The 142,224-nt window shown below is 43.2% G+C and overlaps 5 protein-coding genes across 17 annotated transcripts in view; 4 read left to right on the plus strand and 1 right to left on the minus strand.

Moving 5' to 3' along the window:
* Positions 1 to 12,017: 12,017 nt before the first annotated feature.
* Positions 12,018 to 72,426, plus strand: MARK1 (microtubule affinity regulating kinase 1). Of its 10 annotated transcripts, none has more exons than XM_054820665.1 (18): positions 12,018 to 12,431; positions 35,059 to 35,262; positions 35,965 to 36,018; positions 44,806 to 44,854; positions 45,969 to 46,034; positions 47,045 to 47,115; positions 48,094 to 48,150; positions 51,969 to 52,205; positions 52,296 to 52,415; positions 56,281 to 56,380; positions 56,991 to 57,103; positions 58,384 to 58,558; positions 59,709 to 59,902; positions 62,490 to 62,590; positions 65,563 to 65,724; positions 66,519 to 66,773; positions 69,601 to 69,645; positions 71,782 to 72,426. In XM_054820665.1, exons 1-18 carry the CDS (start codon positions 12,381 to 12,383, stop codon positions 72,134 to 72,136), a joined length of 2,409 nt encoding a protein of 802 aa, XP_054676640.1. In that variant the 5' UTR covers positions 12,018 to 12,380; the 3' UTR covers positions 72,137 to 72,426. The 10 variants fall into 10 exon arrangements, with proteins under 10 accessions (XP_054676640.1, XP_054676641.1, XP_054676644.1 ...); XM_054820666.1 differs by having other exon boundaries at positions 66,522 to 66,773; XM_054820669.1 differs by having other exon boundaries at positions 66,564 to 66,773.
* A 4,775-nt stretch (positions 72,427 to 77,201) lies between these two features.
* Positions 77,202 to 80,916, plus strand: C3H1orf115 (chromosome 3 C1orf115 homolog). Of its 3 annotated transcripts, none has more exons than XR_008576704.1 (3): positions 77,202 to 77,631; positions 77,774 to 77,959; positions 80,099 to 80,231. XR_008576704.1 is itself a non-coding variant. In XM_054822742.1 (2 exons), the coding sequence occupies exons 1-2, from the start codon at positions 77,338 to 77,340 to the stop codon at positions 80,216 to 80,218; spliced, it is 414 nt and encodes a 137-aa protein (XP_054678717.1). In that variant the 5' UTR covers positions 77,245 to 77,337; the 3' UTR covers positions 80,219 to 80,916. The 3 variants fall into 3 exon arrangements, 1 of the variants encoding a protein (XP_054678717.1); XR_008576703.1 differs by lacking the exon at positions 80,099 to 80,231 and adding an exon at positions 78,066 to 80,064; XM_054822742.1 differs by lacking the exon at positions 77,774 to 77,959 and having other exon boundaries at positions 77,245 to 77,631; positions 80,099 to 80,916.
* Positions 80,917 to 89,746: 8,830 nt separating this feature from the next.
* PFN3 (profilin 3) lies at positions 89,747 to 90,552 on the minus strand. The gene has a single exon (XM_054821513.1). It carries the CDS (start codon positions 90,149 to 90,151, stop codon positions 89,747 to 89,749), a length of 405 nt encoding a protein of 134 aa, XP_054677488.1. The 5' UTR covers positions 90,152 to 90,552.
* A 369-nt stretch (positions 90,553 to 90,921) lies between these two features.
* Positions 90,922 to 101,001, plus strand: LOC129204835 (mitochondrial amidoxime reducing component 2-like). The gene is made up of 7 exons (XM_054821512.1): positions 90,922 to 91,291; positions 91,471 to 91,644; positions 94,773 to 94,935; positions 96,533 to 96,673; positions 97,665 to 97,726; positions 97,815 to 97,886; positions 98,426 to 101,001. Exons 1-7 carry the CDS (start codon positions 91,017 to 91,019, stop codon positions 98,550 to 98,552), a joined length of 1,014 nt encoding a protein of 337 aa, XP_054677487.1. The 5' UTR covers positions 90,922 to 91,016; the 3' UTR covers positions 98,553 to 101,001.
* A 40,309-nt stretch (positions 101,002 to 141,310) lies between these two features.
* HLX (H2.0 like homeobox) overlaps positions 141,311 to 142,224 on the plus strand; it is a 4,042-nt gene continuing 3,128 nt past the window's right edge. The window contains exon 1 of one of the 2 annotated variants that reach the window (XM_054822362.1): positions 141,311 to 142,224. This exon is cut by the window's right edge and continues 22 nt beyond it. In XM_054822362.1, coding sequence (XP_054678337.1) covers positions 141,679 to 142,224 — 546 coding nt within the window. In that variant the 5' untranslated portion in view covers positions 141,311 to 141,678. The other variant, XM_054822363.1, reaches the window with a different exon arrangement.

A 142,224-nucleotide genomic window follows, 5' to 3' on the forward strand; every position in this document is an offset into this window, starting at 1 on the left:
CCTTGCTTGTGCCTTCGGCAGACCAGCAGGAATTATCTCATGGTAATAAGTAACCCCAAATGTCTAATTCCTGCACCAAATGGCAAGGAGAAAATAAACAATTACTTCATTGTTATGAAAGATCATGTTCCTTCCCACTGACAAAAATATTAGCAGTTGAAGATGCCTTGGGAATGTATCTGAACTATCTATATGCCTGTACCTACTGTATCTACGGGTGTGCAGTTTATTATGCATACAGGTATAAATATATAGTGGTAGGTACCATTTTCAGATGCGCATAGACATTTGAAAAAAATATGCCTATATCTAATAAACTATGCACATATATTTCACTTTATAACTGTTTAATGCCCTCAATTCTTTAAACAATACAGTGCTGTTAAATGTCTGCAATTCGGGTCAGAGCAAGTTTCCCACATACAGTAAAATTCTTCCTGAGGAAAAAATAGCTTCGTTTTCAGCTGGTTCCAGTCCCGGTGTTTATCATCTCTCTGCTGCTCTGCTGCACAAAAATCTGATTTACTGAAATGGAGAAGACATCATGCCTGACATCATGTTCATTCTGTGAGCTAAAGCAACTTTTCCAACCAGAACTCCTCTCTTCGCTTTCATTCTTTGCAGCGGTCCCTTGTAACTAGGTAATTTCAGGTAAATCTGCAACACTTGCTTTCTTACTCTCCCTTCAACATTGAGAAAGTATACTATTAATTTCCCCTTAGCTGTTACTAGGGGGTTTTCCAATTCATTCCCCACGGGACAGAAATATAGACTTACCCATACAACTCTGTAGGAAACAAATTGGAATTTGGAATTGCTTTGAACATGTGGCACTATTGCACCTTTTAAAATGCTCTAAATGTTACTGCTGCAAGATGAAAACGGAGCTTTTACACATGGATTTATGTACAGGTTCATAACTCAGTTTTGGAAACATTTAGCAATACTTAATTTTGAAAATAATTAAATAAGCATATTTTAAGGATTATATCAATGGAATTGTTTCTATAAATGGCAATTAATTTTTTTACAGACTTTGAGAAAGAAGCAGCTTTATTCCAGAGAAGAATACCTTTTGTCCCAAAAATTTCTTGTTTTATAGGTACCAGGTATTGAACCTTCTCTTGATTAGAGCATCCTGCAGTATTCTGACACATCATAAAGCACTTCCCTCCATACTTAACTTTTGAGCTTACTGTGGACTTATATGCTTGAAATCTGGCACGCACAGGCAGGCACATGGCTGTCTCATTATTTTTGTCATCTGTGGGCAATATTCTACCACTCTCAGCCTTGGGCTCTTCAGGAATTTGCCAGAAGCCAAAAAAAAAAAAAAAAAAAAGTAAGGGAGGATGTTAATATTTGACTTTAGGATTAGGAAGGGTTTATGTTAATTATTGATTTGTGCCCTTTAATGTATATGACGTGTCCCTTGAGACTGATGAGATTGCTATAGAATACTAATGACCTTTCCCTAGACTAACGTTAAGCAAAATATTAACAACAAAAAGTGCATTCCTTTAGTCTTACTATTGGTAAGAGATCAAAGAACAAATTTGTAGCTCCATAAACATGGGCCTCGAGACACATTCCTCATACCAAGGTGCAGGAATCGGCCCCATTCATCCATTTACAGGATCCAGCCTTTGGTGCTCATTATTATTTGATAAATGACTAACACAAATACATTGCAGCCAATGGCTCACTAATGAACTATGCATTAGGATGATTGCTTAGAATACCAGCTGCCTATAGTTTGGCCTGATTTGTCAGATGGCACCATTTCTAATCCCTGTCTGCATGACTCTCCAAACCATAGGAAGGTTTCAAGATGGTCAAATCATGCAGTTTATCAACCGGATCAACATTTGCACAAAAATTTGCAGAACTTTCTTGCTACCTACACATGCCTGCAAGTGAAATTCTGTTGATCAACATTCTCAGAGGAAGCAAAAACACATTCAAGACTCAAAAATATGAAAATAAGAAAAGAGAAGCCTGGATTAACATGTAGAAAATACAGCTCCACAAGAAGAAAATCTCGGTAGCTGGGGTAACAGCCTGCATCTGAGAAGATTCATTTTTTGGGTCTCTCTCAACTGCAGATTTTCTGGAGAGCCTCATTTATTCTTTCCATGCTTCAGTTCCCATTAGTATGAAGGGCATAAGATTTCCCAAGAATCCCCAGATGGGAAAACGTGAATTTTGTCTTGCACTGAGCAGGTCTGAAGGGAGGAGGACTGCTAACATCAGTGAAATGCAGATGGGGATAGGAAGAGTAAGAAATTACTTTCTTTCCCTCTCCAAAAAGCAACAGCTCTTTCCTTTCCTCTGAGAAGCAGCAGTCCCAACCTTCTCTCCTCTATCTCCCATGCTGCTGAGAGAGAAGGCTGAGATTGTGGTGTAGTCCTGCTGCATGGAAACCGAGAGCAAAAGTGAAGAGAAGGATGGGATGGCATGGCATGGCATGGCATGGCATGGCATGGCATGAGACAGGGCGGAATGGGACGAGACAGGGTTTGATGGGATGGGGAAGGCTCGAAGAGCTGCTGCTATGTGATGGTACCAGCAGCTGTGCTAGCAGGAGGTAGGGGTTAGGCTAGGACAACCCATCCCGGCTGTGCCATCCCTGGCAGCCTGCCCCCCCTCCCAGGGATGCCTGCTCCTGTGGGCCTGCTCTAGAACTTCGCAATTGCATGGAATATGGGACTACTATGAGAAAGATGCTCAGGTGCCATGGTAAAAGAGGCTGTATAAGTACCAGAGATAAGATTACATCCCTTTTAATCTTGTCAAGGAATTCCCATATTCGCTGATGGCATTGTTTTGAATCTGTAATAAGGGCCCCAATCAGTACATCTCTCTAGCCATTCATTAGTGTTTTTCTTATTGCTGGTCACAATAAATGACTCTACAGTGAGTAGGTGATTCTTAAATATCAGTCAATTTTGTTGGACCGTCTTCCCTAAACCAAACAATCATTTTCTTGGCTTTGTCCCTTGGTATTCTGTTCTCGTCCTGCTATTTACTGTGCCCATTTATTGCATCGTTTGGATTTCAGACTGCTCTTCCATTTGTCCTCCACACCTTGGCACGGTAGGTACTGGTAATAATAATAACCAAGATCCATATTCTGAACCTGTTAACAGAAGAATAAATTTGAAGCTTCAGGGTTGGCTTCAGCAGAGGTTTAGAGAGCTTGCAAGGACCGTGATCTTCACACTGAAGTTGCACATATGCATGGCTTTTAGTGCAGACCATGTCGTAACATCAAGGCTTTTGTTTGTATGAACCCTTAAACACACTAGGCTCCCGATCTCTCTCAGAGTATTAAAACAAATGAGCGTTATAAAGAATAAGTAGCACTTGTAATTACTAACACAATTACGACGAGAGTGGAACCTATCACCATGCACTATTTTGATATTATTACTGTGCATTAGTGTTTGCTTTGGCCCATGAGATGAGTCACACAGAGGACGGTCTACATTAACGATGATGGGGACCAGATTGTCTGCTGGTATGTACTGGGACAGCCCCAGCGGGGTCAACAGAGAGGAGCTGTCTTACAGCCTCAGGGATTATGGCCTTGGGAGCTCCACCACGAGCCTCACTGGGAGTCAGATCCAGTCCCGAGCATGTCTTTTCTAAGAGGCAAATAAAATGAATAGCTAAGTAGGAATGAAAATTAGGGAAAGAGAAAATACTCGCACAAATGTGTGGTTCGCTTTCAGTGATTCAAGTTTACTGTACATGCTACATCAAAACAAATCTTTGCAATTACATTTTTCTTCAGGGAAGGGAGGTGGTGGTTTTGTTGGTTTTTTTTTTTTTTCTGAACTCCTACACCCTGGTTAAAAGCTTAAAACAGGCTGAGTTGTGCAAGGCTGTGTTGAGACTGATTAGGCAGGAAAGGGCGCTGTGACACTCCCATCCGTGTGAAAGAAGAATGGACCGGCTCCTGAAGTCCGTCCTCGCCGGAGCTTGATCTTCCTCCCACTCGTTCATGTCAGCAGTCCTGACGCAGGAGCAGGAGCCGCATCCAGGCCTTACTCAGCAACAACTGCTATGGAAATCAGAGGGAAGGGTGCGTGCTCAGCTCCTTTTTATCCATCAGGATTTGAACTACTGCGAGTTCTGTTTCTAGTAAGAGCTCAATAAAAACTGACCAGAAGGCCTTAAGATTTGATCCCGTGGATTTTCAGCGTACTTCTGCAGGGCAAATACTGGCAATGCAGGAATGGTGCCAAAAGTTAGGCTTGAGACAGAAATCTAACCTGAAAAATTCATCTACCTTTTTTGCAACTGAAATAAACTTTGGTATTCACAAAGTTGGACTTGCAAACCTTACTGGAAAATGTTTTGGTAGTCCGGTGAGATCCTCTGTCCCATACTGCAACCATCTCAGATCTCTGTGAAAAAAAGAACTATTATCTTAAGTAAACCATTAGCTTCCTAAACTTATTCTCAGATATTTTTGTTATATTTTTAGTGCTCCTAAAAGGTGCTGGACTTTACAGGATTTCAGCTATATATATGTCCTTAATTCATTTTACATCACTATCGCCAACCCTGCTTATTTGAGTTTTGAATAGGTTATCCCAGACTAGAGACTGGCATTTTCTTCCCCCTCCCATAAGCGCTGGCATCATCACAGAGCATTTTCTTTGGCGCTACACGAAGTTGATGAGTTACAGAGGGGAACAACTTTTCCTCTAGCAGCAGAAGCATACCAGGTGTCAGAGAGGAACGACTGGCCATGGTTAACCCCTGACAGATTTGAACAGTGACCTAGATATCAGAAGCAGCATATCACCTAACAACATGAAATACAAAGATAATCCATAACCTTTATTAAATGTAGTGTTGCATTTCATCCCACTGCAGATACGTCATTATCGTGCTGTGGGCAAAGATGAAAATAGCATGCCTGATATTACGGATTTATATAACACATAATAATAATGCTTAGCATACATATAGCACCGTTCATTCTCAAAACACTTAAAATCATTTAAACCTCAAAAAAAGCTGTGAGGTAGATCAATATGTTGCTTCTCTTTTTTATTTTTTTTAATAATTATTTTTCCACTAAAACTGTGCATCACATCAAGGAACAATAGATCTATGGCCAAATCCTGATCAAATTACTTTGGTGAAACTACTGATTATCTTTGAAGCCAATGGAAAACTTCCAGCAATATAACCAAAATCAGACTCTGTATCCTATTCCTACATGTCGTAAAGCTGAGCTGTTATTGGATAGCTTGGTACATCTAAAAATAAACCCTTTGGTTTATTTTTAGCTCATTCTGGAAATTGAGTCGACATTGTTTCTTACTTCTCTGGCTAACTTAAAAAGTAAAACCCAACAACGTGCTTCTTTTCTTATATGCCATGTTCTCCTATCTGTTTCCGGGCACCCTCCCTTCACAGGCTGGGGAAGAAAGACGATGTGGTTTTGCAAGACGATGGTACCGGTGGCAGACTACGGCCCCGTACGGTCACCTATCACATCTCGGGGCGACCAGGTAACTCAGAGTAAGGTCCTCTTTCCTCTCCCTGCGCCTGACTTCGGGGTGTTGGGTTTGTGCAGTCATTTAGTCAACGCAGAGTGAACCCTGCTGCCTATCATTCTCATCTGGTCGTTTTACACCCTCCTAGGACTCTTTGAAAGAGACCTCTAGAATCCGTCCTCCTTTAAATCCATCGCTGAAGCTATTGCAGCCAAGGTCATTGCCAGCTCTGACTCGGCAGCTGTTACAGGAGGTCCAGATGGCCGTTCTTTGCTCCTGATAACCTCGGAGAAGGTGGGATGGATTCAGCTTAGTCTTCGGTCTGCTGTAAGACATGGTCAGTGCGACTCACGGCAGTAAGCTGTTCTTTGCCATTTTGTTCCATATACAGATTCTGGGAGGGATAAAATTTACTTTCTCTTGTGGGAGTAATGTGTTCATTTAAACAGACCATTGTGGTTTAACTGTTAAAAAATCCAGGAATGCCTGTGTCAGTTCTTCCCTTCCAACATTTTATTCTATCCTGTCATTTTGTCAATTATCTTTAAGGCTATTCTGCCAGTTCAGTGCAGTCAGCAGAAAACAAAACAGGGAGAATGCTTTTTTTTTTGGGGGGGTGGGAGGGAGATGAAAAAAAACCCAACCAAGTACCCAACTTCCCAAGCCATTTTAAGCCTCAGAAGTGGTTGAATGACTCAGTAAAAAATGAAACCCAGTCCACTCAACAAGGTATTTTAACCAAATAGGATATTATAAAAATATGGAATGAAAGTTTTCCTAAATAAGAAAAAAATATTCAGTCACACAGACACATGCTTAAATCTAAAGCCGGAGTTTAGCTCAAATCCTGCTTTCCTTGGTCACCTTAAAACGGGGGAGAGGAAAGATGACTGGAACTGACCCTGCACTCACTGAGGATTACATAGGGTCTTTGCAACAGTTAGAGACTTCCACGTTACAGAATCATTTCTGGGATTAACTCATATAAAAACCTGAAATTATCCCTGGATCAAAAGCTGTTTCAGTTTGAGTCAGAGTATGCAATGCTGCTGCAGGATAGCTTTGCACCTTTCTGCATCAACAAGCTCTTGGTGCGCTACTGTAGAATACATCTCTGGAAAAATTAGATCCTGCCAGGGATAGCAGCTCCATTTAGCACAGTTTCTGTTTCCACAGAAACCACACCACTGAAGTCTGCAGAGGGCAGATGCAGAGTGAGAACATCTGTGACCACTTAGGTTAATTGCCTTTCCCAACTCTTCCCCCACTTCTGGTCTCTGATGGCCCTCTGAAGATCAATGGCAGATCACCAGGCATCTTGTTGCAGGCTTTCTGCCATCCTGTCCCATCTCCTGGGGTTATCTAAAGCTGGTTTTAAATCTGTCCCCAGAGCATCCCAAAGGACTACTTATAGAGCGTCTGCTGTCTCCTTTGTCCCTGGCTTCCTCTCTGTTCCTGGACAGACCATTTACTCTCTCTGCTCCTCAGATCTATGGCTGTAGCAACAGCTAGGGAAGCTTCACAGGTCTAATGCAGTGGTGCGTTGTGTCTTGTGTGATAGGCTCAGGTACAGCTGTGATGGGAATCGTATAAGTACCTGCTTTAAATAGTTATTTTAATCTTTACCTTGCTTTGATAACAAATATTTTCAGATAAAAGGGATACCAAGATACTGCATTATGTTACAGATATTTCAAACACACTACGCTATCTAAGTATACACGTTCATTGTTATTACTCTCTGATATGTAGTCTTTTCTTAGCATAATGCTAAAAAAATTAATGTGAAAAATATATTCACAGTGCTGATGCATGAAAACAATTCAAGCCTTACCTCCTCTGCCAATGTACTTAATCTAAACTCAAGCTACAAAAAGCAAAGAAAGAAAATGAGATTTTTAAAAAGCAAGTTTGAAACCACTATTGAAAGCCACAACAGTCAAAAAAAGACTGCAGCAAATGAAAACAAGGGCTAAAATTCATGCAATTGCCATCACCCCAGGTTTCGTTGTGGTTCTACCTCAGTGCTACAGCAGCTTGCTAGTTTCCTTTCTGAAACTCTTCAGATGTGGGAAGAAGCTGGCTGTGGCTGTAGAGACTGGGGGCGTCAAAAGAAAGATGAGATATCAAAGCTGAAGGAAACAATTGAAACTAGTTATTTCTGGCGATGATTATTAAGAGCCGGTACAGGGATCTTTAGCAACGTAGGACCAATTTATAACACCCTTCTGTTTTTTCAGGCCATCAGAGGTATGTCCAGGGAGAGAGCGAATGTCCTTACTAGCTTCTTCAGACCATTGGCAACCCACGTTATATACAGGAGGTGCCGCCAGGGCTCACTCCTGAAAGGTGCAGCTCTTCTTCAGGTGGCTTTCCTTCTGTGAAATAGATTTGCTGATACCATTTGAGAGGCCTCAGGGATGTGCAAGCAAGCTCTGTAACTACAAAGTTTTCATATGATTTTATTACACTCCTCCCAGAGATCCAGGCTGATCAGTGACAAACGCTGCTTTTATTTACCATTTTCATATGAAGTTCTTACGTGGACGTTCCTACGGCAGTTCCTCATAATGGCATCGAAACGATAAAAATCTTCAGTTACCCAGAAAACGTGAAGACACAAACTTAACTACATTTAAGGACAAATTTCAGTACAATTGACCTTGAGACAAATTCTGGCCTGTTAAATATGTGTAAACCTTTGTCTGCATATACATGATAAGAGTATTCACAAGAGGCATGTGTTCCTATTAAACTGAAAAATTGCTCGCTTGTTTGAAGGCTTAAAATATTTGGGGCAAATTATACGTTAACTTTTCAGTGAGATTGTACTCCCCAATGGCTCTTACGGCAAAATCAGAATCTTGATTGTAATAAATAATATATTTACAAAGTCTACGTATATTCAGAGTACACATAATTTTGTTCTGTGTTTCCCATGAAAGCAAACAATCCATGGAGCCCTGTATCTGTAGTTTGTGTTGACCTCTGAAGTCCTTAATGCTATTTCAGTGTTATTACATGCAGCCGGAGGTATATTATTCCTTACATGTTTACCAGGCCTTTCATTTTGTTTTTCACAATATAGTAGATATGCTGGTGATGGCAAGACCAAGATTTTGCTGTATCTTGCTCACATCTCAGTGGTCGCCTGTTCCTGCCGTATTTCTGAACGTCTCACCCTTTTGCTGTTGAGAACTAAATCTGAAAATTGTGGGGAAAAGCTTCATTCAGGTTAGCGTCTGAAATCGCTACTACAGTTGTGGATGGGATTCAGTTACTGTTAAAGCGGTGGAACATCCACCCTTCCACTGCTGAAGTTCAAGTCAGACTCTAAATGAACCGCAGACCATCCGAGGTGGGTCCGGAGGAAGCGCTGGAGCCGGGATGCCGGCTTTGTGCCAGGGTGGGGGGCGCTGGGGTTTCTTTGCTCATCTGGCCGCGCTGCTCCCATCCAGCACATCCCTGCAAACAAAAAGAAAAGCAGGCCTAAGCACCAGCCAGCTGGCTTCGTGGAGGAGGAGGCACATGGGCTTGGCTTCTACGAGGCACAAAGCAACGAGTCTGTTCTGCCTGCGTGCAGGGAAGCTGGAGCTGACTCACTGCCGGAGCTCCCCTTGGGAGGGACAAGTGCTTACAAAGCTGACTGACACCTTAGTTTCCTCACTAAACAAAGTTGTCTAGTCACAAATAAACATGTCATTTCTGGCAAAAAAAACCCAACAACACAGAGAATGAGCACATTTCAGAATAATAATAGTGTAACAGCAAAAGTCTTGTGCTCTGCATCCTCTCTCTTTGCTGAACACCCAGTCAGGAACAAAAGAACCGGGTGCTTGCCCAGGCTGGAGCAGGAGTCTGTACAGGTTTCTCAGAGCTTGGGGTAAAAGACCCCAACTGCTACCCGGGTCTTTCTACTGACACGAGTCTGTCCTTTTCACTTCTGATGCGAGGAGCCAAGGCTTCCTCCAGCCCCTCAAAACATGGATCCCAAGCAAAATGCTCCTGCCTTCCCAAAATGACAGCCTTCCCCTCGCTGCCGGCTGTTTGCACCCCTCTGCAGTCACAGAGGCTGCGCTGCTGCCACCATTGAGCCGTGCCTGTGCTCTGTGACTGACGCTGGGCACCAAGCAGGACTTAGTGCCGCTTGAAGCAGCGATAACTTTCTGCATATTTTAGTGCAGGTCTCAGACAGTTTGGAGCATCCTTCTTCCAGGCCATTTTGCGCTCAGACCATTGCCCATCTTCTGTTTCTTCTCTTTGGAGAGTGGCTGGAGGATGATGGGACCATCTCTGTGGCCACCTTCTCCTCCATGCAGCTCCTCAGTCATTGTCCCTGCATTTTCTAACTCAGGGTAGACGAGAGCCTGTAGTCATAACCAAACAAAATTAAACCAAGCTATTAAATGAATGAGTGACCTTGTTAACGTGAAAGAAGATGATAACAGTAACAACCATGGCCAAAACAACTGCAAAGCAGATCTTCAGATAACAAGAATTATTACACCTTTAATTTCTGATGAACCAACATTTTCCTATGAATTACTGACCAAAACATATTCAAATTCTAAGGCAGGAAGTCTTTTTAAGCTTTCCCTTAGTCAGTGGTGCCATTAAACACATTTAGAAGACATTTGAGTTTACACTCCTTTCTTCTCCGACCACAAGCACGTACACGAATCCATACCACGATGGGCTTGCATCAGTGGGAGTTCTGACCAGGCGAGGGTTGCAGAGTCAGGCCCCACGCAGAGCCCTAGACACAGTCTTGTTCTTATTTGGGATAAAAGTGAATGCATTTTGATGAGCTAAGCAACCAAACTGGGTTAATATCCAGTTTGTCAACAAACTTGTTTTGGCATGCTGGCTAGACCATGGCTGTTTACCCCGAGTAAACCCAATCTTGGATTATTTTGTTCCCAGAAAAATGAAGGACCCTGAAATATCCCTTAGCAGCCGGTAGTGCTATGTGAGGAGAGAGCCAAGAGCTCACACAGGCCCTTGCAAGGATTTGGGAGGCTTTGGGCTGAGGACTAGCTGGGAACCTCTATCATTCCAGATGGACAAATCATGCGTGCTCAGAGCAACACGATGCTGAGCGTGCAAAGAGCGAGTCCAGTCACAGTGCTCGCACACCGTGGGGGTGTTCTCTGCCTGTGCCTGCATCAGCTGCAGAGGAAAGAGCTGTTTTCCCAAACATCTGGAAAACTCCACTGCCGGCTGACCAGTGCCGAGGAGCCAGGGGCATCCTTTGAATCACCCCAGAACTAAATAAACTCTATTTTGCTGTGTTTACCTATAAATACAGGCACATATATATATATAAAACCCATAAATACAGGTAATAAATAACAACCAATGCCCTTTCACAAGCACGTAAGGGCTTCCTGGAGATAGACATGCAACCCATCAAGTGCCTTCCAAAGTATTTTTTGTAAGGAAGGTCTTTCAGAACAAGGATTGTGTTTACAGGATTCATGAAGATGTTAACAGCCTCAGCTACAAAAATCTGTCGAAATATTGCAATGGAAATTCAGGCACGTTGTTTTGGTTTTGGTGCACGGGGGGTTATTTTTTTATTTTTACAGATTATTTTTAGAATTTGGTGAAGGGTCTGGCTGGTTTTATACCGAGAGCTGCTGTCATGTAAACATTAGTAACTTCTCAAAGACAAAAATGTGTGTGTGGTTCTAATTTTAAGTACATGAGGTCATCAGTTAAGTGTTTGAGGACTGTGTGCCGGTCGGACACGAGCGGATAGATGCGTCGCGCGGAGTCTTGTTGATCTGATTTCAGCTTCAAGTGGGTAAAGGAGGCTGGCTGGCTCAGGCGCACAAATAAACAGCTTGATTTACACAGACGCTGACACAGGGTTTTACGAGCCTCTGGATGGAAAGTCTGTGAGTTGTGGACCCAGAGCTGTGCGGGAGGCCGGCAGGGCTGCCCCACTGCCCTTTCCAGGGCCGGCTCCTGGTAATAGGCGAGTCCCTGTGGCAACCCACTCGCCATGCTGCAGCGAGGCCCGGCACCCCCGTGGGCCCCGTCCCGTGTCCCTCACGCAGGGGGCTGAGGGCTTCACAGGCGACTGATCCCCCGAGCCCCGCTGGCCTCCTCCCGGGGTCCCCCGCATCCCGCCCGCCGGCTGGCCCTGACCCGGGGGCACCAGGACGCCCCCTCCCCTCGGCCTCCGTCACGAAGCGGCACACCTGCCCCGGCCCCGCTTCACCTCGGCCCCAGGCCCAGCGCGCCCTCCCGGCTGGTCCCCACCCCACTTGGGCCCGGCGCGGCGCCACTCGTGACGGGTACCACGGCGGGAGGGTCGGTGGCGCCGGCAGAGGCCTCCCGCCCACCCGCCCGCGTTTGCCGCGCCCGCCCGCACTGCCCGGCGCTTCCTGCGGCGCGGGGCGGTGGAGCCTGGCCGGCGGGGCCGGGCTCAGCGCGGTGGGGGGGGGGGGGCGGGGAAGAGGAGGAGGAGGGGAGGGGAGAGACGGGGAAGGGAGCGCGGGGCAGCGGCGGCAGGAGGAGGAGTCGGTGCCGCTGCCGGATGCTGCGAGGAGGCGTCGCGGCCCCCCTGCGCTGCCGGCCGCTCACCTGAGCGGGCAGGAGGGAGGAGGAGCCGGCATCCGAGCTGCGCGGAGCCCGGCGGCGGCGAGGCGGGCGGGAGCGCGGCGGACGGAGGGTCGGCCGGGCGGGCGAGGCCATGGCGCCGGGCGCTTAGCGGGGCCGGCAGCGCGGCAGGAGGCTCGCGTCCCGCCGTGTGCGCCCGGCTGCCGGCGGGGGCAGCCGGCGGCCTCCGCCGCGGCCTAGGAGAGCGGGCGGCCTTCCCCTCAGCGCGCCGGGCGCGGCGCCGCCGCGGCCCACAAGATGTCCACTCGGACGCCGCTGCCCACCGTCAACGAGCGGGACACGGAGAACGTGAGTGCTGCGCCGGGCCTCCCTCCGCCGCGCCCCTTCCACCGCCCGCCGCCCCCTCCGCAGCCGCCTCTCCCCGGCACCTGGCGGCGGCCCGGCCTGTCCCGCCGCCCAGGCCGGGTGCCCGAGGGGTGGGCGGGCCGTGGCCGTCCCTTCGCCCGGCGGGCCGGGCGCTCCCCAGCGCCGGGCCGGCACCGCCGCCTGCCCGCGCCTCAGGCTCCTCCATGCGGCGCTGCCGGGGCGGGTCCGGCTCGTTGGGCTCCACGTCGCCCCAGCCCGCCCGCGGCCCCGGGCCTCCCGCAGGGTCGGCGGGCGGCTGTCGTTCCGCACGGCGGCCGGGCAACCCCTTCCACCCGTTGTTGGGCCGGGCCGGGCTGGGCTGGGCTGCCCTTATATGTACTTGGCTGGAGCCGGCGGCTGTAGGCGCACGGAGGCAGTTGGCTTCGGTCCCCCGCCGGGGAGAGGCCTCTGGCCCCCGCGGGCTGCAGGCCGGGCTGCCCTGCCTTCACGCATCCCCCAAGCCTGGGTCGGGGTACCCACTCGTGGGCTTCCTAACTGCCTGGCACTCGGCCCCGTCTCGCCTTGTGGGATTCAGCCGTACTTGCTCTTTGTTTGGTTTGCACTTCGAAGATGGTCCCCGGCGTTGCTGTTGCTGTATTCCTTCCTCTGGTTTGCTTTGTGTTGCATTTGAGCGAGGCTGTCGTCGTGTCCTTGGTACCTCCCGAGTTGATTGTCTCTTCCTTTGTGCTCTCTTTAAACATCTTTGCGCTCTTCCTCTGCTCCGCCCGGACTTGATGGAGTAGAAGTATGGTGGTGTTGTCTGTTGTGGTGGTCTTCCCACAGAAAATAACCAGTCTCAGTTATGATAGTGTAGCTGAGAAATTTTAAAATCCTGGACCGTGTCTGGTCCTGTCCATCAGTGGTGATTATTTAAATAGGCGGTAGTATGGGAGGTGTGAAATTTTCATCTTAGGTGAGGGGACCGATGCTATAAGAGGTATGTTTGGAATGTGTGGTAGATATCATTAGTTGCCTTTGGGAAGGTGGCAGAAGGCGCGGGAGGGAAAAAGGAGTCATACAAAATTTAACACATGCAATCACACCCAACTTCTACTTGGGTGGAAAACGATCAGTAAGAAACGAAGGAAGATGGATTGACAATCGGTTGAAGAAGGTGCTTGTTTGCATTGCATCAATCTATAGAAGTTCTGGCCAACAGTAGGAGCTTACAATGTTTGTTACTGTACAAGCCAAAGCAGCAGGGTCAGCTGAATAGGTTCCTGAATTATATGAAATGAAAAGTGAATATGAGAAGAGGGTTTGGAAGGCAAAGGTAACAGAAATGAGATAATGTAGTTAAAGAAGTGAAACCCTAGCTTGGTGTCTTATTGTAATGAGCTTTTAGTATCTGTCGCTCAGTGGAAGTTTAATTGACGTAGCAATATCAGCCTGGTTACTAGTTAAAGCTTAAAGCAAGTGGATGCATTTGGTCTGTCCTTACTCTTCATGGACTGAGGGGTCCTGTATTAGTGTCAGAATGAAAGCAAGTCCTTGAGATGAAAATGAAAGTTTAGATTTAATTAAATGACCAATCTAGGTTTGAGTGATACATGTTACTCATGACTCTCTATTTCAAATGTGTATAGGAATGTAGATGAGAGAGAGATGACAGGAAGGGATAAGAAATATTTATGCATAGATCCAGTAACATAGTACATAATACTTGCAAAGTACATTTACACAAGGCAAATGGAAATATTCTCAAATGTCATCAACCTCTATAGAATGAAAACTTCAATTAAGTGTTAGTAGCTAATTTAGAAAATATTATGCTACTTTTGAATGCTCTGTTTTGATACCTAGAGATAAATAAGGATTATTTATTATTATTATTATTATTTCAGAGAGTGCATTGGGTATCTAAAAAAAAGGCAAACCCATGTTTTTACAGGATATCAAAATACTCAAAATTGCCCATTTGCTCCTGAAAATCTTGGCATAAGTCTGTAACCTAATACTAATGAATATAATCCTCCAGTCAGATAAACAGTAAAGAGCCATGCAGTAGTAAGTTCCCAAATCTGTAATTCTAGTGCTGTCATTAGTATGGCGTCGTCTGGGTTTTGGAGAGAGATCTCCAGGAGGTTGTCACTTCTGCCCCTTGGGAAGCCCTCTCTGGTACCCGTGGTCTCCCTTACTTAAGACCTTTTGCTAAAGTGGCAAATGTGGGATGGAGGAGGAGGTGGCCCATTGCTGACTTCCCGAACAGCAGCATTCCTTGATTTAAAATGGACTCTGTCAGGGTGAGGCGAGACTCATAATTTACTTTTAATGTGCTTCCTCCTGCTAATAAACACTAATGGACTTAGGGAAGTGTTTATGCTGATGGGTCTTGATGCACAAAGTTTAGCTAGTAAGCTCTGGGTAACTGAGGTGGTAAGAAGTTGCAACTAAAGGGAGAAATTGTTGGAAAGAGTGAGGAGTTAAAGAGCAGCGTAAGTATCAGTGGTTTTGGCCTGGTGAATAAATCCATCTTTGTAGTGCATATTTCCAATTCCCAAGTATGCATATTAGTGAAGCTCTCCCAAGGTCTGTAGCTAATAATGGTGATCTTCAGGAGAGAGCTCTTTTCTTCCATCTCGTACGCGTGGCCGTCTCAGCAGCGTTGCTCCATTGTGTGACTCTCAAGGGACAGACTGTAGCTCTGTATCCTGGAGAGAGCTGATTGATGGTTCTGAGTACAAACCTACGTACGCGTCCAGCTGTGCTTTGCACATGGCGTGAGGCTGTTGCATGAAATCATGGGGAACTACCCTACCACTGCCACCCCCTGTCTCTTGGCAGCTGCTTTGAGTGCTCTTTAAAATAGAAAATAAGTAAAATTTCAATGGATGCTTTTCTCAGTGAATATGCAAGCATGTGGTCTGTTGTTTGGGGGGGAAAAAAAAAAGTAATAATCAGATTAGCACCTGTCATAAGAGTATATGTTCCTTGAAGAGTTATGGGAATTCCTGGTGGGATGGGTGAAAAATGTGCCTATTTCCATAATTCTTTGTGCCTTTTATCACACAGCACCCTTTGAAAATAGTCTACAAGGGAGAATAAGATCATGTAGCTGATTACTTGATAAGGTCTTATCAGAAAGCTGGAGTGAAAGGTACAGGGACTGCCGACAGCGGACAAACAACAGGTGGAGGGAAACAGTGGTTGTGAAGCAGTCAGTATGTGTATAACTGATAGGTCTGTCTTACAGAAATTCACAGCTCCCCCTTTTTTTTTTTTCCTTTTTTGCTATTCTTTATGTCTCCCAGTGCTGTATTTAACTTTTCTAGCATACATCCATAAATATTTTTCATTGGAAATGTTGTTTCTCTTTCATTAAAGCTATGTTTAAGGAAACAGAATATGATTGTCAAACACTTACTGCTATTGAATGGTTTATTGGGAAACTTGGAGAAATTAATGGGTGGAGGCAGTACACTAAAGATTATTTTCATGTCTATTACCGGATTTTTTTTTTTCAAGTGAAGGGTAAGAGTACTATTCAAAATAATAATTTTCTTGTGTTTTGATTTTGTACATGTAACTATTTACAGCTTCCTCTTGATACTTTTTATGTAGGCTGCAGTAGGTAATGTTTCAGTGCATTCAAATACTTGCAGTTGGGGTTAGTTTGGGTGAACTGAGCTTCCCATCTCTGCTGAGGCTGGAGGGGAAGAGGGACAGGACTCAAAAACTTTGAGCTAGAGTAGCTCTTTTGTTTTCATTGAGTTGGTATTAATTGAGGAAAGAGGGGCTTTTATGTTCTTCCCTTCATATTGTATTGTATCATGCCATTAAATTGGGGAATGATGGTCCTGAATTAAGGCAAAAGAAAGAAATACATCGGTAATATATTCCTTTAAGTGTTTTTGAGGAGCCCTGTATAAGAAAAGACTCAACAGTTGGCTGTATACGACTTGCTTTAGTAAAATTAATAAAAATGAGAATGCTGTAGTTTTTTTTTTCTGATGTGAGGATCTCTTAGTCTGGCATAAGAATACATGTATTTTTTTCTATAGTAATTGTAACTTAATCTTTTGAAGGTATTACTATTATTTGTGAAGGTATTACTATTTATTTGTGTTGTGGTGTGACCCAGCTAGCTAAGTTTTAAGGTATTATTTTGTTTTGTACTTTTCAGACACATTAAAGTCAGTTAATTCTACTGCAGAGATCTTGCATGTTTACAGCGGAAGAAGGAACAAACAAGGCGGGAGCGCTGGATGATAACAGCTCTGGCCAGAGTCGAGGAGGAATGTGGGAATTGTGGTTTGTCTTACTGGCCAGTGCCATATGAGAATGACTTAGAGATGTCATGGCAGAGGGAGTTTTAAGGAAGGATAGTACAGTGACCTATGATCATGTGATTTCCTTCATTATCATACAAATAATTATAATTTTGACACACATGCCCCCGTTTGCAGGCTAGCAAGGGAAGGGCGATGTCTCAGATGCCAGCTCGAGTGGGTGTGGTTAAAGATGACTTTCTGATAGTGGGGGTGAGTAGACAGCTGCATTTTAAAGAGGAAAAGAACTTGAACAGGTAAGAGATAATGGAGGATGGAATAGAGTGGTCAGGTTGGGGTAATAATAATTATTCCATGTTTAATTTCTTTCTGGTTTTTGTTTTTCCTTCTGGATTTGCCTTTGCACAATACGAACACATGGTTTTGATTTGGACAGAGGGGGCGTGGGAGAAAGTATCTGACAAGAATTCTTTCGTTCAGTGCCTTAAGCAGAAGAATGGCCTAGTTTCTAAGCCTTATGGGTTCAAGAGTACAGCTGTATCTTTCTTATCCACAGGAGATGGGCTTTAGCAAAGTGGAGAATGCCTGTGTTTTTTCCTTGTAAGATTATTTTCCTTGATAATAAGTACACCATTAGGTCGTATGTTTGTTTGAATGGTAAGAACAGAGTATGTTCTCCTAATCTTATTTTGAAGGTTTGTGTTTTCTCTGTGCAGACTTTTAGACTTTTGTTTTGGTTCAGGTCTTGAGCAAGCTCCTGTGCTGTGGGGTAAAACACATGTTTAGCTAGAGCATTATGCACGGAGAGAGCGAGGTTCATTTTGAAGTATGTTATCCATTTTGAAGTTAACCTTCCATGTGAATCGGAGAGAGTCATGGGACAGGTGATTAGTTTCATTTTCCTTCTGTAAAGAGAAATATTTTGGAACAAACGAGTGAAAATGTAGCTTCATGCTTCAGTGTTCTAGGCATCATAAAAGAATATATAGTGTTAAAGTTCAGAGGGGGTTAATGTAGTTTCATTGTACAACTTGTTTCATTTCATACTTCATGGGGTTTTTTAGGTTCATAGGTAAACATAAAGTTAGATTGTTTGTGGTCAGTGCTCGGAAAACTGTACTTACATGGTCAGTGGAGTTAAACGCTGAACTAGGACAAGGAGATTATGTTCCATGGAGCCTTGTTATCAGTGGGGTCTCTACCATCATATTTTTCTGATCACGTGGACTTACTGTTTATATTAATATAGCTATTTTCATTTTCTAACTCTGCATTTAAAATGTTTTAATCATTGGTAAAGGCAGGATTTTTTTTCCCCGATGGCACCCAATTATATTTGGAAATTAATGTTTCTACTATAAATGTGGTAGGTTTCTACCATCACAATTGCTGTTGTTTAGCAGAGGGAGCTCCTGCTAACTTCTAATTGATGTCAATAGTTTAAACACAGAAAAAGTAGTCACTTGATTTTTCTTTTAAGTGCAGATACAGTGATTTCTGTAAAATTAGTTCTCAATCAGTGATTTGTGTTTGCAGTTGCAGGTTTTTTTCCTTATTCTCAGAACTTAGTATAGACCTAGACTTAATATCTTACTGATATTTGAGAGAGCTTTAAACACTATTTTCCAGTAGAGCAGATTTATTGAGAAACTATCCTATAAAAAGGAGAGATGATTTTATTATTGTGGAGTTAGAAATCTATGGTGCAACTAAAGCCCGAAGACAGATTTCTTACAAATTGGCCTATTAACAACTTGAGAGTTTGAGCAAACTTTTCAAATGTGATATCAGACAAAAAGTATTTTATCATTTCTGTTTAGATATCTTTTAGTAGCGTCAACGTTTTGTTTGTTTTTTTTTTTAATATACATTTATGCTCTGTGCTGCCCTCCGGGTTAAATATACTACTTGTAAGTTGCTGCAGACAGAGACATGTTTCAAACTTAGCTTATTTGTGTTATGGTCATGACACAATATTTTTTTTGTTGTTGGAAACACAATGCTTGCTTTTTGTGGTGTTTTTTTGTTTGTTGTTTTTTTTAATCTTTCTGGAATTTCAGAATCACCCCAAAATTTTTTTATGACTTAACAGTTTTTTCTGAGTCTTCATTCTGGAATGTTTACTCCCCTCTAGATAGCGGTAAATTAAGAAGAAATGTTCTCCACAGTTAAATGTTTCTGAAAACAGCTATAAAGCAGGAAAGTTCCATCGAAACATTCACGTCGCTCAGTGTAATGAATATAATGCAACCGAATCTGAGTTTTAGTAATAAGCTCTTTCTCCACATCAGCCACCAAGCCTGTTTAATTGTTAACATTTTTCTACTTTTTTCACATTCTAAATTAACATTTTTTTTGTGTTCTCTCTGCTCAGTGCTAAACTGAGCTTTAAATTGGACCAGTTATTTTTCATCTAAGAAAGGAAATTTCTCCTTTTTTTGTTTTTCTGTGAATAACTTAGTAAAGTAGTAAAATCAAAGGATTGCTGAGATCTCAAGGTCAGTTTAAGACTTCCTAGCTATATGTGATGATACAGCTTAGGTAATTTTGGTGAGCATCCTAGCAAATCTAAAGTTAAAAATTCCAAGAGGATAAGATGGTCCTTGTTCTTACAGCAGGTTTCCCTGTGCTTGTTTCATCTTATTTTTACTAAGTAGTGACCAAAGACACTATAGCTATCATGGTAAAATAGTTTAATGCAGAAGCATTGGAAAGTACTCTCTGTGCTTATCATAATCCTGCTTCTTTTTGAATTGAGACGGCAGCTGAAAAAAAGGTTTTGATTTTGGGTTTGGTGGTGGTAGTGGTTGTTTTTTAGATGAGCATTTTGTCAGAGATTTCTTTATGTATGCTTTCAAAGAAAACACCAACTTATGCTGAAAGGCATATGTTCACAGTTGTAGTAAGGTGTCTGCACAGTTAAATTCAGATGGGCTACAATTAACCTTTTAAAGCAATGAACCGGACGTGCTCGTGGAGCAGTGCCACGGCTTAGACTGTAACGATTGATCAATAGAGTGTATTTGTGTAAAACCCAAAAGCGCAGGTTTTCTGCGCCTCTCTGCAGAACAGAAGATCAGTATGTTATTGTAAAATTCTTGATCTTACCGGGACAGCTGATCGGCAGTCACTTTACATCACTTAAATCATTGTGGAAAGCAAGGCTCTCTGTTCTGCTGGAATGAATGCATTGTCTGTGTGTTTTCAAGTTCTTGTATTCTATTGTTTATTGTATAGGGATCAAGGAAAAAATAATTTTCCTTCTTTTATCTTGCCATTCCTATGCTTGTGGGACACCTTAGGTGTAGGCTGTGGGTGACGCAGTGAGAACTGGTCTGCACTTGTAAAGACTCCTGCTGAGCTGTTGAAGATTTAAGTGCTCAGTACCAATGTCTCCTGGCCTTTTGTGTGCAAATTATTTCAAGGTTGCAACGTTTTCTAAAAATGTAAGACGTTATGGAAACCTACATTCATAATGCAGTAATACAATGTATTTTGGGGAAAAAAAAAGATTCTTTTTCTTCAAATGACTGGCAATATATCAGAAAGAGGACTCTTGGTTACAGTAAGCTTTAGCCAGTTTCATTGTTTTAATTTCCAAGCTGTATCCCAAATCTAAAGAAGCACTTGCAAAAAGAAAAAAAAAAAGTGGTAAAACATTCTTTACATTGTGCAGTCATTTTGAATGCCCAGTGAGTATAAACCCCCGATATGTGTGATTTCCTGGGTAAGGACTGATAAATGTAGTTGAGTTATGCTGAGGAGAGAATGAAACACATTCATGACTTCAGATCAGTGTCTGCCTTGTTCACCATGACCCTAGTGGTGTGTTGGCCATAAGTAAATAATAATCCTGGTGTACGTTTAAATACGTGGCCTGTAGAATTCATAAAAGTAGAAAAATGGTAATCGTGTTAATCAGAGCAGAGAATGATCTCTAAACTTATGATATATTTTCATTGATTCAACATAAGGTGCTTTGTCCAGTTGTGTTGCAGAAGCGTATTTAAGCATATGTAGTTGTGATATGGATAGCTCGAATAATAAGACGGAACTTTATTTCACCTCTGAAGAAAGCACTTGTATAGTACATGGATGTTCGCATAGCTGAACATACAGAGTTACTGGATAGCCCATGGCAGTTTTTTGCAAGAGCAGATAATGATAATATTACTGGTGACGAAGTCTAATTGTTTTTGTATTATAAAGTAATAGTAGTGCACGATAACTTTTAAAATCTCAAGCAGAGAGAAAATTAGGCAAGGTTGTTAGAGAGAAGTGATATCTTTCATTAGACAGATGTGGTTGGAGAAAATAGATTAGATTTGGATAGATTAGGCTCTAGCAGGGCTTGCTGTAAAGGCTCCTGCCCAAGGCTAACCTCATGGTAAAACCTGTAGTGCCTCTGCTCCGCCGTGCCTCTGTAGGAGGACCCACGCCTTACTCATGATGCAGTAAAACACGCACCTTCTTGTAAGTGGAGGCACAGCCTTAGTCACTGCGATAGTGCTATTTTCAGCTCTCTTGGAAGCTTTCCTCCCAGCTTCCTCCCTTCCCCACTGTTGGTTCCTATCTTTTCCATCTTAACCAAATACTTAGGATGAAAGAAAAATAAAGTAAAACGTATTTTACTCATCTCCAAGCAGTCCCTTTTTTCAGAGGGGAAAAGACCATTTATTTATAATCTTAATGCTAAAGTTTATTACATAGACCGTTTTTCTTATTTATTCCCTCAAATATTTGACCAATTTCATTTTAAACCTGGTGATAGTCTATAACCTAATGTCACAGCAGCTTTATCCTTATGTACTTCCCAATATCTCTCTTTCTGAGATTCCATTTACCCATGTTCATGAAGTTGCTGGCCATTTAATACCTGTAACTTCCTATCTTATCACATTCTTCCCCCCACTCCCGCCTTGTTTTCCCCCACATTTTGCTTACTAACGTGCTTTTGTGCTTGAGCTTGCGTTCTTGTTGCCAACTTCCTTATGCTTCTCACTCTTTCTGGGACCTTTTCCAGTTTTGCTCATTTAATGACATAAGCAAAACCAATACAAAGCTTTAGTAAAGCTATGTAGTTGTAGCTCCTGTTTATCCTTCAAGTAATATCCTTTTGTATGAATCCCAGGGAGCGTTTTAGTATGGGAATAATCTGAATTGTAGAGCTAAAGGGAGTGAAGAAATGCTTGGCTGTGGGTGGGTTGGGGGGAGTTGTTTCAGTTTTGGGGATTCTTCTTGAAATTATTAGCAAAAAGGATTGTTACAACTTTAAATACTCATCAGTTAGACTATATTTTCTTCCCTCTGCATTTCCTTCCCTTCCCCTTACTAAAGTTACTGTGCTTTCTTCTTCCAGATAACAGAAAAGAGTAACCAAAGCTTTATAATGATTAGTCAGAAAGGACATACAATTTTGTAACGTCATTTGTAGAGGGAGATTTTCATTGTAAACTCAGCAGGTACATGAAGAATTTAATCTGCGAGAATTGCAGAGTTAGGGAAGCAAAGTGGAGGGCGTGCTGCATGCAGTACGTGTAGCAGCAGTGTAAATCACTTGTGCTTAAACAGTAAATATCTGAAATTCCTTTTGAGAGTGCATGCTTGGCTTCAGTTGTATGTAAGTATCTTTCTAATTCTTAGATGTTTCTGTGATTAGTTAAAATAAGCAGAGGCATAGCTCAACAATTCAGAGAATCTCATGGATTAAGAGTAGTCTGATTTTTGCCATGGAAATTACCTCGTCCTGTTAAATGCTGCATTGAGCTATTACAGAGGATATGGTTGTTTTCCACAAATGGATTACATGTGTAATGTACTTACTCGTATCTCTAGTCCAGATAATATTATCGATTGAAGGTAATAGAATTCTTTAAAGCATTTGGGTTTTTATTTAGTAATTTTTTTCCAACAGTAATCAGATTTTCTTCCCTCTGAAATTATTACAGTAAGGACTGTCTACTGGTGGTAAAAAAAAAAAAAAGATGTCATTATTTGGTGAAGGAATAAAATAGTATTTTCTCCTCAAGATCAGACCCCAGAAGGAATAACAATGGTAATCATTCAATGCAATGAGATGAATACAGAAAATATTAATAATACCGTCTCTGAGTAGTCTTTACCAGGCATGCATATATATAGTAGCTTTTCAAATTTGCTTTTCTTAATTTGATATTAAATGAACAAGGCTGGCTGCTTTTTAGAGTTCTTTCTTCCAGTGATAGATACAACATGCACATGAACAAAGAAATTTATGAAGGCACTTGACAATGAAACTCTTGCTCCATCTACTGCGTAGTCCAGAGAAATCTTATCTACAGAAAGCTGGTATGAGCAATGAGGGTCGATCTAATATAGATGCTGGAATTAGTCAATGGAAGACATAATTATTATGAGAGAATGTTTGCCTACAGCAGTGTTCATAGACAGGCTAAGGGAAATCTAATCCATCAACCTGTGCAAAGCAAAGCAGACTGATAAAATAAAAACTGCATTTAAAGATCCTTTTTAAGAAAGGTAGTCTTGCTTAGCCAGTGATTGCAGAAGTATAGTGCTCATATCAAAATCAAATTTGATGTTTTCTAAATAGTACAAGATAAAATATTGATGGTTGTTGTTGTTGTTTTGTTTGGGTGACCTTTTGTAAAATTTTGTATTTTTGTATTGTGTACAAGCTTTTTCACCATTACTCATTAAATCCATTTCCTAGTGGTGTGTAATACTTTGTTTAAATAGAATTATTTTCAAAGTGAGTGGTGTCAAGCCTTCTGGAGTAGCATAGAAGAGGCAAACTGGACTCCTGTTTTTTTCATTTTTTCATTCATTTTACATAATAATTGCTAACCTGAAGAACCTGAATTAAATATAGCACTTGATTATTAGACTGAAGTTATTATGATAAAGTGAAATATTAATGCATGAGCCAGTTTCCTAATATTCTCTTGATTTAATTGAAGATATTTCTAAGACTAGCTCAGTGAGTGACAAACAGAAAAAAGAAGGAAGCAAACTGGGAGACTGTCATGTATATTGGCAGGTAGTACAGTTATCATATATTGGAGTTAAGTTTACCTCCAGATAATTTTTGAGAAAGGGTGGAAAGCTGTGCCTGATTTCAGGTCAGCTGTTAGGTGGTAGGAAGATAGTAGAAAATGAATAGATTCTTTGTTAGCTGCTTGGTGAAACAAGAAAGATACTTAACGTGATGGATCTCATCCCCTGGGATTCAAAGGGTTCTGGTTAGTTGCGTAAATTAAGGAAAAAAATTACAGGTGGAGTTCCCAGTGAGCCTGTGATAATTCAGGGATCGCAACATTGCATAAGGGGATATGTGGTCATCTCTCCTGTAGTGCTGTGGCTTCTCTCATCTCTTAAGAGGCCAGGAGCATCTCAGGACTGTGGGTGGGACCCTTGGCAGGCTGATGGTGGAAGAGAGAACATAACACTGCTGTCTGACCCATCCTAAGACTTGAAATAATTTAGTGATGTCCATTTGAAATCTGCATAAGGATGGCTCTCCTTTGAGGTTTAGAGGGTGGATTTGCAATTGCTGTTAGGGAGATTGATAGTCCCTGTCACCTGCTGACATTGTCCTCGGGTTCCTGTGACTTCTCTGCTTTCCTGACTTTCCCTTCCTTAAGACTGAATCAGATGAATTCCTGTTTTAATGAGACAGCATCTGATTAGGTAAGCCACCTCAGTTGGAGATTTCCAGACTGTAAGATGTGTTGCTCTAGTGTTATCCAAACTGTTCCGATGTCCAGCTCAGGACAGAACCAAGAGTTGCCACTGCTAACAGTGAGCTGGAGGCCACCATTGCTACTACTAGTTATTTGCTGTACCTCACCATCTAGACAATGAAGTCTGGAAATGCCTGGCTTTGACAGTGTGCAGGCTGGGGTAGTGTCTAAAGGCCATAGCTGGGGATCTGGGATTCCTCACCTACTGCTGAGGACTCGAGAAAGTCATACTATTTTTTTTTTTTTTTTCCTACTGTTGGATTGGCTGCTTGTTTTAATGACTATATTAATTTTGAATACATATTAGGTTTTGTTCAACCCTTTAATCGTAGATTCTTTGGCTTGTATTCTTAAGTTTCATCCATATCTATGTGCATTATTTCTTCCATACTTTCTTACCTTTTTATTTTAATGGGCTGGGTAAATCCAGCACCTATTGTTTTTAATACTTTCTTTGCATCCAGTGATGTTTTTTTCTTCTGTTTCCTTTGCTGACTTATGTAACACGGGCTATTTAATTTATGTTCATTCTTTTTCTTGTGCTTGGCTTTTACATCTCAGCTATACTCATGATTTCTGTTTATGGTTTGAATTCAGTACATTGACAGATATCTGTGGTATATGTGTAATTGTCAGTATCCATTATCAACTCTGTCTGCCAGTTTGAGGCATATAAAGAAATGTATTATTTTTTCTAGATATATTATGTACTTTCCAAAATGTTTGAGGGGTATTGCTGCTGTTTGCTTTTTTTTTTCCCCTTTTTTCAATTTAGCTTCCTAGTTGCATATATTTCTAAAGTGCTAAATTACGGTACTTTGTGATCATAAATAATTGAAGCTCAAAGGTTAAAATAGATGGTTGCATGAGTTTAGAAACAAGGGGCTCAGAGGAGATTGTAGCCTGAGCTCTGTGTAGAGCGTACTCTTTGATCATAAGATATGAGCTGGTCCAAGGGGCATACAGTGTTTGGACAGCTTAAAGTTAAGCATAAATCGGTGCAAGGTTGGGAATATATTTGCTAAGTTGAAATGTGGTGTAGCATTATCCACATAAAGGTAAATAGTTACTACAGCCCAACTGAGGACCTTTTATTTGACCTGTTAATTAACACTTACATGAAAAACAGGGCAGAGAGCACTCAGCAGAAGACTGTCTTCATTTTGCTTTGGTTTTTTTTTTTCTTTGAGTTCACCATGCCCCACTATACCAGCTGTCTTGGCTACATCATCATAATCTTACTCGTATGTAAAATATGGTTTATGCTTTTGGAAGACCAGCTAAGTTTAGTGGTGTCCTTATAACTTTATCTCTACCATCAGATCAGACTCTGCTAGACTGTTCTCAGTAGACAAAACCATTGTAACAGAATGCTGCTTGAGTGCAGGCTCATTGGTAGAAGTGTCCTACGCCATCCAAGGTGCTTCCTCCTCTTAGGAAGGTGGCTGGTTTCCTGTGCCAAAATATGCGTTACTCCTCAAAGTCAACATTTGTATCAACGCTTATGAAAAAACCATGTCTGCAGAAAGCTGAGTCTGATTATATCCTGGCTTAAATATTAAAACTGCATGTCCTTGGCAGATGGGGTCCTGTAGGCACTCTGCACCTCAGCCTTCTGAGGCAACACTTGTTAATGACATCAGAAGGCCTTGCTGCAGAGAAGAGAGATGGACCAGAAAATATTGTCAAGCCTTGAAGCTGAAGAAACTAAGCTTCTATGCTCTAGTGCAAGAGGCTGTGAAAGTGCTCTCCAGGTCAGGAAGGATTTCCTGCCCCTCCTGTGAAGGCTGCAGCTCCTGTGGAAGGGCATGAGAAAGGCCCTATTAAACTGATGTAGGTCCATGCAGGTTTTTTTTTCTTCTTCTAATTCTCAAAATTAACTGGTTGCCCAACTACTTTTAGATATGTTTGTGTTGTATGAAGGGAAATATTAAGATGAGTCACCGTACCCTTTAGATTAGACTTCCAAGATCCTTAAAAGGTATATGTCAAAAGAATATTGGAAAATCCTTCTGAATATTGGGTACCTTCATTTGAAACATAGCTTGACATGATCCTCAAAGATTGCAGAGTCCTGTACTGCCCTACAGTTTCTTTTCTAGGACAGGTGTGCATCAATTAGTATGTATTGCTATCAGGTTGGATATTTTAATTGGCTGTCTCATCACTTTTTAGAAGCAGGCTTTACTTCAGAAGGTTAATAAGACCTTGAAGTAAAATAGTCTTCAAAATAAGATGGTGATCTGTCTTGATGGATTCATCATTGGATCCATTGGATGAATCCAGTAGTGGAGATGTCAAGACTTTAGAAATGCTGTCCAGCTTGCTAAAGGAGTAACTTAATTTTCTATTTTATGTAGCAGAAATGTTAAGGGTGCTTTGCCCATGCATGTCACTGCTAAAGGGTAGCTTCTTAAGCTCGCTTTGTGTGCTTTTCTGTCACAGAGCCAGTGCAGGTAAACAATGCAAATAAGCAAGTCTACTTATTTGTTTGTGGGATATTTTTTTTGTTTGGGTTGGGGTGGTTTTTGTTTTCCCCAGTTTTTCTGTTTTTTTACCTTGTTGTGGAATGGGAATAAGTATCTCCTAGCTAAACTTTCACTACCGGTGTCAGTTTGCCTCTGGATTATCAAGAAAAAGTGGTGTGATCAATTTTCTGACAGTGTGGTTCCCCAAGAGCTTAACATGGAGGTGATGTGGCCCCACCTTCCTGGTGCTGGGTGCTCCCCTTCCTCCTTGGGCCTGCGCTGAAGCTGTCTGGAGGTTACCCTGGCAGAAGAGTTGCTAGGATTTGTCTGTCCTGGCTCCCTGTGTTGGCTGTCCATCCCTCCTGCTGCCCCAGTGGTAGTGCAGTTGTAAGTGGACACAGACACGTGAGCAGCATTGGGTCAGCTTCAGCAGCCATCATGCCACAGGTGGACTCTTCCGGAGTTTGTTTTAGGTGTGCAGTGGGCAAGGAAAAAAATTCCAATTTCATAAACTTTGAGAGAAGTAATGGGTTGGGATTCAGAGCCTGGTCCCAATTAGCTGTCTGTATGCTTTCCTTCTGTACAAAAAAAACCTCAGACCCAGAAGACTGGTTGTGTGATCGTGAGTGTCAGAGAGACTTAGAGCTATAATCTGGTTGTGCTTCCGTGAGTACACCTGCCTCTTGCTGCTCTTCTCCTTGTCTGGAGGCAAGCCTCAGGTTACCAGGTTGTAGTCTCCAGACTGTAGAAACAGCCCTTTCCCCTCAGTTTTGAAGTTTGATATTAAAGCATTTTCCACTCCTTGTATTCCTGCAAATGTTTGAGAAGCTCCATGTGCTTGATATGATCCTGAACTGTAAGTTGTTTCATGCCTCTTCTCCTGCCTTTCATCAAGCCGGTTGAAAAATGACCTGGCTGCATCATTTGTAAGTGCAATAAAAACTCCTGCCAGTTTCCTTTGCCAGAAGTTTCGCTTTCTGGGTGTGTTCCTTGTTCTTGTTTGGTTGGTTCAATTAATGATCAACATTAGCATTTTGTTTTCTTTTTGTTTTACTGAGGGTTTTCGAGCAAACTGTGAGTGCCGTGGCATTCAGCAGCAGTGCCCCGTAGCTGCTTGCGTCTTCGGGCGCTGGCAAGATGTGCTGGGTGGGTGAGCTGGGAACGCTGGCTCTGTGCTGGCAGGCTTGAAGATCTCACAAAATAAGTCAAAAAAGACTGGCGAGGTTAAACTGATCACCTCCTGAGGAAAGAGCAATGGCTGGCAAGAAATGTTGAAAGAACTGTCTCAATGTTTAAATGTGGCCGGGCAGCTGCGGCAGGAATAGCCTTTCTCCTTCCTTCCCCCTCCCGTAAGTGCTTTTCTTCAAAAACACGGGTTCGTGTTAGGTGTCATGGGTGAGGGACCTTAACCATTTTATCTTGACAAGATGGGAAATGTTTCATTCTCTTACTTGCTAGGGCTGACTGAGCTTCTAGTACTGTACCAAATGACAAATATAAAAAGAGTAAATGTAAGAGGATTTTGGGAAAAACTCTTCCCCTCCCCCCCCCCCCCGCCTTTGTTTCCACCTGTGGTTCACTGCAGCAGCTTTTAGCTGGCTTGTCTCAATTTTCACTGGGGCTACGGGGAGGGTTCAGGTTTGTCATAGCAATTAATGGAGATGATATGGGCCGACTGTCCTGAATTAGCCCTGGAAAATCTTGTTTGTGTGTGTGGGATGAGTCAGGAAGGAAAGTGCCAGGTTGAAGTAACTGTGCCAATTCTGAGCGAAATGGAACAAAGGCAGGAAGGTCCTGTTCTCCTGCACCTGTACGCCTGGCCGGGCTGAGGGCTTCGGGCCCAGGGACAGGAGGAAGCGGGTTAGCTGAGTTCAGGTTACAAGACCTGATTTAATGCTGTGAAGGTATTTGTTTTTCTGAAATGTTTTGGCTGACTTCTCAGGGGAGGACTGGTGCATTATTTTTTATTATTATTTTTTTTTTCATCCTTTAAACAAAAAGTATCTGTGATTCCATGTGGTAATGAACTCTACCCTTCCATATGACATTACTGTTGTGTTTAAAAAAACAAACAAAAACCCAAAAAAACCTGGGAGCAAGCTTACTATAACATGGACAGGATTTATGACAGGTTAGTGTCACCATATGAAAATTACAAGTATTCTGAAGAACCTTGTGTCTGAACTTTTGAAGCCCATCAGTTAGCTGGGAATGGCATTGCACTGGTAGATGGTGTGCTGTTTTCTATCCTAGGTGGCTTCAAGTATGGAGTCGTAAACATTGCATCCTGTGTGGTTTGTGATTAGAAAAACAATTCTGTCTCGAATTTGGCAAACTTATTTCTGATATATCTCACAAAGCTATGTCGAGAACTTAAATAAAAAATCCCAAACAAAACAAAAAACCCCACTAAAACTTCTAAGGGGCTTAATACCATAGTAACAAGCACAAGAAAAGATTTACTGAGTGCTCAGCATAAGTTTACCTGTCACCACCATATATGTGTGCTTTTAGAAAGGAATCTTTATTGTGTATTGACATTAAGGGATTTTATTTCACCTTGCAATAGAAATGTTTTACTATTAGCTTTGAAGTTGTTTTTTTGAAATACAGAATATTACAATCGGGAAGAAAAGATATAAAAAAAGAGTAAGGGGAAGTTATTTTGTGTAGTATCTCACTTGATATCATATATCAAACTCCATGCTTATAGTTTGGATTTTTTTAAAAAAGTTTTATATAAAATGCTTCTCAAGAGTTACAGCATCAGTTAATGAAATGTTTCCATATGCTTGACTGAGGCCAGTTTTATTGAAAATCATTGTTTCTTATTGTTGATAGCTTCAAGCTCTTTCAAAAGTTCATGCCTGGAATTCCTACATATTATGTAAATTTGATATAAACAGAAAGATGCACGTGCATGTGATTATTTTCTTTGTGCTCTTCTGGAAAGCCTGTATGAGCAGGATCAGGGTGTGGGTACGAGTTCAAGACAACTGTCACAATTTTGTCTGATTCTCTTCTGTCTCTGCCATGCATTGACCTTGGTATCTATCTGATTTAAAATCTATATATACTTTTTCTCCTCACTGTGTATGTTTGTTGGGTTTTTCTGAGCTGAGTCCTGCCTATTATCCTGTTACAGTGGAGTAGGTTGATTGCTTTGTTGGTTTTTTTTTTAACAAGAGTTTCTATCGTGCATTCCCAATCTAGTATGCACTTAATTGCTGATAAGAAATTATAAAAGGAATCATGTGCATATATTGTGTTTTTAATTGCCCCCCTCCAAAGCACTTTTTCACATGTCTGAGAGGTATGAAAAATTAGATAGTGCTCTACTCATGTTTTGATTAACATCAGAGGTGCTTTAGTAATTGCAGTATGATGTGACAGGTACATGTGGCAAGAATAAGCTGTGGTTTTGTGCAGATGTGAGGTTTAACTGGAAGAGGAGTAAACCCCCTTCTTCTGGCAGTAGCTGATGGATCAAGTACTATCATCTCGTGCAGTTCAGAGTTGCAGCATGCTTCATACCTGTAAACGCAGACCTCTGGGTACTCTTGTTACATGATGCAGAACAAGCTGATGTGAACATTTCTGTTGGTTTCTGTGTTCAGGTTTACCAAAATCTTTCAAAAAATTGGACTCTCCTAGTTTAGTGTGATTGTTACTTCAGCAAAAGAAAAAGACTTGCTTGAGGTGGTTTGCTAGAAGCTCCTACATCCTAAAGGACAGAAGCACTTAAAACATGAAAACAGTGGGACATCCAGGACATGACTTCTCATCTCTCCCCCCTTTCCTTCCCCTGTATTGGGAATCAAAGCTGTTGCAGATCAGAGCTGTTTAGAAGACTGTCTTCTAAACCCTTCAGAGTCCCTCTGGGCTAGCTATTTTAATTACCTTGCAAAATATGACAGCTGTTACAAATGCTCATGCGTACGGCACATGCTTGAAAATGTTTGGAGTTGCGAATATAAAAATTGTCTGCAAGAAACTTAAGTTCTGAACAGGAGATAACATTGAGAGAAGTCTTCTGATGATATACCTCTTCTAGCGCTGCGTGTGCATACTTTGCTTCCAAAGACTGACTGTACCGAGGAATTTGTTTTGCGGTAATTCAAGAAGGGGAAAATTCAGGACTAAGATGTTTGTTTAATCAAGTGAGGTGTACTTGTAGGCAGATCGATGCGAGGAAGTTACCCGTTACTCAGAAGGACTATAGAGGCCTTCAGTGTGGTTTGATTGAGAAAGACTCTGTGGTTTGGTGGCGGGAATGGTTTTGAGGACTTTCTAAGACTAAGCTGTGAGGGTATTTAATATATGCAATGATGTAAGATTAATTACAGTGTATAATCTCTGAGAATACTGCTCCAGTGGCTAGCTAAGTGGCTAAAGGATGCTGAATAAGTAAAGTAGTGGAGCACACGCTTCGTATCTGCTTGGTGGGCTTAGTTCTTCTGTACTTTCTCAAAGATAAAGTGCCTGGGCATTGAGTCATCTTGCTTTTGCAAAGCTTCCTTGAGTAAACAAGGAAAATGATAGCTTTGAGTCTTGGGGAAGCAATGGGTCAGGTTAACTCTCTTGTGATTTTAGTGCCATTGACGTTCTGTAGTAACTCTAATGGAACATGTGAGAAACAAACCTAGTCAGGAGTTATAAGTGTTAATTGAGCTCTCTTCAGTCGCAATCTAAAATTGAATGCTAGAATTACTTTTTTTGAGATTTCTGAAAAGGTGGTGGGTTTTGTTCTGTATGCGTTTTTCTTGTTGTTTGGGGTTTTTTTTAAATACTTAGCTAATGTGCAAAATACCTAAATGGCTGCTCTAATATACTGTTTCAGCTCTAAACTTTTGTTACTGCTGCACCATTTTGTTTAAAATTGCATTTTGTTTTAAAAACCATCTAATTCTATGTGTTGATTTGTAGACATTTAACACTGACATAAACTGAACATATGGAGAGTTATGTTTATGATGCACTAGTAAGGCAATGTTTCCCACTACATTTTATATATATATATATAAAAAGATATATTATCAAGGTATCTAGAGAAATATTAGAATCCCTAATTAAAATCCTGTGTAGGAAATGCAGATTGTTAGCTGGAATTGTTTGTAGATGGCAGTGAACTTCAAGAGGAGTGGTGGTTTTTACAGCCTGCTTGTTTCCAACACCCTGAAAAAATTTCTCAGAATTTAGAGATTGTTCTTCTGAAATGGCATTTCTACATAGCCACGTAGTAGCTGATGCATAATGAATGAACGTATTGTAATGGACCAGAAAGTTCTTAAAACTACGTAGTCTGCCATTCTAGACAGTGTGGATATTGCATGCTTCTGTGGAATTCAGCTTTAGCATTGTTTGGAAATAATTTCCGAGATACTGTTATTTGACCTAATTTTGATTTTTTTTTTTCCCAACGTCTTAACCTTGTTATGTTTAGATTTTGTTGAATGCTGATTTCTAGAAGCTGATGAGTTTCTAGTTTAAATTCCTCTGTACTTTCCAACAATAGCAATCTGTTTATGTGTGAGAGAGAGGCCTATTGCAAGACTTAAGAAGAATAATTTGAATTTCATTCAGTGCTGTTGAAATTCAAAAGTTACGTATATATAAATACACACACATATATGTGGCTCACAAACTAAGAAACTTGACCTTTTTTATGCACATTTTCTGTCATCCTTGGGCATAACTGGTGAAAATGCTTAACTCTGAAGATAATCTTTCTAAGAGGGAATAATTAAGAAACTGTCTGGAGGGGCTTAGTTTTTCTGTAACAAAAAGGCCAAATTCCAGAATCATCATGACCATGAACCATGTTACGTCCCACTCCCCCTGCAGATTGGTTCTGCTTTATATTGTCATTATGATTAAATAACTGATTTCCCTGTTAAATCTGCATTAAAATTATCTGTCCTGTGAAGCCATCTTTTGCTTTGCCTATGGCAATGGTTTTTCTTGCCTATCCAACTGCTTATCTAAAAGATCCCTTCAAGTACCTACTGGAAGTAGGCTAATCCCATGAAGCGTATGAAATTGGCAATTGATATTAGGGTTGCTAATGCTTCTGGTAGGCGTTGTATTTCAAGTGGTGAAGATCTAATTGTGTGCGTAAATAGGCTCAAAGACTTTTACAACTTGCTTGTATAGTACAGTGCTGTAGCTCTGGATGGGGGTTCCAGGTATGGCTAAAATATTCATTATTAGCACCGCACAAATACCGATCCTGCGGGATGTTTTCTCAGGCAAGAGTTTTATTTGGGCCCTGGTTTATTGCATGTAGGACTAGTGTCTGATGTTGAAGGAACATTTCAAAGCCTATTTGCCTGGAGCTGTCCTTCTGATCCTCTCTTTCCAAGTCCACAGAAAGTATTTTAATGATGTGCTTCTAAAAGATAAATACTATTGCTAGTGTGTTATTTCATGGTTGAGTAAATTTGTCTGATACACAGCATCTAAACATGCCTGGCTTGCTTGGTTCCACAGTAATCTGGAAAACAGTTTAGGAGTGAGGGTAAAGCAGTATTTTGCAGAGAGACTCAGGTAATGAAAAGACAAACAGAAAATTATATTTAGGACTCTTCTCCTAGCCATAGTGAATAATTAATAATGCTGGAGGTGATGTAAGCAGAGTTGTGCTACATTTGGGAAGAACATTCTGGTTGTGGTATACTCCTTGTTTTTTCCGGTCGTGTTGCAGCTGTTTGCTAGTTTTCCCCAATTCTACTGGTGCTTATGTCCTGAAATAACTCCGCTCGGCTCAGTGGGACTGTCTGTAAGCCTGAGTGTTTACAGGAGGGGATTGACTTCAGACTACAATAAATACACACTGAAGTTGGAAGCACTGCTTTAAATTCCATTTTGTATAAGAAAATAATTCCTTGCATAAGGTGAGATCAGCATAGACCAACGTTAGGCTGGGTATTGGGAGAAACAGTGAAACATCTTGCTGCCTTCTGACTCTGCTTTCAGCTTAAAGGCAAAGATCTAGAAACCCTTGGTCTGTAAAGAAACAGGCTCAGTTAGTTAGTGCTTTGTACAAAGATATCTTGACATTCACTTTTTGATTGAAGCAGTGAATAATGGGAAAATATTAAGGATGTCTTGAGTTTTGTTGGTCCTTAATGCTTAGCAGGAACTGAGCTGGGAGTAAGCATGCCTTTCTGGTGCAAAATCTAAAAACTGGCCTGAGAAGACATGGTTTCTACCTATACCATTTGCCTGCCCTAAAATGTGTAACTTGAGATTAGAGGCCAAACTTTACCTGTGAAAACATTTGTGCCCATCTGCCACTAATGTTAGAAAGCATTTGAAATACTGAAACATTTAACACTCCTTTGACATCTTCTGTTATTTTGGTTTCTCCTTGGAACATTTCCAAGTCCCATCTGTATCTTGCCCTTTATATACTTTGGAAGTTAAAGAGTGCAGAAGCACTGCAGATTTCAGTGACTAACATTTAATGTAGGATGATGTGTTGGCATGCATTAAAAATAACATCCTTTTAGTTCTTCAGTCTTTTTGAGATTTAAGATATATTTATGTGATATCATGGGGCTTTTTTTAAGAATAGATTATTTTTAAATAAAGATATAGATTGTTTGTTACTTGAATGAGAACTTCTGTGACTTCCAAAAAAGATGCAAACAGGTTTGGGGAGCAAAAACTTGAAAAAAATATTTTTCTTGTAATGTTATTTGAGATGAAGAAAGTTAAGAAAAAAAGTAATTAAGTGAAGCCTTGTTTCCAAATATGCCAAAACACAGCACAAAAATTATTTGTATATTTTTAGAAGACTAAATTCGGTTATGATTAAACAAGTTTATTTGCAACATAGTGGCGTGGTGTATAATTTGGCATAGTTTCATATTTTTAAAAAAAAAAAAGTCTGTAACGGTTTCTAGCTTTACTTTTGGAGCTGGTAAAATCTTTCTGCAGACTTTTTTTCTTGATACATGTATCAAACTCTGCCCAAAGACAGCATGTGCTGCTTAAGCTACCATCCAAAGTTATCAGTTATACTTGTAAAAGTGAATAAATGACTCCCCTCTGCACCTTTTTATGCTTTTAGTCTATTCTGCTGTTTAAAATCCAAGTAGCTAAATTCCTAACTATTTTATCTGCCTTCCAGCATACCTCTGTGGATGGATACAGTGAACCACACGTCCAGCCTATCAAGTCAAGTAGCAGACAAAACATCCCCCGATGTAGAAACTCCATTACATCTACCAATGAAGAGCATCCTCACATTGGAAATTATCGCTTACTGAAAACAATAGGAAAAGGAAATTTTGCTAAAGTGAAACTGGCAAGGCATGTGCTTACTGGAAGAGAGGTAAGCCTTTAAAAAATAAAAAGGCTGACAGTGTGTTTTATATTCTCTTTGGTTATCTTTATAATGAGTAGTTTTGCTGTTCTTTTACCTTTCTCTTCTGCATAGAAAAAGCACATCTTTTGTCATCATAAAGGAAGATGCAAAGAGGCTGTTTCAGGATACAAGAGAAGTTACCTGATGTGCCTGAGTTTTCTCCCTCTAACCAATCACCCCTTTTCTTAAAATGTTACTTCTTGGTGAAGAGATCAAAAAGTTTGTTGTGCATCAGGGGTTTTTTGGGGGGCTGGGAGGGGGTCTATTCACCCCCAGGCATTTCCAAAACGGAAGAGAAATCTATTGTTAGATAGATTTCATTGATATTGGTAATCTATAGATAGATAGATCTTGATACTGAAATTATTGATAGATAGATCCTGCGTTTGGAGGGTCTGGTTTTGCAGTGGACAGGATAACATTGTTCTGTCCAAACACTGACAGATGTATAAAACTGATTCCTTGGTGGTACCATCTGGTGGCAAAGTTTTGAGCTCCTGCTGGTAGATCCTAATAGGTGAGAAATTTTGCTTGATGAAATGCATAAAAGCAGACATGTATGCATGTCTTATAGGCACATCTATGCTTTTGCTCATGGAGGTGTGATATATTTTTGTTCAAACATTTTTCTGAATTTAATAATCCAAGGTTGTTTGGTTTTTTTCTAAGGTTGCTGTGAAAATAATAGATAAAACCCAGCTAAATCCTACTAGTCTGCAAAAGGTAAGAATATACCATAACATCTAAAATTCTATAGACAGTGAACTGTGATACTTTGTTTCTTGACAAAAATATTTGGTCCCTTTATCTTGCTAAACAAACATCTTTGTGTATGTGTGACCTTGGCAGACAGTGGTATCCTACTGTCCTTGCTATGATGTTCATGTGTGATTTCTCTGAGGGCAGTTACTGTATGTGGTTCCTATCTAAGCATTGCCATTTTGTTCTTCTTTCATCCTCCAGCTTTACCCCTTGCTGACAATAAAATTTGTATCTAACTAGCTACACAAGTAGTTTGTCTACATACTAACTCAAGATGTAATGTTGTAAAGGATAGTATTTTTCCTTTAATGTAGTAATTGGGTTTTTGTGGACTTACAAGAGTGCTAATTTTTATGGCTTTAATGTTTTTACCTTTGTTTTTATAATCTTTCAACTTTAATAGAATACTTGTTAAACTCAAGGGACCTTTGGCAATTACTTTTTGTGTATAGAATTGACGTAATTCTGAGTATAATCAAAACATTCTTGTTTGTGCCTGTAGATAGAAATTCAGAAGTCCTTAATAGCCATTGTGATAAGTGTTTTAATAAAACCCTGGGGTTCTTTGTTTGGTTTGGGGAGTTTTTTTACTATTTAGCTATGCATATGTTTGGTTTTGGCTGAAGCACAGAAATGTTGTATTGTCCTACCACAGATTGGCTGTTATAAAAACTTGGAATATTTTTTGTTTACAAATACTAGACTGCTGCTCTCTGTAGCTGTCAAATGAGAGAAAGGGGCTAGGGCTTATTGCTGTTCTTTTATCTCTGGCTGCTGTCACATTTATTTTATTGTGTAACATTGGTTATGGGGAGTTATAAACAACTTTGCTTTAATTTCTTTCTTCTTTGATTTCTTTTAATTATTTGATTTACTTGCTTTAATTGATCTTCTGAGTATTTGGTTTGAGTATGGGTTCTTCAGGATTTATTTTTTTTAAATTCAAGCTGCTGTGCAGATTCCATGCAAAAGCTTTGCTATCCTTAAGTCCTATATCCTATGTCAAGCAAATCTCTTTGCTAATATTTGAGCTAGTGAAGAGGGACCCACAGAGATGGTACATGACAGAGCATATTGAGGAAATCCCGTGCTGCTCACATAACTTGTTTCCTACCTGGCTTGGTATTTACACTTGGAAAGCTAGGTGAGTTTGTCTCGTTGAGCAATGAAAGAGTAAAAAATGTTAAAATCTCCTGGAAAACTAATGATTAAAAACTAACTTCTGGGATAACTGCTGTAATGATAAATAAGTTGTATTTCACACAAAAATATTGAATAATAATGCAAGAAATCATTCCAAGTATAAATGAAACTTTCATAGCCTACAAAAGATGCTGTCACACTGCACAAGTAGTACACAAAATACTCATGTAATAAGACGTTGCTGCTGTTACTTGTTTTTTGAGTGGGAAGCTGATAACAGGAGAAACATTTTTACATACAGTTAGAAGCAACTTATAGCAGAACTGAGGACAGAAGTTAACTTTAGTGATTTAACCACAATTCCATTCTTCTTCAATAACTTCTAGAAATATTTATCCCATGCATCTTCTGCTTACACCGGAAAGTGTGATAATTTGCTGGTATAAATTTTTCCTTTGTAACATCTTGATTGTAATATTCAGAAAAAATAATCTTTGTTTTGAAGCTCTAAATGTCTTCAGCATCCTACAATTTTCTGAGAATTTTGAGTGAAACTGAATATTGATTCCCTGAAAGCTTTTAAGTAGGCTTAAGCACAGTTTTTGCACAGTAACTCAAGCAACTGTAGTTTTTTAAAGCAAATAAGAGTGGGAGGGTGTTTCATCAGCATGCTCAGAATTACTTCTTGTTAGTATTTGGATAGGTCATTTGTGGATTGTAAATAAAGCAAGAAAAAAAGTCTTGTTCTGTTCTATGAAATGTCTATTTTTCTTTCTGCACTGAACTATTACATAAAGTTTGTGATTATGTATTATATAGTATCACTGTAATATGAATTTTTATAATTTTGTTATCAGGGTTACACTGTACGTAGGACTGTTAAGTAGTCAATTTTTTTCTTCAAGAGGTAATATTGGGAATGGGAAGTGGTGATAGTAGCATTGCTTTAATAGGAACAGACACTTTTCTAATGAATGTTTATAGAGGAATACTGGAGTATGTTACTGCCACAAAAATACCACTCCTGAGTTTGAACCCATCTAAATTAGCGTAATTGGAAGGACAGTCTCCAGAATTTCAAAGCTGGTAAATTGTACGCAGGTCAGCAAAACTTTTAGGCCTTTAATCACTATTGATTATTATTAATCAAACAAGTAAGTAATGATTTTGGATGCAGGGTCATTCACAAAGCCATCCCCTTTCCATTCACTATAGTATAAAGGATACAGACTGCAAGTGGGTTTTGCCATAGTACTTGCTACTGACCTAATTAAGGAAAATCAGTTGAGGCATCATAGCTTCTCATGCACCGTTCTGTTTTGTAAACAGAAATATTTGAGCACATACTTCAGTTGCCGAAAGCTGGGTCTGTAGTTAGTCACAGGTATGAAAGCAAATAAAGTGTTGAGTCTGTTCTTAGCCACTCTCCAGTGTTATTTATGCCATAGAGTATGGACAGAAGGAAGGCTTTGTGAACATAGTTATTTTAACTTAAGCCGTCAAATGTTAGGAGATGACACAGGGAAGCTGGCCCTGTGAATTTTTAATTTTGCATCCTTGTGCATCCAGTGTGGTAGTCTCAAGTTGTATTTCTTGCTTCAGGACTTCTGCCTCGTAAAATAGCTAAACAATCTTGAATTAATGGCACTGCTTTTTTTTTTTTTGTTTTCAATTCCTTCAGTATGTAGTTCCCATCTTACTTGGTGAACACCTGTTTAGAAGACAGGGATGGCTTTTTTGTGAACTTGCTGTCTTAATAGTAACATACTGTACTGACTTGGCTTTTTCCACTGTCGAGATTGTAATTTGTTCCTAAATGTAAGTATTTGGGTTTCATCATAAGTAGAATTTATATCAAAATAGCTGTTCTATTTTCTGCGTGTCTGCTACATTGAAAGTGTCGTCTTGTACTGGCTCCACGAGGCATGTTTCTGTTGCTCTTCTGCAAACTGCTAGTGGAGCAGAAGATGGGTTTTTTCTTAATAGGTTTGATTACCAAGTGGCATTTCAGATTTTCCCTTTTTAGGGGTCAGTAGGCTTCTTTTTATTCTTTAAACATATCTAAAGCCTCAAACTGAGGTTCTTTCTGTTAAGAAAAGCTGAACAGAAGAAGTAGTAGCAGATTTGGAATTTCAACATGTTACCTATTGAAAGCTATGCTTTTTTGCAGCATCTCTTCTCAGTAATGATTTAGAAACTAGAGAAGCATTCAATCACATCCTTCAAAGCAAGAAAAAGCCTTGGTTAACTGAAGACTTTTAGTTTGATTATAGACTTAAATTAGTAAATCTTAAACATACATGTCAACCTGACAGCAAGTAGAAGTGTTTAGCAATAGTGTGACAGAAGATCTTTGTACTTTCTGCAGTCCGTGCCCTGAGAAATGAAGCTGGAAAAGCAGGAATCAAATTTTAAAGCCTTGTGCCTTTTCTGTAGGTACAAGTTCTACAAAGTGAGTATGGTGCTGGCTGTCCTCTGCAATAAGTGAAGGTATTGAGGCTCCAGCCCATTTGCAACAAGGAGATGTTTGTTCAAGAGCTTTTTTGAATGGTCGCACTTTGTTCAGATTGACGAGCGGTCCTATAAATTTGTGGTGGGGGGCAGAGAAATCAGGAAGCTCTTACACCTTCTGAGAGAGCAGAAAACTGCTGCTCAAGAGAGAAGTGGTGTGTGAATTCTGAAAGCGCTGTTTTTTATCAGTAAAATAGATCATGATATAATCCTGCGGCTTGCCTTGTCACGAAAGGAGAACTAATCTTCACTGTCCAGATTTCTATAAAATTAACAAGCTTGGCTTTGTAGGAAATAACTATGGTTTTGTTGCTTTAATGCCTTTATATGCAGAGGAAGAGATGTATCCTGGGTGTTAGTGAGGGGTGTAATGGCTATTATTCAAAGATATCTCTATTTGTAAATACGTAGTTACTGACATAACTAGTGATAATGACCAGCATGCTTCTGCAAGGGGGGGGGGGGGGGGGGAGAAGATTTATCCCAAAGTAGTGCTCCGTGGAATGCAGAATTGCAGTGTAAAATAATGTGCTCTAATACTTGAATGCTGTTCATGTTTTTATTCAAGCGTTATGCATTGTTCAGAGATTTTCTAGATTGTTTCGCTCGTGAGAGAAAATTGGAGGAGCAAACATTGGCATTTTCTTAATTTGTATAAATGTGCATTTATACTGGACTGAATATACACCAGGACTCCAGAGAACAGTTCATTTGCCCGATTTCCATCCCACTCCCTCTCTGCTGTTTTGAACATCTGTATAGAAATAAGGTTCCCTTTTCTTTCTCCTCACTCCACATTTGAGAGACCCTTACACATCCCCTTGGACCGTATGGGCTGGGAGCCACACAAGGTGTAATGTGGCTACGTTTGCGGTCTCTATGCAGTGCTGTTGCATTATTTCAGTTCTTCCAGCCTTTCAAACAATTTCTTTCTTTCTGGGTTGGAAGGTATCCGTCACGCCAAGCAGCTTTAGCAAAGCTGCTTGACTTAGTTACGTAGCAGTATTATGGAATACGTAAATTACATCTGCCTAATTTGCAAGATGTTACCTGAGTAAAGGTTTGAAAATGTTGGTAAACAACTGCTGGAAACTTGTCAGAAGCTGATAACAACTGCAAAACACAAACTGAGGAATGTGGATCTCCCCAGGAAGGCAGCCTTGGGTGCTGTAGTTTCAGTAGCAGGCAGGCAATTGGGAGAGGAGTTTTGTAGGCAGTACAACTGCTTAGGGGGTTTTAATCTTTTCTCAGAGAAAGCCATTTAGTCAGCAGGTACCTGCAGGTAGATTCCAAGATTTTAACTATTCTTTCAATTCTTATTTTGTTGATTTCTCTTTCCCTGCTGTCATACATTTGTAGGGAGGCTGACACCATCCCATCTGTAAAATAAAATAGCTGGTTTCCATTCAGCTTATGCTTGACATGATTTGTGCAGATCAGCATCACCGAAGTTAACTTCAGCTGCCTTGTCCAGTTCTTGCTCTAAGATGCAAACGCATTGCAACCTACATTTAAAACGCCTTTGAGTCAAAATCTCCAATCAAACAAGAAGCCCACCTCAGAGCCACTAACCAGCAAGAAAATACCCAGATTTACCTTGTGATTTTGTTGAGTTCATTTAGAATTTGCCTTAGAATAGCTGCTTTCTTTCAAAAGGTTGAGACTAACTGCTTCCTCTTGATATATTCATGGTGACTACCAGGTCTGTGTACCTGCTTTTGTATGAGAATATATGCTTCAGGTTTCTGAAAAATGTCTATTCCACAGGATATATAGTACAAGATGTTGTAAAAAAATGTCTTGATGTTTTCATGGAATAAACCTAAGCCCGTACTTTTGGGTCTTGGTGATGTCTTCTATTCAGAACTGGGGCAATCAAATGTTTGTTTCATATAACAAAGTATCTGCATCAGGCTAGAGGTCAGTAATGTTCTCTCTTTAGGAAAATAGACTTTTATGTCCATTTCCTAATAGGATTTTTCCTTTACGGAAGAAAAAACTACATATTATGTGGAACAAAATTTCATGTCACTGTGAAATCAATTTGAATCTTAAACCAATTAGTAAACTTCTAAATTCTATGAGAATATTGAACAGAATAATGCACTCTTCTTTTGCACGTAACATGCATCACATTACATGTAAATTTGTGTTCGTTCATGATCTTTTTTTCTAGATTTTAAATTATTATGGTTTAATATTTTGATCCTGCTTATGAAGACATGCATTCATTGCTGTAACTTTTATACTAGCATTAGTACTGTTACGTTATGAAATATCTTTCCAGTCGTTTGGCAGGAATTGCAGTATTCCACATACCTGCTTAGAAGCTCTTCTGAAGCTGCACCATCTGTTGGCTTAGATTTGTTAGCTTCTGACTAATTGATAGTGATTTAGCTGAGAAACTTTTTCTTGTGCAACAAATTTGAATAATTAGGGGGAAAAAAGCACAAAGGTGGTATGATGTTTTTTGCATGGGAATAACTGACTCTGAGGAAGCAAGAATATTTGCTGAAGTTAATTCTAGTGCATAGTGTTACATATCCATGTGTTACATTTAGAACACAAGCAAACTGCATCATATAGTTCCTGTTTTCTCAGAGAAATGCTTTTATAGTATTTGCTTCCTTCTGAATTTTTAATGGCAAATTGATAGTAACTTGCTTGAAATAGTTAAATAATGTAAATATAGGACTACAATAATATTACTCGATCAAAAGCTGAATTTCAAAAAGATATTGCTCTATAGTCTTAACTTGTAGAATAAATGCAGAATTTTAGAAATGTTATGACTAAGCTGCACAAATGGAGTAAAAAAAAAACAAACCCATCAGTGTTGTCTAAGCAAAATAATTTTAATTTCTCTTAACTTGTAGCCTTGGCCATCATAAAATAAAAACTAAAGTGCTACTCTTTGAGGTGGTGTTCAGTGTCTGGTTTGTGTCATTGTACCCTTTTGCAAAGGTAGCATCTGAACAAATAGGACTAATTTTGAAAACATAGGGAGAGATGACGTTCCTCAGGGGCTGGTGTTGGGACCGGTGCTGTTTAATATCTTTGTCAGTGACGTGGACGGTGGGATTGAGTGCACCCTCAGCAAGTTTGCCAACAACCGCAGGCTGTGTGGTGTGGTCGACACACTGGACAGGCTTGAGAAGTGGGCCTGTGTGAACTTCATGAAGTTCAGCAAGGACGAGTGCAAGGTCCTGCACATATGTCAGAGCAATCCCAGGCACAACTACAGGCTGGGCAGACAATGGACTGAGAGCAGCCCTGAGGAGAAGGAACTTGGGGTGTTGGTGGAGAAGCTCAGCATGAACCAGCAGTGTGCGCTAGCAGCCCAGAAAGCCAACCATATCCTGGGCTGCACCAAAAACAGCGTGGCCAACAGATTGAGGGAGGGAATTCTGCCCCTCTACTCTGCTCTGGTGAGACACCCCCCCACCCCCCAGAGTACTGCGTCCAGCTCTGGGGTCCCCAGTACAAGACAGACATGGAGCTGTTGGAGCAAGTCCAGAGGAGGGCCACGAAGATGATCAGAGGGCTGGAGCATCTCTCCTATGAGGACAGGCTGAGAGAGTTGGGGTTTTTCAGCCTGGAGAAGAGAAGGCTCCAGGGAAATCTAATTGTGGCGTACCAGTTTCTGAAGGGGGCCTACAGGAAAGATGGAGAGGGACTGTTTACAATGGCAGGTAGTGACAAGACAAGGGGTAATGGCTTTAATCTGCAGGAGGGTCAATTTAGATTAGATATTAGGAAGAAATTCTTCACTGTGAGAGTGGTGAGGTACTGGAACAGGTTGCCCAGAGAGGTTGTGGATGCCCCATCCCTGGAAGTGTTCAAGGCCAGGTTGGATGGAGCTTTGGGCAACCTGGTCTAGTGGAGGGTGTCCCTGCCCATGGCAGGGGGCTTGGAACTAGATGATCTTTCAGGTCCTTTCCAACCCAAACCATTCTATGATGTCCTCTGAAACATCAGACAAGCAAAACAGCAACAACACACTTCTGTGTTGAGCCAAGTTTCTCTATTGGGAGGACTGTAGTACTAAGATATTTCCAAAATGTCTAAGCATTATGCTGAAGCCAGTGAGCTTTTCTCCCTTCATTTCAGCATCCTACTTCAGCCCAATACAGAACTAAAGAGCGTGCAGCACAGTAAATAGATTTGATGATGGGGTTAGGCTGTTCATTTGAAGTAAAACAGTGCAAGCTTATCGGTATTGACAGCCTCAAGTGCAGAGTTACAGAGCTATGTGGTCATTTTGGATTCCTTTCATTTGCCTTCTTCCCTTTGAGCCCCTGGGTTAGTCTTGCTTCACCTCTTACTTAATAAACCCATGAAAGCTAGAAATTTAAGAGCAAAGACCTCTTGGTTTTGATTTTTTTAAAAAAAAAAGTAAACCTGCTGTTGTCTTAAGTATATACACTTAGGACTATAAGTTTGGCAAATTCTTTTTAGTTATGTGACTCAGGATCATAAAGCAGACTTTCATTAATCGTAAACCTTCAGGCCTTGCCAGGGGGACAGGGGACATTGTTTTTTGTGATCCAGCGTAAAATTTGGTAGTTGTGGGAAAAGTGAACTCCCCCGCTTCACCTCTGTGAAGCGGCAGGACTGGGAGACATCGGGATTCCTGGTGTCTAATTCCATTTTAACATCTGTGTGTTCGACTTTTCTGTAGTACTATACTTTGTATTTGCACCCGCAGTTATGTATTTATTCAGGGTAGTTAGCTGAGCTTGCCAGTCACCAAAGAAATTGGAGCAAAGAGATAACAAAAACTTGTGTGAATAATCCATTGGGTTTGGTCAATGTGAAACTCCAGAAAGGGTCATAAAACTTATCTGTGTCTGCTTGTATAAAGCTTAAAAATTAGTCTGGTTTTGATATGTAGTTGGTAGTGATTATTTTTATATCAGGTGTAAGATGTAGATTACGTTTTCTGGAGTTCACTGCACTGTATTTATTTATATTTTATGCTAATGCTATTTTCTGTGCCTTATGCTTCTCCTTTTTGCCATCTAAAATTGCATATCTTGCATAACTTTTCCCTAATAAACACACTCTAAGAAAATTATCTTGCTTCCTTGACAGTTGTTTCGAGAAGTACGAATAATGAAGATACTGAATCATCCCAATATTGGTAGGAGCCCTGAATTTCTGCAAACTTTTTTCATTACACTGTTTACATTTTACTCTCTTTGGCTTTATTTGAATGGACTTTACTGCTATGCTTTTGTTCATTAAACTTTTTTGAGATAATAGGACAGTAAGCATTCAGTAAATGCTTTATTGTCTCACCTCCTTTATTGACTCTGCTTGAAACAGGAATTTTACTCTGAGGAGATAAACTGCTCACTCCAGGAAAACCTTAACACAAAGTAGGACATGCTGAGTCTACTGAGGGCTCCAACTCTCCTCTTCCATTGAAATTACTCTTGAGGCCAAAAAGCATGAGTTTCTTAGGTGAAAGTAGCAAAACTCCAGAAGTTCAGTCTAGGAAAGACTCCTGCTGACTGATATTTCCAGCAAATTAGAATTACAAAGTATGTAATTTTCCCTTTCTGCTTTAGTTCTTTCACCTACCCCACAGCTTCAGGGCCCTACTTTGTGATGACAATTCTTCTGGCTGAGGAGGGCTGGACAGTCTTGTTCCAGAGACAGTTAATGGTCCTGAATCGGCCAGAGGGCTTGTTGCATACAAGGTATGGATGAGGTGTACAAGTTATTACATGCTAGGCACTTCCTTCTCATCCCTTGAATTGTTTGTTGCTTTTCCAGCATTCTTAGCTTCCGCTGCTTTCTGTTTTCTTGGGGGTGGCGGTGGGGGTGTGTTTGTTTTAAATGAGTGGTTACTATTACAGTCTGGGGAAAGTCTTTCAGACTTCACGTTTCTGGTATCCACTCGGTTTTTAGTTGGTCAGAATCAAGGATTTCTAACTGGGAGCAGTTTACTAGCTAAACAGGGAAGGTTTGTATGATCTTAAAGATGTCCGTGTCAAACACTAATTTCAGCATGAATTCGTTTGTACAGTGTGCACAAACTTCTGAGAAAACTGTTAATTAATATGCTTTATTATCAACCATGATTTAGAGCTTTTTCCCCCTCAAAAGAATGCTAACCCAAAGGATATAAAGTTTTTGTATGGTTTAGTGTTATTACTGGCCATAAATTATACTCACTTTCACTAGTATCATTTTTTGTTTGTGCTGTGCTTTTGCACCCTGCTGCAATCTCTCTTTCGTTTTTCTTGCAGTAAAATTATTTGAAGTTATTGAAACTGAAAAGACATTATATTTGGTAATGGAATATGCCAGTGGGGGTAAGTGGATTCTTAATTCTACTTTAAGAATAAACTCAAATATGGAAAGCCATGGTGGTTGCACACCTAGGAAAGATTTAAGGATTTTATGGTTAATGGGTTGTTCCAATCTGGCCTTCTCAGCAGTCCTGGCAGACCTTCCAGGGCAGACTTTCTTGCTTGCATCACGTTCTGTAAAGTAACCTATTAGGTTTGTGCTTAAGGGTAGTTACCATTCTGAGATTTCTGCTGGAATATCAGGAGATAATCTGGTGCTGATTCTGGCAAAAACTTGACTCAGCGTTTATCTGCTATATTTAGGCAAGCACTGGTGCCTCATTTTACCTTGAAAACGTGTGCCAAAGCACTTGAAGAAGCAGGTGCAGGGGATGGGAATAGGGAACGCGGGAAAGGGGACCAGCAGAACCATAAAGAGTGAGAGGGATGGTGGGTGCCTGCTGGAGAGGCTGCTTAGCATCTGAATGGGAAATGTTCGAATGTGGGAAGGGAGTCTAGCACAGGGCTAGTGACCAGCTTGGAAAAGCTGCTCCTCACACAGTGCAAAGATGAGGATCCAAAAGGCGTTTGAGCAGCTTTATTAGAGAACAAGAAGGAAAAAACAGAAGTAATACAGATAGCGTTAAGTGAAGCTGCTAGAGATGTGCAAAACAAATCTGGTACATACGAAGTCTGTTTCCCAGTGTGTCTTATATGCAATGTGAATGTTTTTCATGATTAAAGTCAATTTTATTTTCATTTCACGGTGTTTTTTAAGTAAATTTATTTTAAAAAGTGAAGTAGCCTTAGTATGAAGGCTTCCATTTTTATATTTCTTGACTATTACATGTCTGAAAAATGAAATCCAATGCAAAGAGTAAAAAGGAATTTTTCCTGGCTGCTTCTATTTCCTTTCCCTTCAAAAAGCAGGGGGAGGAGGAGGGGTATTGTTTTCAAGCATGATTTGATTGTGCATGACAGTCAACAATAAAACCTGGGCAATAGGACTGATGTTTTGTCCTTGTCGTGGTCAGGAGAGGTGTTTGACTACCTGGTTGCACATGGAAGAATGAAAGAGAAAGAGGCTCGTGCAAAATTCAGGCAGGTATGAAATTAATGTTCACTCTTTCTTTTGTTTCTATTTATGGTGTTTTCAGATAGACATAAGTGTGAGCATACTTCTTTTACTTTAAAAAAATATTCATTGTTGTGATAATGTTTATTAAAGCTGGAGTGGAAAAAATCCCTGAAGAGAAAAATATCTGCTTCCTACGTACTATCTAAAAATAGTAAGACCGTTTTACATTCTTTTTCAGTTGGATGTTCCTAAGAGCCACATTTTTTATTGTGACTCACTTGGGGTTTTAATCCTTTTTGGAATATTTTAGAATTTATCAGATGTTCTATCTAGAGAGATTGATATGATGACATGTATTGCTCTGTCATGTCACAGTTTTGTATGAAGGGTATTCTGTAATAGGTTTTATTCTTATTAGAAACCTTCTCATCTTAATCCTTTTCTTACCCTGTTTTTAGTGATTATTTTGTGAAAAACTTTAATTAGATAAATAAGATTTGGTGGTATTCAGAATTAAGGTATATAATTAACATGTAAAGGAAGTGCTTTTAACTTGCTGGGTTTTGTTATACATGTGAAAGATGTATGTGAGAATGTTGAATGAACTATTCTTTTAGGGATGAATTGCAGAGATATGCTGCAAATATTTCAGAAGATAAAATCTGAGATGGTACATCCGGCTATTGGATTGGGCAGTGGAATAATTTCCTTTTATAGTTATTGCTGTTGGGCGATCTGCATTTAAAATAGATGTTTCTCCTATTACCTTGAGGTAATAGGAATTAAACTTTTTTAATAAAAAAATGAGCTGCTTTTAGGGATGACTTAATTTTAGTATTTGAGCTTTAATGAAACTTACATGAATATTTTCTAAACCGAAAGCTTTTCTTACTAATTTCTTATGTTATACTGAATCATATCAGGAGCCAAAATTACTAAATTATGTATGAAAACTTAAACTGGGATTTGAAATAAAATATTTCACTGATTATTTTGGTGTTTCAGATTGTATCTGCTGTGCAGTACTGTCATCAGAAATGCATAGTTCATCGTGATCTTAAGGTAGGCTGTTACTTACTTTTTATTTTGCTGGGTGACAGTATAGACTTAATTCCATTTAATATACTTGTCCTTGCCACTGGCTCTGAATGCCTCGAACATGTGAATGAGGGAACTATCACTTGTATTTTATTCTCGATTTTCTGAAGCACAAAAATAATGTAGCTTGCCTGTTGGAACAGGGGAGAGACAAGAATAGAACGTGTGTTAACTTTCATTCCAGTTTTGGCTTTAAGAAAAAGACATGCTCTCCAAAGAATTATACGTGCTGGCATGCAGCTATCTGCACACTGAAGCTGCAGAAGTTCAATGATGCCAGTCAGCACTACTTATTTAAAATAGTTTCTGTTAAAATATGTTGCAAGATACATAAAACAGTCTTTTCTCAGTGATTCATAAGAAATATGTTTAGGGCTTTAAGCAATTTGAATTTCTGGTTTATACTCCAGTATTTAATTCAGGCAGAAAAATAAATCGAAGATAAACAGAAATTAGTTGAACATCCCCTTTTTTTTTTTTTTTATGCCTTCTAGTAATCTATCTGTATAAACATACCAGACCATGTTAAAGAGTTCAGCAATTGCAGGTACAACTTAAGCCTTCATTCTGAAGTTGTCTTCATACCAAGTGTAGATATTATGAGACTTGGACACAAGATCTTCTACCTGCTTAAAAGCTGGCTTGTGCTCCTGCTTTGTCTTTGTATATTTACAAAGAAAACACTGCTATAGGTTCTTTTTTTACTAATGTATCTAAATACTTACGAAAAGCTGAGGTTGAGTAATTCCTAAGGGTTTTTTTCACCAGTATCTTTTGTCTGTCTTGTAATGCGCTGCAGCATGGTCTCAACCTCTTTCTTACAAATCTGTTCCCTAATACCTGTCAATCTGCCAGCTCCTGCGCGTGCATATGGTGGTGGATAATACATCTTTTTCTGCTGAGTCCTCCCTGCCCCACGACCATTGTCATCTGATGATGGTGGTGCTTGGCCAGTACTCTAAAGTCAGAATGCAAGGAAGGAAAGGGCTGGATCTCATTGAAATCTTGATTTAAAAAAAATTCCTCCCTGCCTTGCCTGGTGGTTTGGATCCCGCTAATGTTTTGTCAAGCTCCCTAGAGCTTACTGCAGGCACTGTTGTTGAGCGTTCCAGAAGACTGCACCTAGGGACCTATTGGCTTGGCCAGACAAGCCACTTTCACTGGTTGTCTTGGGCTGCGTTTGGCTGGGAGTAGGGAGCCAGCCATCTCCTCCTGCTTAGCAGGCACTGGCTTGCTCAGTCCAGCTATAGTATTGAGCCTTACTGCATTAACCCCTGCAGTTATTCAGCTTCCTGCATCTCACTCTTGCTCCCAGAGTCCGTTACAGCCTCCACCCCTCATTAATTTCTTAGTTCTGTAGCACGCGTACAGCTTGCTGCGTTGCTCACAGGACTATCCAAAACTGCTTCGCAGCGTTCACACAGGATTCCTTTTACCATCTGTCACAAGTACTCTGCTGCTGATCTCCTTCCTATTTGCAAGGCAGGTGGGCAGGCTCCAAAATAATTTCTTTGTTTACTTTTCTCTCTCCGTCTTCTCTTGGAGTTATGCCAGACTCACGTGAAAAGTTCAGTGTTAGGTGTGATTGAGAGCCAGTCAGCCTAGCCAATGAAAAATACATTCCTCCCCCAAAAAGGGGGCTAAACGTATGGCTTTGAGGAGGTGTTCTCACTTCATCTCTTCTTTCCAAATGTTGTGTGTCATCTGTCTCACTTAAAACTCTTCTTATGGAGCTGCAGAGAAGGAAGCAGCAACTTGCAAGTTGTGTCCGCATTCACATCTGCTTCTGTTGACTTTCTCCATGGTGTCATCACACTGACCCAATGATGTTGTTAGCACTATGAGGCAGAGGTCTGGCACCACTTTGGAGATTTTTTGATAAGCCTTTTTGGCTTTCATAACAGAAAGGGTAAACATCAAATGTAAGTCACTTCAGACTAAGCTAGGAAGATGTGTAAGAAAATGTGCAAGTTTGTCCAGGCTATCCTGCCAGAGGAGGAGGGAGTGCAAGGCCCTCGGGTACTTAAACTGTCTTCTTTCAAATTTCCGTGATTATAAACAGCGTGCGTAGAAAGGGCCATAACCAGTTCCAACTTCGCTTATCATGTGATGCGCAAAACTTATCTTACCTTTTCAGTGACTGTTAATACTTTTGCTCTGCGCACGTAACCAACAAGAGCATAGTCCTTCTATTTGGCATATTAAAAAGGTGGTTTTGGTGGTTTTGTTTGAAATAAGGAACCTAAAAGAGCATGGGGTATTTGGGTAGCAGAGTACTGTTGAACTGGGAGGACTATTGTAATCACAGAGCAGCTGCACTGACAGTAATGTTTTTGCCACAAGGAAAATGAAGTCTTTGTGCAGTAATGTAGAAGGCTGTCAAATCTGGAAAATATGTCTGTGAGTCTGTCTGCAGGCACATCAGCTGGAACCAGCTGAGATTACAGGTCATGAATTGAGAAAATAAAATATTTTCCAGGTTAGTTAGTTTGTAAAAATGGGCTGTATTTTACTCCTGATAAAGGCAAAATTCTGTTGCATAGCTATTGGCTTGATATACTGGTATTTAGTTGTCTCCTGTTCTGTTCATTGAGTGCAAGTGAAATTATTAAAAAATAAAACCAACAAACCAACCCAAACAAAATAATGTTTACTCTTTTAATCAAAGCAACTAACAAGTTGATTGCTGCTTCTCTGATCTTGAACTAAGACTTTTTTATTTCTGGGCTCAATTCTGAGCACAGGATCTGATGAAAGATGTATGTGTTTGCTATAAAACTGATATTTGACAATTAGGTGAATCCTCTGCTCTGGCTAGTATCTGTTCTCCTATGGAAAAAGGAGAATTCCTGCACTGCTCAGTGCTGCTCCTGTGTTGCTGATATGCAAATCAGGAGCCAGGACCCAATTAGATGAGGAAGCATTGCCTAGTTCTGCTGCAGTCCTTGCACAGCATCCTTGCATTTTGAGAAATGCACTTTTATTTTGTTCCAGTAATGTATTAGTATTTCTCTAACCTGGCTCTTTTCATCTTCTGACCTACCTGTGATACTCAGTATAAGATCCTGTTTACTGACTCTCCAGGCTCCTGAATACTTGCATCTATGTGTATGTGATGCATTGCATTCACATGATTGCTGCACAGGCGTTAATATTCTTGGATTTATAATACATGCATTTTTTTCATACACAATGTAATACTTGTGTTAAACAATTTGGTGTTGTTATTGCCAAAGCAAACACTAATAATAAAGGGGAGAGAATTTTTTGGTACAGACTGCTGAGATACAGCACATAGCTTGAAGTGTTTCATCTTGTAAGCAGAAGAGATCTTCTTGTAAAGCCTTAAATCCCTTCTAACATTTACCCCACCAAAATGGTAGGTGATGTCAGGGATTAGATTTACACTCCTTGGCATCAGAAATTGGCGTGAACCTGTCAAAAGCTGAAACTGCTATTCTGAGATGTCTGGATATTTCAGTCTAAAGCTGAACTAAGTTATTTCTTCCAGAAAAGAAAATCTTCATAGCTGAGTCACTAGCTGACTTTCAAGTCTGTTTAGCTGCTTTTAACAGTTATATTTTCCTGAGTAAACATAGTCAATTTTCAATCTTTGTCATAATGTATTCAGGGGGATTAGTTTCTTTTGTTCTGCAAAAGTACAGATGGTGAACCATTTTAGAAAAAGAAACATTTTTGCATTTATTGATAAATGATACACTGTAATATATTGATGTTATTCTGATACATCAATTGTCCTTTTCCTCTTTTATTTTTCTTAGGCAGAAAACCTTCTACTTGATGCAGACATGAACATTAAAATTGCAGACTTTGGTTTTAGTAATGAATTTACAGTTGGTAATAAACTGGACACGTTTTGTGGAAGCCCACCTTATGCCGCTCCTGAACTTTTCCAAGGAAAGAAATACGATGGTCCTGAAGTGGATGTGTGGAGTCTTGGGGTGATTTTGTACACACTAGTAAGCGGATCATTGCCATTTGATGGTCAGAATCTAAAGGTATAGTTACAAGATGAAAGCTTGGCTTTTACTGTCTTTAAATCTTCAATGTCATTGATAGGCTCACCTTTTAAAACTTTATTTTAAAAGGAACTGAGGGAGCGAGTACTGAGGGGGAAGTACCGCATTCCGTTCTATATGTCCACAGACTGTGAAAATCTACTTAAGAAGCTACTAGTACTGAATCCAATAAAACGAGGCAGCTTGGAAGTAAGTAATTTCATCTTGGGGGAAAAAAAGGATTTTTCAGACTAAGAATAAAATACAATAATTGCTTAAGACTTATTTATTTTTCACAATAGGTACTTTATTCCTGTTTTAAGGGCCCAAAAGTGTTGTTAAAAAAATTAAAAAATGAGGAAATGTCCCAGAACCAGTGCAGCTTGAAAATAGAAAGTGTTAATGAATGAAAGTCTAACCTTAATTGCAGCTGACTAAAGAGTATAATTTAAGAGCATTTCAAAATGCAAACTGATCCCACTTGTTTCAGTCAGGTAATGGAATGTGTGGAAAGCAGGACAAGATGGTAAATATCTTCTGCTTGGGAGTTTTTCAGAAAAACAAAACCAGCAGCAGTCAGTACCATAAGCATTTTTGACTTAACTTACCATTTCTAGCATGATTTCTTAAAAAGGATAGACACAGGAAGAATAACTGTGATACAGAGCTACGTGGGGTTTTTTGTTTGTTTCAGTGCCATAATACAGATAAACACTAAGAACTCTTTGAATGGTAAACTAGTAATTGCTAGTTTTTTCCGTTCAGTCCTTTCTTTTCTGAATAACTGGAAAATTAACATCTATAATAATACCTGCTGTGTACCTCAGCTAAAATCTGTTTTGAGGATTTCTACTGACTTACACTTTTAATTTTTTTTTTTTTGTTATTAGTAAATTAGGTTTTCTCTTCATGTGAGGCAGAGAATTTCTGTCTATAATTTCTAAGGTTTCTAAAAGGTTCAGTGTTTTTAAGGGGCTGTTTTGTTCAAGATTGCTGTATTGGCATGTACTTGCTGGATAACTCTGGAGCTGATACTTAAAAAATACTTTGTGTAGAGTTAACTCTAAATGCTGCTCTGTTCTATTTTGTGAATTCTTTAACAGAGAGAGACTTTTTTAAAAATAATATCTACTTACCATAGAATGAAAGTAGAGCAGAAGATAGATAGAATGGGTTTAAAATAGTGTTTGTAGGAGTTAATCACCAGTGACTTTTGTTTCATCTTTCTATGCATGCTTGTGCTGCAGTGGATGTTGTTCCAGAGAATAAATCCCATTTAAGCAGCTTTTTATTTGTGGTGGCATGACTTATGCCTCCTGGCATGGATGCTACCTGTGCAAGGAAGCACGCATTTACTGAGCTCTGTCTGTGTGCAACTTATTTCAAGCTGATGCTGGTTTGTGACTTGTTATAAATGGTCTTCACTTGAATAAAATCTGTGCTGAAGAGAATAGTGAATGGTGGCTTCTACTTTACTGATAATTCATTAATTATGTTGTATTTATTACTGTCTAGAGGACATAATGATAAGTCACTCGAAGTTTTAGGAAAATAGATTTTCCTTTTATTGAACCTTCCTCTGGGTTTTCAGCAATGTCTCTTCAGATATAATTTCACTTTCCTTCTAGATCTTGTAGTGTTATCCAGTTCTTCTAAAATTCCTTTCTGTCCCTGGAGAGAGGTGTTGGATAGCAGCCTTGCTGGAATGGCATAGTTGTCGGATTGTCTGGAAGAGAGCGAGTAAATGTTATGTGTGACAAGGGGTCTTGAGCCAGTACCAAAATACTGATGATAACGGGCATTGATCATTATGCTGATCTGAGGGAGCAAGACATCCCAAAGTTTTTTAAAATGAATGTTCCTGAAATCACATGTTTGTTGAATTAAAAAGCTATGTACGTGGTTTGGAAAGAAATGACTATTTCTTCTCTCTGAGCACTTCTAAAAATATATATTTAGAATGAAAGTATATATTTATTAGAAGTTTCTAAAAGTGAAAAGAAAATGTCATCTTAAGTGGGGAGAATTTTTGTTTGTGCTTTTGTCTTTTTAATTATTTGCTCAGTCCCAGCCCTACACGAGTTCCCATGCGTGTTTTTCCCAGACCATCCAATAGGATGTTTGTCAGGGACATTAGCATGAAAGCTGAGACTGACACAGGACCAACACTGGATGGATTAGGCTTAGCACTTTTCCTCTGATAAGGACCAGGCAAATTTTTATTAAAATGGTTTGCCTAGACTTTTTTGTGGTTGCAGCAAAGAGAAGACATTTTAGAAGCAAGAGAATGTTTTTGTAAAACAGTAAATCTTTGCAAGAAGAGATGGGAAAAATGCAAAAGCATTGTCAGAAAATATATGGATATGATCTTTAAGAAATACAATTTAGGTCAAATCTTGAAATGCCGTGACCAAGGCTGCTGCTCTTCAATCAGCTGACTGGAAGCTCAGCTGAACTTACACAGATGTAATATTGATCCTGGAATTGGATCATTTATGTCACTTCAAAATGCTTGATTGTAAGAGCCTGTTTTAGGAGTTGTATAATAACTCAATATGCCTATGAGATCTTTTATTTAAGACAGAAGCTAGCAAAAATTTAGATCTTTGACAGATGGAAACCTAGAGCAGATTACATGGAACTGTAGATCCACCTGCTGAAGAGAGATGTAAAACTGTAAGTGGGAATTGTTGGGTTTGCCTATTAATTCAAGAAGGATCAAGAAAGGGAGGTAGGATTTGAGCAGTGTGATTCCTGTCATCCAAACACCTCATCGTGCTTAAACTTTAGATTTAATTAGTAGTATCTTGAAAAAAATTGTAATTGCAGATACTGCAGAGTACTCTTTGGGGAGTCTGTCATGTTGCTGCAAGGCTGCAAATACATAACCAAAATCTATTGTCAAATAGACTCGTGCTCTGTGTGCCAGAAATGCAATATAGTGATATGTGTTCACAATCCCTTCCCCTTTATCCTCTTCAAAAGCCAAAAAATCAATTCTGTAATAGAAATTTGTTCAAAGTTCTAAGTCTTATTGTCAGCAAAATGTTAACTGGCCCAAGTACAAAATTCTGTATTGTTCTTGTAAGGATATGGCTATCTGGGTCTGTAATTTGGCAGCAGCACTACCTACAAAGAATTTGGTTATATCAATGGAAAGTTGTGTCTTGCTTTTTGTGAGAAATAACTTAATTTGGTGTTTGCAAGGCATATTTGGAGCCTGTGGGAAAATTGACTTGCTGGCACTTGTTTCACTCTTCTGTCAATCTAGTGAGCAATATTAGCATCTGTCCCTAAAGAGACATGTGTGCCTCTTGCTGTAGGAGGGAAAATGTTTTTAGCTGTTTTAAAAAAGATGAGTATGTCCTTCAGGAGAAATTGTGGTGGTGGTTAAGAATTCCAGCTGATCAATCTTGCAGGCATTAAAAAATCCAGGCCACAGCAGAAGAAAATTTTTCAAAGAATGCAGGAGAAATTTTTAAAGTAAATATCTACATGGCATAGAGTTAAGAGGCATTTCTCCCTCCAGCCAAACTGTGAACATATTTAGGTCAAGTGCAGTGAGAAGATCCATAGGAAAAAATGACCAGTTGGCATCACAGTCTTGAAACAAATGACTGCAGGAAGCATTGGCACACTCCTGAAATATTCCTTAGTTTCTAAACACTTCCTCTATTATTTGAAGGAGTTACTTCTTGTGATAGAGTTGGTCTTGTAATAACACCTTGGGCTCTTAAACAAGTGTCAGGCACTCAGTAAGATGAGATTAAGAGACAGTGGAAGTGAAGGGTACAAAATGAAAGATTTTTGTGTGTTGGAAGTGCAGGCTTTTTCTCTCAGTAGTTTTTCTAGTATTGAGGGGGGTTGTATTGTAAAGTGCAAATAGTGGGGGGGGAATGAAGTAACGGGAACAAAAAGATGTGAAAGATAAAAGAAGAAACTGTAAGAAGTGAGGGGAAAAGTGGGAGGGAAATAGCAGCATTCAGATTATTACAAATTTTAAGTTGATTTTTCCCACAAATTTAATCAGGCATGGTAAATGGCATCTTGACCTAAAACTCACTTCTTTTCTCAGCAAATCATGAAGGATCGGTGGATGAATGTTGGCCATGAAGAAGAAGAGCTAAAGCCATATACTGAGCCTGAACCAGATTTTAATGACACCAAGAGAATAGGTAAGACTTTTAGAAGGATGTTGCATCTGATGTACATAGGCAATTTGTATCTCAGATTCAATAAAAGAGTTTAGTTTGACTTACGAGATAAATCTCATCATACAAGTAAAATGTTTTCTTTTTATTTAAATGAGAAATTTCATTACAATGCCCTCCTTATAACTACTGTTGTGACTTCACTGAGCTGACATGAATCTACAAGCACAGCAAAAGACAAATAAGATTACAGAATTCAACAGGCAGAAGGAAACAGATTTTGTTATGAGGGCAAGAATTTTTATCTGCTGTGGTGAGAGAAAGATACTGTGTTGGCCCTGTAGCCTTTCATAGTTTCTATTTTCCAGTGTTTTATTTGTTTGTCGAATAACATTTAATGTTGAATAATGTTGAGCTACGTTGAATAACATAGTTGAGAGTTTTCAGGAAGAAAATAACAATGAAAGAGGGGAGTTGCAGCCTTTTTGATTTTGCACAGCAAAGGTGATGCTGGTTGAGTTAAATCCTAGTCACCTGTTAAATTATAAGGGTTTTTTCCATTTTCGTTGTTCTTAAGTTGTCAGTAAACCCAAGCACTTATTTTGCTAATATATCTAGCTTTTTTTACTTTTAGACATTATGGTCACAATGGGCTTTTCAAGAGAAGAAATCCATGAATCTTTAGTAAACCAAAAGTACGATGAAGTCATGGCTACTTACCTGCTTTTAGGTAGAAAACCACCTGAAGTAAGTGCTACCAAATTTATATCTTCTATTTTGACCTTTATATCTGGCTGGGTTGAATATTCTGGTTGTCAGTGTTCTTATGAACTATTTTGTAACATCTTATTTTAAAAAATCGTAATTAGTAACTTATTAATGTCTTTAAAATTTCATATCTTCTTGGATATCTTGTTAGTTCCCATATGAAGAAATAGATTGAATATAGTATCTTCACATTTGCTTGTAAATATGTTGAATTACTTAAAAAGCTAGCTGTTAATCTGAAGTGGCATGACTTTTAAGTGCGGAGTCTTCTTCCTGTCATGTGTTTACAGTTAAAATCTGAAATAGTTAATTTGACTAGAGCAATTATTCTTCTGACTACTAAGATGTGACATCCTTTATTTCTCAGAAATGTACTCATCCTTTCTCATTTGTATACTATATTATAGTATATTATTTAATAAATAATTGCATCATAGTCATTAGTAAATTGCGATAGAAAATCTTTTGACTGTTTTGGAACTAGAGGGATCTGTAGATCTTTTGGGACCACAGGGATTTTCAAGAAATCAAGCTGAGACCAACCTTTTTTGAATTTCTTTTTGAAGGATTTTTTTTTCCTGATGCTTCACTGGCCTTCCTTCATTTCTAAGATAGTGTTGATCTGATACGTGCATCCTTGAGTGCATTTTCCCACAGCATTCTGAACCAGAATTCCCTTGTGATGGCAGAGGCATGGAGGGAATCTGTCTAAAATGATTTTGACTCAAACTGCTTGGAAGAGAATATTTGTCTTTTTCACTGCTCTTTCTTCCAACTTACGCTTCTTAGATATCGCCAAGCCAGTGGCTGAGTTGTGTACTTTATAAAGATGTGTTGAAGACCATAAAGAATCCTTGAATCAGTAGTACTTGCTTTTTTTTTTTAGCCCTTCTGACTCAATCCAATGCGTTTTGAAATTGTTCCGAAGCTATAAATGCTCTTTAAGCTTTAAGGGGGGGGGGGCGGGAAAGCAAGGGGGGCCATTCTTATGTTTTAAAATGGCACAGTTTTTGTTACTGTCAGGATTCTTCTAATTTTATTTTGAGCGTTCATTAACTTCTTAGCTTTAGCTGTGTGATTTTAAAGCACATTAAACACAGATGAAGTGATAGAATTTATCTTGAAGAAAATTAAACTCTGGATACAGTTTTCAGTTTTAAAAAAAAAGCCTTTAATTGGAACTCTTCACTTTATTATGCCATAAAAGTACCATGAATGTTGAAATCTGTTTATTCTTTGAAAAATTCTTTATCTTGTAGTTTGAAGGAGGCGAGTCCTTGTCCAGCAGCAACTTGGGTCAAAGGTCTCGTCCTAGCAGCGACCTTAACAACAGTTCTGTGCAGTCTCCCGCTCACCTGAAAGTCCAACGGAGTATATCAACTAATCAGAAACAACGGCGATTCAGTGATCATGGTGGGGATGACATTCCAACAAGTAAAGTAACATACACAATTTAAGTCTGAATGTGCAGTGTTTTGTGAACCTGGCAGGTCCACCACTCTGTGCATTTGTTGTGTATCTCATCGTGCTCTGCTGTGATGCTTTTATTTGTATAAACGCTTCTGTGGTAAATCTGGGTCAATGTAATTTACAGATTTAATTTTCTGGAGTTGTTACTTGGTTGACTCATTAAATACGAGCTTGAGGATGTTTCCTGTTTAGGAAGCAATGGCGAGATATTGGCCTGGGTAAACTTACAGGCTGCAAACCTTTATGTTTGCATATATTATGTTTATCAGTATGTTGGGAAATGATTTGGCCTCAACTCCAAGAGACAACAATTTTACCAAGTATTCAGGAAACATTTTCAGGTGAAAGTGATTACATCAAAAAGAAGTGCATATATAAAACATTAAATGAAAGGTGATTTTTTTTTTTTTCCTCTGAGAACTATCAAATTACTAGAAATATTTTTAAAATATTTGGCCCTTTGCTTCATTTACATCATTCTTCCTAATTTTTTTCCCAATACTATTCTTGCTCTGTATTAGTGTATTGTTGTTTTTTCCAAAAAAAGTAACCAATACTGTGAAGATCATCAGCTGATGTAATTTTATTTCAAGGGAATGTAAAATTCTACTGATGGAGGATTTGCCCCAAAGCATTTTAAAGAATGATCAGAGGGAAAGAACTTCATTTTTTTTTTTCCAAGTATAAACATGCTTTTAAACAAAGTGGTTCTAGGGTTTTCAGGGGAAAAAGGTCTTTCATAGCGTTTAGAGGAAAAGATATGCGGCAAAAAGTACAAAAAATATAATTTGAAAAGTATCCTCTAATTCCTTTTTTCATAATATTGCACAAATTGCATGGGTTTAGAATGAGAATTAAAATACTCTTCTAGGTTACGCATATTGATATGAAATGGAACTAATTCTGAACTGCAAATTGGTAATGAAGAGAGAGCGGGTAAAAAGAACATAGGCTGTCAAAGCTCAATTTAATAGGTTGGTATATGTGCTGAGTTTGCAGTCATGGTTGTTCAAATGCTGTTTTTGGACTTGGGGAATTATATTTAGACTATTTTGGCCAAGAAAAATGCAGTGATTATTTTTAGGTATTTATTAATACTGTTTTTATTTGGCAGTTGGTCCTTCAATTCCTCCTGCTGTGTCATACACAAAAAGGGCTCAGGCAAACAGCGTGGAGAGTGAACAGAAAGAAGACTGGGACAAAGATGTCTCACGCAAACTTAGCAGCACTACAGTGGGATCCAAAGGAGAGATGGCTGCAAGTCCACTTGTGGGTCCAGAAAGAAAGAAATCAACTACAGTTCCTAGTGTGAGTGTGTACGCTTTTGGCTTGTTATATTTATTTTCCCCTATTTAAACAAAATCTGCAGCATCAGGTTACTATAGACATAATGGTTACTGAATAAGCCACGAACACTATTTCCGGTAACTTTTACTGGCAGACAAAAATAGGCTACAGTGGATGTCTTTTAAAATAAACCTTTCCCTTCCCCCCACAACTTTACTTTTTCCTAACACTAACATAACAGTAAGCACGAGAATGTCTGTGCTTGGGCAAACTGAAGATCTGTCAATACAAATAGTGGATATTTAGGGAAAGAACATTAAGAACGGAGCCAATATGGAGTACTCTTTTTCTGGTTTCTAATGCTTGTGTATCTACAAGAAAGTCAAGGAACCTCCTGAATCAGAGATTTTATCTGAATAATCCTATGTGTAATACCCCTCATGAACTTTCTCTGTAAATTTGTCCATTTTTAGCTTTCTAAAACCACTTCATTTTGGACATAAGAAATAGGGCGAGGTGAGGAGGAACAGCCCACTTGTTCCCTGGTATGTGTGCCTGTTGATGTTAGGAGTTACAGCCTGGTTCTTGTACTAAGAAATGATTAATTTGCTAGTTCTTCTGTTATATCATCCATAGTTTTGTAAACAGCTATTGTATTGCTGCCTCAGACATCTTTGTTCCAAATAGGAGAGTCTGTCTCTCCTGATGTGAAAGCATCTACTTTGCCTTGTGGAAGTTCATGTGCAGTAGTATCAGTGTTTAGGATACACAATGAAAAAAATATTGCATAGTGTTGTTTAAACAGCTACTTCGGAGCAGGAATTCATGTGAGGGGAAAAAAAAATATGCATGAATCATAATTTAAAATTCAAGTATACTTTTTGCTATTTAAGAGTTGCTATATTAAATACAAAAATTCTGGCCATCTTTTAGTACAGTATATGGGCAGCAGGAATTCTTATTGTCCTTTGGGATTCTGTGTGCTGACTCCCATCTTGGATATTCAGGGAAGATGATACACATTTCTGCTAGAATTCTCTTCAAACAAAATAAATGCTGAAGTTCCTTTAACTCTTAATGTTCTACAGGCTATGTCTGCAGTACATCTGCAGATGCTTTAAACGGGTTTTTTCCATTCTTAAATAGAGGGGGTTTTTTCCCCCCACACACAAAGTCTTTGAAATTATGACTGTGTGAATTGCATGCAGGAACTTTGAGTCTTCTAAGATTAGATTTCATATCTGAGCTTTCCCAAAACTATATTGCCCCAAAGCTGATTACAGTCATGTATGGTACAAGCTGATATGTCAAAAGCATTTCTCGGCTTTGAGAGAACTAATTAAATGGAGTATCTATGGTACGAAGAATGAGAAATTGATTTACTTGCTAATGGCAGCTTCAGTATTTGTACATTTTTAGCTCTGTTACTATTTTTGGGGACTTTGTGAAAGGCTTTGTCATGGGCAGCATTAAGGAGTAGTGGTGTCAGATATTGCCAACAGTAAGGTGGAGCACAGAAAAAGTTAATTTGTTTTTTTAAAACTCAAACATTTAAAATTAACATAGCGAATTTAATGTGGATAATTTTAAAATACTTTTGCATAACTTTGAGGGTAACATGATGTTAGGGAAGACAGGATCTCTTAAAAAATGTATTTATCACCTTCAGTCATATTAGTAGCTGTAATTTCAAGAACAGTTACTGCAGATGTTAATCTTCCTTACGAGTTGGTTTTGAAACAGTTCAGTAGTCTCTGCAGGGTGATACTAACGCCGAAAAGCTGTCGATGAGGGAAACCTAAACACACAGTAAATCTTGCAGAGTTCATGATGTCCTACAGTACCTGAGTTTAGTGTATTTGAAATCTTTCGCCAGCATGCATCAGTATGTAATGTTAGCGCTTTGCAAATCTCTCCCACCCCGAATTCAATACGCCCTACTGTATTAAAACCTGAGAATCGTACGTCATGTACTGAAAGTAAGTCTTCAGCAGCTAATCTGTGCGTGGCAGGAGGAGGAGGAGAATGTAGGTATTCTATGAAGTGTGTGCGAACTGAAGTTAGTAACAGAAAGACAGTCCCATCAGTATTCATTGCTACAAGACCTATTTCCCATGTTATCTGTATCATAATTTCTGGGTTGACTGACACTGATAATCTTTTCATTTTTCTCTTGAAAACTCTTTTGACAGGGGGCAGCAAACTGTAAGGCTGGAGCTTTAGTTGGCAACTTAATCTGCACAGGGAAGCCTTTCAGGCAGCCAGATAGATGTGTTCTCTTGGATTCCAGTTAGTTCCTTTGATCCCAGAGACAAATAATTCAGTAACACAGTGTGTGGGAATTGGATAATAATGCTTAGTAAAGCAAGTGTTGGCAACGGTAAATTTCTCTGCGTTTTCTCCTAGCGTAATGAGATGGAGAATGAGCTATTGGAAAAAATAGCTGATGATACTAATGATTTGTGTCAACAGATTAACACTTGAAGGCTTTAAGAATATACAAAAATGGCTGAAACGCTATTTTGATTTGCTTCCAGTGCTTACATTCTTGTACAACATAATACATAGCAGAAGAAAGAATTTAATTTTAGTCTTAATTTTCTTCTAGAATAATGTATTTTCTGGTAGTGGAATGACAAGGAGGAACACTTACGTTTGTGAACGTTCTTCAGATCGCTATTCTGCAATACAGAATGGGAAGGACAACAGGTATTCTTCAACTTTTCTTGCTTATTAATTTGGGTACAAGTACTGAGGCATAGTAGTAGTAGGTTATGCAGTTAATCAATACCATTATGAGGCATGGTGTGAAATACATAAAGTCCTACTGTGTGTTTTCATCTTGTCTTCCGCTGCAGTTTCTATGTTTGTGATGAAATTTATAATTAAATGTGTAAATCTGCCTTTGCCTGTTTTTATGGCATCACATTTATTACCCAGGGTTGTCTTCCAACACAGGGTAGAGTAACTATGCTCATAACCAAGTAGCCAATTCAGCTGTGGAGAACTTCAGATGGGTCACCCTAACAGTGTAGCCTGATCCTTTCATTTCTCCTAGTAATCACTCAAAAAGTTAAGACTTGTTGCCTTTTCGAGATCATTTTTTTTGGCCTAAATAATATTTTGGTAGTGATGGTAACCAATTTGTATGTGCGATGATAATTACACTCAGTTTAGTATGTTTTGTTAAATACTAATGTATTTAACACTGCCACGATTACTTTTTAAAAAGTATGTTCTTTATTCATCCTTGGCATTTGTTAACCTCTGTACCTGACTGAAAAATAAAACATTGGCTTTAATGGAGAGTAATAAAAACTGGATTTTTTTTTTTTTTTTTTAGTTTAAAGCAATAGATCCTACTCTGATTTTTTTTTTAAGCTAAATAAATAAAACAGTTAAGGTAAAATGAATAAAAAAATCCCTAGCATGAAATAACACAATGTAGTAATGATGCATCTAATTTTGGAAATAGGAGTATAGAGTTGTTGAGCTATATTAAAATGATGAACTATGGAACATGTAAAGTACAGCTATTTAAATTGCTTTAGGGAGGTATGTTAAAAAGCACAAAACTAATCTTCAATATAAATTTCAAATTATTAGATGGGTGTTTTCAAAAGTTTCTTTCCAAATTTTTTTATACTGTTTAAAATATTTGAACAACTTTTGTAACAATCCTTTTTTTAAAAGAAAGAAGATAACACACGTTGTTCAGATTTAGGGTTAAAATATATACTAAAATAGATTTTTCTGATCTCACCAAGATTGATAAAGTTTTTCTTTCAACATATTTAATACCAAAACCACTATAAGAAGATAGGATTTTATTTTGAAGTTTTTCATTTTACAATTTTTTTTCTGTAGTATTGAAAAGACAGCTGACTCTTAATCCCTATTCCTTTCGTCAGTGCAATGAATGTGCTCAGTTCTTTGAGCATGTTCTGAAAAAGGAGCATGTTCTGAAAAATGAAGGATGAGAATTTTCTTTTGAGTTGTATTTTTGCCTTTCCTACCATACATTGTGTTGCAGTTCAGTTTGGATTTGGTGTAGCTAAACATCTTGCGTCATTGGATTATTCATCCAAAATCTCTACTTCTTAGCTTTGGGACTGTTGTCACTAATACATTATTAATGCAATTTCATTTATGCTTGTAGAGGTAGTTTGTCTTAAGTCACTTGACTTTTGTTTTAAAAATTTATAACACGGTAGTTTTGCCACTACTTTCATCCCTTCCTTGCCACTTAGGCGAAGCAGAAATAAAAGTACCAGTGGAAGGAACTGTATCTTGAAAGGGTTGGCTCAGCCTAGCAGTGGCTGGGATAGAGAGCTGCTACAGAAGGTGAATATTTTTGCCTGAAGCAGAGCGAACCATTTTGTTCCCCTTGGCAAGCAGCTGCAGGTGCCGCTCTGCGAGGCTCAGGAGAGAGCCTTCCCTCGCCTGCGGGGAGCACTGCCTGCTTCCTGGGATCATGGGCAGACTTTTACATCATGGCTCTGTTGGAGAAGTAAGCTCCTGAGTGAGCTTTTACAGCTTTTCAAAATTTTATTTCACTTTCAATGCTAATTTGAAGGCAGGTTTGAGGGGTTTTGGGTTACCGTGTGCCTGTAGGGATTTCGTCTTTTGGAAGACACCCAGCATTGCAGCCTCAGGTACTGATAACCAAAGGATTTTTCAAATTGTAGTGCTGTTGCTGTCAGAGGCATTTTATGGCATACTGACATTCTTGAAGGTACTGAAGATGTCTTTCAGCAACGAATACAATTTTGTGTTGCTGAAGAAGTGTAGTAGCCATGTAATAAGGTACAAATAATTCCACATACATAACATTTCAAGGTGTTACCGTGATAGAAAACAAAGTGATTAGAAATATAGACACAAGGCTACCGATGTTTTGTTTGTCTTTCATTGTTCCTTAGTGATATAACACCTGTAACTATTTAATGGCTGAAGACATTTGGAAGAACTTAATCAGAATTGAAGGCAATTTTTTTCCTCTCCTGACAATATTTTGACCACTTACCAAAAGTTCAAAATTAGCAACTTTTTGGTAAATAAGGGGAAAAAAAAATTCAGAACTGCTTTCATGGCTGTTGAGTGGTTGCTGCCTGGTGACCTTCTCTTCCATAGGTCAGGGCTTTCTGATGGAGCTACCTTTCCCTTAAAACACCATGGAAAAGTCCAGAGGTGAAGTACAACTTGGTCCTTTAAAAACAGTCACTTCCAAGTCATAATGTGACAGCAGTTCCAAATGTTTCAAGTTTTAGGTGTTTGAGTTTTAACTGAAAATAAGGGTATTCACAAAAAGAGAATCAACCTAAGTTTTTAGCTGATTTCTTTTTTGGTGTTTTTTGCTATTTCCATGTACTCTTTGTAGTCTGTCTTCATTCCTTTGAATAAGGTGTGTGTAACCTTTAATCTCGGGAGGAATGAAAACACCTAATTTAACATAATGGTGATTTGATTTATGGATGAATGTAATTTTTGCAGAATTCTGTATTCTGTAGCTGACTAAGGCAGCCTGATCACTCAGTCTTCTGGTTATTTAAACAGCACTTGCTATGTTATAAAAGAAAAAAATTGCTTGTTATTTTCCCTGTTTTCTATGGGGTTTTACATTAACTTTTCTTTTCCCTTTTCATTTGTCCATCCCTCCTGCCTTGCTGCCATGGTAAAAGCCTAACAGAAATGTCTGCAAGTAGCACATCTTCTGCAGGCTCTACAGTAGCATCTGCCGTATCAACACGGCCTCGACATCAAAAGTCCATGTCTGCCTCTGGTCATCCTATAAAAGTTACACTGCCGACCATCAAAGATGGCACTGAAGCTTACCGACCAAGGTAATGAATTGATTTTATTATTTCTTTAATGCTGTGCACTTTAAAAATCTGGTTGTTCAGTTCATCATATGTTTCAATATGTTTCTGATCTATTCAAAACTGTCATGTTGCATTCTGTTTTGAAACAGTAGCTTACTCCAAGTAGTGTGGATGATTTAAGCTTGATTTTGTTCATCACGTGTGTTTGCATACAGTTTAAAAAAAGTTCTTTGACTGCCTCCCTCTGGAAGCTTCTGGAAGACTTTAGTTAAAACTTTACCTAATTTAGACAGGACCATACAGCACAGACCACCATAAATTCAAATCAAATACTGAACTGTTAACCTCTTGGGTTTGTAGATTGCTAGGTTCATTTCTGTCTCAAAGCACCACTGTATAGTTGCTCTTATGAACTGCCCAATATAAAGTTGTGGCAGATGATTACTACATAAGAAATATCCGTTAATTTTTTTGAGTGCTTGTGTATTAAAAGTTTTGATTAATATATTTTTCCAGAAGAGGGCTGGGAATACTTTCAAAACTTACTACAGACTTTCTACCTTTTTCCTTTGTCCTATTATCTGTGTATACTTTTTTAAAACTGTTCTTAATACTTGAGATAATTTGATTTTGCAATAAAAATATTTCTTGATTATTTCTAAGTATGAATCATAAAAGCAAATCAGTTACAGATTCAGGTGTTAAATAAAAGAATCAAGAGCGGGGTGGTTTTTTTCCTGTCATTGAGAAATGGTTGTCATGTAGGAGGGTTTCTAGCATAGTCTTTCTCTTTATTTATGCTTCTGTTTTCCCAGCAGTGCAACTCAAAGAGTGCCTGCTGCTTCCCCGTCTGCTCATAGTATTAGCACTACCACTCCAGACCGAACCCGCTTTCCTCGGGGGAGTTCAAGTCGAAGCACTTTCCATGGTGAGCAGCTAAGGGAGCGGCGTAATGCCACTTACAATGGACCGCCCGCCTCACCATCCCATGAAACCGGTGCTTTTGCACATGCTAGAAGAGGGACATCAACTGGTATAATAAGCAAGATAACTTCCAAGTTTGTTCGCAGGTTAGTACCTCGATTTTTAAGAGAAAAAAAAAAAAAAAAAAAGCCCAGCCTATAACTAGGGTCATAATTGCAAAGTCATTGAGAATTTCCAGTATAAGTCTGAAGTAAATGTAAATTTAGTTAGAATGCTGCTTGTTTTGTGTGTTCCTTCCAGACCCTGCCTTGTTTTACTTCTCTATGTATATCGTAACCATTATGTTTGACCAGCTATTCTGCTTCTTTGTCTTAAAGGAGCAAGAGGACGCTACTCAGAAGGGGTTTTTTTGTTCTTGCTTTACAGCTAAAATACATAGATGCTACAATTAAGTTAAAATCAAATGAACTTAAATACTGAAAGCAGTAACTTTAAAAATGAGTTGTTATTTAATGTTAACAATATTTTACTTTTTTAACTGGGTGTGGTTTGTTGCAAGGGCTATATTTACAATTATTTTCTTGCTTTGCTTAGAGGGAATCGGTATTTACAAATTATTTCAGGGAATTCTAAAATCTGTGAATAAATGAGAAGCCTAGAAATGGGCAGAAGTCTGGATGTCTGGAAATACTAATATTTTGGTATGATGCAGCCTCTGGTATCATGTTATCAGTTTCTTCAAATGTAAGTTCAGGGATTCTGAAAGAAGAAAACCCACACATCCAGGACCTGCATGCATTCCTGTGATGATGCTAACAGTAATAATACTGTGAGGAGAGGTACTGGTAAAGATTTTGAGATACACTGTTTAATATCAAGTGACTGTTGACTTAACAGTCACAATAGCTTTCCCAAAAGGGAACTTAATTTTCAGTTTGCCCCTAAGTGATTTACCTATAATTCTTAATTCCATTTATGGATGTGTCCTTACTGCATTATTGTCAGTTTTACAACAAATTATATCTTGGAAACCTCAATTTTCTTTGCAGAATTATGCTGTTACGTACTGAATTTTATCACTTGTGCGTAAAAGGAGGATAAATTAAAAGCTAGGTTAAGCTAGTAGTTGCAAATTTGTAAGTAAAATATCATGAATCGCATAAGGTGATATTACAAGGGAAAAGAAGAGAGAAAGCTAGAAATGCAGTAATGTTCCTCATAAAACTGATTTCTTGGTGAGCTGATAGTGCATCGATGTGTGTCAAAGTAATACCTGCTATGATGACTTAAAAGAAGTATGTGAATGATTTTCTTTTTTCAGAAACCTGAAGATACAGGACTTTTCATCCTCCATTATTGGTATCTCCCGCACTTACGTAGTTGGGGGAAAAGAATCTGTTCTCTGGTTTTAAAAAGAAAAAAAAGTTACTGTGAAGTTAGTCAACTGTGGTATCAGTGTAGATTTTCAAATGAGAAGAATGATATTTTCTGTTAAGTAACTAACCAGTTTCAAGAGCACAGGCTGGTTTTTGTGCATTATGGCTCATTGTTATTTGCAAAGAATGATATCTTGATTTTTTTTTTTGAAGAGTCAAATCAAAGCATTAATATTTTCATTATGTTAAACTACATATTAATACTATTAAAATAATGTAAACTATGTATTTAGAATTAACATATTGTAAATTGATGTCTTTTTAAATGATCTTTACTATAGAACATTTTTATACAACATTTTTACACTGCTAAAAATACATTTTCCTGTAGTGAAGGCCTTGTAGGGTTTTTGTTGCTGGTGGTGGGAGTTTTGCTGGTGTTTCGTTTTGTTTTTCTTTTTTTTTTTTTTTTTTTTAAACTTTGGACTGTTTGAGACTTCTAGTGGCTGGGGTTACATGGATGGAGGTTGGGGGGGTTGCTGTTCTTTTAGTTGGATCACATAACTGCATGCCTTTTAACTTCTGTACTGTTCAGGAAATATGGTTTAAAGCATACTTTGATTAGAAGGTGTCGTGAAAGACTTTTTTGACTTTATCTTTTGGCAAAGATAAATGCCTTTTCTGGTAAGTATATAAAACAAATGCATAATAAGAATGCTTAATCAATAGGATATTGAAGTATTCTGTATCAGTGGTTTATGTCAATGATACTTCTCTGATGTTAGTTACTAGAGTATTTGTGTTTTGAAGGTATTAAACGAACTAGCTAATTGAAATTGGGTACTAAAATGTTTGTACAGCAGCACTAGGAACATACCTAGGTGGCTTATACAATCTATAGATGGATATTTTTCAAGTTGCTTCAGACCAAAAAGGCATAATACAAAACAGTTCCTTGGTAAAGTACAGCTCTAATTCAACAAGATTTAAAAAAAGCTATGTTTAACCTCACACTCACTGGTAATCTTACCGGAGTCAATGTAACAGCTGACTTGCTTAAAGTTAAGCAGATGTTGAAGTAACCTTTCTGAACTGGGCTCCAGACGTTTGGTGTCGCAAACTCTTAGGCACGTCATATCTTTAATTACTTGAGTGTGCTTAAGCATGAGCATGTACCTAAGCGCTTTCAGGACTGAGGTCTAAACGCCTGGCCCAGAAGGGTGCAGAGTGGAGCCCCCCTGGACCACCTTGATCAACTGCTCCTCTGTGCTTGCTGGAATTATGTGTGGCCATTGCTCTGTCTGCAGTAGGTTGAGAACAAAGTTAATTTTACCATCAGTTTAAAAAAAAAAAACCAACAAAAAAACAACAAACAATTACATGTCAGAGCTGAAAGAAGGTAACATAAAGGGGAAATTAAAGTTACAGCTGTGGAAAAAATACTATTAAACAGTATTAGGCTTGACATTATTATACTGATTTTTTTTTTGTTTTGTTTTTTTGTTTAGTAACTATTTAACACTGTTCTAGATGTAGGTTTTCTTAACTTTTATTTTTCACCTTTATCATTGAATCTCAACCTTAACTTTGTTTTGAGGGATCCAAGTGAAGGCGAAGCCAGTGGCAGAACTGACACCTCAAGGTGAGGAGCCACTATTAATACTTCGCTCCTAGGTCTTTTGCATCAAGGTTTAAGTGATTTCTTAAAGATTTTTTAATCAGGATGTAAAATAGAATAGTGCTTAAGTAATCTGCATTTCAAAACTGTTTTTATTTGGGGGGATGGGGGTTTTGGTGAGGTTCTTTATCCCTTGTTTTTGCTTTCTGGCGAAGTATTTCATATAAAACTTTATTTAAGCATATTCCTTTGAATAATAAAGCCCCCTTAGGAGTTAACCAGTCATTTAGGCACTTAAAATCATGTTTTGGCTTATAAATATGTAATGGTGTTTACTTTTGGTATCGGTGGAAAACGTAGTATACTTTGTGTGTGTCTGTGTGTATATATGTATATAGTAAATTTTTACTACGGCTACGTACTGTGTTCATTACTAAAGCTGCTGTTTGCCAGAAGTAAACACCTTATAGTCCCTGAGAAATGAATGTCACTTTGCACCGAGAAATAAAATAAGTGACATTCAGACAAAAAGGGCGGTGACTGCTAAATATTGAATTTATACGGCAACCGCTGTACACAAATCTATAGATGCTTTGTTAGTAATAAAGCATTCCTTCATATGCTCCTCATTTTCCAGTATATCTGCTCTTCTGCCATGTTTCAGCATTTGGTTCTGCATTTTTGGTGTGCTTAGCACAGTGCATAACTTTTTATTTTTATGCTCTCTAATGAACAGGCATTGTAGTTTGCGTTCTAAACTGGTCACTTACAGAAAGTATCGACTGAGTTTTCCAAACAGAAAGCCTTTATTTAAAAAAAAAAAAAAAGCAGCACATTCTTAACAGGATACATTGTATAATACACAATGCATTTTATCTATGTTAGCCCTTTTCAATTCAAAGTCTATTAGTTGTCGAATTCTTGACATGGAAAGGGAAAAGAGATTAATCAAATGCTCAAATGAAATGAAGTGTGAAGTTGCTTTCGGCTCTTGCTTTCATTCTCTAGCTTCCTCTACTTTTTGTCATCCTACAGTGTCTGTTTTGGGCTAAAAGTTGTTTGAGATCTTATCCCTGCAATGCTCTGTCCCTTAATATCGATGTGGTTCTCTGGGCATCACACTGGAAGTTAAATTAAAAATGCTTGTTTTGACTCCTCTCTGAATAGCAACAGTTTATAGACTGTCAAAACGAGAACAGCACCTTTCCCCAGTGATGGATGGGGAGTCATCAGGCATCTTAAGTACCTGGGACAAGAACAGAAATAGTTGGCTGTGGAATTACTTTAAAATAATTAGTGCTGTTTCTCAAAATGCTTTCTACAATGGAATAAATAATCTATTTGGTAAGGAAGTGTCAGAGTAAGAACATTCATTGGAAATTACTCCCTTGAAATTTTGTCCAAGTCTCATTGTATCAACAAAAATATTTTGTGTCTGCATGTCACTCTTTCTTCTGTGAAAAGGTTGCTGGCTGTGTACTCAACTGGTGGATAAACAAGCTGTTTACGACCAAATTACAGCACAAAATTCTGCTTCATCAGTTAAAATGAAGCACGTTATTATAAGGTCTTTTTTACACAGAGAGAGGTCAAAAATACGCAATAAATGCCAAAGGGGGAAAGGTGGAAAAAGAGGGGAGGGAATTAAGTGAAGACTCATGAATCGCAGGGTGGGGTTTCTTCCTCTGCTGCTTTTACAGTATGATTTATGCTTCAGGATTGTGTCCCTCGACTTCAGTTTTGTTGGTGTATGGCATGCTCCAGATCATGAAATCAGCAGAACTTCAGTCATGCTTTTACATAGAGTCCACTTTCTTTGGAGCAGTATGGAGTAACGTGTGTCTGCTGCGGTTACCATTGCACATGTTGTCATCGGAACGTTGTAGAGCAGGGGTTTCCCAACTTGCTTTGCTTCTGTGCCACCACTGGGAGCTGCACCAGCACTGGCAGCAGCTCCCAGCGCTGTGCCAAAGCGTGCGGGAGCATAGGATATGATGCTGTGAACAGTCGTGCACCCATCTAATTCTTTGAATTAGCTTGCGTGAGATTAGTAGCGTGTCAGTCGCAGTTTAGGAACCCCTGTTCTAGAACTGTATTTCTCTTCTGTCTCTTGGCTATACTGCTTTTATTTTTGACTGTTCTGTGTGTCGCTTCTTCCAGGAGCGCTTCTGGGGAGCCAAAAGAGAGAGAGAAGGAGGATAGCAAAGATTCAAAGCCACGCTCCTTGCGGTTCACGTGGAGCATGAAGACCACTAGTTCTATGGACCCGAATGATATGATGAGAGAGATTCGGAAAGTGTTAGACGCTAATAACTGTGATTATGAACAAAAAGAGAGGTTTTTGCTCTTCTGTGTTCACGGTGATGCGCGACAAGATAGCCTTGTTCAGTGGGAGATGGAAGTCTGCAAACTGCCGCGGTTGTCGCTCAATGGAGTGCGTTTCAAGAGAATATCTGGGACTTCTATCGCATTTAAGAACATTGCATCCAAGATAGCAAACGAGCTTAAGCTGTAAAGAGAACCTAAATTTTTTGGGATCAGGGAAGATTCATACATGATCTACACTTTGAATGTACTGGTTACGCCTAATGTGATTGGCCTGTGAAACTCCCCATGTAGAAATTGCCCTTATTGCAATAAGGTTATACATAGTTATTCAGAATTGTAAAGTTAAATCCAGTATGACCTATATTAAATAACTGTAGCTAAAGAAGTTATGTTCACATGTACAGGTAAGTATATAGAGCATTCTGTTCATTTTATGTTCATAGAGTTGTATAATAAAAAGATGACTGCTTAAATTCAGATCTTGTATAGTTGTCTAGATTTCTGCACAGAAATGTATGTTTGATGCTTTGAGTTGGAAAAGTCCTTCCCTATCATTTACATTTTTGGTGGTTTTTATAAGTCTTACCTCTATCATGCGTTTTTTAAAAAACTTGTGTCCTGAGTCAAATGCACAAAAATAGTTTTCACAACTGTAGCATGACCATTTTTAATTATTTAAAGATTGTTCATGATTTGAACCAAAAGTCGATGAATAATCGGCTTTTGTTCTCCACGAGACTGTTCCTGCTTATCTTTGGCTCTTATCCTTGTTATTGGACAGTGTTTAGTTGAATAAAAAAAAATACAAACATGTTTACAATGTTGGCACTTACAGTTTAAAGACTTTGTTCTGCCTTGGGCCAGCTCAGAGCTGCAGGGGAACAGAAACCAGGCGTAAGTGATGTTCTGTCTGCAAATTACAGCGCTTAACTCCCATGGCCCGTTAACAAATGTAGCACCAAAATGGAGAACCATAATTATTTCATTTGAAGATCATGGCATAAAATATCACTTGTTTGCTGCCGTCAGAATACTATAAATTCCATTTTATGGAACTATATTAATATTGGGACTGTTTAATAGCACAAGATAATCTGAAGTGTTGACCAATTGTATAAGTTAATAATACCACCTCAGGAATTAGCTTGGCTTTTGGAGCATGTGCCCCCAAAGAGTACATGCAATTCCACGTAACATTTTACAGCTAAACATACATTGTTTATAATGATAAATCGTTGATTTATGCTTTTGTGGTTGTACAGTTTGTTCCCATGTAACCTGTTTGTGTTTAATATTTTACCAGATTTCTTGTATTTATTCCACATCATTATGCCTGTAATGTGCAGCTTTGTAATTAGGCACTTGCCTACAGAAAAGAAAAAAAAAAAAACCCACATTTTTTTCCTTCATAATTAATGATTATAAACTATGTAAAACCACTAGTACTGGTACATTTTAATACTTGTTATTTTGTACTGAATTAACCATAGAGGTTGGTTGTGCAATGTTATTTAATGTCGTAATTACTGTAATATCAACATATGGGCCCCATCTGCACACTCTTGTGAAGAATAGAAAGTTCATTAAGAAATTGTCACTTTAAAAAATAAAAATTAAAAAAAAAGCTGTGGTAAACTCTGTAACCCTAAGTTAGAAGGCTGTAAGTGTAGTAAATGTGCCATTCTCTAATGGCTTCTTGACCGAGATGGACTTTACATACTGTACTGTGATGTAGCTTTCCTATGTAACGGTTATGTTCGGAAATGGACGTGTATTGTTGCCTTAGAAAAAGGGTGGTGTTTGGAAAGAAAGAACTGTAGCCCCTTTTTTTTTTTTATCTGATGTTCATGGAAACAAAATCTGATGCAAGTCATCTTGATTCACTGGTGCACTCTATTAAAACTTACTTGAACAGTTCTCATACTAAAATACTTGTTGTTTGCCCTTTATAAAAGCACAAGAATTACTGCAGGTAGCAAAATAGTCTAAAGGTATACAGGCTTCAGCTTCTACACTGTGTGAATTCAGGATTAGCATTGCATTGCTTCTGTGCTCTCCAGGCGACAGTATCAGTGGTTTAAGCACTTCTTAGAAATGGATGGCCAGGAGCTTTTCCAGAAATTCACCAAAAACCAGCCTCCGGAGGGAGTTGTGTATCTGCTCAATTGACTTGTAAGTGTCTATGAATGTTCAATTATCCTTGAAAATACACCACGGGAACATAACCATGATGTTAATCCACGATCATGTATGACCTTAGTCACAAAAGAAACACCTTTGCTTTTTTGGAAGGTTCAGTGGAAAAAATATAGGTCATGCTGTGAGGCGGTAGATTAAGTGCTTAGGCTAGCTTCCCGCTTTACGTGCCCTGTTTTTACACGGCTAACTTTGCCCTACATTGCTGCTGGTTTTCAGTGCTTCACGCAACTAGCGATGTATTAATGCTCCACAAAACACAGATAGCGTTTCACAGGGACAGAGGTTACAAATTTTAGTTCAACTCCCATGACACACGGCACCCCAAAGTGCCAATTTAATGTTTCTGTATATGCACAGTTTGCAAATGATGTTATTTCCAGTAGCTGGCAACAGCGTGAAGTTGCCCCAATTCCCAAACCCCGCTGACCTCTTTCCTCCTGCTGCCCTGTTGGAAGATGAGCTGTGACCACCTTATGCTCCCTCTAGCAAATATACCAAGTGCTTCAGCGAGGGCATGATCTGAGTGTGAAAGGTGTAGCTCCACCTAAACGCACCGTTTGGCTTTCCACATCTCCTGTTCCTGGCAGGAATAACACAGGAAGATACAATAGACTTTTTCAGAACTTCTGGTTTTAGTGGCAAGCAGAATGTGCTTGGTATGGAAAGCAGGGAGATGTTGCATATTGAATCCTCAGTGCCTGTTTTTTGTGTCCCTCAACAGCTGCTTTGTTACGTACCTGTTATGTGTAAGTTACTCCTTGGGTAAGAGTGGGATGTGAACATTTAGATCTGAAATGCAACTTGACTTTCACATGGGAGGCTTTTTACCAGCGCAGCTTTAACTTGAGGAATCTGAAAGACAGTTAAATGCCACATCGTGTTCCACAGCTCCGGGAAGGGATAGGGATGTCTCGGATCTTCTGAGGGTTTACGCATTCAATTGTAATTTCTTGGCAGTGTTTCTAGGGGGTGTTTGGGGTGGGTGGGGGGTGAGCGGTCAGATTACCACATGCTTCTGCTGGTTGGGGGTTGGGTTTTTGTTTTACTTCTTTAAGGTATACAGATGCTTCCAAACTAAGTAGGTCCCTTTTCATGCAGTCCAATTTAAAACATTACAATGTGTATATGTATAGCCAATGAAAGGACTATAAATGTTCACTACTGCTTCTGTGGGTTGAAAATAATGTTTGAGAACCAAGTGGCATCATTAACACTATACAGTTAGAACGATGCTAACATTCCATGAGCTGTTAGACGTGAGACTTTTGATACCTGGTGTCATGCACCAAAGGGGTACCTTGGACATCTTAATCTTGGAACACGTTGTGATTCCCCTGACGCCACGCAAATGGAGACTAACTCTTAATCGAGATGAATTCTCTGGGGTTTTGATCGTTGAACTGTGGAAAATGAAACGAACTCGTGAGGTATGAACCCAGTCTGTGGGGAAAGGCCTGCCCTTCTTGAGAAGACACGTCCTCTTTTTCACTATCTTTGCACTTCTCGTTTAGGGGCAAAGTATACATTCAGTAATGGATCTATGTATAGAAAACCTAGGCATAAACACTTTTCAAAGCCCCAGAAAAATATTTAATGTGGGTTTTTTCTTTACAATTTTTCAAGCTAGCTTGAGGTTAATAAGATGAAAGATCCCATGCAACAGCTGCTTACAGGTTATTGGTATTTTATTTCTTGATGCTGCTACTTAATCAGCATCAAGCAATTACTTCATCCCTCAAACTACCTAAGAAAGTAGCACATTAAAATCTACAGCAGTGTATCAGAGCATGCAAAACTTAACTCCTCTACCTTGCTGCTTCAGGCATGAGACAGGAGCTACGGTGCTACTCCGTTTCTGTGTCTCTGCAGCGTCTAGGACATACCTGCACCTCCTGAACGCAGGCAAGCTCAGCATCTGGCTCCAGGAGGTGGGGGAGAGAACGGGGGGGGGCGGGCTCAGAAATGGGCCCCGCAGGCTCTGCGCGCACGGTCTGTCGTAGGTCTCCGTTTGGGACGGGTACTCAGAGCATGAAACCCTGTCCTGGGGTTAGCTCTCCACCTCGGGAGATTTAAATTAAAAACCTGATGATGGTAACAGCAGTGGTGACGCCTTTCATATAAAATAGGGGAAGGGACAGAGCGCTTTTCCCATAGTGACAGACCTGAGACTTAGCTCACGTCTTTCACCCTTCAGAGGGCCGGCCAAGCTGTCCGCTGGCTTTCTGGCTGGAGCTGTGACAGTGGTGAAACCCCATCCTTGGGGCAGAGGACTACGCTAGGTGCAGGATTTACTTCCTGGATGTTAAGGGCGCACAGGTTCAAGGCTTTGTTCCTCGGTAAGAAAAATCCACAGTAAAGGATTAGTCTGTCCCCTTGTTGCACCTGCTTCTCCAAAGTATTTGTCTATATATGAAATGTTGATAAATATACCGTTTTAATAAATGATATCCATCCTCCCTATACAATTTTGCTTTTCTTGATCTACCCCAGCCACACGAACACCTCTCAGGCAGCGCAGCGCTTACACTGCAGCCCGGCAGCTGCAGAGATGCGTGGCGCTCAGCCTCCCCCGCACCTGGGCAAAAACTTTGCCTTTAAATGGAGGCTTTGGTACTTTCCTCTTGGCCTGGGATAGCAGAACGGTGCCCTGGAGATGCTGGTCACTCAAGGCTGTAAGTAGGAACAGTTTCATAGAGGAATTACCAGGGAGTTTGGGGGGTTTTTTCGGACGGGAAAACAGCGTGATGTCCCGAACCCGCTGCTGGCGTGGAGCGGTGCGTGCGGTGCCGGGGAAGGAGCCATTCCAGTGTTTCTCCGGTGGTCGCGGCGTGGGAGGCCACCGCTAGCGACAGGGTGGGCTTCCCTCCTCCTGAGCTGACGGGAGGCGAGTCCCGGGCTTCCCTCAGCAACTCCCCGCTTCCCCAGCAAGGCGAGACACGGTTTTCCGTTCCAGAGCCGCGGCGGGGCCGGGGGTGGAGGAGTCGGTGCCCGACGCCGCGGCTCCGCCACCCCTCGCCCCGGGCCGGCTTCCACGGGCACGGCCCGCACGGCGGCGGGGGCCGGGGCGCCTCTTCCCGCGACCGTCCCGCCCCGGGGAGGGGGCAGCGCCCGCCTCCGGCCACACCTGTGGCGCAGCGGCGGAGGAAGCGGCCGGAGGTCCGCGCAGACGGCTCGGCGCCCGGCGGCACCATGACGGTGGGTGCGCGGCTGGGCGTCAAGGCGAGGGGCAGGTACTCCCGCCGCGGGCCCGGTGACGACCAGGTCTCCATCCTGCCCGGCGAGGAGGAGGCGGAGGAAGCGGCGGCGGCTGGGGGCAGCGCGGGGGCCCCGCGGGCGGCGGCGCTGGAGGAGGAGGAGGAGGAGGAGGGCGCTGCCTCCAGGAAGGTGCGCTTCGCCCTCCTGCCCGACTCCTACGAGCCCCTGCGCCCGCCGCGGGCCGGCAGCAAGCGGCCCTACGGGAAACGGCTGAAGAAGTACGGCAAGGTGAGGGCAGAGCGCTCCCGGACCGGCCGCCGACGCCGTTGCCCGGGGCAGCCGGAGCGGGGAGGGAGGGAGGGCGGGCGGGCAGCGGGGTCCGGGCAGCGTGTTTTCCGAGGGGCTCTCGGAAGTCCCGCTTGTCCCTCAGGCAGTTCGGGCGTCGGTGCTTGGCTCCGAGGCGGGGGTCAGCCCGCTGGCTTGCTCCTGCTCCTGCTCCTGCCGGGGAGGAGCCGCTCCTGCCGGGGAAGGCGCGACACGGACCCTCGCCTGGATCAGAGAGTAGAAAATCTGCCGTTTCGGAGTGAAAACGACACTAAGCTGATCCATGTGACGGGTACTTTGCCTTTCTTTGTTCTGCATTTCCCTCGGCGTCATTGTTTTGACACCATTCCTTAAAAGTTCCAGTTAATTGGCCTGCCTTTTTCTTTCTTCTACTGAAGTGACCGAAAGAAAGGGCAGTAACATCCCTCCAGGACGCTCATTTGCCAGTTTACCTTCTAGTGTTCCCGGAAAAATCACTGCTGTGAGTTAAAATAAAAATGCAACGTGTTCTTCATTGTATAACTACTATTTTGGAGCGAAATCGGTCTTTTGCTTTCCTGTGTGGAAAGTCCCAAGTCCTGCAGTCTGGTGGTTTATTTGGATGTTTGGGGTTTTTTATCCCTGGAGGGTGGGTGGTGCCTTTGATTACAAAAGTCCTGTTTGGAAGAATTCGATTATTTTTCTGGTGTTCATGTCACTTAAACACAGCTCAGCTATGTCTTGGATATTTTAGCAAAAACCAGTTTCTGTGTTAGCAGGAAAAACCTGTCTGGTGTCGGGAATCTTTTCCTACTGGAGAGATTACAGACGGCAGTACAAGACATGCCTTTCTGCTGCGTTCTTTAAAAAAATGATGATTTTGGTAAAGATATGCTTGCTATGTCTGACATGCAGAAAATGCTGGTTAGCTTGGCAAAGTTACTTGCTTTTAAAATTCACAAGAGTTTACAGCTGACAGCATAGTCATGAGCCTCCCACAAATACTACTGCTGCCTAAAGAGATGAATCGACTATTCCGTTCTTCCGGGATGGATTTGATACTTCAGGTTCCCAACGCTGGGATTTCCAACCACCTGTAGTATGAAGCAGTCTCAAGCCCGAAGAGCTTCCAGCGTAGGCTTGATTTATACAGAGCAGTTTTGTGAGCATGGTTACGGCGCAGCAGTTCATAAATTTGCTGATGTGCTATTGCTATAGGTGCTGTTGGTATAAGGGCGCTTATACTAGCGTTTTGAGCACCAGGTAGTCCTTGAACACTGCATATTCCCTTTTGCATTGGTCAGACAACATCCCCACGGGGAACGTTTGCCAGCTTGGCTTTGACAGTAAAGAGCAACTCGTGAAAGCATTGGTGAGGTCTGGGTAGGTAAGTTGCAGGGATACGGTGCAGGGAGGAGGAATGAAGTCACCAGTGTGACATAGTAGGACGAGGGCAGATGTGGGAAGGGAAAGCCCTGCGCCTCCTCTATCCTCAGGCTCTGCCCCTGGGCTCCAGCTGCCTTTTTATTTTGCCATCCTAACTCCCTTCAAGTAAGTTTCCATAGGAGTAAATACAGCAAAATTCAGCTACGTAGTGGCATCGTGACAGCTGAAGGTTTTCACGTGCCAGTACCGCTGTAATCCAGCTTTAAGAAATCCTAGGAATATCGTAGATATTGACTGGATTTCACAGATTTAAAAGTATATCCTCTGTTTCAGTGTTTTTCATGTTACAGGAGATGATTTTGATCTAGTCCCAAGCCACCATAAAGCGTTACTAACAGTTACTTCTCGTGTTCCTCCCAAACTGACCACATTACATTAATTCCCCAGCCATGTGAGCAAAAACTAGCAAGAGTGAAATTAAAATTAGTTTAAGGTTTTTAGTTTAAATTATCTGTAGCAAGTTATCTCTAATGCAGTACACAGATGAGTTCTTGAATGTTTACAGATGTGAAAGTGGGTCAAAACAGTCGTATTTTGTCCAAAAAAATCTTGTTTTGACAAAAAGCAATGAAATTTCCATGGAGGTATTCTCAGTGATTTATTGCCTTCTTGTTCAGCTCTAGTTTTAACAGCTTATGTGCTTTTAAGAGTTACTAATGTACTTAGAACATGTGTGCAGGGTAAACACGTACCTCTACAAACTAGGTATGAATTTAAACTAATTTTATTCTTGAATAGAAGCCCACGTAAAAGCCTGGCTTCCTGCGGAGGCTGCATCCGTTCGCTTTAACTATACTCTGTGGGTGTGTATTTTCTGTATAAAAATAGATGGTAAAATGTTGTTCCATGCTCAAGCCTTCATTAGCTGTGGGAGAAGTTAATTTTCTGGGTTGGTGACATTGGCTGTCAGAACGATTTTATGTGAAGGTATTTTCTATCACCTCTCTTTTTTTTTGCTTTTTTTCTTTTCTTTTTTTAAATCCCCTTCTCCCATCTCTCTCCACAGAACGTCGGCAAAGCTCTGCAGAAGGGATGCCACTACTTGGTGGTTGGCCTGCAAGGATTAGCGACGGCTTATTCTGCTCCCTTTGGAGTGGCAGCTCAGGTGGCATCCTTCATCCGCTAGCGCAGCTCCGCACGCCCCACCGGGGAGGATGTGAGGCCATTGCTGCTTTCTTGGAATTAAATCTGAGACCCGCATCTGAGAAACCCCTTGGACAAACAGTCCCAGCCCCGAGCACCTCCGCCAGCCCCTTCCCCCGGACTGAGTGCTCTACTCTGCAAAAACTTCCGGCGCTTTATGAAATCAGATCGGGTCAAAGAAATGCAAGGATGAGGAAATAATCTGCGATTAATTGAGCTGAAGTTTGTTCTTGGACGCGAGTTGGTTTTCTAGAGCTTTGTGCTATGCGTGGAAGGGAGCCAAGGACGGATGGAAAAGCAAGTAGATGAGGGAGAGAGAAATGAAGGAAAATAGAGGATGGGGGGGGTGGAGTTCTGAGTCTGGCTAGTGAAAGGAATTGTCAAAGCAGTGGAGGAAGCAGATAACAAGGGATCAGGAAAAGGTAGTCTTTGGTTTTCTGATGTCTCTTTTCTTTTCCCGAGAGGGTTAAGATTGTGAGCATACTTAAAAATATACTTGGATATAAATGGACTATGGTCTGAGACACGGAGAGCTTTGCTGCATCACGTCTATTCATTTTAAACACTGGAAATAATGAGCCTTTAAATCTTAAGACTGATGTAAAAATCCAGAAAGAAAATGAGGTGTGTTTGTCTTCTGATTTTGGGGCATTAAAGGGTCACTGTGATTAACACTTTAAACTTTTCCTCTGCTGCTGTCAAACCTGTATATGTATTTTTATTTTTTTTTTACTGAAAATGGAGTTTATATCTGACATACCTGACTCTAGAAGCTGGGGCTGTAAGAACACCCAGTTCTGTGGTAGTCAGCAGACAAGAAAATGGATTACCAGCTGCATCTGAGGAAAAACTACATCCAGCATTTTGTATAAGAATGTACAACTGTTTTGTGTAAGAATGGAGCCAAATAACCTGCCAGCTCCATCTTCATTTCCGTAGGTGGAAGTTGTAGCTAGAGAATGTCAACATCAGATGGCTCAGCTCGGCGGTGTGGATGGAGCAGCTTCCATGTCACACCTCCAGGGATCTCGTATTGATGACACAGGAACAAGGGGGTTTATGGGCCTTCAAAATTCTGTAGGCTTTGGTTTTGCTGGGGGTTTTTTTTCTGTTAGTCTTTTGTGGTAGCAGTAAATGATTTCCTTGTGGGCACTTTCTCTGTATTATAGCTCTTTCTAGTTTTGATAGTGTTTTTGTAACCAAGGAGTTGACTTACCTGGAAAAAAACGCTGTTAATTTGCCTTTTTTTTTTTTTTTCCCTTTTTTGAGTGAATGGGTTCACATGTCTTAGCAAACCACACTGTATTTCTTTTAAATGTAGCAAATGAAACAAGGGTGGGTGGTGGGTTTTTTTTTTTTAATGCTCATTTCTAACTGGACTGTAAATAAAAGTAATGTGATCCACATCTTGTGTTTCCCTACAAGCATAAGTAAGCGCAGAAAGGAGGTTTTTCTCAGCAGTGGCCCGAGCAGCGAGGGGAAGCTGCAGTGTAAACTTCCCCGTGTTGTTCTGGCTGCGGCCTCAGCCCTCGCCTAGAAGGACGCACGCGGTTGTAGCCCCGACCGTATGGCAATGCTCAGGAAAGGCAAGGTGCGGAGATGAGGCTGTAGAGGATCTAAGGCTGCACGAGCTGGGGTAGGAATAGCCACAAAGGGATTTCGCTCATTGATTTTTGTGCCTTTAGTTGTTTCTCTTGAACTTCCCTGTGGGGCCATCCTGTCTGTCCGATCTGCCCCGCCAGCGTGCCAGAGGGTATTGATAACTGCTGTGTCTTCTGCAGTGCCAACAGAGCTGTCCTAAAGCCCGCGTGCCACACCAGCCTGTGTATTTCGGGATTAACTTCAAATTTTGTTCCACCACTCTATATTTTATAGCATGAGTCATTAACAATTTTTTAAAATTACTATAGCAATGTCGGGGGGAATTGCGTCTCCATTTTTCTGTGTGAAATGAGTGTCCATCTATTCGTCCGTGTGTCCCCTGAATAGCAAGACTGCTCCCTCATTGCGACACCCATGGTCCAACCCATTCAGTGCAGGGACTTTCAGCAGAGGTAAACATGAACTTTAGCTTGTGGAACCACTCAGCATAATGGTTACCACAGACTTCTGCCTGCTGACCTCAGGTCTCTGTTCGCCTGGTGCAACTTTAAGGGAATAACCTGATTGCTCTCCGTACAGAACTGGAATGCTAGGTACATGCTGTCTCTGTGTGAGCCTGAGAAAAGAAAAGCTTGATGTATATTGGCGAGTCAGCTTCTGCTGAATGGCGTTTCTAAAGTAGACACCCCCCAAAAAAAAGGAAAGAGAAAGTAAGCTATGCTGTTGCTATAAAACAGCTGGTGATTCATGCCAGACTATTTTCCTTCCTCACTGAACTGATAGTTCTCAACCAAGGCTACCAATTAGTGCTGCTTATCAGTACTCCTTGAGCAGTAATTGACTTCTCAGCTGGTGGAGCCAATGTGTGAGGCCAAGCCTTGGCCTCAGGGTTTGCTACTCTCTTCACCAGCCCAGCTGACACAGCAGCATCTAGAAAATCTGAATCTGGGGGGTGAGGTTCATTTTTCAGCGGGGTGGATGGCAGAGGGCTGTAGTTCCTGTCAATCACGGCAGCGTCCCTGCTGTGCCAGGTCTGGCTTAGCTACAATGCAAACAGGTGGGACAGGGCAGATCCTGCAGCGCTGATGCTAAACATCGTCTCGGTGCTGTGAGAGACAAGAGCAAATATTCCCTGACTCACTTGGCATCGCGTGGCAGGTCATCCTGCTCAGCGGACAAGAAATGGCAACCTCCGTCTGAAGCAGAGCTGTTGTGCTGGAAGTCTGCAAGTGACTCAGAGGAGAGCGAGATGTCGGTGACGGTGAGGAGGCTGGGCTCCCCGGTGCAGCTTTGATGGCGTGCCAAGCCAGGAGGGCAGTCCGGCATGAACGCTCGGCTTCTGCACAGGCTTTACGTGCTCTTGGCGAGGCTGGCCTTGGAGGAGCCACTCCAGCAGGGAGAGCTTTCAACTCACGCCTGCAAGCAGGCTCTTTTATTAAAATGGGCTTGTCTGCAGCTTGCTTCCAGGTTCCTTTTAGGAATAAAATGGACATTTGACCCTCTTGTTGACAAAGGTAGGATGTGGTGAATATTGCTGCTGGATGAAATGTGTTCCTCCCTTCAGGCACCTTTACCATCCCTTCACCATGCAGGTTTTTGTTTTCGGTGGTGTGTTACTGTGCTGTCTGGTTCCCTTCAGATTTCTACCCACCTTTCACCATGTTTTATAACAAAGAGCAGGATAAGTAAGTTCAGGAAGCTGAATACATGCAAGAGTGGTGAGAAGTAGTCAACTTGTCCAAGCTTCTCTCAGAAATGAACAGCCTGGCAAGTCACTTTTCCATTAAATGCCTGGCTATTCCTTGTGCCTGCTCGATGAGTCACAGAGCAGAATAAAGCTTATTTCTGCTGTTTTTGCCAGAGCATTTAATTACTGCTCTGGCTTGCCGTAAGCTCTGAGGAAGTGGCAGAGGACTCACAGCTATTGTCCTTTGTCCTGCAATGTTAGCAGCAAGGAAGCACTCTGGCACAGCTTGCTTTTGAAGTGGTGTAACTGAGGACAGCCATACCACGCCACACCACGTCACTTCGGTGCTTCCAGGGCTTTGCCAGTCCCAGGCCAAGTGTCACTTCAGGGATGAGTGACCCTTCTGCCCTCTGCCTGTCTGTGAGACTGACAAGGGGGCAGGTTTTGTCTTGGGGTGCTATAAAACCAGTCGTCTCTTTTTTCTGTATGCCGAGTCCCTTGTTAGATAGGCACTGGCCTCTTCTGAGACAAAACTGGCCCTAAAATCCGTACCAAGTTGCTGCAGTTACCTGTACACAGTCTGCTTTGGAAATCGTTTTTCTTCAAGGAGCAGCAGAGAACCTGAAGAGCTTGTAGATTAATGAAGATAATTAAAGGGAAGTAATGGAAGCAAATTCTCCTCTTCCTTCTCCTTGTAGGAAAGAGCTATCAGACTGCTAGGCCTGTTTCAGGGTGAAGTCTAGCCTAAGCTCAAAGAGGGTGGTGCTCCTTGAATCCTGCATCACCTACGAGAAGAGGCTCAGGGCTCTGGGCTCCTTTAGCTGGAGGAGGGAAGAAGACCTAGGAGGGACCCGACAGCAGCTTTGCAATACCTAAGAAGGGGTTGTCAACAGGATGGAGTCAGGCTCTTGACTGAGGTCTACAGCCAGACAGCAAGGGGCAATGATCATAAATTGAAACAGGAGTTTCTAGCCAGATATAAGGGGAAAAAAAAATCACTAATATGATAATTAAGCATGAGAAGAGGTTGCCGTAGGAGACTGAGTAGGCTCTGTCCCTGGAGGCTTTCAAGGCATGACTGTACAAAGTGCAGAGCAACCCGGTCTGAGTTCCATGTTGACCCTGCTGTGAGCAGGAGGCTGGAGGAGAGACCTCATGGGGTCCTTCCAGCCTGGGTGACTCTCTGAGGCTACGAGTGGGATCCTGCCATGATGAGCAGAAAGCTTATCTTTATCTACTGTATGGAGATGTAAAAGACGGATATCCTCACCCTTCCGAAAAGCACAGACGCTAAGAATAAACCTTTGCTTCTGACAAGGAGCGACTTGCGAAGGCGGCAGTGCAAACTGCCTGAAGAGCAGTTTGGCCCCCAGCAAAGCTTCCACTGCGTTGCACGATGCCGGCTGAAAAGCAATTGTCCTTTAGTGCCATCTCCTGGGAAAAAAGCAGATTTCCAGCCTCGTCAGCCTGCCCCGCTGTTCTGTCTCACCTCCTGCAGGGATTTCTGCCCTCCCCTAGGCTGGCCTCCCGGTTTGTCCGGACCCATCTTCAGGATGGTGGGTCCCAGCAGCGGAACGTGTGGCTCGGTATACCGGTGTTTCCTACCCCGAGCCTCCTGTTTGCAAGCGTTTCAAATGTAAAGGCATAGCAACGTTGTTCTTGTGTTGTTCGGGTTTGGTTTTTTTTTTTCCTTCAACACCTAAAAATGCATTACACTGCCCTGAGGTTCTTGCTGAGCCCTAAAAACATTCATGAAGTATGCTTCACTGGGGGAAATTGGACCAGCCACGGCCACTTCTTGTTTCTGAATCTCATCCTCCGCTGGAGAAATCCCAGCTGCTTAAGAGAGGACGTGTAATTTCAAACGCCGGAGGAATGGAGGACGGCAGACTGGAATGAGCCCCGCGGGAGCTGCCTGGGACCCCAGCTCCAACACGCTGTCTGTACTTGTCTCCTGATGCTTTCTGTTTTCCCCTACTGCTGCTGCCCATAAAGCAATCCTTGCTGCTGCCTTTCCTGGGACACTAAGCTAGCATCAGATTGCTCCTTCAGCTGTGCCTGAATTACGGTGGGGACTTTCCTGTCCTCGCTGAATCCCATCCTCCCCCGTGATGCCTGCTACACCGTAGCTGCCAAAGTGTGTTAGTCCTTGTGCAGCAGAAAAAATGCACTGCTCCCCAGTGAAGCCTCTCCTTTGGTCCTTCCCTGCTCTCCCAGATGGCATGCAGCTCTACCCTGACTACTCAGATTCCTAAAGCTGCCTGACTCATAGTATATTCACCTGAAGAATCGCATTTACAGAAAATGTAAATGCATTAGTTAATGCTGGGCCGAACATTTGCCTGGAACAGCTATTTCTGTAATGTCCTGGTGGATTTAGAGAGACTGAATTTGAACATTTGACTAGAGGAAAAAGACAATTTTCAATTCATCTTCCTATATGACTGGACAGTGAACAAAGTAGCCTACCGACATGTCTGGCTGCTATGTATTTATGGATCCTCTGCATAGGAAAAGCCTCACAAAAAAGATCCCTTTCTCTCATTGCTCTGGCTCCATTAAAAGGCATCTATCATTAATGATTCTATTTTTAATTCTATCATCGCCAATTATTCGCCTGAGATTTTACTGAGCTCATTTCTAGCGCATGACTCACTGAACTCTGATTTCCTTGAAGACTGAAAGAGGAAACAGCAATGCTTTTATCCTCCCCTCCTCTCTATGAGGGAATCTTTCGAATTCATTGTTTATTCTAAGTTTGGAAGAAGGATATAATTTGTGTGTGTATAATACAATTTTTATCATATCTTGTTGAAATCAGCATGGGATGACTGCATACTCAGGCATGTCATTCCCTCATCCCTGCCTTTTGCTGAATTATCAGAGAGTCGGTGGAAAAATAACTGGGATATCCCAGGTGTGGGCATTTGACCCTATTCCTTCACTGAGACAAGCCCAGCCTACATTTAGCTCCATCCTAACACCCTGTCACCTGATCTAGGCCAGCATTTTGCCGTCTTTGTTACTGGGATATATTTTTTCATAATGTCCATCCAAATTACCCCCTTGGTGCAGTATTTTATGCCTTTCCAAACTATAGTACTGTGCACGTAACTAAAGACCTACAAGATCACCAGTCACTTGTCTTTTTTTTCAGTGGAAACAAGTAAAATTCTTTGAATCTTTCCTCGTCATTCACCTTTCTTGCACCTCTGATTGAGCCGTTGTTCTAAGACAGAGTCTAAATTTCTCTCTAGAATAATTATCTCCAATTGCCCCCTGCATCTGAAGGCAGATATGTCATTACTTTCTCTATAAAATCTGTTCCACCTGAAAATTTGTCACGTGGGTGCTTCTCAGCTGACACCATGCTTTTTCAAGATAAGCCGGCATCACCCATGTCCATGCCTGAGAGAGCCTAGCCCCGGTTTGCCATGGGATTGATGCTGCAAATCCTCTATCTGCTCAGATGCATTTTATGCAAATTCAGCCTGAGGTAAGGACCTGGTGTGGAGAGTTTCAGCACATCTGTCCTGAAGTCTGATGAAGTGGTAAGCAATCGAAAACGCGGTCATTTCCTTTTATGTGTGGGTTTACTGTGCCTGCTCTGGCTATGGCAAATACAATTCTGTCAGGCAAGAGGCTGTGTTTGGATTGTAACAAAAGCAGGACCTATGTTTTGTCTGAATGGCTCTGTTCACATTGTTTTACAGCAGAAGGAGTTGGTGGCTCCTAGGTAAGCACAAGTCTGCCTGGGATGGAGGATCACACAGACCTGCCGGTCAAGCTATTTACGGAGGCTTTTTGAGAGGTGCCCAGAGGTATGGGTGAAGAGGGCTTTTCTCAAAGGCTGCAGGCTTAGACCTGAAACATTAAGCCACAACCATGCTCTCTGCAGCTATTTCTAATTTTATGTTCCTTGTATCACAGCAGGAGAGAAGAGATTATGCAGATGCTGCTGCCTTCTGTCATTCCTCTTTAAGCTCCTTCACACTGTAGTCTCCAAGAAGAGTCAGGGCTGGATGTAATAGCTGCTTTTCAGGGCTGGTCTCAACAAAATCTCCTTAGGCTCCATCCAGGCTTGTAGATTTAGGGAATGCAAGTTTAAGGTCCTTCTTGGATTTAGAAATATTTTCTCTAAATTAATAGGTAGTCATTAGGAAAGGTGAGTTATTTCTGAATTCAGTTAACAAGCCTTAAAACTGGCAGAATCTGGTTTGGTTCACCATTGTGCTGCCCATAATGTGTAACTAGGGAGGAGCTGTAGCTATTCACAACACTGTCACACTATATAGGTCCATACTTCTCCAAATTCTCATGCTGGTAAAGTATATATACACTCCAGACCTATTTTCTCTGGCACCCAGGAGAAGGGAGCAAGCAGTAAATCACCCAAAATTTTCTCCTCTTATTCCAAATCCTGTCATTTTGAGGCCTCATAGACTGAAGTTTAGAGGGCAAAAGCTTTCTGCATTTTGTGATTTGCACAGCGGACAGTACTACTAGTGCTCAAGAACTCACAGGAGATAGTTACTCATTTTTGCCTTAATCTTGTGAAAATAACATCAATGTGTGTCAGGAATGCCCATGCTTTTTTAAAAACTTGTGGCCAGCATAATTTTTTTTTTTCATTTATTGCATTTGATGCATTGCTTTCATTGTTAGATTCTAAAACCAGTTTGTGGTTTTGTGTTTTTATCCCTTTAGTTAATTTGTTTCGATTCATGCTTGTAAGCATGGCTTATCAGACAGTGCTCACTAATTAGATGGTCATTGCAGTTTTGTTGAACATTTGCTAATACATTAGATGCCTGGATCCCCTTACAGTGTTTTTCTGCTCCTGTGGGTGCAGTTGCAGATTAAAGATCTCTGTGTGAATTCGATTAAATTACAAAATATTGACTCCATGCTAAATAAGAAGATGAACGGTTATCAAAGAGCACGCAAGGTCTCTCAGTCTGCTCAGCAGGGCTGGCTCTCCTCTCGTGTCTGTGGCAGAGTCATAAAAGTCATCACAAGTAATTATTTTTGACTCAGTGGGTCAATGATTTCAAAGTGGTGGGGGAGGTCTGGTCAAACCAGACCAAGCAGTTTAGCGCCTGTGATTTACCTGGCTCAATGCGGGGGTCCCAGGGGTATGGAGGATGGGGTGTCTCACCATGGGTGAGTGGTCACAGCCCACCTGTGCTGCAGTGGGGATGGCGTATGGTGGGTTCAGGCTTATTGCCACAGCTGCCAGGATCCATGGAGCGAGGAAAGCCTGTGCGTGAGGAGATCAGCCCTGCTGGAGATACCCCTCGAGTCTTCCTTGTGTCGGATCCCTCTCAAGCACACCAGTTCTGCCCCATTTCAAACTGGCCATTTAGGGTTACAAGCGGGAGCAGGATGGGAGGGTTGTACTGGTGAATGGAGGAGGAAATCTGCAGTGCTCAGCATGACTCCATGTCATCCTGGGTGTCTGGGAGGGCTTACAGGGGCCCGTGATCTTGAGGCCAGGGACTCGGTGACTAGGCAGGATGAAAAGGAAGCAACCTTCAGAGGATCTCCGTGTCACAGATGCAAGAGAAGTAACTTATAAAAACACTACTTTACTGAGCAAATTGGGGTTAAGTAGGGGTTTCCAATGACATGGAAGGTGAGCAGGTGGCAGACTATCTCTGCACGTGCCTTGCATGTAGTCCAACAGCAGCACAAGGCTCTGCTGATCAACAGTTAATCTCCAGAATGAGCTGGGCTTGTTCCACGGGCAAATTCAAAATAAACAATAAGTTCTGCTTATCCTTGTGTTGTGGCCTACTTGTAGAATGTAGAAAGGTCTCAAAGCCCATGAATGGCATTAGGGCATGATTTAAACAGAAAAGTGGTGAACAAGAGGGCAAAGGGATTGTCCTCCCTCCTGCCCTTTCCCAAAGCTAATCTTATCAGAGACCTTCACCCCCAAATCCATCAGTAAATTGAGAGTAACAGGGAGCGATCACCCAAGATGGCTGGGAGACCACTCAAGTAATACTGTCCTGATGAGGAATGTAGATGTTACTCCCTTCTGTACCACAGCTGGTGAGGTAGACAGTGTCCCAGCACTGCTGCCTGCCCAGCACCCCTCACCTGAAAGAAGCAGGCAAAGAGATGTGCAACAAAATCAGGTTTATTTCCCTTCTCTGCTGCAGAAACAACTGCACCCCTGTGCTCAGGCAGATGTCTGTCTCTTTAGCACTATTTCCTTCATACTTTCATGCCCACAATCATATCGTGGACCTTTTGGTTGAGGGCTCCTCCATGGACTCCCTTCTTGCCCATGAGGAAGATCAGGGCTTTGGGGGTCTTGCCAATACAGATGGATCTGCTGTCACTGCCCTTGCTTCTGACATCCATCACGTTGTCTTCATCCACCAGCAGGTTGTCACGAATCACACTGCACTTTTTGCCAGCTACGGTGATTCCTGTTAGCAGGAACGTTTTCCGATCCTGGCCCACGATCAAGCCCACTTCTTGAGGTGAGATGGCTGCGAGGAGCCCTCCTGGCTTGGCCGCCCACACGCAGCGATTGTCAAAGAGGCCTATGATAGCCACATCTTCAACATTCCTGTCCGCCAGGATGCTGTTGATGTAGTACTTCCAGTAATCCATCGTCCGAATCTCTCAGAAATGCCCAAGTCTGAGCTTCCCCGTCTTCCCCCTGCTGGGACTTTGGTCTCGGCACACCGATCCTAAAAATTTCAATTTGTTAAGTCCAACCTTCAGATCCCTGCAAGCCTGGATGGGGGGACCTGGGGGAAATCGACAGCCAAGGCTTTTGCTTTGCCTGTCAGGAGAGACCTGTGATGACAGCGGCAATTTGCCACTCCAGTTTGTCACTATTCTATGATGTCATATTTGCCTTGTAGCCGGGTGCCCCACAAAGTGACTTCCCTGCAACCCTGCCAACAAGCGGGAAGCTCTCGGAGGGGGTCTGGCGAGTTTCGTACCAAGCAGACAGCGTGGGCAGATGCCCCAAGGCGGCCAAACAGCATGGGACCCCCACCCCAGCCTGAGGTGCCGCCATTTGCTGACCCCCCCCTTCCCCCAGCTCTTTGCCTCCAGCCACTCATTTCCCCCTTCTTCTCTGAGTCGACCCAAACAGCTGGATTTCACATACTCATGTATTTCTACACAGTTCATACTTTTCCTGCAACATTGCTTTTAATAAAAGCCCAGATATTAAACGAAATGCATTTGCTGCCAGTGTTTTGTCAAGCTGGACACTGACTATGCACTCGAACTTTTATCGTCCGCGCTGTGATCGTTCTTTTTCTTCCCCCAAAGGTCCTGGCCCCGCGGAGGCCTCGGCCTGGTGTAGTGAGCAGGTACCGGTGAAACTCCGCAGGCCGCCCGCAGCGAGACCCGTTAGGCGCCAGACGCGGCGGGGCCGGAGGGGGGCGGCCGCCTGCCCGCGGCCCGCCTCCGGCCCCGGCCCCTTCAGACGCCGCGCCGCTGCCGCCGAGGCCCGGTCGCCATGAGCGGGGCGCGGGGCGCGCTGGGCCTGTCGCTGCGGGCGGCGCGGCCGGGCTGGCTGTGGGGGGCGGCGGCGCTGCTGGCCCTGGGCGCCGTGCTCGGGGCCTGGCGGTGGGTCGGCGGGCGAAGGCGGGCCGCGGGCCGCCGCCGCCGCTTGCAGCGGGTGGGGACGGTGTTGAGCCTCTTCGTGTACCCGGTGAAGTCGTGCCGGGGGATGGCGGTGCGGCGGGCGCAGGTGACGCCGATGGGGCTGCGGAGCGGGGAGATGCGGGACAGGTACGGCCGGGGCGGGCTGGGGAGCGGGGCGAGGCGCGGTGCTGCTGCCCGGCCCGGGGGCAGGCCCTGCTACCAGGCCTCGGTTCTGGCCGGTACTGCCGTGCCCGGCGGGAGTGCCCCGTACCCGGCGGCGGCCTTTAACGTTGTTCAACGCGTTTCTGTCCCCCGTCGCGCCACAGGTTTTGGCTTGTGACCAAAGAAGATGGGCACATGATTACAGCTCGCCAGGAGCCGCGGCTGGTCCTCGTTTCTGTCAGCTGTGAAAATGGGCACTTGATCTTGGATGCCCCAGAAATGAAGCAGCTGTGCTTGCCTGTAAAGCTCCCCAAGAAGAATCCTGTGCGGAACTGCAGGTACTGAAGAACGGGTTTTTTCCCTCTCCCTTCTCTCTAAATACTGTCATGCTTTGTTTTTCCGAGACTGTGTGATGGTTTGCATTTTCTTATGCAGGAGTTGGAGGGTGAAGTTCTCTGCTATGTGTTATTCAGAGAGGCCAGGATTAATTATCATAATGAAAGGTCTAGTTTTAATCTGCTAAACATTGCTGAAAACAAATCTCAGGTAAAGATGGCACGATATTCAAAGACCATACGCAATACATCTGCCAAATGAACTGTGATCCTCACTCTTCAGAGACTGTCGTGTTTACTCATTTGCGTTTACTGTCAGTGTTTTCATTTTTGCTTGGGTGAGCAATTGCCTCAGTCATGCATTTTGGTATTTCTGGGTCACCGCTAGTAAATGTGTCAACATTTTTGGATACACACTGGCCATTTGAAATTGGTGTTGGAATTTAGATTCCCTCACTCCTGTCTGTAAGCATTTAACTGAGGTGCCTGAATTAGTAACTTGGTTGTCTGAAGCTCTGTCTGTGGTCATAGGGGAAAGATGGGCATCCCCAGAGAGCGGGTCATTCCCTGTAGGTGCTATCTCAAAGAGGTTTCAGGGGAACAGGTTACAAATGTAGTCATTTAGCTGTGTGCAGGCTTAGTTATTTGACCCATGGATTCAAATCCATGCTGGAAAACTGACAAGGGGAAGTAGAAAACCTTTCCCTATTAAAATGTCAATTAGTATGTAAGACTATTTAGTAGCCTCTACAAAGATACTGGTAAGTATTTTTTCCTTTGGATAGCAGAAAGGTTAATGTACTAGCTGCTATAATGAAAAGAGTGCTGGAAAGGAACTGCATTTGCTAGCTTTTAGCATAAATCTGTTGCTGTGGAAACCCTTGATCAGCATAGCTCAGTATCTCTGTTTATACAAGGCAGGTGCAAGTTACAAATGATAGCATTTCTCAGGGAGAAATAGGATGGTCTTTTAAAAACCTGTCTATGGTGTGTATACATTAGCCAATGACATACACTACAAAAACATGCAGTTTTCAAGATGTTATTTTTCTAAAATTTGTTATGCCATTAGAAAAACATTTAAATAGACTAAATGTATTTCAGTAATGACAAATTATCTTGGATTTATTTTCTAATTTTAAGTCTCGGTGATTTTTTTTCTCTTGATTTTTTTTCTTTCTTTGCCTAAATAAACTATTGCACTCTCTGGCTTTAAAATTGCTAGAATTTGGGAGTGCAAATAAGGAAAAGTTAGATGCATGTAAATGGACTTTAAAAATTACCAAGTTGTCTGGTACTGTAGGTGGTGTCATAGGATGCAAAATTAGCAATGCGCATAGTTAAACATTGCCTTGTACTTCTCAGGAAGAATCCTGAGGTTTTGTATGACTCTGCTGTGCTTAAACAGTTTGCTGTTTGTCAGCTAAAGGCTGATTCTTTCTGATCCATTGAGCCATTTGTAAGAATGAGGTTTGGGATCAGTACTATAATCAGACAAATGAAGATTTGGCTTTTGCTCCTAGATTCTTCCCTTCCAGCTTGTGAGTGGGAGTAGCTGTCTTACTGCACAGTATGTCCTGTCGGCAAAGCCCTCTGCACAGACTTGTATTTACTCCACCGCCGGGCAAGCACTGTGCCTTCAGATGGGCGCTGGCTCGTACCCAGTAGTTTGGAGCTAAGGCAGTGTAATTGTGTGGCTGCAAAAGGCTGTGCAGACTTTAATCTTTAAAACTGGTAAGTCCAGTTGCAGATTTTACATGGATGTTTAAATACCTTGTGTTTGGGGGAGTCAAATGTAGGACTGAAGCCATTGTGTAGGCACAGTTTCTATTTGTGCAAATAGTAGGTGGGTTTTATAGCCTTCTGGTTAAGAGACCTCGTGTTCTTCATTTGTGCCCTCTGTCAATATGTGTTGCAATACTTCAACTACACAATCTGTTCCCACGGATCCCTGTACTGCTGAGTGCTCAGGATAGATCTGTGTAGAAAACAGCAGTGTTGGAAGCTGTAAGACCCCCACCTTGTGGTCATGCCAGCCAGAAGGCACACCGGGACTGAGAGAATGGAGGCAAGAGAAGGGCGGTTGAACGCTGTCTGGGGCAATGGCATTTCATCCCAGCCTGTGCCACAGAGTTGATACAGGGATCCCAGCAAACAGAGCAGGGATGTTGCTGCCAGCACCCTAACGATTCATCTCTCCCCAAGATGAGTAAACGAGGGCTCCTAGGAGCTGGGCTCAGGCTAGATGAACTGCCTGGGCATCTCTGGGCTTTAAGCTGTGCAGAGTATGGTTGCAGAGGTAGAAGAAAGTACAGGGCATTTGGGTCAAAACCGCTACTTTGAACAGACTAGTAAAACCATTCATGACTGGTGTTGAAGTTTACTGGCTGATTTGATTGAGTTGATATTTTCTTGCCAGGAAGGTGTTCCTCATCTAAGCTTGTTTGTATTCTGCTGCCAGTGGCCTTTTATGACACATGGACTTTGCTTCCATTACAAATCTTTAACATCTCTTAGCATATAGAATAGCTCCATATTTTAAGTTTGAGCTTAAAACTTTCACTCAGCTCTGGCTAAATTTTTACAGCACTAAAATTGGAAGGAAAGCTTCCCAACAATTAGGGACATTTACAATTAATTGCATTTGTAAATGCCAATTACAGTAACTAACTACATCCTTTCAAAATATTGTTCATTTTCTGAAATGAATTACCTTTCAGTTGATTTCTGGGTAGAAATCTTTTGGTGTTGCAGTTGCATGCAAATGCAAGAGTAGACCCTTTTTTTGCTTGACAGTGTGGCAAACAGGTGGGTTTGTTACTGGTCATTAATGTGACAGTTAGCTCTGGGCACCTAAAGGCTATTTCACGGCTCATTCTTTCACCAGCTGGTATTGTCTGGCCATGTCCACGTTACTTAGCTTTCAAAACAAGGTGGCCACAGGAGATTGCACACCGGGAACGATCCTTGTGCCAAATTCAGAAACCAACTTTCACCTCATTATAATCCAGGCAATTTGTTTACTGCAAGTTGCTACTACTGTTAAAACGAGTTGTTTGCCTTTGAATAATAAGCGTCCTTGAGCCTTCGGCTTTCCAGCTAGCTTGCTGATGTGTCTTGTGACTCCTCAGGGTGTTTGGACTGGACATCCAAGGCAGGGACTGTGGAGATGAAGTGGCTCAGTGGATCACCACTTTCCTGAATTCAGAGCCATATCGACTGGTGCACTTTGAGCCCTCCATGGTGCCAAGAAAGTCAAAGGACATAATAAACCTTTTCCGAACCACAGACGAGGTAAATGAGTGTTCTTCTTCTCAGAAGTACTTTCTTCTAACCATTTCCCACCCACCGAAACCTACCCGTTCTGTCATGGGTGATTGAGCGCAGTTTAGCAAGGTGTGTAGTCACGTACGTAAACCACATTAATATTCTCCTTTTCTATGGAGATGAGTTGCTTAAATTTTACTTTAAATCTCTTCTAAGCTATTGACCATTCACAACTAGGGTCTGATACTGATATTTGAAGAGGAACTATTGCACTGCAGAATAGCATTCCTTTCGTGCCTCAGTGAATAGAAAAAAGTAAAGTTTTTAAAGATGTTTTGATGGTGTAATCTGTGTTGCATAGAAACCTCCATTCCCTATCCCTTGTCAGGTCTAGGAGTGTACTGATATGAGTTGTGGTACCAGGTATTGTGTTTCAAGGAATGATGCTTAACCCAGGGCTCTATAGTTGTGGGCCTAGGAATTAAAATCTAAAGAAGGTTACAGACGTTTCATCTCTCGCCCTTTCTGTGGAAGGAGGCTTGAGGGTGTGATGTGAGAGAAAGTTAATGCGGGTAAGGAAAGGAGATGGCTGTGCTCAGATGTCCCTATATCATTGGAGCCACTGATGCCCTTTTTGTCTGAACAACTCTCTTACGTGAAGATGGTTTGAACTGTACCTGAGGAGTGTAAGCTTTTTAAGCAAATACAAATTGTGAGTACCTTGTCTTACTGATATGTTATCTGTAGGGCATCAGTGTTTTTATTATGTAAGGGCACTGAGATCACTACGGAAAACTAGGTTTCAGCGAAAAGGATTAGGAGAGGTGGTATTCAGGAATCCTAGCATGAAAAGAGGGTAGAATTGTTTGTATAGTTATTTCAACACTCATCTTCTTGTGGTTGTAAAGGCATGTACAAGGAGGGGGAAAGGATAATGTAAGGGAAAGACAGGAGGAGAGCTATACACGAAAATTCTTGCTAAAATTTCTCTTTTTTTTTTTTTTTTTTCTCCTGTGGAACTGGCATATATAGGAGTTTTCTTTTAACACTGTTCGTTGGCTTTTTTTTGCTAAAATGGCAACCCTTCCACTTCCAAGCACACTTAGTCTGACAAATGGACAGTTGCAATTTAGTATTGCTGTTCTGTATGCGAAACTCCCTCTGGTGTTGTGATAGATTCATTCTATAGAAAAATCCAGTTAGTTGATTATAGTCAACCAGGTAAGTTCAGCAGGTCCATAAACGTCTTAAGTACCTTTCACAACTTAGTTACATGTTAAATTTAGTTCCGTCTGTAATACCTAGAATAAATGTCTGGGGAATGCATACAATATTATTTTGTAAGAAGTTTGGTAGCTTATATAATTTTGGTTTAATTCTATAAAGAGACGTTTAATTTTACAATTTGAGCAAATGAAACTTGCCGTGGTTACTGACATAGGAAAGGGCACGTTTTTTTAATTGTTAATCTACTGCCAGGAAAATTAAAACCTGAACGCAGCAGCCTAACAGTCAGGCTAATATGTGGCCACTGGTTCCAACATATCTGTCCTTTTGTCATTCAGTAACTTCGTTCCCGTGCTGTTACAGCAGCCTTAGGATTTGTTTGTGTTTGTTTGTTTAGGTTGCCTATCCTGACTGTAGCCCAGTCTTGATCCTCTCAGAAGCTTCACTGGATGATCTAAATACCAGGCTGGAGAAGAAAGTTAAGATACAGAACTTCAGGCCAAATATTCTTGTGACAGATTGCAGTGCTTTTGAGGAGGTAAAATAACTGTCTTAAATGTCTTTTCGACAGCTTGGTTATGTTTCTTTGTAACTCAATTTTCTTGTGGGATGGTGCCTATAAAGATGAGGAAAGCTGCTATTCTGTGATTTTTACAACTGGATTCCAGAGAGATAGAGTTTCTGCTCACATCAGTGCATGTGAAACGCTGAGGAAGGAGACAGGTCTATGAATGCTCATTTAACTTGGCAAAGTGTATTTAAATGACTGGCTGCTACTGAAAGCTCATCTTTAAGTGTAAAGTAGGGAAAGCTATGCATGCTGCAATAGATCACTTAATGATACAAATGAACAATTTGTAAATTGACAGTGTGATGTTTTATAGCCTTTGGCGCAAGAGCAAAACTGACCCTTGCAATCCTGTGGTCTGTCACTGCATCTCTGACAATATTCTGGTAGTTCAAAAAACACTGTCTGGGAAGGTATCTGGTGATGAAGTGAAATGGTGATGGTGGCTTTTAAGTGTGTTTGTGTCATGTTGCCATTTTTCCAAAGAATTTGCTCTGGATAGATCTGATAATTTCCCAAATTCCTAAAGTGAGAATGGGGTTTCATCTTCCAAGAAGGATTGCAATAGGAAGCTTGTGTAGATGAGAAGTGAAAACTTACTTCCACCAAAGATTTTCTTTCTGCAAAACTGGTGACTTACCAGAGGTCACAGATCAGATTATCACACGTACAATAAGAATAAGCTTGCTTTAGGTTCAGACAAGTGCATGGTGCAGAATGGGATTTATTACTTGTGTATCTTTCTTTCCAGATATAATTACTAGTGGGTCCTGAATTGGATGAATGCAGTGACTGTTTTTGTTAAAATAGTACCATAACAGAATTGTACTTATTCTGAAGATGCCAGTAAAGGTGACCATCTGGAATGGTACTGCTTCTTCTAGGAATGACTGTGCCACTCCTTGAAAAATGATTGCATGTGGATACGTCTAATCTGTGCATAACGTTTACCTTCCCTCAGGACACCTGGGAGGAGATTCTTATTGGCGATGTGGAGATGAAAGGGACAGTGTGTTGTGCCAGGTAAACATTTGAGACCATTATTTTATATAGATGTATAGAGATTTATAATAAGAAGCTATTATTGATTTGGCAGTGTCTGTCATTGCAGGTGTATTTTAACAACTGTTAACCCAGACACTGGGGTCCTGGACAGGAAGGAGCCACTGGAAACATTGAAAAGGTTGTAAAAATACCAGCGCTTCTCAGGCTGTGAGAGTGGATTTAGGCTAGATCCCAACAGATGTTAGACTAGTGTTTTAAAAGTGGTTTGAAGTATGTGTGGGACATAATAATACAGTGTAAAGGTCTGTGTATATTGGCTTCCATTCTACTTTCTGCAATTCTATATGGTAAGAAAAGTCAGGAAGTTCTCTCTTCTTTCTTGCAAACTTTACATTGCCTGTCTCTTTCATCTCTGCTAGGGTGAATGCCTGGGGTAATAGGTATTTAAAGTATTTAAAGGTCTAACTTTGCAACTTTGGCATTTCTTTTTATAAAGTCTTTTCTATGTGTGTTATACATGGATGTGTGAATACAATCAGGCTTTTTTTCTGTATTTCAACTGCTTGGTTCTCTTAACTGTAATATTTATTTAGTTTTTAGTCTAGTATGGTGGCGAAAACAGGGCATCACTATTCATATGTCCTCTCTTTCATCACTGATATTTTGATGTTTAGAATTTACTGCCACTGATTCTAAAGAAGTGCTCTCTCTCTGCAGTTACCGCTTATGTGATCCGTCTGAGCGACACATATACAAATCGAGCCCTCTCTTTGGAAGATACTTTGCTGTTGACAAAACTGGAACAATTCAAGTTGGAGACCCTGTGTACAAGATGGTCCAGTAATGAGAGAGACTTTGATCAGAAGATGCCTTTTCACTTTGATATGCAAATTGTTTTCCCATGAACACAGTCACCAGCATAATTTTGTCTTATTCTTTGCAATATTTTTTTGTGCTATGTTCCTTCGTAAGGTGCAGGGGGGTCTTTGAGGCTATGAAGTGCCAATCATTTCAGATCATGTCATCTACTAGCATGCCTGTAGCAACCGTGTCTTTAGTTTTTCTGGAGGCTATGATAGAAGAAACTCTAATCCAAGGTAGACTTCACAGCACTACTGTGAGTATCACACCTCCTAAAATTTTATGTCGAGCTTGATATCAGAATCCAAAATTATGTACAAGGGCTTTGCATCTTGTGTTAGATACATTCGGTGCCTATAAAGAACCACAAAAAGAGTCATGCCAAGCATAAAGTATGTTGGTTGTGGGGCTGCCTCTACAGGTGAACGGGGAGTGCAGATGGCAAGGCTCTGTCTTAGATTCCACCCTTCTTTGGTCCTAAGCATCTTACCCTATCTATGTCTGGAGGTACTTCCTTGCAGTGTTTCTTATCCTGCAGTCATTTCCTGAAGATTGCTACTGTCTTTTGAGATTCGAGCTATATCAGAAGTGAAAGGGTTGTGACCTGACTAAATGCTACTCTAATCTAGAGGTGGGAACACTGGCTAATGATGTGTGAGACTGGGGGGTTCCTTTAGTTTATGACCTCTGCTTGATAGAGTTTGAACCATCATTTTTTTCTCCTGTGAAGCATACCATAACAGCTAGGCTGTAAAGTAGTGATGCATTTGCTAACGTATCAGTAGAACTTCCAGTTTGACTAAAAGAATTAGGTGTTCACTGGATTAGAGACTTTACACGCATTGGAGGGGAAGAAAAGCTGTTGGGAGTCATCTGATTCTGAGCCTGCCCCGTTCAAGCTGATGTCCAGGCTCTGTGTTCATGCATAGTTCTTCTCTGGCTCAGTGAACTTCTTACTGTAGAAAGTTAGGCTGCTAAGCAGATGTTTGGGAAGCTGCGGTTTCATACTTAGAGGTTATGCATTTAGATCTCTGGTTGCCCCCCTCCCCTGCCTCTGCTCCTATTCTAATCAAAATGTCAGCCATTTGTATGAGGCTGATAATTATATTTTCTGCTATATTTTATACTGCATAAAACAGTTAGAGGAGGAAACTAGTTGGATGATGGCAGTAGTATCTTTTCTTTAAATATTATATCATTAAAAAAAAAGTGGACTCCAAGACAAAAGCTAGCCATCTTTCAAACGTTTGGCTCCCTGTTGCTCTGTTAAGGATTACTAGATCTAGAATGAGTGTTGAAACAAAAAGAGGAATCTAAGTAAGTGTGAAGAAGGACAAATCATGACCCAATTTTGTGTTAGATTCTTTGTTTTCTGTTGTGAATATGAAACTCAAATTTTGCTGCATGTTCGCAACTCAGACCTGTAAAATGAAGAGCCATTGTGCCTTTGAGCAAATTCAGACGTATGTACCTGGCAAGCCTGAAGCAAGCACAACGGGAAGGTAGTTTTCTATTATTTGTGAACTCAGTGTTGCTCTGAATATCCTTTCATTAGCAGAATGCTCTGTTAGTATTAAGTTTTCCTGTGATGGACAAGTGCCCAGTTTGGACTGCACATTGCATATTTGTGCATTGTTATGCCTGATGAAGCAGCTAGCGGGAGGAAGTGAGAGAAAAAGCATCTTTTAAAAAGGAAAATAATCCTGAGTTTCACTTTTAGAAAGCATATGTTGAAGATCCTTAATATTAGAAGCTGAAACCTTGTGGAATTCCTAATGGTATAATTTAGCAAAGACAGCCTGCTGGTCTGCCAAAACAATTAGTTAAGTGTGTGTCTCTTCATTAAGTCAAAGAAGCGGAAGGAAAGCGAGCTGAATTTTTGCCTCTAGCCAAACATATTTTTCCACTGTTGTTTTAGCACCACATTTGGATTTACGTAACAAATTGTGTGGTATGGATATGCTGCTTCTCATTAGGCTATCATCGATTGGGCTAATTTGAAAATGGGGCTGTCTTTCCAATGAGAAACTGCACCTGCCTGCCTGTTAAGAAAATGCCATAGGTCTAAACCCCTGATTTATCGCTGTAAAAGCCCCCTAGAAGAATTTGGCTAGAATCCTAAAACAGGTATGCGTCTGAGTACAACACGTTTCACAAATGACACTTAAATCAGTTATGTGATGAAAGAGGGCCATTCCAGGAAGTGGAGAGCATAACTTACGAACAGTACAATATCAGTATCTTCATGTAAACGTTGAACTGCTGTAAGTGTAGGAATTGTGTTTGATTTTGCTAAAGCCATTTAGGAAACTGACTGAAAAGATGTCAATCATAAAACACTGGTTTTTAAATTGTGTACTTAAAAATGTTAATTGTTTTTTTTTTAACTCTAGAGGAAGAAAACAAAAGTATAAACTTCTATTGAATCAAAACTCCTGTAAGGTGTAAAATTTGTGAATCTTCTTTTTGCTTTGTTTTTGTTGTGGTTTTGCCCCAGCTGGCAGCTAAGCACCGCACAGCAGCTCGCTCACCCCTGCTCTCCCAAGGGGATGGGGAGGAGAATGGAAAAAAACCAACTTGTGGGTTGAGATGAAGATGGTTTAATAGAGTAACAAAGGAAAATAATAATAATAATAATAACAATCATAACAATAATACACAAGCGATGCACAAATGCAATTTCTCACCACATGCGGAAGGAAAAAAAAAAACCCCAACTCAATACCCAGTCTGCTTCTGAGCAGCAATCCCACTTCCCCAGTTAGTTACGGAGCATGCTGTTCTATGGCAGGGAAAATCCTTTTGGCCAGCCTGGGTCAGTGTCCTGGCTGTGCTCTCCCAGCTTCTCGTGCACCTGGCAGGGCGTGGGGAGCTGAAAAGTCCTTGACTTGGTGCAGACACTACAACTACCTAGCAACAACTAAAAACATCAGTGTGTTAGCAACGTTATTCTCATCCTAAATCCAACACACAGCACTATACCAGCTACTAGAAAGAAATTTAACTATCTCAGCTGAGCTCAGGACAGTTTTCTGTTTTGGCATTAAACTTTTGCTGATGTTTCCAGGACCTCATATATAATTAACAGTGATGATTATTTTTTTTTTAATCTTACCTCTAAGTTCAGGAAAGTATGCTGTTAACCAGAGGAAGCTGTATGTGTAAGAGAGCAGAACCATCAGATGTAAGTAATCTTCACACTCAATTTTACAACCCTTATGATCTAGATGATGGAAAAGATATTTACAGACTCTCTTCTTTTTTCCACAGACATAGGAAAATAAGGAAAAATGGGTTTGAAAGTAGGAAAGCTTAGTACACTCAAGTCAACGCAAGGTCATGTCTCGTATTTCAGGTCTCTAAGTATAAAATCAAAACTTTTTACAGCGCTCATGCACCAACATAATTCTTGCAGAAGATTGTGTGAGAGGACAATCCTTGCAAGCAGAAATTTCCTGGTTGCTTAGGATTTGAGGTGGGTGCATCTTCAGTGAAGACTGCCCCCCCCCCCCAAAAAAAAAAAAGAGAAGGATCCCTGCTCCTGCATCTTAATGAGAAAAAAAGCCTTCCGAAGGCATTGCTCCACTTCTCCATAACAAGAAAAGAGATTCCTGGCCCTTGCCACTCCAAATGGCTAAGGTTTCTAAAAGGGCTGCCACAGGGTGTTCATCTGTGGTCTGTTCTAGCACCTTAAATTGCCTTATTCTCATTTTGAGATCTGTAAGAAATTCCCTGTACTGGGCAGCCGCAGCGCTGAGGACTAAACCTGTGAAGTACTTGTTTCTTTTGGACAGAAGTTTCTTAAAAAAAATAATGCAGGTATCAAAACTATATGTGTATCAGTCTTTTCTTCAGCTGGAAGAGAGGCAGCATTCATACTGCGTAAAGGTTCCTATTTTCACATATACTACATGGCCATTGTGTTAATGTTAACGATCTCTAGTTAGAATGTCACTGTCAGGAGTAATTATTTTTGCATTTTCCCCCAGAGACACTGGTGAAGTCAGTAAGGGTTTCAGACAGTGGGCCTCTTCTGAAACAAATCATGACAATATTTGGATTCTGGAGCCAGAATCTTCACTTGTAATGACTTTCCTGGTGTGGGACAAGGGTTTTCACCTATAGATGTACTTCTAATTTTCTTCACTTTTATTTATTGGTGTTCCTTTTCAAGTATCTTGAAACAGTGCCATGCCTGCCTGCTAGCCAGGCTGTTTTCTGGGCAGCGCATGAAGAAGATGCCCACTGCAGGGAAGGGAGTGCTGGATGCTGCTGTGTGACTGCATCGTGTTGCGTGGTAGCATGCGGTACTGGTCAGTGCTGGTGAAGCGGGAGTTAATACCTCTTGGCTCCTTGGCTGGTAAAATGCGTGTTTGGGATTGTTACAACTGGGATGTGGACAGTCAAGCCTAGCAATGAAGCTTGGACTGAACTTGGGGTGAAGGTGGATATCGTCTGCCACAGCTGAGGCTGGCATGAAGCAATGAGAGCTGAGGAGGTGCCCATCCATCTACAGCAAAAGGAAAGATGGTGTCAGCATCACAGTGGCGGTTTGCTTGGGCAGACAGACTGGGGAACAGGACTAGTTGGAAGGGGAATGGAGGTGAGCAAGGCTCAGGTGTGTAGAGGGTATGTGTCAGGGCTGGAGCTGCAAGAGATGGGGCTGTGAATCAAGGCAGGGAACTGGGTGGCTGCATGTTCCCAAGGCATTTCTGTGCAGATGGATTGAGAATGAGCCTTAGTTGCGGGGTAGCATCAACTTCCAATGTTCGCTATAGCCACTTGTAGCCTGGCCTGAGGAGTGCCACGCTCCCCAGTGGGCAACAGTTCATCACGTTGACTTCAGGAGTCAAAACGCAAGTAATTGTAGCCTGAGCTAAAGAGCAGGTAGAGACTACCTTCTACCTGTGCAGACTATAGACAGAGAAGGCTGTGGTGTGCTGTTGTAAAGAGTTTGGGTGGGAACATCTCTCATTTTTCTGACCCTATGTAAGGCTAAAGCATCTCCCCTTTGCTCTTGGACCATGATGCACTAGGCACCTACCTAACTGAAATCTGGATTTCCTCCAGGATCGGTATTGTAGAGAAGAATTGTATCTCCTCTAGTGCACAAAATTGCTCTGACAGCTTATCACTGCTCATTTACCAGCTGACTGTTCTCACTTTCTTTAGGGTCTAGATAATAAGCACGGTGAAACAATTACTGTGCTTCATTGATGTGCAAAGCTTCATAGCCTCCTTGCTGTTGAACTCCAAAAACCAGCTGCATTCATTATTAATTGAGGTTTGTCTTCCAGAGATTATGAAGGATGATGATTCTTCAATCATAGCAGGCACGATTACGTGCACTGACTCATGGACAGTTATTTTTGACAGACCTGCCTGTGTCACCTTGGGATAAGTAAAAGGTGATGGCTAAATCTCTTCATTTTACCAAGATTTTGCTTACAGAAGTGTAGGACTGAAAGAAACCAGCTGGGTCACAGAGTGTAGTCTTCTCTAACTCCAGAAAACAAAGCAATAGACCTTAAATTCAGACTTGGAGAATACCTGCTTCATCTGTCTTCACATACCATGGGCCACAGGGCACTTCCTGTTACACTTTGAAAACTTCAGACTTTTGGTAAAAGATCAAAAGCCACAGTGATAGTTGGACTACAAGAAGATCATGGGAGAGAGCAAGAGTACCAACTATGTCCTAGATCTTTGCAAAGGTAAAGACTGAGCTCCTCAAAACATAGATCTTCCACTGTGTTTACAGTTGTGTGGTTTGGTGGTCAATATTAACTATCCATTCCTTGGGTTTATGTAAGGTAGAGCAGAATATCAACCTTTTTCCAATTAGCTCAAGAGACAGGTGACATGAAGTTTCATTTCCCTCAGTTCTACTTTATTCCTTTATTTCTGTTTAATAGACCTAAAGCTGTCTAATAATGGTTTACTGCGTCCCAGGCTGCATGGCCTTTAGCAGAATTAACTCTCTTCCAGCTCATGTTCATGTGTTCAGAAATGTGAATCACAAACATTCTAACTAGGGGGGGTGAGGGTTGCTATGTAATTAATCTTGGAAGGGCACCAGGAAGCCAAATAGATCCATCAATCTAAACTTAGTTGTAAAAAGTCTGGAAAAATACCTGATCCTTTCAGACTTCCATGAAAAATACCTGCTCAAACCTGGAAGTGGTTGTAGGAAAAGGCTGAGTTTACTTGAAATGCAAAGGCACATAACTTGAGTCCTTCAACAACCGATTCAAAAAAGAGGAGGCTCTTGGGCACTGTGTCTGATGGAGCAGAAGGTCTATGCTGAACCTCACTTTATGCAACCCTATGCATAACTGCTCTCTGACTGGGCAAGCTGTGCCATGTTGTGTGACCAAAACACCTGCCTAAGTGGTCAGCTGGGATCTCCCTCGTTGTAAGACTCTTCATCTGCTAGGTAGGGTGGCAATGTTGGTTGTGCCTTCTGGGAGTACCCGTTCTGGGAGCTGCTGTGCTCCAGGAAGCCACTGTGATTTATCAGCCCCTTGGAGGATGCTGAGAGCAGATGCAATTTGAACAGCTTGTTAGGACTTCTGTGGCACTGCTGAGAACTTGGCTTGGTTTCTCTTCTGGACTCAGCTCAGCCTTGCGGAGTCTATTTTTGGAAGTGGTGGCAGCAGTGCTGGAGTCAGTGTTGTGCTTCCACGAAGAGGTAAGCAACATACGCTTATTTTAAGATTGCCAACAAGAGCAAAGTCCATCTGATTTCTTTAATCCGAACAAGCAGCTGGATCCGAGGGAAGGCAGGCAGTGCAGCAGACAAGGGAAAGCTGCTAGACTAAATAAAAAGATTAGCGTTCTTTTCCCCTCTTTATTCTGTTGCACTTACCGACTGCAGAGAAACCACAAACATGGATGTCGTGGCTAAATATTCTCCCTGAATGGCGAGCAGAAGAGGTTAGCTCCTGCACCCAGCGAGGATAGAGGTAGCGGTGTGTCTGAGTGCTTCCAAGGCGTGCCTGCAGCTCTGGTGCTGCTGGAAATACTCTGAAGCTTTGGTGTCTGTGGCCCTGGCCGAGAGCTTCTAAGACCCAAATGGCACGGGAGCTGCGGGCAGGGTGCGAGGCAGATCCCGGCTGGGGCTTCTTTGGTTGCTTTGAGCATGGCAGGTTTCCTCCAGAGTGGCAGGAGGCTGAACTCCAGCTATACTCCGAAGTAAAAAAGAGCAGCCTGGTACGCCCCTCTTCCCATAGCATCTCATTTCCACACAAAGCCTTAGTTACTTAGCTTGACTACAGAATTCACTGCCATTAAAGCTTGTTTTTTTTCATTTGCTTTTCAAGAGGGCAACAGAAAGTTATCACTTCTTTATTTGCACAGGTATGTTAAAATATTATTTCATTTAACTTAAAAAAAACAAAAACCAAAACCGCCCCCAAAACAAACAAAAAAACCCCAAAACCCTAAACCAAAAAAACTTAGGGATTATTTTTTTTGTTGGTTATGAAAAAGATTCCAAACACCTCAGCTCCAAGCAGTAAAGCTGCATTGCCGATCAATAAGTGCAGTCCTTTACTTAATATGCGTAATCATTATGAAGCCATCTACCAGCATCTCTTTACTAAAAATGCATTTTCCTAAAAAGCCCTGTCAAGTTTAGCATCCTTACCAGAGCCTTGGAACACAAATGTTTGTCTTGCATTCCTCTGACCTTTCTGCAACCCAAAAATAGCTGTTCCTACCCCACTGAACTTTCTACGTGCATAAATAAAGTTGATGCCAGCTACATTTGAAGAAAATAGACTCTATTTAAAGCGATTAGTTAGCATCACAGATAGTTCCTGCCCTCCCCAGTTCCCCTGGGATTGTTTGCCCTTTTTAAATGGAATAGGTTTGGATAAAGTATGTGTCTCTGGCTTGCCCGGTCTGCAGGGGCCTCCCACAGATGCTATTTAATATATCCTCCATTAATGTGAGTAGAAGAGGTCAGTATATTTTATCTATTCATCTAGAAGGAGCTGTCAAAGTGGATTTGGAGCTGGATTATTAGACATGAAGATATGTAAATTTAAAAGAGGGGGAGGCATACCCACAGGTGAGTCTGAATACAACCCCACTTATTCTTTAAAAAAAATAAAATTTGATTGTGCAGTGTTTATAATAGACTTCAGATAATGCTTTTGTTTTTGTTTAAGGTTTATTTGTGGAGCGTCAATGTTCAGTCTGCATATTCTCCCCCAAATTACAAAGTCCTGAAATTCTTTGCAAAAATCACACAATATAAATGCATTTTCAAAAAATCAATTCAATTCCTCCTGTCCTTTCTCATTTGTGTTTCGGGGTGGTGCAATACGGACATTGCATTTCTTTTACTCTTCAACCTGTACTGTAGTCAGCTCTTTATAGAGTGTGTGTTTCTATGTGTGTGTATATATATGTATGTATGCATATTTATCCTTGAATGTATAAGAAATCAACCTTTGTTTCAAAATGGCATGGTTTGCATTTATACTCAAATACTTTGTTTTGTCCGGCTGCCCTGCCCCAAACAAATGTCTGAAGGCATCTCAAGTTGGCAAGATAATCAGCTCTGACCACTTTATTTCCATTCCTGATTGCTTACTTTTTCCCATGAGAAAATCATTTTGAATGACGTATTTAACTTGTATAAGGGAATGGAAGCTCCGTTCCTGCAAAACGTGAAGGTTCCCTGGCTTGCTATTCTTGTTTCGTGCTCACCACAACTTATTACAGATGCATGCATGGATTTTTTGTTTGTTTGTTTTCTTCCCTGGCAGGTTTCCACAGGAAAATGGAGGCATCACTTTTGCTGCATCCTCTGGACTAAAAGTTTCCTGGCATTAGTGAAATAAAGCAAGACGGTACGTAGTGTCCCAGCCCTGGCTGAAGTTGTGATAATTAGCTTGTGAACCTTTAAAACATGTTGGGGTTTTTTATTATATATTTCTTTTTCTTGGTTTAGTTTTCTTTCTCCATCTTTAGTGACTGAAAAATGACCTGATGTAAGGGACCTTAAAGGGAGCTTTTGCTAAACGTCCAGCCTTAGTGCTCCCTCCTGCACTTTTAAGTCCCTCTCTATCATACAGCGTATTTGAGTACTTGGTCACCTCTTCTGCAGGTTGAACATCTCTCCTAGACCTACGGTGGCTCTTAGTCCAGTTGCTCGTGTAGCCTTTTGGGCTGTAGTGCAGCCGGATGGGAAGCCGGCGATGGGATGGTGTTGGGACTCTGCTCACCTTAGTGTGTAGTGAGGTCAGGGAAAGGAAAGGGAGAAGAACAACTATCATAATTCATTAGAATGGTAAATAGTTTGGGTTTTTTGTTTGCCAAGCCCAGGGGACAATGTGTTTCTGCTGCATAAAGGCAAGTTCTATGAGGTTGTCGGGTCCTCACCGCTGCTCTCAGGCTTCCACATTTTACCCCAGCATGCCCAGCAGGTTCCTAGAGAAGCCTGTGCATGGTCATAGGTGCAGCCCCGTCCTGAAAACGCTGACCTCCAGCACGTGGTGGGGTGCACCTGGCTGCACGGCAGCTATATGCACGTGACAGTGCATGTGTAGGGCTGGGGTGAGCCGGGGTTTCCACCAACTGTACCAGCAGTATCTGCGAGGCAGCTCTGCGGGGAGGTGGGGAACGGACCCCGCGGCCTCCCCCTGCGCCGCAGAGCCGGCCGGCAGCTCTGACGCCTGCGTATCTGTTGCAGCCTTATAAAATCAGCCTCTGCGAGCTGGATGGCACCAGTGGCATCCCCTGAGGTATTCAGTGGAAATGGAAACCAGCCTTGTGTGTGTATTAGTGACCGACTGCAGCACGTAGCCTGCTTTAGCTCATGCTACGACTGGGACGTACTCCCTGCTGAAGGCTGTCTTCTGGCCTTCTCTGGAGAACAATCTTGCTTATCCTGGTTTTGCAACTTCAGTAAATCCTTCGCTAACTGACTTTTCTAAGTGATCGCTTAGGTGCACTGTGCTGGGACAGGTGGGGTTTTTCCAGGGCGAGATGCTTTCCTACATGTTGATTGTGCCTGTACGGTTGCAGAAGCTTTTGATTAATGTATCACCTGGCTTTTCCCTAGATGCATGCCACATATCTAACCTCCTGAAGATGATATACTGAGACGGAAAGATGCAAAATCAATTTGGGATATAGGACGTCCCAGGCTTATTGGGTTAGAGTGAATATATTTATGTCTAATCCCATTGGTGTCAGGAGTTCTGCTTCCCTGCTTTGAATCTTCACCCCATATTGAAATTAAAAGTCTTGGCAATCAGCAGTGCCAAGAAATAAATAACTGACCGAGATTCTCTCTTCAAACCTGTCCCCAGTGAAGTTTTGTGCGTGATTATTTTTGGTTTGGTTGCATCTCTGACTGGAACCAGTCCCCGCCAGTGGCATGGCTGAACAGCAGCCGGTGCTTTAGGGAGCCTTCCATCCATCGCACGGGACAAGCCCAAGCCAGGCAGGAACGCAGGGGTGACAATAAACACGTGAAGGTTTCACACGCATCAGCTTCTTGAAAATGCTGTGCACGCTGTCAGTCTCTGAGAAGGAATAACTACGTTAGGCAAAATCTTGTAAGTGGCTTTAAGATGCCCTCGCAAATTCTGCAACAGGGACTAAACAAGCGGGAAAACAATCACCTGGAAGGGAGATCTCTGGGAGCCGCTTTCAAGGCAGGCAGAAGCGACATCGCAGAAAAGACGCTTCATCCAACAAAGCAGTTCTTACAGGGAGTCTTTTCTAAAGTCAGGCCAGGATTTATTTGTGGTAACCTACGATTGCTGAATTGACTTGTGAATAGTTGAAATAACCAAGAAGCTATCTGTGAACACGTGGGCACGTAATGACTGGGCAGCACTCCCTGAGTGAGGGTGCTGCGATAATGGTGTTCCCGGGGTGTGCAGTACTGGCGAGGGGGGCAAAAGGGGCTCCTGTTTTCCGGAACACGGCTTTTCATATGCCTGCCTTTTGCCCAAAAGTTCAGTATTTTTAACATAATTCTTTTAACATCCTTGTGATGGATCAGAACAAATGGGAAAAAAGCACTCTGCGCGTGTTACAAGAAAACCCCTCCCGGGTGCATTTTCAGTACATTTTGGAAGAGCACTGGGGAAATCTGTCCTCCGAGCGCCGGGATGCTGAGGCTCAGCCCCGGGCACCAGCCTGCCCCACAGTGCCACGCCAGCTGCGTGCAAGGGAGGTGGCACCGGCCGGCGGTGCAAGGCACCGAGAGTCTCCAGTCTCTCCTGGTTTTTATCTCGGTAATAACAAGCTCATGGAAATGCTGTTGAGTGTTGTTTCTGCAGCCAACTGGCAGAGCAGGAAACCACTTCTGAATTAGAGCCAGGAGTCACTTGTAAAACACTCCGGTGGCCGCCCCGCGAAGGGCTTGCAGCACCTCGGGCGTGTAAATTCAGCACCTGGCAGGCTTCAGGCTGCTTACAAACCCCACGGGCGATGGATAATCATCCCCTCTTTCTCGGAGAGGAGCAGAGCGAAACACGAGAGGTGAAATGCTCCGATAACGACAGTCAGCTCCTGCCAGCACTTTGCAGTCAGAAAGCGAGAAAGCGGTGGCTCCTGGAGGGCTGCCAGGCATTTCTCAGAGACGGGCGAGAGCCTGCGTGTGCCGTGCAGGGCATGCACCGTGCAGGGCATGCACCGTGAGCCTGCGGCATCCAGGAGCCTCCGGCGTGCCACGGTACCTGGGTCTGGAAGCCCCATGGTGGTGTGGGCCAAGGAACTCCAAGGCAGCAGCAGGTGAAGGCTGGCACCCAGGGTTTTGCTCGGTTGAATCCAGAATGGAGGTAACGCATGAATCCTGCTGAGGACTATCTCTGCTTGGTGCTCGGCTGTGCTGCGAGGAGCTTGGGTTGTTGCTAGAGAGAGTATTTTTGTCCTGTGCTTGTCAAAACTCACAATGCAATATGGTACGTTTTCACCCTCAGTTTCCACTGGAAATTGCTTTTAGAGTGACTCATTCCTTATTTGTGTTCGTTTTGTGGTTCCTGACACTTCCACATTTCAGTAGCTCTTCATTCGAATACACACAGCCTTGATCACTGGCATTTTTTGTTTTCTTCTTTGAACTGTTGAAGTTAAGGGTTTGTAAGCCCTCAGAAGCCAGACGTCCAGCATCTCCAAGAGTGAGACCTGAAACCGAAGAATCATTTCACCTGAATGAGGCGAGTAGGATCTCAGTGTGCTACAGATGATCTTTCCCTTTCTCCTTCCTTCAAGATGTTTTTGTTGAACAATTCTGCAGGGATTTGTGCTGCTGCTTCTTCAGAGCTCTGTTTTTTTGTGTGAGCTATTTAGACTGATAAATCTTCCACACAGGAGCATCCCTTTTTTCGTTACCATGTTATTCATATACAAAAATGCAGCACTGGAAACATAGCACTTTTGCTGCGAGACCTGTTCCAGCTGAAGTCCACATCCAAGAAGTCCCGATGTGGTCCGCGGCCACTAGAATGTCCGTGTGGATAAATGAGAACTGTGTCTACAAGGGACTTCAATGCAAATAAACTGAACTCTGCCTGTTTTCGACCATCTTACGAAACTCAGACTTCTCCCAGATAAAAGAATTCAGCATGAGCTCTCTAGCCTGCCTTAGGACTGTGCATGAACTTTAAGCTCCCATAAATATAACAAAGCGTAGGTTTCCAGGAAAGGGAATAATTAATTTGAGGGACTGATGTCCTCTGCTGCATCCCAGAGGACAGATCCAGCTGAGGATCCTTCACTCTTGCTTGGAGAGGCTTTGCTTTTGGCAACACTGGGTCCTAAATCTGTGCTAGCTCTACGGTTGTCAGCAAACTATTCTCCTACCCCTATCCTTTTCCAGATGTTCAAGAAGTAAAGCTGCATTTTCCTCTTATTGTCAGCTGTTTGACAGTGCTGCTGCTTTTTAAATAAATACAAAAGTTAAGATCTTAAGTCACTGATAAAGTATGAATACACTTTAAAAGCAGATTTGAATAGAGGCGCTGTTGCTCACCTGTCAGGGCTCTGTTGCTGTTAGTGGAGCTCAGCTCACCCTTGGCTGAATGTTTCAGGGAGCGTGCTTTGCTCCCCTTACTGGAGACGCGAGTCTTTGGGCTGGGACCTCGGGAGAGATCTCCCTCTCCCACGTGCTCCTTGTGGTGCGCCCACAAACACCCCGCTGGTTGTTTTACCGTTGGATTGCCTGCCCCGTGTATCAGTGGAAGGTTTGACGTTGTTTTTAATAGAAAGAGGATCGGGCCTTTAACAGTTTAAGATTTGATGCGCTTTCTTTATTTTACATCATTTCAACTCACTCATTGAACCCTAGGAAAAATGCGTAATAAAACTGGTGGAAGAGGCCACCCATACTAGGTGACCTGTAGCCTTACAAGTTCTCCCAAATATACTTCTGTGCTCCTTGCAAATCCAGAAAGCACCCAGCTTTTTTGGTACCAAGTGAGGGGTTTCTAGTGATGAGCTGGGAGAGAAAGCAGACCTTTGCATATCCACAAACAGGCGTTGCAAACACATTATACTGCAATATATTTTGCCCTTTTTTGTTGCTGGGAGGAAAAAAGTGCCAAGTAAAAACTGTGCTTTAAGTGTTTCTGCTTTTCTGATGGTGAGTTTAATTTTTTCTGGTACTTGAGGCACCACTTAAATGATCCTTCTCTGAATCAGCTTAACAAACTGGTCTCACTTCCAGTGAGGGTCTTAAAGCATCGGCTGCTTGAAGATGCATTTCAGTGTGGAGATGCCTTCTTGAAAACTTCCCACCTGGCTGCAGGGTCCAGCAGAGGAGTCTGGAGTTAGCGAGGCCAAACCACCCTCAAGAGATGCCTCTGTCTTTCTCCTGACTACACAGAAAGCAAAGACAACTGGTACATGGTGTTGGGGGGGAAGAATCCAGGCTTCCACTCACAAAGTGGGAGCTATCTGACAATATTTTTTTTTTCTGAATCCAGGTTTCTGAAATAACCACCATATTCCCTTCTGATTTGGGTTTTGCATCGCATAGACCTCTGGAAAAATATTGTCCTTATGCAGATCTTATGACTTGCCAAACTTTATTTATTCTTTGCTGTCGTGTCACCTGGTGATATATTGATGTTCGATCTGTGGGTTTTCTTTACAGCATGAACTTACTCCTTCTAGTAGAATAACAGTCCTGAAATTAATACGAAGTATATTTTAGACCAGATGTTTTATCTGATCAGCAGAGTAATGCGGCAGAAGGAATGTGACAAGGCAGGCAGTTGTTGTTTACTGTACTTTTTCTAGCAGACCAGTGTAACTGGAACACAGTTAGGTTAGATGAGAGGGATGGGATGGCTTTGCTTTTTTTCTGTGTCATCATAGCTTGGACAATGTCCTGAAAAATATTGTCAAATAGAAAGAATGTTGTAAAATGGCTGCAGCAAGTCATTTCATCACGAGCATCGCTATCTGTATGGCAGTAGTATTTATTCATTCGCTTTCCTCGCCACCTGTCTGCTCTCCCTGTGCTAATCTGTCCTTGTGGTTTTACTTCACCTTTGCTCACCGGCGCTCACGTGGTTGCTCCTTGCCCTTGCTCTCTTTCCTAGTAACACCCAGCAGTTACTGTAGCTGGTAATGGACAATTCTCACTCAGGCTCCCGTTGACTTCAACAAAACCTCTTTTCCATATGTTTTTCCTAAAGGGGCAGATACTCTGGTAAGTGCTGAGGTGATGGAGAGCAAGTGCCACAGCGCTGGGCTCTGCTGCCCTCTGAGCAGATCCCCGGGCAGAGCCTGGCGAGCCGGAGCTTGCTGCGCCTCTGAGCAAGCTCTGAAAGCAGATGCGTCCTCCCGCAGCCCACCCATCGCTGCCTGTTTGTAAGACCCTACAGCAACAAACATGGCTCTATCTGCGAGCGCAACCACGTGCGGGAGAAAGGAGGGAAAAGGCAGCGTGATTTAGCACCAGGATATTTAAACAATGTCGGCATTTGAAGTCTAGCGATTCTGCTACAGCAGCAGCTGTTATCAAAAAAGGGGCTGGACACTGTTCTGAGAAAGAAATTCAAAATTAGGCTTCATGCTGAGGCCACAGACTTAGGATCTCCCAAAGTCAGAGCCAGCACACAGCGTGGTAGCAGGTGTGGGTCTCGGAGCCAGTTTCCAGAAATGAAGAATATGCTGGGGTGGCAATTGTCTACCGCTGTATCGCTGATGCGCGGCGTACAGTCAGCCCTTTCTTGAACTGGGCTGCTCAAAAAGAGAGTGGTCAGAGTACCAGAGAGGTTTAATCATCTGGGACAAAAGTGGGTATGGGAAGGTGAAATAAATCAAAAGATGATTTCATTTACATTACCCTCCGGTCAGCTTTTTTTGGAAAAGAAAGTGAAGGCAGCAATTTTACCTTCATGCTAGTGTAGCTACATTAGTGTAGCATTATTGGGTTCCATTAACTTATTAGAAATAATATTGTCCAGTCATTATTACCATTGAAAATGAATTAATATATGGGATCAATTTTCTACCTAACTGCTTAAAATGGTATACTATACGTTGCAGATGGGACTGTAACTCAGATATTCAACAGGCGGAGACTCTTTTGAGGATATGTGACCTTGGGAAGGCTCAGTATTGTATAAGTGATAGCTCTCGCTTTTTACTCATGACTCCTTTGATCTGAGTGAGCAGCTCAGATCTTGTGTAAATGAACAGTGTTTCCAGTAAATGTATATATTTACAGTGCATTTCATGTATAAGAGCTCAAATCAACTGAAATGCTAAAACGTTTGTTTAAATCAGGTTTGAGGTTTGTTTTTTTTTTTTAAAGGAGTTTAGATACACATGACTTTATGTTTTCATTTTGGTCAGCTCCTGGTCTTTATGTTGTATGGATTTTGTATACCTCCATCCCTAAACTCATGTATGCAACCGCAAAAAAAGCCCCAAAACAAACCAAACCACAATTCTCAGGTGACAGACACACACTTGAAAGAAGAGGTGATTGCTTTTAGAAGTATGTCTATCAAAAGCAACATTGACTAGGTTCCTTCTACACAGACTTTTGTATTAGATGGTTAAGTACCTTGAGAAGTAGCTCATGGTAATAGAGATAAATGCACATTTTATCCATCTATTTTCTGGCTGCAGCTGCATGACGGACAACCAGGGGATCAAGGACAACCAGGGCATCAGGCCCAGCCAGCATGGGTTCATGAAAGGCAGGTCCTGCTTGACCAACCTGATCTCCTTCTGTGACCAGGTGACCTGCCTAGTGGATGAGGGAAAGGCTGTGGATGTTATCTACATGGACTTTAGTAAAGCCTTCGATACTGTCTCCCACAGCATTCTCCTAGAGAAGCTGGCAGCTCATGGCTTAGACAGGTGCACTCTTCACTGGGTAAAAAACCGGCTGGAAGGCCGAGCCCGAAGAGTTGTGGTGAATGGAGTTAAATCCAGTTGGCGGCTGGTCACAAGCGGTGTTCCACAGGGCTCAGTCTTGGGGCCAATCTTGTTTAATATCTTTATCAATGATCTAGATGAGGGGATTGAGTGTGCCCTCAGTAAGCTTGCAGGTGACACCAAATTGGGTGGGAGTGTCAATCTGCTCAAGGATAGGAAGACTTTGCAGAGAGATCTGGACAGGCTGGATCGATGGGCCAACGCCAGCTGTATGAGATTTAACAAGGCCAAGTGCCAGGTCCTGCACTTGGGTCACAACAACCCCATGCAACGCTACAGGCTTGGGGAAGAGTGGCTAGAAAGCTGCCTGGCGGAAAAAGACCTGGGGGTGCTGGTTGACAACCGGCTGAACATGAGCCAGCAGTGTGACCAGGTGGCCAAGAAGGCCAACAGCATCCTGGCTTGTATCAGAAATAGCGTGGCCAGCAGGAGCAGGGCAGTCATCATACCCCTGTACTCAGCACTGGTGAGGCCGCGCCTCAAGTGCTGTGTTCAGTTTTGGACCCCTCACTACCAGAAGGACATTGAGGTGCTGGAGCGTGTCCAGAAAAGGGCAATGAAGCTGGTGAAGGGACTGGAGCACAAGTCTTTATGAGGAGTGGCTGAGGGGGCTGGCGTTGTTTAGCCTGGAGAAGAGGAGGCTGAGGGGAGACTGTATCGCTCTCTACAACTACCTGAAAGGAGGTTGTAGTGAGGTGGGTGGTGCTCTCTTCTCCCAAGTAACTAGTGAAAGGACAAGAGGAAATGGTCTCAAGTTGCATCAGGGGAAGTTTAGATTAGATATTAGGAAAAATTTCTTCACCAAAAGAGTGGTCAGGCATTGGAACAGGCTGCCCAGAGAGGTGATGGAGTCACCATCCCTGGAGGTGTTCAAAAAATGTGTAGATGTGGCACTTCAGGACATGGTTTAGTAGACACGGTGGTGTTGGGTCGATGGTTGGACTTGATGATCTTAGAGGTCTTTTCCAACCTTAAAGATTCTATGATTCTATGGTGGGAATCAGGATTTCCCTGTTCTCCTGAATTTCCTCTTTGCAGTGGCTAATGCAGAAGAGCCGATACTCTCATTCGCTTTTTGTTTTGTTAATGGTTCTCTCTTCATTTGTCCGTTAGTGAAAGCAGACAGGTGGGATTTTACCTATAGGCAGCCTACAGCTTATAGGACTGGCATAATCCTTTAGAGGAAAGCAGTGGAACGAAGTGGATGAGACTTTTGTTTAGACAGGGATTCCGTTCCGAGCTCTGCCTAAAGTGACCCTGCGCAGCCTTCCCGAGCCCCTTGTATTTTATCTCTGACGCGGGTGGATTGATACTTGCTTTCTTCATAAAGCAGGATGGAGCTGTGCTTAGTAATAAACTATGTGAAGTGTCAGTATCGTTAGGCGTAATCAGGGGAAGAAGTAAAAGTAGGACTGCCGAGCCTTCCCCTGGCTAGCGAGGCACTCCAGCAATCCCAGCTGCTCTTCCAGTAAGTGCTAGGGTTTGCTGGGTTTATTGGTTGTTTTGAGAAAAGGATGGAGGAGGTGCAGTGGGTTCAAGAAACATGCTCAGAGGAGGTAGATAAAGCCTCTTTCGAAGTGCTAAGAAAGCATACAAAAAGTGAGATTCTTCTTTTTTTCAGTGAGTGGATTTCACAGCGGCACCACGCCGCCTCTCAGATCCTGTTGGACTCTCTTCTTGTCAGGATCTGAATTCTTACTACAAACCCTAGAAATATAACAAGTTTTTTAAAGGCATGCTGTTAAAACAGTGTAGTTTTTACTGTCCTTACTTCTAGAAGTAGATGCGAGTCAATGTAAAGGGTGAAACATTTCCTAGAGTATGCGTATATTCTTTGCATTCAGTCTGAAAAAGAAAGCAAAATGAAACTGAGGCTGATTGATCCAGGTAAATATCAAGAGGTTAAGGCAAGGTTTGGGATTTACTCGCAATTTTGAAAAATCAAAATCTCCAACCCCATAATCGCTTCTTTTTGGTATCACAGATGGCGTCTTGAGAATCTAGCCTGAACACAACGGGAATGTCAGCATGAAAGATTTTACAATTTCAGGTTTTTCTCAGTTTTGTTTCATCTAGAAATATTAATGGAGTTCAGATGTAATTCGGTGGAGTCCCATGTATAAACATTTGTCTGCTGTCTGCATTTATCCTAAGCTTTAGTGTTCCTCATCAGCTTTATCATGTAGAGGAAACTGTTTAAAAAATATATATATATTTAGCTCTACTCAGATCAGCTCTTTTTATGTGCTTGCTTTGTACTTGATTACACTGTGTTTATCTCCGGATTTTCTCAGTTCCTTTTGTATGGCAATTTTCCCTGGTTTGGATGGCTCTTTGAAACCAAAAAAGGCAAAAAGAGCATCTATTAAAGAGAGTGGAAGGTGTGATATTTAAACCTCTTTAAATCTTATTCATTTGTGGTTGAAAAAGATTTCAGCGTAACAACTTTGTTAGGGTCTAGGGTAAACAATCACTAGAAAATGAGAAAAATGTAATTTAATCAGAGCAGATTGATTACGTGCATTAATGCAACGAAAATGTGTATATGTATCCTCAATAAGCCAAGTACAGGAAAGCTTACTTGGGATTTCATGTACTCAATCTTGAGCAAGAGCTAGATTTTGGTTGCTCCAACGTCCTTTTCCCTGCCCCGGTCTCCCATCTTATCATCACCCCAGCCCTGGGGCTTTGATATTTTGACACCTGCTGGGTCTCAGGTTGAACCCAGTTAATTAGTCCATGTGTTGTTGTTTATTTCAATAAAAATACCAGATTACTTACAGAGAAATTAAGCAATTTTTTCAGCCTCTGAGCACAGCCTCATGGGACAGCCAAGGACAGCTGTAAAGTTCTTCTTTTTAAGAAGTTCTGGTTAATGTCAGCTAAGAAAGCTCTCGGTAAACAAATGAATAATTGATTGCTCAGCTTTCACATAGCTACTGCGTTTCTGGGGTCACATGACTCATTTGTGAACCATTCCTGTCGTCCTAATGCCATAACATTGGAGAAATGATGATTGTTTCTTGGAGGATTCTTCTGTGGACATAGTTGCCAAGACCAAAGCTGTAATGGTTTGTTATTATGACCTTTGTTATTCCATTAGGCTCAATAGCTTTAAAAAAAATGATGTGTGCATACTTTAGGAAAGTTTTTACCCTTTACATTGACCTGACATCATAGTTTATACTACAAAATGTATTAATGACAAAGTAGTGTTTTCATGTCAGGAGGACAAATTTTAACAACTATAATCTGCCCTTAGTCATCATAAATACAAATGTATTGGTAAAACAGACCTTGTTAATGCAGCCAAGACAAATGCTAGACCATATTTCAAATCAATTGAAGCACTAGTCTGTACAGTCCGCGATTTTTTTCTGTAGCTTCAAATACATTATTGTCAAACCGCTGTTAACATGCGTTTTCCAGTGGGTATTGTAGAACAGTAATGACCCATCAGATGCAAACAATCTAGGTCGTTTTTCTCGATTACTTGAAGATGTGTAAATGCCTCTGAGGATATGGAAGGCCATAGGGAGCATTCAATTAATATTGTTTTGATGGTTTTTTAATACTTGAAAAATCAACAGTAAAAAAACCTTGTGAGCATGACAGTACTTGCAAATTGCCTTGTACAGTAAACAGTTTCATTTGCAATAAATTCTGTGCATTATAGTTAACTGAAGTGCACCCTGTTCAGTACCCGCTGCTCGCTGCTGAGATGATATAAAGTAGGCTCACTATTTCCAATTGCTCTAGCACTTCAAAGCCGATAGGCTGTCTGCAAGTGCTCCTTTCTGGTTCTGCTTCCATAAATTCATTAACTATATTAATTCATGAACTGTTAACTATATGCAAAGGGCAGGTTTGCTTTCTTCCTCAGTTTACACTCTTCCTTGGGCACGCAGGGGCCTCACGGGGCAGAATGGGGCCCTGGAAGACACTATGAAACAGGCTTTCTTCCAGCTCCCGCTTGTGTTTTCTAGCTAGCATTAGAAGAGCTCTTGTCACGTGGATAGACCTGCTCTGAGAGGTCCTGAGGACATGGGTGGGAAACTCTTGGTCTCTTTTCTTCCAGTGTCTTTCCAGAAGGGAGCTGCCTGTTACTGTACCTATCTCTGACACCAGCACGGAGACTCTGCTGTAAGGAATTCGTGCAGAGAAAGGAAATGATGAACTTTCACAATTCTTTCATAGATTTGTAAGGAAGCAGAATTGACGCAAATCTGGGTATTGGTGTGTGGGGCTGGGGCAAAGGGAAGTTTCCTCACTCTGCTTGCAGGAGATGTTGAGCTCACCAGAGAGAGGTTTACAGGAGAAATGCACCAGAAGGTCTCACTTCTGTTAACGACGGCACTGAAGAAATGTTTCTATCACTTAAACTAACAAACACTGCAGTAAGGCAGTGACAATACTCGTCCTATCCAGAAAGTAAGCTGAGGAACAGGCATTTACTGCTACAAAAAGTGATGAGTAATTCTTAATGTCAGGGCGTAAGAAGAAACTTAGTTCAGCATCTCTCTGCAAGGAGAATACGTCCAGGGCATGTTGTTATCCCGTGCAAAGGGATAGGAGCATATTTAGAGACTCATCTTTCTCCTTTTAGACCTAAATTCTTGTGGAAAATAGTATGCATCTTAGGAATCCAGGATGCAAAATTATCATGCTTCTGCTTGGTGCTGTTTAACTGCTGAATTAATCAAGTACAATTGCTTAAGGCCCTGGAGGGAAGGATGTAATAAATCTTGGGAGTATTTGTTCTGGTTTATGGCTGGGATAAGCTGCATAACATTAAATCAGATGTTATAAACATTTGCAATGGCACATTTTCCTTACTCGGGGCATTGTGGCATGAGTCTTGAGAAACTAAGGAGGGTATGTCCTAAGGGCTGGATGCATTTCTTCTTATTTTTTATAATCGAGGGCATTGCTTTGCGAGGGGTGGGAGCGGGCCGGGTTGCTCGGCGAGCCGCACGCTGTACATCCCGCGCCGTCGGGTAGAGGGCAGTCGGATACAGCAGACGGTGCGGGGAGCCCGGCTCCGGGCTGAGCCTGCTGCCTCCTTCCCTGGCCTGCCCACCCTGGGCTGGGGGCAGACAGCACCCCCTCCCCATCCCCAAGTAAACTTGCGCTTAGTTGGAGAGACGGAGAGATTGATTCGTTCTACCTGGACTCTGATATTCCTCTGGCGTTGGAGAAATTGCTGATGGTACGTGGAGTTTCTCCTTCACACTGGGAGCAGGAACTGAAGAGACGTGCAACAACCAGTTGCAAAATCGTCCTCCCTTAAACTTGTATCTTTCTGAGTTTAAAATGGAGCTGCCTTGAGCTGTTTTCCTCGCTGCAGTGGGGGACAGTCCCAGCGCGCTGCACCGAGCAGAACGTGCGCTGTTCTCATGCACGGCACGTCCTGCCCTCTGGGACCTCGGTCGCTGGGAGCAGAGCAAGGAGGCAGACCCTCTTTCCCCAGATAAAAAACCTACGTGCCTGCCATCCCAGCAAAGGGAGCTTTGTCTCCATTTCAGGGGACAATGTCCTGACAGAGCTGCGGGGTTTTCTCTCCTCATTTACAAGTACCCGAACAGGCTGGTTGTACCACGCTTGCACACTGCGTGCTTTGCTCAAGGCTGCTTGGGACCTTTGGAAAGTGTAAATGTTGTCAGCCTGGATGAGGGGCCAAGGCTGGACCCCTCTTGTTCCAGGGAGGGAAGGGTGGGCTGAAGTGTCTGGGTGAGCCCCGAAGGGCCAGCCGTGCTCCTGCTGCAGCCAGGCATGGGCGAGGAGCTGCTGCTTCTGCGCCCCAGCCTCCCTCCCTCCCTCCTTCTGCAGCCGTCGCTGGCTGACTCGCCGGGTGAAGCAGGCGGAAGGGCTGTGCCTGTTGTCTTGCCCTGGTAGTCCGTGGCCTTAGACCCGGTGCCAAGAGCTGGTGGTGGTTGGTGCTCCGAGGTCAACAGCAGAACTGTGAAGGCTTGGGCTGTTCCTCAGGGAATAGCGAGGAACAGTATGCCCCGAGGAACCGTACCCTGTGGAGGTTGTCTTCTTGCTCAGGTATTTGAGAGCCTCTGGATGATGGGAGGGTGCAGCTGGTTGAATTGCTGGAATGGGTCACTCGTGAAACGGCTGCAGAAGCTGCATTGCAGAATTTGAGCTTTTATTGTACCACTTGTTTAAAGGAAGGCAGAAGAGGAAAGGCAACCAGGCTTTTGTGGTGGGGCAGAACACGGTGATCCCAGTATAAATCAGTGTGTTGTCAGAAGTCCAAGGCTGCAGCCAGCCTGGAACAAGAAGCGAGCAGCCCTATTTACCTCAGGGCTATTTAAAAAGTGTCAGTGCTGTCCCTTGGCTTACTGCTGAAAGGTGTAGCTGTTACTTCAAGTGTTCCGGTATTTGATGGCCACATTGTTGGCCACGAGGTGGATGGTGGGCTGGGTGACCAGGGACAAGTGTCTGCTGCCAAGGCTGAGCAGGTACTGTTCACCCATCCCCTTGGACTGTAAAAGCCCAGCAAGGACCAGTGGGACCGCCTCGCTTGCGCCAATCCCCAGTCTGGTCCCAGTGCTCCTCTGTGTGCTGGGCCATCTCACCCAGCTCCTGCGGGCTCCCCAGACCTTCCCAGAAGGAGCTGCACAGTCACCAGGCAACGTGTGAACAGAGAAATCATGTGCTTTAAAAATGCAGCTGAAAACATAAATGATGCAGGATGGACCTGCATCTGGGGGGTGGCCAGAGACTCTTCTGCTTGACGTCTTGCAGAGGCTGCAGCGTGGAGCGCATCCCCAGAGCTGCACAGGGTGGGAGCCGCCTGCCACAGCAGCCTCGCAAACACCAAATCCAAACAAATAAATATTCCAGATGAATTCCCAGCTCCGGTGCCGGCAGTGCTGGGGATGCTGCCGATGCCTGTGGGCACAGCCTCAGATGGCATCTCCGGCTTTCTGCTCCCTGGCACCTGCCCTCCCCGTGCTGGCGCATCGGGGCTGCACGGGCCACGTGGGACCATGCGTGTGCACCTCGTACATGGTGTCCCGGTCCTGACAGCTCAACACCGCACCGGTTTTGTTTGCAACAGCTGTAGAGAGCAGCAAGGCCACACTGTGAAGTATAATAATTTTTTTATTAGAACAATTTCCTGGGGAGCTTTTTTTTTGCCTTTTTTTCCCCCCCCTCTTTTTCCTTCTGTAACGTTGCTTTAGGTTTTAATAGGGGAAGGAAAATAATAAATAGTCTAGAGAAAATAGATTGCCGGGACCGTGCCGTATAACACTGGAACAAAGGGGCATTCAATGAAATTAAAAGGTGGCAAACTCAAAACAGATCAGAGGAAGTATTTTTATATGACGTGTGTTCGGGCTGAGGAGCTCCCTGCCGCAGGAGAAGGCAATGCAGCAGGTTTTGGAAAGTGCTGGCGTTTGGCTGGGCGGTGTGAATGCTGAGACTTACGGAAGTCAAGAAAGGGCACGTTGTATTAATAGGGTAGAAATACTAAGCTTTTGGGCAAAAGATGACTTCTGATTATCACAGGCTAGGATCCGAAGCGGGACGGGTTACTTCAGCACGTGGTGGGACTCCAGGAGCAGGTCTGAACATCCCCGGGACAAAGCAGCGATGCGGGGAGCGTCGCGCGGGGAGCCTGCGGCAGCACCAGCACGTGGGCGCCAGCCACGGGGCCGTCCTTCCTCTCGCGGCCAGGCTCCGGCTTTCAGAGGGGCTCTTCGCGTGAACAAGGTGAGCAGGGCTTGGCCACGGACGCTCTGGACTTGCCTCTGGTGAGAAATCATAATCGCGAGCGTCAAGGAACTTGGGTTTTATTCCTCTGCTTCGGTGTTGTTATAAAAATAAATCTCTTTGGAGATATTCATAAAAGTTAATAGAAGTCTTGAACAGAGCTTTTTTTTTTTTTTCTCCCCCTCCTACCAACCTAATAAAAGGTATTGCTTTTTCTCCCAAGTATTTTTATATTAGCAGGCAGTGGCTGCCGCTGGAGGAGAACCGTTCTAGTGCTGTAAAATGACTCCAGATGGAGACCTTCTCGACGGCCGCTGACTTCAGGCCCGAGCAAAGCTGGAACGTAATGCTTGTCCTGATGGTCACCATCCTCGGCCAGGAAATAGGGGAATGTGTTTGGCTCGGGGAACAGCTGCGTTCTCCCCTTACGACATCTGATTTATTGTATGTCTGTTAAAACAATAGTTCTGGAATAATTTTTAGATTTGCTTTAAGAAAAGGAAGAAAATGAAGATGAATGAAATGGGACTGGTGCTCTGGGCTTGACAGGCATAGCGCAGAAACCGGTCCCCACAGACTTGGTGCTAAAAGTCACGCTGAACGTCTGGATCCAGTGCTCCTGGCAGATCATTTTTCCATCTGCTTGGGAAAGTCACCGCCGCTCTCTCCCAACAGCTGGCGCGGGGATGCAGCCAAAGCTTCCTCCTTGGCAGGCTGCGCCGGCAAGGGCTGCGGGTGCCCACCGCCGTCCTGACCAAATGCTGTCAAAAAAATCAAAAATATACAACTTGAGTGAAAGTTGTGCAGGGAAGGAAAAAAACCCTTTTTCCTGCGTACAGAGGTATGTCGCTGCCGTGGCGGCAGCGAGGCGGGGGGCTGAGCTCGCCCCGGGCTGGCTCAGGACATCTTTGCAGAGCATCCGGTGTCCAAACCCGCTGCCGCAGCACCAGGAGGGCATCCAGGCTGGGAAGGCGATACCACTGCCGGGATACGCAGCAGCGGTAATGGAATAAGGATTTTCTGTCAAATGCTGAAATGCTTCAGGGTTTACCTATCACGGTCTCAAATCTAAACAAAGAAAATCCTGGCTCTGGTGAGGCAGTGAACAGATGCTGCCTCTTGTTCCTTCTGCACTGGAGAAGGCAAAGGAAGTTATCTATTAGCTGATCCAAGCTAAGGCGCGTAGTACAAAGGATCTTTGCGTCATCCCCCATTTTTACTCTTGCAGAAGGAGAAAACCCCCCCTTTCTCATCTAGCAGATAATTTATGCACGCTGCCTGTTTTCTTTGGAAATGGCTTGCGCGACACTAGATTTTTATTCTCTTTTTTTCTGCCGTCTGCCAGGTTTTCTGCAATTTTCTAAGTGACCCGCACTTAAGCAGCTTGTCCTGGCTGCCGTGCTATTGTTCCGCACGCACGTGGTATCGCCGCTATTGCTGCCGGGCTGTTTGCCTTTCGATTACGTGTGGCTTGAAGATTAAGCCTCAATGAGCCGGCACCGTTAGGTTCACACGAGTTTTCCTCTCCTGCGGCAGCTCAGCCTGGCAGGTGACTCGGGCATTGTTGTGCCGTGTGGGGCTACGTACGCACGTAGGAAGTTCACAGGGGAGATTTTTCTAAGCTTTCTTTTCCTGGCAAGTGATCTGTAAACACGCTGTCCAAGCCAAGCATTTGATTTTTCTGTTGTCCTCATGGCAGCACGCTGAGGATCAGCTGCGCGCCACCGATTTTTTTTTTTTTTTTCTCCCTTCAGAAAAATCGGACATTTCAAGGAGGTGAATTGTAATCCATTGTTGGATACCAGTTCTGTCGGGTTTCCTTCTCCGCTGAAAACAGTCGACAGGAAAGTAATTACAGGAGCAGATGTGACTTGTGACGTAAATGTAACTTCTGGCCTTTTTTTCTCTCTCTCTCTTTTTTTTTTTTAAGTCGTCAAACGGGGTGATTCCAAAGCAACAGTCAACTGGTACGTGAGACACATGGGCCTATGGTGGCCATTTCAAGCTTTTCCTTGACTCAGTCAGATCCAGGGACAATTTGCAATACCTTATAGGTCACTTTTTCAAATGAAATTAGTAAGTAAGACAAATTTTTGGAGCAGCTTCAATATGTGCATCCTGTGTAACTGCCACTTTATCCACTGACTTACTGATGTCTCTGTCCTGAGCAATGTACTGAAGTGCTGTGTGTAATTCTTTTGGAGTAATAAATCACTAAGTATTTTGCATCTCACCTTTCTATTGACGACAAGTTAATGCCATAGTCTAAAGTCTGGAAACAGAGCTGGATTAAGCTGTTCAGGTCTTTTAAACCACCCCATTTTCAGGATGTCATGTAATTTCTGCTGAATCAGCTGCAGCTGTAAGCATGTTTGTAACCTTTCTAGGTGCTCGCTTGCCCAGGTGTTTTGCAAGGATAAGCCCAGTGAGCTGTCACGTTTGCTGTCCCTCTGCCCCTTGGCTCGGCCCCTTCCCCGAGCAGTCTGGTGTCCGTGGGTCACCCTGGGGCTGTGAACCGTCCCCCCCCAGGCAGCCGCAGCCCGAGAGCTTGTGTCTTCCTGCACCAGCAGCTGGATGTGTCCCTCAGCTTCCTTGGTGCCAGCCCAGCAGTGCTGCAGTGCCGTCCTCGAGCTACGCGCCAGCCTCGGAGCTCCGAGAGCGGTAACCACCACTGCTGGAGCCGGGCCCTGAGGATGCTCGTCTCTTTACGCACAAAACTTTAATCCTTCCCAAACTCGCCTGGCAACGTCTGCCCGATGCTCCGTGTCAGCTGGAAAACGGATGCACCGGCTATTCCCGACTGGCGGACCATCAGCCGGTGGCAGAGGCAGGAGTAACGGGTACGCACCTCGTGCGGGGGCTCGGGTCGGTGCACGTCCCAGGGGGGTTACAGAGCACGCCTGCTGCTCGGCGCCGCGGGGTGCCTCTCCCTGCCCCGAACACTGCAGCCGCGCAGAGACACTAGAAATAGTAGGGGACGCTATGCCCTCTCTCGAAGTAGGGCATTCCGAGGCTTAATTTATTTCGTGCCCTCCGCTGGCAAAGGTTTTGCTTTCGTGTTCTGGAGGGGTGGCCGAGGACAGGAGGTTGGCAGCCACAGCTGGCAGGAGCGGCCACCGGCGCGCTGCAGCTCTGGGTGGCACCTGTTTATACGAGGGCTGACTTTGTCTCACGTTAAGTTATTCATATTCTCTTATTTCTGGCCAGAAAATAGTTCTTCCAAAATGTGCCCTGCCTCATTAACAGTCCCCACCCAGGGACCTCCTTTCAACCTCGCCAAGCTTCCCAGCACCTCGCCGCAGGGACCAGTCAGGGACACAATAGCTCCGGCCTGTTTATTTCATTTCACTTTTCCTCTCTGCTTGGCTGGCAGCCAGCAGAGATGTTCTCTGCAAAGATAATAGTTTCAACTTAATCATTCACCTCTTATGTGTCTAAAAGGAGTTAAGGAGACTAGAAGTTTCCAAGAAAAATAAATGGAACAGAACTCGGTTGAGGGGGCCTCTTTAAGACTGTTTTATTGATTTAAAAAAAAAAAAAAAAAGAGAGAGAAGCAGCAAGCTGTTCCTGCACATCACCCATGCCCTATTTAATTTTTAAATGTGTGTTTAAAATTGGACGGACAGTCATGAATAGGATTATGAAGTGTTTCTCTTTGTGACGGGATTTGCAGCATATTTGGAGAGATGGCTCCAACTTGAAATTCTAGTTGTGTTCATTTTGGGGGTTGTAGAGCTGGATCTGGACCTTGGGGGAACTCCTTCCTAGTCCTGCATTTGGGTGACAGGCAAAACCTCAGCCATTTATTTGGTTTTGTTTGTTTTTAAGGGGACTGTGATTCTGTCTGATTCCTTTTGGGGTTGTTCTTTTTGTGACACCCTACATGTCTGATGTTTCAGAAAGTTGGAGGACCCAGTCCCTTCATGATGGATCCCATTGTGTTGTCTCTAGTTAGGCAGCCACCGTCACCAATTTCTCTTGGAAATAAGGCCTTCGTTTAAGCCACAGAAAAAAATATCTTCCTTCCACCTGGCCCGGCTGAGGGACAGTGATTAAACCCCGTATCTTTCTCACTTGCATATCCTGTCCATAGAGCTGCTGAGAAAATGCGTGTCCTTGGGAACTGTTCATAAAATTGAAAGGTTTCTCTTTCAACAGCATTTAACATGGACACTTTCCAGATTTACTGAAAACCTGAAAAATGGGATGGTTTTGGTGAAGAAGCAAGAGAAATCCCTGCTCGCTTGTAGCTGGGAGTGGGTTAAGACCCCAGCCGTAAGCCTGAACCTGAGGAATGAGCTCCTAAATCATATGACTTCAGGGGAATCCGGACTTTCATTTAACCACCAAACCAAAAGCATCATTACAGTTGAGCCTAAGTCCTAGGAACGTGCCCCGGGAAGAGACGAATGCCGGCTGGAAAGGCTGGAAGGACACGGCAGCGGGGCAGCTTTTGTCCCCGGTCAGGTTTCCCGGCTCTCTGGAGCGAGATGGTGGGTGGCTGCTCCGGAGCATCTCCAAGAGGAGACTTCTCGTGCCGTTACTGCCATTTCAGCCAGAGATGGGAGAGGCAGAGCCTGCCACTGCAGAGCCGTGGCGGGAGAGCAGCACGCCATCCACAGCGGGGACCTACTGTGATCCAGTCGAACTGGTAACACGGACAGATCCCTCCTCCCCTGCAGTGTCTCTGTGTTTTTCCCTACCTTCAAGGAAGCTCCTTTCTGGAAAAGAGTGAAATACCTGAATCCGTTCCTCCCCTTTCATCACCCCGGCTCCGTCCTCTGGGCAAAGCGTCTGCGCAGTGCTCTGGGCTCTCCGGTGCGGTGCTGCCCCTTGCCCACGCGTGCGTACGTACACGTGAACGTATATATACTTAGCACCCTTTCCCTGCAGGTAGGGAGGGTCTCTGCCTGATTCCACCTTTGGAAAGCAGGCTTTCTTGTCGGTACAGATTAAAGGACTCACTTAAATCTCCATAAAATACTGGAAAAAGGAATAAAGTTGTAACTGTCATCACCTATTCAGAAAAATTCCTGCAGCAGACACCCATTTTCCAGCCTTTGATGACTAGGGGAAAAATCATCTTGCCAGGTGGAGTGTGATTTCTAGTTCCTCAGCGAACGAAGGGCTGAATTTAACAAGTTTGGTGTGAGATGGAAGCGAAACATCCTTCCTTCTCCCTCCTCTCTTCTTCCCACTCCCCCTGGGCAAGCAGCACCCTTCTTGTTAGAGAACACATCGTCACAGATGTGTTAATTTCCGTAAGGCCGTGATGAGGCTCTGGGCTGGGTGCTTGTTTCCCTTCCCCCTCGCCGAGCGCTCCAGTAACCACACGTTACCCAAGCCGAGCACTTTCTGCATGACTCAGATATTTTTTTTTTAAGAACTAGAATCCAATGGACGTTTTTCCTTGCTGATACCACTGGGACTAGAAGGTCTTTTTTTTCCCACCAACCTTAAAAACATGCTGATATACTGCAATTTTTTTTTCCTTTTCAATATTTTGTTGTTATTATTATTAAAACAGCACCAAGTCCCACAGCAGCAGAGGATGGGATCTCTTCTGCTCTTTTCTCCCTTCCTCAACAGCTAACAAAAAAAAAAAAAAAGGGTAATTATCCATAAAAGAAAACATTGAAGACACTTTGACCATCCCTGATGGCTGGGCTGATTTGGGGGCGCTGGCAGCGCAGGATGGGGCCATGGCACAGGTCCCCATCGCCTGCAGCTGAACCACCCCCACCCTGGGGGTGCAAATGCGAGAAGGGGGAACAGCCAAGGATTAGTGTCCCGTCATCACCGCCATCCTGACGATGGGTCATGCTGGACGCAACCTGCACTTTTCTTAAGCCTGAAGCTTCCGACTGAGGCTGGGCACGCGTCGGCCGATGTCAGGCGAAGAGTGGAAAATGGCTCAGTGAAGGCAGAGGTAGCGACCCGCGGTCCCTCTGTAATCCAGGACCTTGGTTCCCAAATACAGACAAAACTGCCAAGGGGACAATTAGGTTTAACAGCAAAGCAGTGAGTTCCTACACGGAGGTGTCTGAAACCGAGGAGAGGGGTTTTGCAAAGGCTGGCACCAGCTTCAGTTGCAATATAAGGCAGCACGTACAACCTACATGGCTTCTCGTGCTGGAAACGAAGCTCTGTGGTGGACGTCTGGGCGGGCGCGTGCTCGTGGCCGCTCAGCAGCGGGGATAGCCCAGCCCTGAGCTTCCCCCGAAACCACAAGCGACATGTGGAGCCAATGTGTGTTTTCTCATGTGAATCCCGACGAGTTCAAATGAACAGGTTTGGGGCCGCGGTTCCCATCTGACGTTGACTGCTTGACGTGATTATTCAACCCTGAATTCCTTCAATTGACAGCCGCGCTATTTCCAGTCTCTTAGTCAGCATATACCACTCCGCTTCCCAGTCTGATGAGACCTGGATTTTCCCACACTCCCCCTTAAATGGAAACACATTGTTCATCTTCATTTTATTTATTTATTTGGTACAAAAAACCAAGATACTGCTCTAACTTTGAAGTGCTGGCTCTACAATGGTTGGTTCCTTTTCGGAGCAATGGGTTTTCCTAAAAGCCACTCTCAGCAAGATCCTTATCAAACTTTCCTTAGCGGGAGACAATGAACATTTCACAGCATGAAGAGGAAAAAAATAAAAAGGTCAGTGAGAAGACAAATGCTCTATGTGAAGAGATAGCCAGGGTGCAGATGAGCTCCCTCAGCCTTGTAAACACAGATTATTTTCTGTCTAACTTACAGTTTCTGAATGTTTCACCCATTGAGTCAGCTCCAGAGTTTATTGAGGGGTAAAAGCGGGGACCTGAGCATTGTCTGGATACTTCCGTCTGAGACCCATAAACTTCACCCTGACGTGTCCAAATACGAAGGGCCTCGCCGCCTGCAGCTGCCAGAGATGGCAATTAGGATGGGATTTGAGGTCGCACGTGCCTCTGCAAGCTGCCAGGGGTGACTTTCCACAACTGGGACCAGTTTCTCACTGGGTTTCAAAACTGGTGGGCGACCTGCATCGTGGCATCGTGCTTTCCTGCAGCTTGGGGTGGTGGGGGAGAGAAAGGGACCAAAAAAACTCCTGGGGAAGGCTGGCTGCCAAACGTCATGGTGAAGGGGCACTGTCTTCTCCCACAGCCTGCCCAAAACCTCTCCTGCGTCAGGTGACTGCCAAAAGATGCTCTGAGCAGGGACAGCCCGGGGTCAGCTTCAGACCTGATCTGCCCCCAGATTGCCAGTGCCACTGGATAGCTGATCTGGGAGACGAGCAAGCACAGTAAGGGGTCATACCCCTCCCAGGACCTGCCAAATTTGACCCAAGCCCCCCAGCAGAGCTCCACGAGAGCCTCTGCGAGGGCAGGTGCTGGGGGTGGCTGATACTCTGGGTCTAGGTAGGGGCTCGGGTGTTGGTTTTGCTGGGGGCAGTCACTGCTTTGCCCTGGCCACATGGGAGCACTTCCATGCAGGCGGGTAGCAGCTTTGTGTGGAGGAAACATGTTGGCTGGCATCTGCAGTGTATTTTTTTTTTCTTCTAGCCTAATTGTATTTTTAATTGTTTGGCGGGTGGTTTCGAGCCACGGCTATGCAATCCATCAATGTTTGTTGGTTAAAATAGAAGTAAACACTAGGTTAATATAAACAAAGGAGCACTCTGGTTTATTGCCCAGGGATAACGCCGGCATTGTTGCATGGATCCTCGCCTGAAGGCTTTGAAGATCGCTTGCTCTATTTATTTTTCTAAAGATGGGTAACTTTTTGTTCTATTTGCTCAGCTTCTTACCGGCTTGAATAGTCAAGGGGTAAAGTGCGGTAAAGGTGGGTCTGGCTCCAAAGGAGCCTGGAGGGAAAATGTGTTTTTGGATTCTGATCTCATCCAAAAAATGTCCTGCATTTCAATACCCTTAGATAGCTTACACATTGGAAATGCCAAGGAACTGGAAACTTTCGCTCCAAAGTCAACTCTGCTTTCATTAATAATTATTTTAAGACGGCATTCAGAGAACAAGACAGTACTATATGGAGCAGAAAGAGACCCGTGGGGAATTCGGGGCTGAGCAAGGGTTCAGCCCACCATCCCCACTCTCACGCTGGATGTCGAGGATTAGCTCCTGAGATGCAGGCGAGGTGTTCAGGCGAGGTCACGGTGAGGGTAATGATGAAGGGGAGAAAGCAGGGCTGCCCTCCAAACGATAACAGCGACAGCAGAGTCCAGCCACTGCCGGGGCAAGGCAGGCGGTGGGACGGGCAGGACCGTGTGGCCGGGGCTGTGGAGGGGCTGAGCCCAGCTCAGAAGACCCCCAGCACCCATGAAGGCAACGTCTGGGGAGCGTGTGTCCTCCTAATTTCTTCAGGTGGTAGAGATGTGTTCCTGACCCCATTTTACAGGTGGGAAAACCAAGCCGTAGAACATGAAGACGCGCATTTTACTGACAAACACGGGACTTGACTTTCTCCTTTGGACCTGACCTGGTATCATCCCTTGCCTTGTTTTCCTGTCATAAAGACTCTGCCTGTGCCTGTAATCTGCTTCCACAAGTCCTGTAAATCATTACAAATACTATTCGATCTATCTGCTTCTGTAACGCACCAATCCTGGCAGCACATTCTGAAAGCACAACAGCAACAAGAAGCCTATGTTCTGAGAGTCAAGTTAGTGGGATTTTTTTTTTTCTGCCAAGGACAATAATTTTTTTCGTCTTTTTTTTTTTTTTTTCAAAATAAACATCACGCTGGAATGTGCTGCAGCAAATGGCTTAGGCTCTATTATATTTCATGCAGCTTTCTAAACAATTTTCAACCCTGCTGGCCCGGTGTCAAACAGAAGGCAACCAACAATAGCAAAATCCCATTAAAGCTGAGAAGGTTCCTTCCTGAGGTGAACACGGCCAGAAATAGTAATCTTGGCTCTCTTTTCAATTTGGCATTGGGGACTAATAATGCCTGTTCTCCTAATGGAAATTATCTAATTTCATCCAAGTGCAGCTCCAGAGAGAGCTGGGCTGACGCACAAACAGTCAATATAACAACATTCTTCTTGAAGAGCTGAACAATGGGGCTTTGGTGGGACCGTGATTAACAACGTCAAACTAAGAACAAACAGAAGGTGTAAAAATAGGCATCTGAGGAGTTGACACAACGGACTATTTTTCATCTGTAAGGCCAGAGGAGAATAGCTTGTTAAATTGTATGCTTGGAGCACTTCATCAGATGTTGTGTGGAAGGACAAAAAAAAAAAAAAAAAAATCCCATTTCCCATCTGGGTCTGAATGTACTAAGGAACTGCACATGCCTTATTAATATAAATCACGCTAGGAGTATAATTCCCATTAGCATTAAAGAACCATTTTTCAGTGAAATACTCTTGCACCAGGAACACCTAATGGGAAATAATGATGTTTGCTTCATTTGAAGAGAATAGTAAAATACAGTGTGGAGACGGAGAAGGTAGAGAGCCGTTTCTTCTCTCCATCACTATGGGTTTTTGTGGCTGTCGTAAGATATCCCCTTCCCAGCCCAGCAGGACCATATCCAGCCGTGGTGCAGAGGCCCTCAGAGGTGCTAGGGAATGGGGATGGGGGCGAAGTGGTGCTCCAGAAAATTGGAGCATCGCTGCAGACCAGGGGCAAAGTGCTGCTGCCCAGGCTGGGTGAGGGAAGGGGTCCAGCGTCCCTCCACCCACCCCTGCTTACTCCCCAGCACAGCCTCAAGTTTGGAGAGCACCGAGATGGCTTCAGGCCATCTCCACCCTCTTACCCGCACGGTCCAACCTCACCCTGGAACTCCTTGTCGTCGACCTAAAAATTACACTCCCCAAAACCAAATCACAGCCCTTGCCATTATTTATCACGTCTCGAGAAAAAACATTGCTCCCTACATTTCCCTTTAACGCTGAAGCCGCAGCGTTAAAGGACTCGCAACGTGCCCGGTACATTAAAAAGCAAAAGCATTAGAGGTGGGTGAAACCACCGCATAGCTCGTTAGCTCTGGTGCCTCGCCTGCTTTCCCCAGGGCTCCAGCTTCGGTATTTGCCCTGTAAGGAGTTGCATGTGCCCGGGGCGAACGCTCGCCCCCGTGTTTGTGTGGGCACACGCGGGCTCCAAAACCTCAGCATCACCTTAGTTTGACACTGAAGGCTTCATTCTCCTTCCCTGGCTTAAGCATCGCAGCTCCCTTCTAGCTCTTAATGAAAGGAAGGTCTAGCCTTGAAACGTTAGACAAAATTTCCACCTCTGGTTAAGCAGGTATGTTTTTTTAAAATTTTTATGAAATCTTGAGTAGCTGTTTGCTCGCTGTTATTTTTAGAGCGTGAGAGGGGGGCTCTGTGTTTTTATAAAATCCCTAGATGTGCGCTCGGGTGATGGGATTTTACGCGGTACGTGTCACAGTTAACTTGCCTCCGCGTTGTGGCCGATGGCATCCAGGAATGACCCCGCACCCCCTCGCTTACCCCGCAGGTCGCCCCCTGCTCAGGGTCTGCCAAAATTGTGTCATTTTCTTGTTCTCCTTCCTCCTAACAACAATAAAACTGATGAAACCTATGGAAATTGCTAGTAATGAGGGAAAAGCGCACCAGAAGTAATGCAACACCGCATTGCCCTCAGCCTCAGCTTTCACACCGTTAGTCCCCAACTCTCCCAGAAACCAGCACCTTTCTCCATACGAAAGTCCCGGTCCCCCCTCCACAGCCCAGCCCTGCTTCCCGCAGCCCAGACCCAGGCTCGGCCCCCTCCCTGCATCAGCCCACCCCTTATTCGCCCTCATTTTTGCCCCCGGTCCTTTCAAACCAGGCGAGATCTCTGGCGCACGTCTCAAAACACCCAAGATACGAGGTAGACTCCTGGCAATGAACGTTTCTCACCTCCAGGCTTTCTTGGGCAGCAGCATCCCAGAGAAATGAAAGCAGCACGGCACGATGGCGAGTCCGTGCCGCCTGCCTGTGGGTGATGCTGCCGCCTGGGTCTGCTAGAGACCTGGGCAACATCCAGCATCCGACAAGTGCCCAAAGCATCCGTGGGGGTCCTAGAGAGGAAATGCGTGAAAGTTTTGGAGTGCAGAAGGGAAAAGCCTTGTGGCTGAGCTCATCCCCAGCGGTTCCAGTGGCGATGCACCAAGACTGAATTTGACCCAGGAGGATTGTTGTTATCGAGGATTTTATTGTTAGCTTGCGCTAGAGGGTGCTACTTCGTTAGCGTTTGGGAAAGGTCCCAGTAACAAGGCCGTCTTCGATGTCTTTATGCCTTGCAAAGTTAGGCTGAGATTTGAAACATGTTGAGATTCGTATTACCATTCAGCGTGGCCTCAAAATGAAATGGATTGCTTAGCTGGGAAAAAGAGAATGTCTTGGCTTGGAAAAGAGTTTATACATCTGGGGGGCAAGGGTAAACATTTGGGTTAGACACGGTGACAAATGAAAGGAAAATATGGTCAGCCTTGCCTTTTTTTCTCTCCATTTCACAATTCCGGGATGAATGGATGCCTCAAGGAGCTAACTGAGAAAAAAATAAGGACAGTGAATGCAGGCACAGAAGATAATGAACCCTTGGAATTCACTGCTGCAGGACAGATAATCAAAATCTCATGATAAAGTTTTCTAGAAGAAATAAAAGCAAAATACATTTTATGACCGCTACAGTCTTTTGGCTAAGATAAAGGTAACCAGATCCCAGGCATCGAGATATAAAATGATGTGTTAGATGTATCAGTAGGAAATGACTTCCCCTGCGTGCTGCGGTGCTCCGTTGCCTGCGCCGCCTCTGTTTTTGTTTCCATTTGCCGAAGGCGTGGAGAAATGGCTATTGCTGTAGGCAGCATCCCAGACCCGCACGCAGCTATGCAGGGGATACCCTACGCCACTCTGCTCAGCTCCAAGAGCACCTCCCCACCCTCCCGGGTGTTTCACGGGGACAGACCTGCGTCTTCCAAGACCTGGTGGAGCCTGGCATGGGGAAGCCATGAGCTGCCCGTGGAGCTGAGACACGATGGCTGGACTTTATTTAGGGCAGATTCAGTTCCAGTGAGGGAAGCAGGTCCAGAGGGTGCTACGTACACACTATATAATCCGGACTGTAAAACTTCCCTGGCTGGCGCTTCCATTTGGCATCCACCAGAAAGCATCTCCCATGGGCAAAAAAGGTTAAAATGGGATTTTTTTTTTTTTTTTCCAAGGGCTGTGATGGCATTATTCTGCTGGGATTTTATGTATGCTAATAGCAAGGAAAGAGCTGGTTTTAAAGCCGAACTGATGTGTACCTACTGCATTTAAGTCCACTTAGAAGATGAAAGGAGGGTTGGAAGAAAAACAAAAACTGTTCTCAAATCCATATGAGTTTTACAGAGCAATTTTCTTCTAGAAACTTGACTTCCTTCAGGGGTTGTTTTTGCCTTTTATGTGACTGCATTCTGATAGCTTTATTTCCAGCTTCCCCACATTTTTGACCACTGTTGGCAAGAAGGAGGAAACTGTTTCTTACTAAAACTTTTATTAGGCAGTTATTAGTATTTCCTTCTTCGATATTGAACGGCTTTTCTGTGCAGCGCCTTTAATGTACTGCTGCTGGAGGGGCAGTGGGCCTAAGCCATCAGCTTGGTTTTGTGGAAATAGATGGGGTTGCTCTGAGCAAACCATAGGTGTGATGACCTGCTATGGGAATAAAAAAAAAAAAAAATCCCTTTTTGGTTTCCATCTGTACTCGCACCTAAATATGTTACTTGCACTGAGACAGCAGCAGTTTGCCTCAGTTAAGGAGCTGCCCCTTTGGGTCTCAGCTGAAAATGGGTGTAATTATACTCTCCTGTCAGATTTAGGAAATACCCATGGATGATCCTTCTGTGCTGAGAGTGGAATCGCCTTCGTTTTACACAACAATGCTTGTTTTCAGTCGCCGCGCACTGTGCAAACTAAACCCGGTGTGTACATGTAAATGCTTCTCTCATCGACGGTTGCACATTAGAGCAGGGGGTCAGCACTTCTGCCCATCGCGCCACCTTTAATCAGCTACCGGGGGGTTAATTGCAGACCAGCTCTCTGCAGACCTCTCTGTCGGTGTGGCCTGGAAAATCGCAGCTAGCCCATGATAACTGTAAGCTGATTACAGTCCGACTGCAACATGAAGGTGGAATAACCTATGAAATCACTGATGCTGATGGAAATGAAAGGAAATTCAGGCTCTTTCCAGGCGAGAAGGACCCATTTTAGACCACAGGAAGTAGCTGCAAGAGGCAGCACTTAAATTAAGGGGTGACCTGGTGAGAGGTTGGAGCAGACTAGAAGAGGGTTGTTGTGGTCCTGCCAACTCCCCTCTCCAAGTGCATGTTTCCCCCCAGCTCCTTCACCCTGGCTATCCACATGATAAAGAAGTTAGTTTGGGGAACTATGACAGCAAAAAAAACTTCTTACTGGCAGAGTTAATTTGCTACTGTTTGACATGCCCAGGGATGGGAACAGACAGGAGGGAACGGAGCGGGTGTGGGAGACTAGCACTTCAACTTAAACCATCCCAGCGTTACAGGCTCACAGCACCCGGCTCCCAGCACAACATCAGATGCCTAAAAACGGGCTTCAGGAAAGCCAGCACAGTGCGCAGGACCTGCCTGCTCTAATCCATAGGAAACCCTGAGGAAGGGACTGTCCTGACCCTGCTGCTCCTCAGAGCGCAGACTCCTTTCCCGGGGCTGCGGAGAGGCGCTTCTTTCCAACTGCTATTTATTACTGTGACCCTTCCTGAAGATTTATTTATCTGCAAGTTTTCATGAAAAAAAAAAGGAAAAAAGAAAAAAAAGGAAGGAAAGGTCACCCCTTTTTCTGTAAACATGGCTGTGGAAAGATGCAGTGCCCTCCCACATCCCAGATCTCTGAGCCAGACACACAGGGGCAGAGGGGAATCAGTGTTTTCAGGTCCCCCCTCTGTCTGAAGGGACTTGAGCGACTACGCAGCATTTGGGAGAATGCAAAAATTCTCTCTGCTTGAAACCTAATGTATTTCGTCATACCAGCAGTTGAAAGAAAGACACAAGTGCAAATGTGCAAGTGTGAGAACAAGTCTCCAGCTCAGCGGCTGGCGTGCTGTCCCTGGAGCTGGGAGCCTCAGGGTTTGATCTGCTCTAACATATGGATCTATTCTGCTATAACACATGGATAATCCTCAGGGTGGCTCACATGCAGAAAACCCCATGGAGTTTTCAAAAAGCCGTAGTTGGCATTTCAGAGGGATTTTGCATCAGAGTAATTTTAGCGTGCCCTGTGGACTCAATTCCCATCAAGGATTCCTGCTTGTGCACCCTGAGACCTCTCCATGATGCCAAGCTGCAAATGATCAGGATCGGTTGGCTCCCTCCAAAAGCACACCCTGACCCAGCCTGAAACACTAGTGCAAACGCACCCGCGGGAGTCTTGAAATCCTGTCCCACTGCACAGAAACCCAGATCCTGTCTGTTTTCAGGCGCCTTCCACATACGCTCAGCAAATGACATAAGATTGGTCGTTACTTACTGACACAGGTATTCAACTAAATAACGCATGAAACAATAGAAAGGAAACGTCAAGGAGTTGACCAGCTTAGTCACTTAATTCGCTTGTGGTTCTGGGCAGTTCCTGCCTGCAGCGCCTGCGCTTCTCTTGAGCGTTTCAGATAACAAACTGTTGATCAGCTGAGGGAAGTCCAACCAGCCTTGCGGCGCACGCCTCTGGCCTGCCTCCAGCTGCGGATCCCCGGGCCGGGGACGGGGGGGGGCTCGGCCTGCGGTCACATTGGACGGCCCCGCTGCAGCGCTCCCGGTTTCCCGGGGCGTTGCTGGGGGGAGCACCGGCAAACAGCCGGCAGAGCCCCCTCCCCCCTTCCCCCCCCCACCCCGGCAATCTGCAAAACGCTCCTGTTCACCCTGCAACCACCAGCTTTGAGCGGGTGTAGTATTAATTTTTGCTCTTGGCTCCCAAAATTTGCTTGCTCCCTGCTCGCAGGGACCCGGGAACGGGGGGGGCTTTGGAGGAGAGAGCCACGTCCCGGGGGTGCCTTGCGTGGGGGTCCGCGCCCGGCCCCGGCCCGCTCGGCAGGTGGCGACAGAGAACGGGCTTTGGGGCCGGGCCCGGCCGGGGGGGGCTGAGGGGGGGCCCGCCGGGTGCTCGGCGCTGCGCAGACCGGGACCTCGGGGGCGGGGAGAGGACGGGACGGCAGCGATCCCAGTAACGCCACCCGAGCAAACCATCTCCCTGGAGAGTTTGCAACGAGATTTAAAGAATTACTTTTAAAAGCACTCCTAGAGAGCGAGCAGGATTTTAAAAAAATATTTTTCTTTATTTTTTATATATTACATAGATATATTTCTATATACAGATAGAGGTATAAACAGAACGACGTATAGAAGCCTAAAAGCCAAGGAGCAAGGCGCCCGGTCGGGCTGGCCGTGGGCGGAGGAGGAGGGCCGGGAGGCCGCTCGGCAGCATCCCGGGCAGGCTCGGAGGGGCGCACCCGGTTCACCCCCCCGGGGAGCCGAGCGCCGCTTGCAGTGAAGGGGAGGCCCCGAACCCCCCAGCGGGAGCTGTGCGGCCGATGAACAGCCCGCCTCGGGGACGGGCACCGCTCGGGGCTTGCAGCCGGCCGGGCTGCGGCGGGAGGCGGCCGGGGGCTCGGGTTGCGAGCACCCCGGCATCCGTGGGCTCGACCTGCCGCCCGCAGCTCGACGCGGGGACGGGGAGCTCGAAAGGGCAGGAATAGCCGAAAGAGCGGCCCGGCCTTCCCATGGGGCGCGGGCGGGCAGGGCCCGGCCCTTTCCGGGATGCTCCCGGCCCGGTGCCCGCGAGTGGGGACGGGGAGCTGCAGCGCCTCGGGGTGAGCCATTCCATTTTCCCCTCGTAAGAACTCGAATAATTTATTTTCCACCTCCTTTGTCGGCCTCGGGGAAAAAAAAAAAAAAGAAGTTAAAAAAAAAAAAGTCCTTCGAGACTCCATTCCTTAAAAAAAAAAAAAAAGCATCGCTCCTGCCTGCACAGTTCATTCGCCTCCTTCTCGAGTCCCTCGGAAAGCAAGATTAAAGGGGAAAGTCGCAGCTGTATATTTATGTTTTCATTGCTAGAAGGGAATTGATTTCCTTGCATTTATTTTTGTAGTTGCAATACACAAGGGCGGATTTGCGTCACCAAAGCAACTTGCTGGTCGAGATAAAGTTGCACAAATATTGAAAAGGGAAGTGCTCGCGCTCATTATGAAGTTTTTCTCCGGAAGAAATAAGGATTTCTGCTGTATCCTAAAATACTAAAGCCGCTTCTATTTTGGGACAAATCTCGCAGGCACATCCGCTCATTTAGTCCGAGTTGGAACCTCTCAAAAAACAGGAGATGACCTGGACTGCAGCGAGCCCCGGGTTTCCTGCAGCCTTCTCCCTCCTTGCGCGGAGAGGAGGGGCTGCCGCTTCCCTCGGCCAGCGCTCCCCCGGCCAGCGCGGCCGCGCAGCCCTGCTCCTCCCCGGCCGCCGGGGAAGAAGATTCGCGGCCAGATAGGCCTGCGGAGGCCTTTGGGGAGAGGGGACAGCCCTGTCCCCCGGGAGAGAAGGGGGGTGGGCAAGCAGGTGCTCCTGGTTTCGCCCGCGAAGGATGCGCGGCGGCGCAGCGCTGCCGAGCCGGGCGCGGAGCGGGCGGGCCCGGGGAAGGCACCTGCCCCCGCGATTCGGGCTCCCCAGCTCCTTCGCCCTCCCGAGGCCCAGCCCGGGGGTCAAGTGCTTCAGTGCGACGCGTTTAGTGTTTCCTTTCGGGTTATTTTAGTCCCCGCGAGATGACAGCGCGGAAGGAGCGCTCCTCTGCGGGCTGGCCCGCGGCACAGGCGGGCTCCCGGGCACCGGCAGCGCCGAGGGCAGCGGAGCCGCCGCCGTGCCCCCGGGTCCGGGCTGCCCGGGGCCCCCGCAAACGGGCGCTTCCCTCCGGTGCTGCTCATCGCCGGGCGCTGCGCGGCAGCGAGGCGAGCGGAGCTTGGAAATAAGCTCCTAAAAATAAAGAAAAATACTGTGGTGGTTTTGTTTGGGTTGTTTTTTTGTCTTCCCCTGACTGCCTGGCGAGCAGTCCCGGGGTGGTACAACAACGATATCGGTAGCAATGGCAATTACGGTCATAATTTTACGAAGCGGTTTGCAGCTGGGATGCAGCGGGCAGAGCAGGACTTCGTTGCCCTGCCCTGAGGCGGGCTGATGGCGCGGCTCTGCCCGACAGTGGAAACGCGAGTGAAACCGGAGTCGTTTGATCCGATTTGAAAGGAACGGGCTGGCGCTCGGGTCATCTGCGCGGGGGGGATCAGGGAGGCGGGGGAAAATGGAAGGCAAAGGGGCTTTCCGCTGTGGAAGCAGGAAAAGTTCAAGCCTAATGAAGCCTTTCTTTCGCCGGCTTCGGTTTTCGGACACATCTTGGCAAGCCAGCCCGTCTTTATTTTTCGGTTTCGTCTCGTTAATAAAAAACAAACCAAAGCAATGCGGTGCCTGGCTTTTCCAGGGGAACCAGCCTCACCTTTCCCCGTGCGCAGGGTTATGCCTAAGAAACGCATTCACTCTCGCTCGCAGGTGGTTTCAATATTCTCATAGAAACTACATCTTAATACCTGGCGACAGAAAAATAGTTTGCCTTTCTGGCGGTTCCCCGAAAACCTTCAGAATTTGGGAAGCTATTTGAAAAAAAAAAAAATAATAATTTTTGAAACAAAACCAAAGCAAACCTGCAGTCGTCCGACCCGGGAGACTGATCAAAACGGCAGCGACTGGTTTACGTGTGTGAAAACTAAAATTAATGGTTTTTTTCAGAGTCACGTCGGGGCAAATGTGGGTATTAGAGGGGAGAAAAAAGCGCAAAGGATGCTTTGATAAATTGATTCCTAAATTATTGCAGCAAATACAGCTTATGATTGTATTCTTTTTTTTAAAAAAAGGTAATTCTCTTGTAAAAGGTTTGCAAAATTACAAACCAGTCTTTAAGGTGAAATTGGTGTGGAAGCAGACGCAGCCACCGGCTGGAGAATACGGCAAAAAAATCTATAAAATTACATTGTCGATAAGATACGATTAATTAATTAGTCGTTGCTAATGCAGGATTCAACGTGTCCTGGGCCCAGAATAACTCGGAGCTCACATAAATATATATGTTGCGTGCAGGAGCATAGACTCATTTTCTTCCAGACTATCCCAGACTCATTTATCCAGGAAGGTAACACATTTCCTTGGGAATCATTTCCAAGAGGACGGACCTGACTCCGATCGCGAAGAATTTTCCTGCGCGTTTCTTTCAAACGTTTGGAAATCGCGGCAGCAAGCGCAGCGCCCTTGAGCTGATTGGGGGGGGGGGGGAGAGGAGAGAGAGGGGGGTGTGTGTGGTTTCAAAGTCGAGGGCAGAATTTTAAGGAGGTGGGGAGTGGGAGTGGGTGGGTGGGTGTGGGTACCTTGCCGGACAAACCGAGCCAGGCTGGGTCGCGGGTACGGGCCACCGCGCCGCCAGCGCGCAACTGCGCGCTGGCGGCGCGGTGGCCCGTACCCGCGACCCGGCCCTGCGTGGGCGTGTCGGCGGGCGGTGCTGCCCAGCCCCGCGGATTGCGGATTGGGCGTGGGGAGGGAGAGAGGGCTGCTCCGGAGTCGGGAGTGTCGCTGCCAGAGAAAGTTTTGGGGAGGGGTGGATTTTTTTTTATCCCCCAGTGCGAGGAAAGGGGGTTTGGTTTGGGTTTGTTTTGTTTGCGCCGCTCTGCTCCGCTCCTCGCCCGCTCGCTCTCTCCGTCTCGCCGTGGGTTTTGGGGACTTCTTCTTTTTTCTTTTTTCTTTTTTTTTTTTGGTGGTTGTTTTTTTCCCCCTTGCCCCTCCGGCAAGTGCTCCGCTAGCCGTCTTTCGCCCCGGCCATCCCTCCCCATGCGCCCGGGGCAGCGGGCAGCTCCGCGGCGCGTACCCGGGAGCTGAGCTGCGGAGCGGCGCGTCCCCTCCCCGGGCAGGATGTACACGGCCGGGCTGGCTCCTTTCTACGCCTCCAACTTCAGCTTGTGGTCAGCGGCGTATTGCTCGGCATCGGGGCCGGCAGCCGGCGGCTGTTTCCCGCTGGACGCCGCGGCGGCGAAGAAGCCGTCCTTCTGCATCGCCGACATCCTCCACGCCGGCGGCGAGGCGGCGGGAGGACCCGCCGACAGCCTGCCCGGAGGTCCCGGCACCGGGATGCCGGCGGCTTTGGGAGCCGTCCACCACGGCGGTCCCTTCCATGCCACCGCCTCGCCGCTCCGGCCCACGCCCGTCGTGGCCCCCGACTCCCCCGCCGCCGCCTTCCCGCCGCGCCTCTCGCCGCTCTCCGCCGCCTACCACTCCCACCACCACCGCCCCCCGCAGCACCGATCCCCCGCGGCGGCGGCGGCGGCGGGCGGCGGAGGCGCCCCGGCCCCCGCCCGGCTGCCGGGCGGCCACACGCACGGCTCGGCGCCGGCGCCCGCCAGCAAGGACCTGAAATTCGGCATCGACCGCATTTTATCGGCGGAGTTTGACCCCAAAGTC

The sequence above is a fragment of the Grus americana genome, chromosome 3, assembly GCF_028858705.1.
Source record: "Grus americana isolate bGruAme1 chromosome 3, bGruAme1.mat, whole genome shotgun sequence".
Taxonomy (NCBI): domain Eukaryota; kingdom Metazoa; phylum Chordata; class Aves; order Gruiformes; family Gruidae; genus Grus; species Grus americana.

Bases quoted from the DNA above. Each gene is read 5' to 3' on its own strand.
- MARK1 (XM_054820665.1), top strand. From the start codon at position 12,381: ATGTCCACTCGGACGCCGCTGCCCACCGTCAACGAGCGGGACACGGAG. The intron at 52,416-56,280 runs GTAAGTAATTTC...TTCTTTTCTCAG, and splicing joins TAAAACGAGGCAGCTTGGAA to CAAATCATGAAGGATCGGTG. The intron at 65,725-66,518 runs GTAATGAATTGA...CTGTTTTCCCAG, and splicing joins ACTGAAGCTTACCGACCAAG to CAGTGCAACTCAAAGAGTGC.
- C3H1orf115 (XM_054822742.1), top strand. From the start codon at position 77,338: ATGACGGTGGGTGCGCGGCTGGGCGTCAAGGCGAGGGGCAGGTACTCC. The intron at 77,632-80,098 runs GTGAGGGCAGAG...CTCTCTCCACAG, and splicing joins GGCTGAAGAAGTACGGCAAG to AACGTCGGCAAAGCTCTGCA.
- PFN3 (XM_054821513.1), bottom strand. From the start codon at position 90,151: ATGGATTACTGGAAGTACTACATCAACAGCATCCTGGCGGACAGGAAT.
- LOC129204835 (XM_054821512.1), top strand. From the start codon at position 91,017: ATGAGCGGGGCGCGGGGCGCGCTGGGCCTGTCGCTGCGGGCGGCGCGG. The intron at 91,645-94,772 runs GTACTGAAGAAC...GTGACTCCTCAG, and splicing joins AATCCTGTGCGGAACTGCAG to GGTGTTTGGACTGGACATCC. The intron at 97,727-97,814 runs GTAAACATTTGA...CTGTCATTGCAG, and splicing joins GGGACAGTGTGTTGTGCCAG to GTGTATTTTAACAACTGTTA.